This window comes from Atractosteus spatula, chromosome 1, assembly GCF_055471065.1.
Source record: "Atractosteus spatula isolate fAtrSpa1 chromosome 1, fAtrSpa1.hap1, whole genome shotgun sequence".
NCBI classification, from domain to species: Eukaryota; Metazoa; Chordata; class Actinopteri; order Semionotiformes; family Lepisosteidae; genus Atractosteus; species Atractosteus spatula.
In genome coordinates this window covers 61,791,545-61,914,515 of record NC_142706.1, presented here as the reverse complement: position 1 = coordinate 61,914,515, position 122,971 = coordinate 61,791,545, and the positions used below count along the sequence as shown (strand labels likewise).

General features: G+C 47.5%; 5 protein-coding genes across 6 annotated transcripts; 3 read left to right on the top strand and 2 right to left on the bottom strand.

Moving 5' to 3' along the window:
- The first annotated feature begins 1,013 nt into the window (after positions 1-1,013).
- On the top strand, positions 1,014-7,555 carry LOC148841472 (cell division cycle-associated protein 7-like). Its single transcript, XM_088921147.1, has 9 exons — positions 1,014-1,025; positions 1,512-1,643; positions 2,330-2,581; positions 3,980-4,063; positions 4,707-5,009; positions 6,351-6,494; positions 6,663-6,812; positions 7,265-7,401; positions 7,513-7,555. The coding sequence occupies exons 1-9, from the start codon at positions 1,014-1,016 to the stop codon at positions 7,553-7,555; spliced, it is 1,257 nt and encodes a 418-aa protein (XP_088777273.1).
- A 2,340-nt stretch (positions 7,556-9,895) lies between these two features.
- On the bottom strand, positions 9,896-27,761 carry sp1 (sp1 transcription factor). Its single transcript, XM_088914726.1, has 6 exons — positions 27,667-27,761; positions 26,839-26,936; positions 24,893-26,396; positions 15,763-15,931; positions 14,725-14,921; positions 9,896-13,835 (listed from the first exon to the last, which is right to left on the bottom strand). The coding sequence occupies exons 1-6, from the start codon at positions 27,671-27,673 to the stop codon at positions 13,540-13,542; spliced, it is 2,271 nt and encodes a 756-aa protein (XP_088770852.1). The 5' UTR covers positions 27,674-27,761; the 3' UTR covers positions 9,896-13,539.
- Positions 27,762-51,369: 23,608 nt separating this feature from the next.
- On the bottom strand, positions 51,370-112,888 carry LOC148841469 (pleckstrin homology domain-containing family A member 3-like). Of its 2 annotated transcripts, XM_088922030.1 has the most exons (9): positions 112,781-112,887; positions 111,381-111,497; positions 109,805-109,960; positions 108,896-109,032; positions 106,226-106,396; positions 105,324-105,367; positions 104,198-104,352; positions 103,931-104,026; positions 51,370-51,410 (listed from the first exon to the last, which is right to left on the bottom strand). In XM_088922030.1, exons 1-8 carry the CDS (start codon positions 112,818-112,820, stop codon positions 103,968-103,970), a joined length of 879 nt encoding a protein of 292 aa, XP_088778156.1. In that variant the 5' UTR covers positions 112,821-112,887; the 3' UTR covers positions 51,370-51,410; positions 103,931-103,967. The 2 variants fall into 2 exon arrangements, with proteins under 2 accessions (XP_088778156.1, XP_088778148.1); XM_088922022.1 differs by lacking the exon at positions 51,370-51,410 and having other exon boundaries at positions 102,047-104,026; positions 112,781-112,888.
- On the top strand, positions 73,782-85,954 carry sp7 (Sp7 transcription factor). The gene is made up of 2 exons (XM_088916353.1): positions 73,782-73,835; positions 84,644-85,954. Exons 1-2 carry the CDS (start codon positions 73,815-73,817, stop codon positions 85,952-85,954), a joined length of 1,332 nt encoding a protein of 443 aa, XP_088772479.1. The 5' UTR covers positions 73,782-73,814.
- A 201-nt stretch (positions 112,889-113,089) lies between the features above and the next one.
- On the top strand, positions 113,090-121,396 carry tarbp2 (TAR (HIV) RNA binding protein 2). Its single transcript, XM_088914881.1, has 8 exons — positions 113,090-113,838; positions 115,085-115,254; positions 116,003-116,105; positions 116,596-116,665; positions 117,152-117,269; positions 118,150-118,277; positions 118,872-119,064; positions 119,663-121,396. The coding sequence occupies exons 1-8, from the start codon at positions 113,786-113,788 to the stop codon at positions 119,818-119,820; spliced, it is 993 nt and encodes a 330-aa protein (XP_088771007.1). The 5' UTR covers positions 113,090-113,785; the 3' UTR covers positions 119,821-121,396.
- The last annotated feature ends 1,575 nt before the right edge of the window (positions 121,397-122,971 follow it).

Genomic DNA, 122,971 nt, shown 5'->3' with positions numbered 1-122,971 from the left:
GGTGTGACACTATTAGCCACGCCTCTAATTCGTATTTTTCCTCCTACAGAGTGCAGTTGGTTACATTTCAGACAGCACGCCTGAATGAGGGCAATTCTGAGAAATTAGTACAGGACTGACACCAATGTCAAATACCATTTGGGCTTTTAAGAGCTGAAAACAAATATCCCTCAACTAGAAAACTGAAATCAATTAGTCCTTGATTGAGAACTGGGAATGGAGAAAAAACCAGAATAGACCAGAAATGTTTCTCCAAGCCCAGGACTGGGAACCACTGTTTAAGACGCAAAAATCAGCACTCAGAACAGGTTTGATACCCAGTCTACATCCCTCCCTTTTCATCTTTTAAAAGCTGAAAGCAAATTTCCAAATATTCCCCAAATAGTCAACTGAAACCAATTAACTTATGATGAAGCAGTCAGGTGAGCACAAACCAACAGACACAGTGTTCCTCCAGAACCAGGCCAGGGAACCACTAAGACGCAGAGATTGAGTGCTCAGGACGCCAGACATATCGTTCTGTGGAACAGCAAACACCACCGACAACAGGACTCTCACGGCTGTCCCAAGAAAACGATCCGTGTTTATTATCAGTCGCATACTTTGAAAGACCTGGGAAGTTTTAACCAATAGAATTTGCCTACAAAAGTGGTTAATAAGCACATATCTTCCTTGGGTTCCTATTGATATAATTAATAACAGCCAATCTAAACTTCCTTACATACAAAACCGTTTCCCGCGGCTTCTTGATCCCAAATCTCTACGGTCTTTTTTGGGCCGCGCAGAGTGCTTTATTTTTAAACTTTCTTTGTATTCTTTATGTTTGATCCTTAATTCACTTTATCAATGAAATCAGTAACTAACATCACAGCAATTGGCATATGTGCGGTCAATCAAGCGTTTGTAAATCCGAGCCGGGTCTGATCCTTTATAATGCGGAGGGCAACAGGCTGTATCGGACACAGTTGTGATAAAGGTACACGGGACAGGCTAGAGGCATTCCAATAGTTAGTATGGATAGTAAGGTACAGGGCTTTCTTCCTTCTTTATAATTGTAAAAGTGGCATCATTTGGACTCGGTTGGCGGTTTGCGTTAGAGGATAAATAAATGTTTTTAGTTCATCTTGCTATTGTTGCGGTAAACCTTTATTTAGGCAGTGTCAGACTTACACTGAGTGTATTGCTCGTCGTTTCTTTAAGATCTCGAATTCGTTTTTTAATAAACTTAATACTTCCACTCCTTCACGCGAGCCTTCAGTGAAAGGCCACCGTTAATTTTATAGGACTGCAGATTCGGGTGATGGGTAAATCATTCTGTCTCGGAATTCAGTTTACCTCTATCGGTTCCGGCGGGAATGTCCTTTCTCATGAGGATGTGTAATCGAGCTCTCGTTTTGTCATTTTGACCGGTCTTGGTGAAATATCCCCCTGCTTTGTTGCTCCTAGCTGCGTTATTTACAAATACTATTAAGACCCATGCACGTGGTTCCTGATTGCTCCTATTTTAACAGGAGAATGGCGAACTCGGGGTGGCCTCTCTCTCGAAAGAGCTGGCGGATATCTTTTTGGATGAGTCTGATAATGACTGCGAAAAAACATTCCTCGGTTTTTCGGACGGCGATTTGGGCGACCTGAATATTGAGGTAAAGATTCGGACTGGAGCAGTGGTGAAGCTCTGGAATGCAGCTCTTAGACGAAGTGTTCCTCTCTTGCGATAAATTAGTGTTACATTTTTTTCCCTTGTAAGAGGTCTGTACTCCATTACGCTTATGCAAAACTATTCATATGAACTGTCTTTGAAGATGGGGCGGGGTTTGGCATTTATTGTACTTTTCATTTTTAAATAATACATTTGGCTTTTAAATCTGATTTATCTCGGGTCCTGGGGCACAAAAAACGCATATACTAGTGATCAAAAACGTCTTTTATAATACCGTGGCTATTCTGTAAGAAGAAATTATAATCCGACGTTTCGGCTGTGGAGCCTTCTTCGAGTGTTTCTTTCCCTCTTTTTAGTATGGAACAAGTAAAGGTTTATTCCTCTGCAGCCTACGCATGCTGACGCAGGTGCCTACTTGAACAAAAAATATAATCCTACAGAAATGGTTTCAGAAACCATTCAACCAGCCAGCTGTCTGATCCTTGTTACAGTTAGGCTTGGCTCCGATTTTGTCACAGCCAGGTAACATGTATGAACAGTAACTTCCTCATATGTGCGTGGAAGAATAAAACATAAAAGCCTTAGAGCTCGTATGCTCCTTTCCACCTCGGAAAGCCATAATCTGTTCTTTGTGCTGTACAACCTCTTCTATACTCCTCTCTCCCCCAGACTTCTGACAGTGATGATGAGCGTGTCGGAGCTGCCCCTTCTGACCCCGACCCCAATCCTCCACGTCGCTTTGTCCTCAGGGTTGCTCTGCGACCACGGGCTTTCCTGCCGAGCAGCGAGGAGGAAGAGGAAGAGGAAGACGAGAAGCTGCCCATCTTCGCCGCCCCCCACGCGAGCTCCAGCTCGGAAGACGAGTCCCGCCTCACGTTCCTGGAGAAGCGAGCCATGAACATCCAAGCTAACAAGGCCATGGTGAGGAAGGGGTTAAAGCCGCCAGCCTTCTCGCGCCTGGGGAATGCCCCTCAGCTTGCCCGCCTCCCGCGCCCAGCTCCTCTTCTCAACTGCACTGGCGAAAGGGAGAAACGCAAGCTGTGTGTGTGCTAGAACACCGAGCCCTCCGCTGGCGCATTCTTAAGAGCATCGTAGCTGGAGTGAGAGTATTCAGCACCTCGAGATGGCCCGTGGCTCACTCCTTGCAAAAGCTCAGAACAGTGAGGCCAGAGGCAGCCAGCCCTGGTCTGGGATAGCCCCAGTCTAGCAGGCCTTATACTGCAGGCCCTCCTCCACTTGAAAAGACTGCTTATAAAGAATACATGCTTTACAGTACAGCCTAAACGTGCTGTTTAAGCTAATTGATTCTACTAAATAGGACATGGTCTTGTATAGACCACAGGGTGGCATTGCAAAAAGCATGGGTCTCCAATAATGCCTTGGTATGTTGTGCTGCACTGTTATTTTATCAAGGGGGGGGGGGAAAGAGAAAATCAGCTGTTGGCTTTTATTGGAAGCTGTTGTGCTGACTGCTGGGCCAGTGGTATTGATAAATGCGGTAATATGCTGGGCCAGTGGTATTGATAAATGCCTGGACAGAGGGCAGATGGGCTGGGGCTGCACGTGCCCACTTAGAGAGTCACATCTGGTTCCCGGCTCTCTCTCAAAGCCAGGCTCCTCAAGGTTAATTCGCAAGATTATCCATTGTTTTTTTTTCTTTGATGCTGGGGAAACTTGTTCTGCCAAATATCTTGGCTTTGCAAGGTCGCGTCTGTAAACAAGTTAGATTAAAAACCACTTGGCTTGGGATCGCCTGAAGCTCCCTTCTGAAAGCCTGTCGGGAATAATAACTTTTAATTCCACAAAGCCCACCACTGGGCACTGACCTTGAAGAGTGTGATTCTAGGGGTGGGGGGTATGGGAGCTATCCTGAGGGCAGGAAGGGTGTGTCACACCCCTCCACAGTACAATATAGCACCTCCAGCCTCCATGACCATAGTGCCCGACTTCTACACTACTCCAGTCATCGAAACTGATGATTGCTCCACTGCTTCTTACCTGTTTATGATTGGCTTTTAATACTCTGTAATGAAACAAGGATCTAATGCAGTTGTGTCCTTTAGATCCTTGTTTCATTACATTTCAATTGGGTGGGGGGGGAATTAAGAGAGACTACTTTCACAGACCACCTTGAAACCAAGTCCCTGGGGAAACCTCAGGGCAAGACCCATGGGCCAAGAAGGTTGGAGCACTAGCTCAATGAGCCCGATGGATTTCATGGCCTCCTTGTTTGGGAACCTTCTCTTCACAAGTGCCCCACCGAGCCAGTGGGATTCCTGCCAGATGACATCTTCTTGTTTCTGCATTCTGTTTTCCAAGCTCGCGCAGTTGATGGCCGACTTGAACAACATGCCTGGGTCCTTCCTGAAGTCGAGCCGTCCCCTGGAGAAAGGGCCTCGCGCTGTAAGTCAAATGGGGTCCCTGAGCCCGTTCAAGTCATCCCTGTTTTTAACAATGTCTTCACCTTGCCGTTGCTATCCCGCCAGGCCTTGTCAGACAACGAGCATATGCTTGTTAATGCAGACCTCTTCTTCCTGAGGCTTTCACTACCAGGAAGAACTGTTTTAAGGGTTTGTTCTCCGATTCCATAACTTGTTCCCTAGGCATAATACTTTTATGATTTCATCCTCCCTCCCTCCCTCCCTCCCCCAACATCCACCCTTTCTAACTACTTCTTCCAATTCAAGGTTATGGGAGAGCCAGAGCCTATCCCAGCAAACAGCTGGCACAAGGCAGGGTACACCCTGGAAGGGACACCAGTCCATGTCAGGACAGATGCACTCCCTCATGCCAGGGACAGTTTTCCCAGAAGCCAGATAACCTGCCAGCACGTCTTTAGACTGTGGGAGGAGACCCATGGGAACACAGGGAAAACATACAAACTCCACATAGACAGCACCCCAGATCTGCAATTGAACCCAGGGCCCTAGTGTAGCAGGGCCGCAATACTAACCACTGTACCACTGTGCTGGACACCCAGCCCTTTATCAAGGACATAACCCAACTGCATGAAATCTGATTTTCTCCAAAATGTCGCCGTCTGAAGTCCGGACCTCTGTGGAACCCGAAGAATACAAGACTTGGCTGGTTCATGGGTGCACGTGTACTACGTGCTGAAAGTGATGTGCAGATGTTGGCCTACCATGCTACCCACTGGGCATCTCTTTGCCTGTCCACGCAGAAGCCGAAACGTGCTCCCCGATCCTCGCGGTCACGGGAAGGGGTGGAGCGGAGGAACCCCGAGAGGGCCTCTCGCAGGCAGACGCGCTCCATGGGGGGCGTGACCTGCTCCCCTCCCCTGAGCGAGACCCTCGAGCTGCAGCAGAGCCTGGAGGAGCAGCTGCTGGAGGTGACTGTCCGGCGGAGGGTGGGCAGCGGGTCACAGGGAGGGGTGCCCACCTAGAGCAGGGGCAGTTGGTCCCGTTCCAGTCCACTGCATTTCTTCGAGCTGTATTTAAATCACTTGCCCTACGTTACTTAATGGACTGTGCTGTTGGAGATCCCAAAGATGAGTAGGCAAGTCTTCATTCCAGCGTGTGAGCTTAACCTACTGAATCATCAAAAACGGAGTGCAAATCCTGAAGGTGAAGAGATTTTTAAAATCTCTTGTGAATGTGAACTTATCAGATAAATGACCTGTACCAACAGCTGTTCCTATTTTGATGGGATCCTCTCAGTGCAGGATAATTTTTTTTTTTACTATTTCTTTACTGCATAATGGATACACTCATCCAGGGTGCCTTACAATCCAGACCATCAATACTTAATTGAAACTTAATGGAGGAAAGATCATACATCAACAAATTAAGTACCTAGCTGTGAGGTGATTTTTAAAAAGGAAATTCAGAGCTGGGATCCCCATTCTTGGCCATGGTGGGCTGGGGCCTCTGGAGTTCAGTTCCAGCCGAGCATTTGACGACTTATATTGTCATTTAACTGGTCCAATTGCTCCATGAATATATTCCAGGTCCGTAGGGGCTCCTGCTCTAGAGGGAGGGGTAAGCGATGGTGGGTAGACGATGACACTGTACAAGCAGTGTTGCAGATTCCAAGTATTGGGCAGCTGTAGGGCAGTTATTTGGAGATGCCTGAAAATGGGGTAGCAGCAGCAGCAGTGCATATAAAGATGTGATCTGATCACACCCGTGATTGGAAGAGCTGTCTTGGGGGTGTGGGGGCTGCACAGTTCTGATTTCTTTAGGCAGGGCATCTCACCAGCAAGATGGCAAGACTGGAGCAGGACTGGCCCAACAAGCTAATCCAGTGTTTCACCCTGCTGCCCTAATACAGGGGTCCCTGGTCCTGGAGGGTCCCCCTCACCTGCTGGGTTTAACTCCAGGCCAGATTAATTCAGCTCAACAATTTGGAACAGTTGCTTGTGCCGTAGTTAAAAAAGCAGCTTCCAACATTTTTGGGAGCTAAAAATGAACTGCATCGTCCGCAAATCAACAGCTCAATTAAGGGGTCAGCTGTGTCCCTGAGAGGCTGGCTGGAATGAAGCCCAGCAGGCGTTCAGGGCTCCAGGACCGGGTGTGGGAACATCTTTCCGAGTGGATCGGTCGCGGACCCATCAGCTTCTTCAGGTTTGTGCCGCAGCCGAGCTCGGCGCAAAGCCAGGTGTCTCGGCCGGGAGCTCGGGGGTGGGGGGTGCTGGGTGTCTTGACGTGCCTCTGCTAACTGTCCCGGGCAGGTGAGAGCCCCCCCCCGCCGGCGCCACGCCCCCCGGCCCAGCCAGGCCCAGCCGCACAGGGTGAGGGCCGTCGCCGACATCAGCAAGGAGGAGCTGGAGCTCGTGGCCGACAGCGTGGCGGAGAAGGTCTACAACCGTGTCGCCGTGAGTTCCTGGGCAGCCGTTTCCGCCTCTTAAAGCGGTGGTCAAGCAGAGCCCTGGGAGAACGCCAGCTTTCGGCTTGCTGTGTGCCCAGAGGGGCTGGAGGGTCCTGTGTCTCGCTTGGCCGATAACGGGGGGGGGGTCCCGCCTTGCCTGCCTGCCTTCCCACAGGGCTCCACCTGCCACCAGTGCCGGCAGAAGACCGTCGACACCAAGACCGCCTGCCGGAACCCGGACTGCCGCGGGGTGCAGGGTCAGTTCTGCGGGCCGTGTCTGCGCAACCGCTACGGCGAAGAAGTGCGCGACGCCCTTCTGGACCCCGTGAGTGAGCCGCTCTGCTCTTCCTCCCTTGCTCTCTGGCGCCTCCCGATACTACCTGCTGCCTGCAGTTCAGGGCTCCTCCTGCCAGGCCATCTCAGGGCAGAGAGACTCACAGTTGGGCCAGTTTTCTCAGAAGCTAACCAATCCATCAGTACGTCTTTGGACTGTAGGAAGAACCCCATTCAAATGTAGGGAGAACATGCAAACTCCCCACATAGTTCCCCAGGTCTGGATTTGAACCTAGGGCCCCAGCACTGCCTTTCCTTCCCCCCTTTTGTGGAACAACCTCTTTGGAAATGGGATTTTTCCCCTAAGGCAGTTGCCACTTTCTCTTCTGAAAGTGAAGGTTGGCCACCGAGAGGAGGGTCATACTTCTGCCTGCCTGGAGCCAGTCCAGTGGAGGAGCTGCCCCTCCAGCCCCGGCTTTAATCGGGATTGTCTCTCTCCCGCAGGAGTGGACCTGTCCTCCCTGCAGAGGAATCTGCAACTGCAGCTTCTGTCGCCAGCGTGACGGCCGCTGTCCCACGGGCATCCTGTTCCCCCTGGCGCAGTACCACGGCTTCAAGGACGTGCACTCCTACCTGAGCAGGTGAGGCCCTGCCACGGGGCGTTTCACATGCACGTGGCCTTTCTTGCACTTGAGGCATATAATCTCCCAATCGGTTATCTGGAAGCTTACAATTATATTCTTTCTGCTTAGCCTTCGCAACAGGATCAAGGATGGAGAGGGAGAGGGCTGCTGACTCGTGGAGTTTAAAGATTTTTGCCCCACTACCCCCTCCTAAAAGCTGCATGAGGACTGGTGGACTGACAGTCCCCCAGTGTCACTTGCAGTTCCACCTTAAGAACAAGAGGTGGCACTGTTGCCCCTAAAATTCAACTGCATATGCAGGCGTTGTGCTGCTGTACTTTGTTTCAGTGCTTGTGATCTATTTTTGATGTATATGTTCAATAAAATATTTTATCCTAACAAATTGCAAACCAAAACCTTAGCTTTACTAAAACTGCTAGAGTCCTTCTGCCATGATGTCTATCATCCCCATTTCAAGCAAGGACATGTCAGTTGCAGTCTTGAGTCTGATCTAGAACCTGGATCTGCCAACCCAGGTCCTGTGGAGCCCCAAGCCAGCAGGTTCAGTAGGTCCCCGATTTCCTTCACTATGAAGCATTTTCTGTGATTTAATCATGTTTAATTGATCACAATTTAGGATTACCACCTAAGTCCTCCTCCCCCCTCAAGAATCGGAGTTCCTAAGTGAGCAGCTGACTTACTCGATTCCTCATCAGCTCACAGGTGTTTCCAGTCATTAAAAAAAAATTACCTATGAAGCCTGACTGGACCAGAGCTGCAGGCACAGGAGCCAGAGTAAATCCTACAATGTATTACTTAAGGAAAAGGGACCAGTGCCATCCCTTCCCCCTTTTAGAGCTAATCCACTACTATGTTCAAGGCAGAGTTCAAAAAAGTTTTAGACCCAGTGCTGGGCTCTGCCAGTTTATAAGGAGCTGTGGCTGATGTTTTCAAAACTTCAAATTTGAACTCAATAAGGAGAAGGGGGGGGGAGTTAGCCCACTGAAGCTGAAGGATCACATGCCAACCCCCATGATGGCATGGACTACCTTCACAGGTGGTCTCAGATTTTGCAAGGGTCACATGTCTGGTTCTGCTGAAATGGGCTTGGCTTGTGGGGCTTCTACAGGAGTTTGGAGTAGAGGAGGGGCTGTGCCTTGATGTCAAGAGGAATCTTGTGCCTCTTGACCAACTTAAGGATGTCATCCTGCTAACTCATCCCATCCATCCTGTTGCACAGAGTCAACCGCACCAGCCAAGTCTGAGTGCAGTGTTTTGCATACGCACACTCTTCTACACCTGGACCTCCTGCTCTCGATGCTGGGGTTGGCGCTATAGCACAGCTACTCCAGACAGGGCATATTAGTGAGCAAGACCCCTCTCCTCAAGGCTCTGCTCCTTAAAGTACTTTGCAATTATCATAACCTAGCCAATGCAAAGTATGAACAAGGCTCAGAGGCGGGAGGAGAGTCGAGCAACCATGCTGAAAATATGTAAACTCCACCCAGACAGCACCCAAGCCCAGAATCGAACCCTGGACCCTAGAGTCATGAGACAGCAATACCAACCAACCACACTACCTCTCATGTGCAATCTCTCCCTCATGGTCTCAATTGTTCTCTTGCTTCAGATGGCTTTTAACATTTAAAATTCATATTTCCTCAATTTGGGCATTTCCTTCAGTGCTTTGCCCCCTCAGGCACACACTGCTTCTACCCCCTAAAGCCAACAGCCCTCAGTCCAGTGGCACCACCCTCTCCCCGCCTCTGCGTGCGTGCACACACACCCGCTCTTTTCATCTCACAATCGCTTCAGTCGCTCCGAGTCTGTCCAGCTCTTGCAGGTTCTTTTTTTTTTTAATGCCAGGAAGTAGCTGGTTCAGATCGTGCTGGTTAATAGCCGTAACACATTAGTCAAGGGATGCAGGGAAATTGTTTTAGATCCATAAAATCTCACCAGACGCTAGGATCTTCATGGGAATTTACAAATTCTAGTTCAGTGAACACATTTGTTCAGAAGAGAGGGAAAGAGAATTGCTTTTGTTAATGTGCCCGAATCATTACTGAGAAGCACAGGGGCAGAAAGAAATTACTCTCAAGCAGCAGCTCCCTTCTAAAATGTAAACACCAGGTTTAGGTGCCATGTCTGAGTTTAGCCAAAAGGTGGCTCCACAGCCACAGAAAAAAAAAACTAGGTGAGAAATCTTCTATTCCTTCTATTTATGGATTTGAAGGAACAATAGGTTTATTCCATGCTGACAAAGGAAAAAAGAAAACACATTTCTGCCGTGGAGCCTTCTTCAGGTGTCAAGCGTGTTATGGATTTGAGGCGACAGTTGAAATTGAGAAAAACTGTAGGTAGGAGTATTTTAAGCTGTTCAGTACTGAATTCCAATCAAGTTTTTTATCTTCAGAAAACAATGGCTGATAACAATTCTCATGAAGGACCCCAGCACTGCAACAAACCAGATTTTCACTGCAGGTTTAAAAGCAAACAGGCCAGACTCCAGTGATATGAGGGCGTTGAAATTTAATATGAACTCTCCATACATAAAAAAGAATCAGAAAAACCTCTTATCCAAAAATAGTCATTTTTACATCATTGTTCTCTAAATGATTACGTATCAAAAAATCCCCTGCTGCAAATGCATGTATAAAATAAAGACGATGATTAGCAGTAGAGCTTCCATTTCCATGTAAAATAAATATCCTGTGTATGACCAGTGATATAGCATCCAAATTAAAAAAAAAAATCAGGTCACCATCCTTGAACTGTGTAAACGTAAAGGGGAAGACCGGAGCACAACGGATTCAGAACCTCGTTTTAACACCCTTTAAATAAAAATAAAGTTCACAAACAGATTTAAATGGAGAACAGGTTACACGTTGTCCATTTTCATCAACAACTGCCCATCTAACTTCGCCTTTCAAGCTGTGGTTGACAGCTTGACAGTCAGCAACCTTCATTAAGGACAGGCTGACAGCATAAGCCCAGAGGTACACCCCCCCCCACACACCTCATTTCCAAGCCAAAAACAAACATTTGGATGTTTAAATGTCTTTTAGGTCTTCAGCCAAGGGTTTGAGGGACATCTGGGTCCCCCTAAATACAGAGAGGGAAATCTTTTTACCATCCCTCCTCCCCACCCCAACCCAGGACCTGCTCTTAAGGTCCTTTAAGATCTCCCACTTCACAATGCTGCCCTGGAGGGCCAGTATCTTCGGGAGACAGAGGTTCAGAGCCGTTAATTGAAAGCCCTCACATAGAAATTAGGATCCCACATAGCCTGGAGTTGAACAGAGGAACTGCAGGAGGGGCACACATACAATAAAGCCAGAAATGCCATAACCCAGCAGGTTTCATAGAAAATCAATACGTCACATCACTGGACACAGGTAACAAATGCCAGATCTGACCAATGGAGCCCTGTAGCTGACTTGGTTACGGAAGGCCTCGGACAACAGGATCTCCTGGCGCCCATAGCACTTCAGGATGCAGGCTGATCCCTGCTCCCTCCATTCCTGCACGTCAGCATCGGAGTGCATCTCACTTTCAAGGATTACCTCTCCCCTGCAAATCTCGTCCCATTCGTAACAGAGGCCTTGAAGGAAACAGACCAGAGCCTGCTTCAAACTGAACTTCCCACCCAGCAGCCATGGGGCCCAATGGTGACCCAGAAGGGAAAGAAAAGGTCAGCAACAACAGTACAGCCTGAAAAAGTGGAACACATATGCCTCATTGCAAGGGCAACACTGCTGGGCAACAGCAGAACAAGATGAAGTCATCCAGGACCTAGAGCCCCTCTTGGACATCTGTTAAGCCCAGATTCATCTCCATAGACAGTCCAGCTCAGCACACAAATCCTCTGCAATACCGCCCACTGCAAATCCAAACAGTTCAGCAGGGCCACTCCTTTTTCACATTGGCACTTTCGCAGCAGACAAAATACCGCAATAAATAAAAAAGGGTTTATTCATTTCCCTTTGTAACCTGTTAGCTATCCAAAACGTTAAGGCTATTTAAAACAGGTTCTTCTCTTTTCAAAACAACAACTGCGATGTAATAAAATGTGTCAAATATTTTTCAGAACACGAGAGTTTGACAGCCACACCTCCTTCTTTCCCCATAAGTTAAACAAGTGTTCCCTCCCCATGTGACTAAACTGTAATTAGAGGCTGCTTTAATTTTAACAATCAATCCACACAAGTAGTTATGACTTCAAAATGAAGTTTCCCCAACCTCTGATCAGACTGAGAAATTAACTGGCAGGGTGGAAAGTCATCTTGACTGATTTGCTAGGTAATCTGAGCACTGCAGAAATCCAGAACCTCAAATAGAAACCAAGCCTGGTTAATAATCAGCTCTTCTGTAATTTCGCAGTCTAAAGATTCTTGTACACAAAAGGTTTGTATTACACAGATCTGAAAAGACATGCAATCTTGCAGGAGCATTTCAGGATGAATTAGCTACTAACTGCCAAATGGTCTAAACGGACCAAATAGCTTTCTCTCGTTTATAACTGTTTTCGGCTCGAAACAGCACAGCTACCGAGCTGATCAATAGATTTTAAATCTTGAAGGCAAATGACAAATGGGGCGATCACAAGATTGCCTCATGTTTTTCTAGGGAGCAGCATGTATTGCACATCCTTATTTTAGCACTGCCAAGGAAGCAGTTAAACAGAATGCATGTGGGTTTCCACACTGGGACATCGCAGAAGTATAAAATGCACTGGATAAACTGGTTGAGGCAATACAGGAAAACAAGACTCCCAGAGCAAAGAAGATCGATCCATTTCACATTTTATGCACTGCAGGTTTTCAACAGTCTTCTACAGAAGAGGCTGCTGCAAACTGAATATTATCTTAAGCACTATGTCCTTACACGTTAAGCCAAAGTACAGCAGCAGATGCGTATTACCCAGAACCCCAAGGCTGGACCCGTGCAAGTGCCTGGAGCTTCTAAATCCAGAAACGGAACAAACTTGCAGAGCATCGGGAAGTTTCTCTCAGTCGCCCTGCATTTTCAGAAGCCCCTATCCCTCCCTGTCCAACCCCAAGCCTTGAACAAAGGACAGCTCTTCATGAATAAAACAGTGCAGAAAAAGCATATAAAACATACTGTACCTCGTCATTATAAAACTCGGATCCTACTGGCCAGATTTTTAGGAAAGAAAGGCCAATCAAGACATGCCTCCCTTGACCCTGTTCGAGTGTAAGGCTTACATGCATCTACACCTTTTACCCCCAGAGAATTCAACTTTAATGAAGTTTATTTGGGAAAAAAAAAGATGGCGGCCAGCTGTGCCACACAACCCGAGGATCCAGAATCCAGAACCCAACGGAGCCCAGCTGCAGGTTGGCTAGCCTTGTTCAAGGGGATATTCACCTTGTCCAGTTCAATAAACCAGACTGCGCCAAGTAGATATACATATATAAAAGTTCAAGAATGTTTGCATATGACATGTATTTACACACATACACAGAATAAGGCAATCTAGGGTGACCATACAAATTGATCCCTCCTATGTTAAGATCTTTTTGCTAGATTATAAAAAAATTCATACAGAGAAAAGAGATTTTTGCAATGATAAGAGTTTATCAAGGCATGATGGCTTTGAGTGTACCTATATTTAAAAAATAACAAAAAAATAAATCTGTGTCGGATATAAGTAAAATGCTCTGAAGTTAAACCCCTTTTAACCTCCCTCACCGCCCCACCCCATCAGGCTGTTTTCCCTGCAGATGGGCGAGGTGGACTAGTGTTCGTGAGTGGAACATGGAGTGGCCCCTTCCTTTCAAACTGTCGCCCCCTCTCTCCATCACAAACGGTAAGCATGGGGGGGGGGGGTCCCTCAGAGGCCATCCAAGGGCAAAATCACTTCTGCCCTGCTTCCGAGAGCCCGGAGCGGCGGACTGCCAGTGTAGTGTGTCGCGGCGACAGGCAGCGTTCAAACGTTCATTCTCCCGCAACAAGAAAAGGAAGGAGAGGGAGGGGGGAGTGGAGATTCAGACTCGGGTTGGACTGTCACCCCTTCTCTCCTGCCTGCCCTCCCTCCCCCTCAGGACTCCAAACCACTCCGCTCCTCCGATCGGCCTGCCTTTCAGGCAGCCTTGCTCACACCCGTCCAGTCCCCTCCCTCAGCCTGCGCGGGCCTCAGTACCCGTTGTTCATGTTAATGGAGTGCAGGTCGGCCACCTGCATGACGTTGATGCCGCTGCTGGCCAACCGGGCGATGCCCTCGGGGGAGAGGGTCTCCATGGTGATGAGGGCGTGCTGGTCCGAGGCCACGCCTGCCTCAGAGACGGGGGCCGTCTCCACGGGGACGGGCAGGCTGTTGCTGGGGGCGGTCCCGTTTCCCTTCTTGTTCTGGTGGGTCTTGATGTGCTTGGAGAGGTGGTCACTTCGCATGAAGCGCTTGGGGCACTCGGGACACGTGAACTTCTTCTCACCTGGAAGCACATGACAGGTCAGGGGTCACGGAGAGAGAGAGAGAAAGCAGGGAGCCGCGGTTTATATAAGGGCAGACAGAGGTCTTAGAATCGCCGGAGGTTTGGGGAATTCTTCAGCACATTCTTGTACTGATTCAGCTCAGTGCTGCAGCGATGCAGGAGAAGGGAAGGCAGCATGCAGGAGTCCTGCAATACACGCCATCTGCTTCATCTGGAGAGCCACAGTGCCCTAGTAAGAACAGCTGCTGTGCCTGCCCACAAGGATACAAGCTCCCTGCCACCCGTGGCAGCAAGTGCCCTGGCCACCTACACTGCACTGCTCGGGAAATTCAGACAAGAGCTTGTCTGGAATACAGAGCCCGCCCTGAGCCCTGATCCACAGGGCTGAGTCACAGAGTAACCCCAAGATCACAATTAGTGCTCTTCTCACTGATCCATTCCCTTAAACGGCTACAGGCCTAAATATTAATTAAAGCTTCGTTTTTCAAATGCAGTTACTCCCCGACTGGCTCTTCTCATTAGCATTATAATTACAGTCATCAGCTGAAGTAATTTATTAATAGAACTGTACTCTTGCAGAATAATTTACAGAGCACTGACAGTCTGTTCAGGCATGTCTAGAAGGGGGACGCTGCACACACACAGACACAGAGCAACACATGGAGGAGCAGATACACTCAGGAGACAGAGCACAACAACACCCGAGGCCAGCTTGTTCTTCAATAGAAAGTCAGATTATCCATACAAGTTGGAAAAAATAATAATAAAGGAACGCTAACGTCTTGAAAGGATGCTGGCCATTCCAGGCACTGACAAAAACGCAAGCGTTGAAAACAGGTAGAGGTGCACAATGCTGCCCCCTGCAGGCCGGGCCGGGGCCCCTACTGACCTGTGTGCGTCCTCTTGTGCCGCTGCAGCTCGTCGGAGCGCGTGAAGCGCTTGCCGCAGAAGGACCAGGAGCAGACGAAGGGGCGCTCGCCCGTGTGCCAGCGCAGGTGGGCCCGCAGGTGGGACGTCTTGCCGTAGACCTTGCCGCAGCCGGGCACGTGGCAGATGTGCTGCTTCTTCTTGCCGGGGTCACTGCTCCTGCCAACAGAGCAGCCGCAGCCGGCGGAGCGGCGTCAGGACCGCCGCAGGCAGGGCGCGGCACCGGCCAACCACAACAGGACGCACGCGGCCGCACGCAGGCCAGGCCGGGACGCCTGCTGCCTCCGTGCATCAGATAACCTCGGCCGGCCCTCTTTGCAACCGAGCCCAGAAGCCTGGAAGTTAATCATTAACCGCAGGAGAGCAACCTCTTTTCACAGAGGAGGCTCCGGAGAAAACTAACTACTGCACGTTCATTGGCTCGCTGATCGAGACCTGGTAGGAACAAAAGAAACGTGGCCACCTGTGCTGCTGGCAGATAGTGGATTTGAGGATCAAACTTTCTTGAAAGAAGCCAGGCCAGCATATGGACAACTGGGCGGCTGGCTCCCCAATCCCACGACCCTCTGATCTCATACGTTATTTATGGTTGCACAGGTCTTCTGATTTTACTACACACCTGACTCTGTCATTGTCTTATTGCGATCTTTGGGTTCAAGACCGCCATAAAATCCATTCACCCATGGTTTTTGCAATTCAGGGCCACAGGGGAGCCATAGTCTAGACCCAGGAAGCAACGGGCACAAGGTGGGGTACACCCTGGACTGGCATGTTGTCCATTACAGGGCACACACAGACACACACACACACACACACACACACACACACCAGGACCAATTTTTCCCCAGAGACCTACTAGCAGGTCTGGACTGTGGGAGCAAACCCTCGCAAACAAGGGGAGAATATATCTCATGAAACTGAGCGGCAGACTCAGCTACGCGGGAGAACTGCTATAGTGTAAGGAGGACAGACGTAGACAGGCGTCTCGAGGGGTCCCTACCGTCCCTCCCCATCCTTGCAGTAGGGGCAGGTGCAGGCCTCCCTGCGCGTCCTGCGGTGGGGCGGCTGGTGACTCGGGCTGGTCTCGCCCCCCTCCTCCATGGCCGTGCTGTCATCCAGGCTCTCGCCCCCCGCCGCTCCCTGGACCCCCAGTGAACCCCCTTGATCCCCTGCAAAGACAAAGTCATCACCCATGTGGTCAGGTCAACAGCCACTGAGGCCCACAGCCGCAATGGGCACGTGAGTACACAGACACACCGGGGGCAATATCGGTCTTCTTCAAAGCAGAAATTCAGACTGTTCAGGGAGGGCAATGGACCACCTTGCTGTTGAAAACATACCTCATCATAGAAACAAGACTCGTTTCAGCACAACCCTGCCCTGCACCACTGAAGAATAGCTTTACCCAAACCCAGAAGTCAGGAGAAACGTGTGGCGCAGCGATTCCCAGTCCTCATCCGGGAACGCTTTCTGGATTTTGTTCCATCCGCGTTCTTGATTAATTAAACTCATGAATTCTGATCATATTCTGCACTCAGGTGTCAGCCTCAGCAATATTCTTTTTTTAATGTATTTCAATCCTGAAGACATCTCCACAGCTGTGTCTCTATTCTTCTTCTTTCAGCAAGGAATAAACCTTTACCTGTTCCTTTGCAGCCTACGCATGCCGATGCAGCTCCCTACTTGGACTTCTGTATACCTAAGTGTCTTTGATTTCCAGACACGGCACTCAATTACTTAACGAACGCAATCAGGTGCCGCAATGTGTTTAATGATTAACGAGACTGGTTATATCAAACACTGAAAACGCCAGCAGGACTGTGGCTCACCCAGAGAAGGGGAGAAGGGACAACGTCAAGATAACTTCAGAACCAGGATCTCCAAACGTGTTCCTGGGGGGCTAGTGAATCTGCAGGTTTTCAATCCAGATGGGCTCCGCTCATTGTTGGCATAACTGGACCAGTTCCAACAGCTTCTCCCAGTTCTCTAGCTGGGAGATCTAGAAGACCTGCAGACACACTGGCCCTCCAAGGCCGGGACTGTAGCTGTCTGGATCAGTGTGGTTCTATCCTGCGGCTTGCTATCTTTTCAGCTTGAGCATTCTGGGAGTGCTGATGAACACACAAACACCCGCATCCTCCGATTTCCCAACTACCTGCAGAGCAAGTGCAGCACTGAAAAACTACACTGTGACCTTTCTGCTGCCTGACCTCCCCTCATCAGGCCTTAAAATATGTAAAAAATAAAAATGAAACAGATCAGGAAAATCCAAAAACCTGCTGGTCAGCCCAGAGACGAGCAACAACATTACAGACTTACAAACGCTTTTCAATGGAACCAGCTCCAGGGACTACAATGCATGTTCACATGGATTTAAACCCTGATTGCCTGAAGAAGACGTCTCCACTGCTCCTGCTCCACAAATATAATCTGGACAGACAAGTGTTCCTTTCATCAAATCTGATGCAATCAGAACCTCAGGCAGGTTATTAAAAAACAAAAAACACACTTACGTCACAATGAATAACACTCCAGCCATGATCGCACAAGCAAAGACACTGGCAGAGCTCCAATGAACAAGTGTCATTTCCCATCCTGCACTTGCAGATGTGAACATAGCCACACATGTAAACCGAGACAAATGCAGTCAAAACACAGGTCAGCGCTGTGAGGGCTTTACATTCAAGCCATGACGCAAGTGTCGCAGCATCTCAGCCCGGGGTCATTCCCGTCTTGTGTAAGGACACTCGCTCCAGAACTACGGAGATCCTACCACCACCCCCTCCCCGCCACCGCCAGGCCGGTATGAAAATCCAGCATTCCGATCTCCAGAGACGCCCCTGCCCTCAGATCCCAGGCGTGGCCCCAGTTCCGAAAGAGAAAACACATGGCAGCTATGCCGATTCCTTCCTGTCTGCTAGAGGACACTGCCCAGACTTGCCTGCACAACAAACACAAAGCGCTCGCCCTCTCGCTGAAGGAGAGACGCTGCCTCATCAGGGACCGGAACTGGCATTAAGGCCCCATGCTGCCATGGAGGTTCATCAAGTCTGTTAGGAGCTACAGCTCTAGTTCACGTCACACAGAGGACCATTGAGAGGCAAGAAAATACCATATTTTTGGCTTCCATGCATCTTATGTAAATCTACCCAGCACGTGCCACTTCCAACACCTAGCGTTGACTTCCATAGTCCTCTTAGAAAACCCAAGCTCTCGACGCCGAGTTCAGAACCTGCTTCTGTTATTTGTATTGCTTTGTTACAACAAATCTGAATATCATCTTAATAGGGCTGCCTTTTAGTAGAAACGTTTTATTCAAAATTGTGCACTGTAGGCACTTGTGCATGTTACCAGACGTAAGGCTAATGGTATAAATGGAAATTAAAACCCCCAGCAGCTCGGGGCTCTGATGCATTTGAATACCAGCTCTACATGGCAGCACAAAAAAATGGAGAACACAGATAAGGGGGGGGGGTGCCCATCATGAGGGGATCTCAGGGCTGTAGCACCACAGGGATCTCCATTAGGACCTCTGCTCTTCCTGACCGATATCAATGATCTTGATTAAGAACTGGTTAAATCTGCAAATGATACTAAAATAAGAGACAAGTAATAGACCCCAGGCTTCTCTCTCCCCGTCTGTGTGCCTGTGTGTCTCATGGAGAGCAAGCTGGGGTACACGAAAAGACGAATTCCTAATGCAAGAAATTGTATATGGCCAATTAAGTGATCTTAAGGTTTATTCCATGCTGAAAAGAGAAGCCTTCTTCAAGTGTCAAGGATCCACAGCCAAAACGTGTTTTCTCTCTGTAGCATGGAATAAACTTTTTGCTTGTCCCTTTGCAGCCTACGCATGCAAAGCCTACCCACCTAAAATAAGAGGGTTAGGGAACACTCCCGATGCTGCACATTAAAACAAAGGAAGACTTAGAATTCAAGCCTGGGAAAATCTCTGGCAGACAGGAGCATGCAGTACTCATGCATGCAGTTAGCAAAAAAAAAAACTATAGATATAACAAAAGCTAAGGCTTAGCTTCAAGACACAATCTGTGAGATAGACGTTGACATCATTTTCATAATCCAGACAATGTGGGAAAGCAGAGCCCTAAAAGGGCAAACAGTGTTAGAATATGAAGAAACAAGCACAGAATTAAATCATGGGAGGGTAATGTTGTACTAAGTAATACTATGAAAATATTTAGAATATCTTGTGCCATTTTTGTCAATGTGTTAAAACAATGGGCACGTGGCTCGGAAATCAGTTCAGATAAGAGCTGCCAGATAAAATCCAGGGTCTAAAGCACGTGTCAAACCCACGGCCCACAATCCGTTTTAATCCGGCCATTGCAAGACGTTTCCCGGTCTATTGTACGAGTCCCGCGACAGCAGGAACTCCAATTCCCATGAGCCCTTGGCTCCAATCGCATCAGGCGACAACTGGGTATTAACATCCTCCCCTCCCCTCTGGAGCAAAACGAATTAGATTGGCTTCGTGAATCTAGTAGTAGAAAAAAACGCTATCCTCTTGCCGGAAACACGTAAGTGTGGTGAAGGCCAGTTTTATTTATTGTGGCTGAAGAAATAGCTAAATCAGGGAGACCGTTCTGTGAGGGCGATTTTCTAAAGCGGTGCCTGTTAAAAGTCAGTGAAGTAGTGTGTCCAGAGACAAAGTCTGCTTCTGCAAACATCAGTCTCACTAGAAGTACGATGGCTACTCGAGTGGACGAGATTGCTAATGATCTTCAAGAGCAGCTTTTTTAGTTTGGCCCCCTTAAAAATGAGTTTGACACCCCTGGTCTAAAGGAACGTGACTCTGAATCAGAACCTTTTTGGGTCGTTAATAGAGCAGACAAGAAGCCCTGATTAAAGAATTTGGAGTCCTCCTGTGCGCTGATAAATCAAACCAGAGGACTTTAAAATCCACAGTGAAGCACTAACTAGAGGACACCGTGGAAACTACAGGTCAGCGCTTTTAGACCAGAGACCAGAGGGGGGTGGGAGTGTAGGACAAGCTGCCCAGCCATGTTATTGAAGCCGACACCCTGGAGTTTTTACAGAAGCAGCTCAATGTGACCCTCAAATTAATGAGCTGCGGTTTAAAGTATGTGGTCAAGAGCCTGCAAACATCCTTAAAAAAAGACAGCGGAATATAAACATTTTTAAACAAGGCGACAGCTATTTCACAATGAATATATCAGACCCTCTTCAAAGCACTTTTGACCCCCTTCTGTCTGCATAACCAAATACTTCCTGCTTCTCCTATCACATTTGATTCAGCAATTTGTGCACACACAGTCAAAACACAAAGCACTCTTAGCAAAAGACATGTGAATCCACACACAATAGACAACAGGATAGGTGTGAATAAGCTGTTTTAATAAGAGTAAGATTCAAACACATTTACCCGTTTGTTGTGTTTTTAATCATTTCCCATCTATGCTGGAAAAATATAATTATATAAAAATAACAACTGTAAATTGGAAGAGGAAAGCAGAAAATGACTTTTTGTATACATTTAACCTGTAAATTCTTTCATCTTTTTTCAAACTTTTAAAAAAAGATTCACATCCCTTTATGTGATGCAAACCATGACATCACAAGAATCACAAGGGCAAAGAGATTTACTCAGAGGTGCTCTGAGCAATTCAGCACTGCTTCCTGTTGGAAAAGACACACAACAACAATCACAGCACAAGAACAAACCAGGATGAAGTGCCTTAAACCTAATGTGATCCAGGATTAGCCAGTTCTACTTCCCAACAACTCTGCAAAACCATCCTGCCTCTGTAAAACTGGGCATCACAGGACTGACGGACCACAGAGGCTTCTCAGAATGAACCAAGTCGTGAGTTAAGCAGATCAGCGAAAAAACAAAACCGGAGCAAAAAAGGCAGAACAATACAAATTTCCCAAATCCCAGAGACAGGGCAGCAAACCCCTCGGGACTAACAAGCAGCAAGCGAAAGCGCGCAGCCCTGTCCACAGCACTCACCAGCGCAGGCACGCTGCCACGCACATACACCCCGCCAACAGTCTCCGAGAGGGGAAGAGCAGGCAGGCGGGAGATAAGCCCCAGCCCGGGGTGGGCGGTGTCGGGTTACACCCCTCCGCTGTCAAACACTGCCTGCCGGCCCGATCTCTTTAATCCAGCCCTCCGCTCTGAACCTGCAAAACCTGTGTGTCAGGCCAGGGCCAGAAAACAACACGGAAACGTGCATTGTTTGCGACCGGGGAAACTGGCACGGCAGCGACTGTCCAGGCGGGACCGAGACAACTCCAGCTCCGGCACACGAAGCCACTTCTCTCATCTTCCACTTTGCAGCGCACATGTAACGCTTTCAGCTGACACGGGCACTGGGGATCTTCCTACTGAGACTCACTTCACTACAGGACCGACCGCTACCACGTCCCCCAAAGCCCTCTGCTCACGAGCCACACTTCTCGCCACGACAGCAACCAGAGCACCAGCAGGCGTCTGAGAAACCTGGAGGACAGGCTGGGAGAGGGAGAGGCTGCAGTTGAGGGGGTGGGGTAGGAGATCAAGACAGGGCGACACCTCCGAAAGGAATCAACAAAAAAAACTAATAAATAAATAAAGGCAAAAGAACTGCACTCGGGGAGATTCAGCAATGTGTCCCATTTCAGACACACCACGAAGTCTGCCTACAGCACACCCAGGGGGCCCTTCGGCAAAGGGTTGGTCGGTGGTCCCATTTGTTAGGCGAAGTAAGCAAAGTGCCCATGACTTTTCTGAAGGAGAACCCAGTGAGCCAATCAGCAAGATGAATAAAGAGGAGAGGAGGAGTCCCAGCTCAAAACACGGCTGACGGCCTTAGAAACACTTCCAAGACCGAGAGAGCTGTACTGCAAAATCCTGAACTGTGGGATTTTCAAACTGGGACTGACAGAGGGGGGCCTGCCTTCAAACATACTGACTGTAAAGAAAAACCAAACATTTTCCAAAGCAATCCAGTTTTCAGGAACAGGCAAGACAGCTCATACGACGAAGGACAACACAAGACAAGGACGTGTGGAAAACCAAACAAGACACGCATGACCAACACAAAGAACCAGTCAACAGGGAAACTGCAGAAGGCCAACGCTGCCAATGAACTGTCCTGATATTTTTAGCCCGCCCTGGCTTTGCTAGGGGATGTACTGACAAGAGAACTGTCCTCGCGCGGCATCATTGGCAGAGACGAACGCCGGATGAAGCGAGCTTCGGGGTTTACAAGGAGCTCACTTAGCTCTCCCAAGAACCGATCTTCTCTCCGAGGCCGGCAATCAACCGAAACGAGACAAACTTCAAATTCCCAGATGTGGAAAATCGGAGATTTAATTAACCGTCATGGCTGGCGAGGCTGGAGAAAGGAGTCGTCTTTACGTACAGGGGCCCTGGTAAAACAACCTGCATCCACAGGCAGCTGCAAGGGCAGGATGAGAGACACTGGGACAACCTGGAGAAGGAACCCCTGCCTTCCAGCCCACACCTGCACTTCTCCTGGGGGCAGGATCTGAGGCTGAGCACCAGGCCCTTCCACTGGCAACGGCGACGAAGGGGAACATCAGTACAGCAGTCTCTCATTATAAGAGCTTAATCTGTTTATCGAAAAACAGCTTTTACGGTGAAAAAACTTGTATAAAGGAAATTAAATTCCAGTGTTAGAACCTCTAAGTGATTCCTAAAGTCAAAAATACCCAAATCCCACCTTAATACAGTAGAGAATGGCACCTAAGTATGAAAACAAGAACAGTCCTGGCTCATTACTCAAGTAACATGCCTAAAGTCATTGGCCGATGCATAAACAAGAGATAGGAAATTAATAACACTTCGGCTCATTTACGGTTCAGTAGAGCAGTTACATCATTGCAGTCGTCATAAACCCATAGATAATGGGTACTATCCCGTTTTGCAGGCACTTACCACACACAAGCCTTTTTTCTAAGAAGTTCAAATGTAATAAATAAAAAGTAAATACCTCAGAGAAAAGATGACACAATAAAAGACGACTTTCAGCACTACTAGAGCCCAGTTTAAAAGAGTGAAAATCTGCTTGTTAAATGAAACAACATACACGTTATGTTTACTACATTGCCCAGGTGTGACTGCTAGTGCAGTAATCCCTGTCTATACGAGCGGCTCCTATACATGTTTCACCTGCAGGGCCAATATTTTCTCTCTCGTCAAGTTATTTTATCCCCCTGCAACTGCTTTACCCCAGCTCTGGAAACAATATCCAGAAAATGGGGACGATCACTTTGTGCTGCTCGACACGCCTGCCGAGGCCTGACATCAGATCCCACCTGGAAACTCCCAAGCTCCGAACACTGCAGAACTGGGGATCCCGGGCAAGACCAGAGACCCAGTCCCCTCATCACGGCTCCCCAAACAAGCGCCGGAATTTATCCCGCAGGGTCCGAAGGGAAACTGATCCTTTCCCACCTGCGATATTCCAAGGTGGGGAATCCAAGCAGCAAGCCCACAGGGGGCACAAACACACAAAGGTCCGGTCTGCGCTGGTCACTGGCGAGGGATTTAAAGTTGATCGGCTCCAGAGAGCACGCGCCCCAAGGGCAGGGCTCCGGAGCTCAGGTACGAGGGAGACGTGTTATGTTTTTTAACAAAGACATCTTTTTTTTTTTTTATTGTTGTTTTTGTCATTTTTTTTTTTTTTGAGATGCCACCTTTAAAGGTGCTTTATAATATCAAGTTTATCATCATCATCATCTGGCTGCTCTTTCCATTTATGACCTATCCTTCTTCTAACCGCTTCATCCAACTGAGGGTTGCGGGGTAACTGGAGTGCATCCCGGCAAGCAACGAGCGCAAGCTGGGGTACACCCTGGATGGGACGCCAGTCCATCACGGGGCAGACACAAACACAAACTCACACCCATCTGAGCCACTTTTCCCAGAAGCTAATTAACCTTCCAGTCTGTCTTTGGACTACGGGGGGACACTTCAGGGGGTTCTCTCCAGGTGCTCCAAATTAAGGAGAATACACACACACACCCCTCACACAGATGTGCCCCAGGTGTAGAATTGAACCCTGAGCTCCAGCACTGTGAAGCAGCAATGCTAACCACCGCGCCACCGAGCTGCCCTCTCAAACGTTGCTGCTGTAAAAGCGAGACATTTATGAGGAACTTACAAGGCTCTTATTATCAGCACTCTAGGGCCGGCCAGGATGAAACTGAAAGGTTTCTGAAAGGTCACAGCATCCAAACATCACATAACAAACTGAAACACAAAACAATCACCTTTGGAAGAAAATATAAACAGCTCACTTCCACTCCCAAGCACTTAACTTGCTTTCTCTTTCATCAAGCATTAAAATATACATTTTTGTGCGGCCTTTCCTCTTCCACAATTTCCCCTTATGAGTCGGAATGGATAAGGCAGGCGTGGATGTGCTGGCACTCCAGATAAACTCAAACCGCGCCAACGGAACCACAATCCGGTATCTGCTGGGCTCTTGCGGTGCACGGTCTCCCTGTGCCTGTCCGAATGTGTTTGGGACCAGCCACACCAGGGCCAACCTTCCCAGAAGCCAACTGCCCTACCAGCATGTCTGTGGACTGTGACAGGAAACACATGGAAAAACGAGCTGCAGACTCGAGGCAAACAGCACCCCAGGTCTGGATCTGAACCCAGGGCCTCAGCGCTGCTGGGTAGCAAAGCTAACCACCGAGGCAACCCAATCCCTCTATGCCCTGACAGGAAAAGGACCTTCATATCTTCTCCATTCTGATCTGCACGGTACACGTATCAGGATAAGGCTGTTTGGTCTACGTGGCTCCTAAGGGCTCTTTAAACACGAGCAACACCTGCAAACACACATTTCACCTCCTCCTTTTTGGATCAAAGGAACTCATCCTCCTACTGAGCTTCTAATTCACAGGGGTGTAAAAAACAAAACTCAACAGCAAAGCATGTTAAGACACCCCAGGCTTTTCAAAACCTGCAGGCTGCATCTTATAAGCCTGTCGCAGGGACTGGATGTCTCAAACCAGGTTATTTTACCTTAAAGAAATTTGCATAGACAAACTGGAATTGGGATACGGTTGTGTATTTGCATGACGGGCTGCGCAGTTGAAGCTGAAAGCTGCGCAGGCAAGAGTTCACTCACCTGCGGGGTTGGCGATGGCGATGGGCAGCTGGTGCATCTGCAGGCCGGCGCTGCCCAGGGTGTTGAGGTTGATGGTCTGCAGGCCGGACAGCTGGGCGGCGTTGACCGTCACGGCGCCGGCGGGGCTCTGCGCCAGCTGGGGCAGGGACTGCATGGGCGCCAGGGTGATGGTCTGGGCGCCGGCGGGGCTCTGCAGCTGCAGCGTCTGCCAGCTGACCTGCCCGTTGGGGCCCACGGTCCGCAGGAGGATGGGGCTGGTGTTGGGGAGGGTCTGGAACTGCAGGTTCTGCAGGCCGTCCTGTGTGGCGAAGACCTGGCCGGTCGGGACGGCGCCCGTGTGGATGGTCTGGAGAGTGGGGGTGCCCTGCAGGAGCTGCTGGGGCTGGATGATGATCTGTTGCTGCTGCTGCTGCTGTTGTTGTTGTTGTTGTTGTTGTTGTTGCTGCTGTTGCTGCTGCTGCTGCTGCTGCTGCTGGGAGTCCCTGTTATCCTGCGGGCTGCCCTGCAGCTGCACGGCGCCGCCCGAGCTCTGGTACCCGGAGCCCAGCCCCCCGTTGCGCTGCTGGGCCTGGACCGTGGTCATCGTGGTGCCGCCGGCCGCGAAGCTGCTCGCGCTGCTGACCGACGGCGCGGAGGTGACGATCGAGCCGGCGCTGGAGAAGTACACACCCGCGGCGCTGGACACGGCCTGCTGGACCTGCTGCTGCTGCTGCTGCTGCTGCTGCAGGGAGGCGCCCGAACCCGCGTCCCCCGCCCCGCCGGCCCCGGCCTGGCCGCCGGCGCTGACCGGCAGCAGGGTGATGTTGCCGTTGAGGGACAGGGGCACGTTGGCCAGGAAGGGGCCCTGGTTCTGCAGAAGGTTGCTGCCCAGGCCCAGGTTCTGCAGGGGGATGGCCTGCTGGAGCAGGTTGGGCATGGCGATGATGTTGCCCCCGCCCGCGCCCGCGCCCCCCGCCGCCCGGATGATCTGCTGGCCGCCGCCTGGGGACGAGACCAGCTGGAACTGCCCCGCGGAGTCCTGCTGCATGCTCACCTGGGCAGAGGCGCCCGTCGCCGTGGCGAACTGCAGCTGCTGCCCGTCCACGGTCTGGAACTGGGGGATGACCTGGTACTGGATGTTGGGCATCACCCCAGACAGGGTGGTCAGGACCTGCTGGCCCTGCAGGGTGGGTGCAGAGGCCACCACGAACTGCTGCTGCTGCTGCTGCTGCTGCTGGCCGCCCCCCGCACTAGTGGCCACCGCCGGCCTGCCCTTGCCCGCGTCCCCCCCCAGCCCCCCAGCCTGGCTGAGAGTGGTGGCACCCACGGAGCTGGGCACGCTGACGGGGATGAGCTGCCAGCCGTTGGCCGTGTGGGCGATCTGGGCCGAGTTCAGGTCCAGCTGCTGCTGCTGCTGCTGCTGCGGCGGCGCCGGCTCCGAGCCCGCCTGCTCGCCCTCGCCGGGAGACTCCATCCGGCTGCACGTCGCCGCCAGCAGAGCGAGCGGGGAGGTCTGCTGGGAGTCCTGCAACAGACACCGGGGTGGGTGGGGTTACCACGGCCGGCGAAAAGGGCGGCCCACGCGTACCCACCTCTCCACCCACCCGCGCTCGCTCCCCCGCCCTGTCCGTTCCCCCTCCAGCGCCAAGCCTCCAGTGGGCTGTGCGGACCGCTCTGAGAGAGCGGAGCCTGCGACGGGAACACCCCGGCTCCGCACGCCCCGCTTTTCAAAACAAGCCATGTGCACAGGGCGAGAGCGACAACAAACCCAGCCCCCCATCGCCGCCACACACACACGCATACACACCACCAGCCTCCCCGGGTCAAGCAACAACGCCGGAGGAGCCGCCGCCGAGCGGCCACGGTCCTCTCCCTCCCCAGAGCACAACAACACAGCTCTTCCCGCCCGCTCTCGCCCCTCGCGGGCCCGACGCGAGCGCGGAGACCAGCGCGGAGCCGCCGCTCACCTGCCCCGAGCTCGCGCTCCTCTTCGCGAGGCTCTGAAGGAAAGCGGCGCCGCCGCTCTCCGCCAGGGCAGCCATCTCGTCTCGCGGCTGTTCCTGATCTGAGGGAGAGGGAGGAAAAAACACAGCCCAGCACGGAAGGGGGTAAATACCAGGCAGCCAACGGCGGAATATTAATCGAAAAGGAAAAAGAAATCGGGTTTCCTATGTCGAATCCGCAACCGTGCCAAGACGATCACGGAAAACACAAAAAAGTATCGCTCCAACCAAAAAGATCGAGAATTGATCCGGGTGTACCTGGGTTTCTTTTTCCTCACATGTTTTAGCGTTTTTTTTTTTACGCCAGTAAACGCAGTGATCCACGGCCAGAGATTAAAAGCAATGCGGGGGAGATATTCCGAGTGTTATCTGAGATCATATTGGGGTTTTTTTTATTCTCGCTAAATCTGCTCTTTGTTGTTATTTGTCGAAAGGAAAGTAGAAACGATGAACGGCTGTTCTTAAGTGTCCGTTTCGACGAGCTACCCCCCCCCTGTTTAAACTCCTCTTCAGCCTGATCCAATTAAACATCGAACTTTTAGGGTCACCCCAGTCCTCAGTGAAAGTGGAACGACGGAAAACCCAGCTTGTTTAATCTTGAGGCTAAAAAAAACTTTAAAAAAAAAGAACAGTCCTCACGAAACCCAGACCTCTTTCTACTTCAGCGGGTTTTTTGTTAGAATACGACTTTATGGTTGTATTCATTATTTTCTAAAGTTGCAGAGCTTATATATTTCATTTTCTTTCTTTCTTTAATTTTCGTCTTTAAAACAACGAAAAAAAGTTTCTTACCACTCATTATGTTCTGACGGGAGGAGTTTCTCGGGGTTCTTGAGGGGCTGACATCAACTTAGAGACGGTGCAACCAAACCTCGCGGCGCCACAGCACCGAGCGAAGAGCGAAAGCCCTCTTCGCCAATCAGGGAGCGCCCTGCTATTACGACAGCCAATCGGATTTGTCTGGAGGATGTCCTTACGAGTTCAGTCTGGTTGTGTCGTTGGTCGTGGGTTTGGAATGTGTAGCGAGATGGAAGCGGAATTGTATCCAATCATCACTCTGAATGTCCGCTGAGTGGCCAGTAACATCCAATGGAAATGGAGCTTGGGGGCGGGTATTTGGGTGGGGTCAAGTTGGGTAGGTTGTACCGTTTACGGAACGGCTCAAAGTCTGTACAGGAGGCAGGATTTTCTTTTTGGCGGAAAAGGCGCCATTAGCAAACCTTGCTTGCTGTGGTACTAGTATTTATGAAGCGGATGTCATCCTTTTCTTCCCTTTTGCGCCTCTTTTTTGTAGCGTTTGGAGTTTTTTTGAAAATCACTCACAAATGATATTGCATTACTATATTATTACATTCTTTATCAAGCGAAAATTGTCTATAGCTGTTTTAAATACTGTTATTTTTTTTAAAATACAGTATCAAAAAGCTTTTTTAAGCCATAACAAAACGCACCACGGTGGGTTTTTAGATACATGCATGTTGTCCCAGCCATTTTCAGTTTAATTAAGTACCTGGGAGCCCAGCCTCGAGGAAAACCAAAACAACAGGTTCAAATCTGTATTTTAAAAGGACAGGCTTTCTAGTCCATTTGTTAGTTTGTAGTTAATCAAGTTCATAATCTGACCCAGCTCTTTTCTAAAAAAAACAAAGCCAAGGTTCTTGTCCTGCGTGAGTTTGTTCCACTCTCCCGCTGCCCTTTGTGTAATACGAACGTAAGAAAGGAGGCTGATGTTTCGTGTTTCACAGAGCCGCTCGCCTGCCTTTGGGTGCTCCTATGAAGGTGCAGATTGGCCATTTAGATAGATACTTTATTGATCCCGTGAGGGAAATTAGGAGTTTCACCACTCGCTCGCTGAGTGAAAGTCAACCAGGGGCAGGCAGGCTGGGGTGTAATTGTCCTGTCTGCCACTCCCTGACTGGAAACCTGCCAAGGGGTAAAGCTCCGTACTGATCCAGCGGGAGTCCCGTCGACGATCATAGTGAAACCAGCACAATCCAGCAGCACCCCGGCTCCTCTCGTTGCGAACTGCGATGTTGCCCCCTCCACACCCGCACATACACCTGCAGAACGGAGAGGCGGCCCTGTGACCAGGGTCACGGTCAGCTCGCACCTGCTGCCGTTTGATCTGCTGGGAACCCCGTGTTTTAAAACATACGTGGTAGCTCCGTGCCCATGTAGACCTGCCCAAGACAACTCGGCGAACTTCCTCAGGCGACACCGAGAGAGCTACCTGCGAGGGCATTTAGTTCTGGGGCTTCTTTACACAAAAGGGGGGTGGGGGTGTGGAACAAGCTAAACAAACAGTACCCTGACCTTTTAGAAGAAAAGGCTGGATGAGATCCATGAATTACTAACAAACAAACGTTCTAGATGTTCTGAACGGCCTCCTCTCTCTTGTAACCCTTCTTGAGCATGGGTTATGCATTAAGCATGAAACGAAGTAACCAGATAATGCCTTAACTCTTGCTGTGAGGATACTGCGGGAAAAGACACCCACTTTTCAGGCTTCTGTGCTACCTGACTGGTGCCAAACGCGACGACGTGATCTGGCCCGCACATTTCCAAAGACCGTTTTGTTTTGCGCGGCTCCTACGCAGACGCACACCTTCAGGAGTGCGCGTTCGGTCATGGTGGCGTGCGGGGGAAACGCGAGCACGGTCAGGCTAATGTATCACAGCTCGATGACATCGTGGTCAGGGAGATGTTGGGCGCTGTGACAGCCGTGTCTCCGATACTCGTGCGGGCTCTCTTTCCTGGGCGGGCGGATTATGAATGAGAGGCAGAGACCTCGGGCCCCGGCGGGCCCCTCCCTGTGCGGCGCTGGAGGGCTGGGAGAGCGGTAGGCGGCCGTGGGGGAGGGGCAGCGCCTGAGCCTGCGAGGGCAGGAGAGGGGGTGGGGTGCGGGAGGGTGTACCCAGAAGCACATGCTTTCCAACATGTAAACAGCGGGCTCTCCGTGGGGTGGAGTTGACGAGCGGGGGGTTTACCGACACAGCCTCCTCGCAGCGCTCTTCGCCAGCGGAACCACGGTTATCGGGATTTTATCCGCCTGTGTCTTAGAGGCTGTTTGTTTTTTTTTATTCCAGTTGTGTTTGAAACGATTATTCTGTAGCCATTGTTCTCTAAACCAGAGGGCGAATGGCTGCTTCTCCTCACTGAAGGATTTGCAGTTAAATAACCCCCTCCCCCCCCCCCCACGCTTCTGAGCGTGGTTTCGGTCTGTTGAGTACTGTGGTCGCCAAGTTGTGTAATGGTAATTTCTTCCCCCAAGAACAAGCAATTCAAATCTTACTGCGGCAAACTGCGTGAACGCCACGTTTCTGGCCTGTTAACAGTTGAAAGGAGCCGAGAAATTATAATGAAGTATTTTTTCCCCAATGTGATCAAAGCGGTTCAAACTTAGTTACTGATTGATCTAAATCCCATCAAACGGAGTTTCGAATTCCAAGCGCCCTGTTAATTGGCGTCTAAGATCGAGTTGATTGTGTAAAAATGCTCAAGATCTGTTCTGCATTTTACCTAGCTATGGTTTAACGTGGTAAATGCTGATTTAAACTTAATAATTGGTACTGTCCGATCAAACTGAAGCATGCAGAGAGAAGAATTCACTAAAATTAAGAAATCGGGAACTACACGCGTGAGACCTGCGTAGAAAACACTGGAAGAAATATTGAAAGATAGCCTTAGTGGTCTCCCAACAAAATTGGAGATAACATATTGCATTGGTATATTCCCAAATGTCCAGTCCCGTTCTCTTCAGGGGCAGAACAGACTTTCTGAAGGTTTAAAGTTAGCTAGTTAGGACATCAGTGCTTTGTTCCTGGACGATTGATAAAGGTTATAAACACTTCGCTCGCCGACAAGCCGCCTGTTATAAACTAAACAAGAACGCGCCGTGAACCTTATCGGATGTAGGGACCCCCCCCGTCTTTCATTAAGATATGGAGAGAGAACTACCGTTATTCTTGATTTTCCATGTTGTCAAGCGTGTTATGGTTCTGTGATAATGGTGACGACGAGGCTTTCGATCCGATTTCCAAAATGTGCACGACAAAACCATTATTTTTTTAAAGTTCAACAGGAAGAGACATGGAAACGATGGGCTGTAAACTTTCTTTAAAGACTAGCGTCTGCTTCCACCGTCTGGACATAGGCTGGTATTACAGCTCCAAGAGCTCCAGTTGGTACTCGAGTTACGTTGTGCTTAGAAGACAACGGAAATTCAAAGTCATACTAATCCTTACGCTTACATAGCTCTTTTCTCCGCTGAAAGCACTTTACATGTAGTGGGGGCTCCCCTCCACCACCACCAGTGTGCAGCCCCACCTGGATGATGCGACGGCAGCCATAGTGCGCCAGAACGCTCACCACACATCAGCTATCAGTGGGGAGGAGAGCAGAGTGATGAAGCCAGTTCAGAGATGGGTAAATAAGTATATATAAGTAAAGTAAAAGTATAATAAGTAAAATAAAGTATATAAAACTTTATTTTATATAGCGGATTTAAAGTTGTCTTCTTAAAGCGCGATTAGGAGGCCATGATTGGTAAAGGCCAATGGGAAATCTGGCCAGGATGCCAGGGAAACACCCCTACTGTTTTCAACTGTACTGTTAATGACCACGGAGAGTCGGGATCTTGGTTTTACGTCTCATCCGAAAGACGGCGCCTATTTGGATGCTGCACATTGGTGGTGGTGGAGGGGAGTCCCCATTACCTGTAAAGCGCTTTGAGTGGAGTGTCCAGAAAAGCGTAAGCTATTATTATTTTACAGTATAGTGTCCCCGTCACTATACTGGGGCATTAGGACCCACACAGACCGCAGGTGAGCGCCCCCTGCTGGCCCCACTAACACCTCTTCCAGCAGCAACCTTAGTTTTTCCCAAGAGGTCTCCCTTCCAGGTACTGACCAGGCTCACACCTGCTGAGCTTTAGGGGGCTGCCAGTTGAGAGTTGCAGGGTGATATGGCTGCTGGCGATACCTCAGTATTAATAACCGAACGGTGGATGTCGTGCTGTTTGAGCTAATCACTCATACTAGCAGTTTGCAAATGCAGATAAACACACAACTACCCTATGATTCTGTAAAACGCCACAAATTGTGATATAACTATTATAAAAATAAATTAATAGAACCAAAAATTATAATTAAGAAGACCTTTTGGACATAACCTTTTAATTTCGGGAGATGCGTTAGGTTAGACCCCCTCTCTCGGTTTATATCTCGGTTAAAAATGTGAAAATGTTTCCTGTGCTTATATATTATTCTCCCCGCCCCCCCCGTGCAATTAGAAATGTACTTACAAAAGTCATATAGGAGGATCTGTGCAGCCCTTTCTTTTAAAAAAAAAAAGAACAACAGCCGAAACGCCAAGTTGCACCTCGGGAGATTCCCGGGCCAGCGCGAGCGCTGCAGGGCCGGGAATCGCTCCAAGCCGGGGGGTGAAGCTGCACGCGCCGCTGTACCGCTCATCCATCGCGCCGCGCTCTCAGGGAGCCTGCGGTTCAAACGCCGGATCATTTTTCCTTCAGCGCAAACCGAGACGGGATGAGGCGACCCCGTTAATACAGCACGATGTTGAGGGAAAAAAACCATCACGATGCGAGGATGCCCAGAGATAAATTCCACTTTAATAAGCCGAGTGCAGTTATGTGCTTAGGCTCCTTAATCAAAACATTCCTCCCCATGCTGTTTTTATTAACCGGGGATGGAAGAAACGGTCACATAACAAACCAGAGCTCGCCGCCTCGCATAACAGTGAAGTCATCCTGGGTAATATTTCCCTTTATGTTATAAAAGTAGATTAAAAATAAAGCCAGACTCATTAGTAGTTATTAAAGTCTATGCTTACACACAGACGTATCGGGAATCCTGGAGTTTCATAATTTTTCAACCAAACCTCGCGCCGCAGTCTAGCAGGGCCCTCCGGCCAGAAACCCATCAGCTCAAAGATCTTAAAACGTGAAATCTGGTGTCAGTGTATCAGAATGATGGCACCAGTGGAGACTCGCGTAAACCATTAGTCTGCTGCTAGATCCGTACGAGCTGGATAGAGATCTTTTTGGTGCATTACGCCACAAACTGTGGTAAAAGCAGAGTTACCAGCGTCGGGACCGCGGAGCGAAAGCGCGCGCCAGTGCGCGTGGCGACCCGTGCCGAACCGCGCGTCACGGCGTAGGAACAATTCAGGATTCGTCTAAGAAAAACATGAGGTTAATGAATGACTGTTTACTAGTTTAACTGACCTGCTCTGATTTACTACTACTACTGCCAGGACTACAGATACTAACACTGCTACAGCTACTGACAATATTACTAGAGATAAGATAAGATCACTTTATTGGCCATGTACAATTTCTTGTTTTAGGAACTTGTGTCTTTTTTCACATACCCCAGCTTGCTCTCCATGAGACACCCAGACAGGGAGAGAAGCTTGGGGTCAGAGCGCAGGGTCAGCCATTTATCTGGCACCCCTGGAGTAGCTGGGGTTAAGGGCCTTGCTTAGGGGCCCAGTAGAGTAGGATTCCTCTGCCAGCCGCAGGATATGAAGTAGTAACCTTCTAGCCACAGGCACAGATCCTTAGCTACAGAGCCACCACACTACCCCAAGGTAGTAAGTAGTGTTGCTACTAACACTACTACTGCCAGTGCTACAATTACTAGCACTACTATTGCTACTAACACTGCTACTGCTACTAACACTACTACTACTGCCAGTGCTACAATTACTAGCACTACTATTGCTACTAACACTGCTACTGCTACTAACACTACTACTACTGCCAGTGTTACTGCTACTAACACTACTACTACTGCCAGTACTACAATTACTAACCCTTCTACCGCTACTAACACGGCTACTGCTACTAACACTACTGCTGCCAGTTCTGCTACTTCTACTAACGCTACTACTGCTACTAACACTACAGCTGTTCCTTACAGTACTACTGCTACTGTTGCCAATGCTACTGCTACTAACGCTAATACTGCTACTAATACTACTGCTGCAATTGCTATTCATACTAATATTGCAGCTACTACTATACCCTAAAAATAAATAGGTTATTTGGGCAGATTGACTGCTACTCTTGAAATTTCTTCATTTTAAATCAATCAATCTAGCAATCATGGGAGAATTCACAGTATTTGATCAGTTTTCCCCGAAGCTCTGTACTTCCCCCATAATGCTTTAAATCACACAAACCTTTATTTATTCTTTAAGGGAAAAAGGATGGAGTAATTTCCAGGTCAAATGGTGCCCTCTACTGTCCACTTATGTACGAATATGTCTTGTTTATTTATTCCTTTGTTGGAAAAAGAAACAAACAGGCAAAAGCTCTGATCCAAACCTGGCACTGTGTCATCGTGTTTAATGGCTGTGCGTGTGTGTCTAGGTGTGCCGGCTATGTCATCTTGTTCCAAAAGTGACTCTGTCCCAGCCAGTGCTGAAATAGCCCCAGATGTGACCTTGTGCCTCCTCCAGCTGCTGAAACAGCTCTGGATGTTTCCTCCTACCTATTTCTGAGGTCCCAGGTCTGATCTGCGAAGGTTGTGAAACTGACCACTCCTGTACACAATACATCTCAGAGAAGGGGTCTCAGACATGAGTCTCACCTAGTTAGTTTTATGGGTCACCATGAAATCACATATTTCTGAACACAGGGGCCACTTGTAAGTTATTGATCATTTAAGCAGATAGTTTGTTCAGTTACAGACAATCCAACAGACTGTTTTCCTGATCAGCTGGGACATGAGAATTGTGTGTAAGTGGTGGGATGTAAGGGCATTTGTGCACGCTCAGATTTCCCGAGGTACATAATGGTGTCATCCTTGCCAACAACAGCCCTCCATGCTCTCCATGAAACACACACAATCATCGACATTCATAGCTGCACCTGAGCACCTCACGTTGCTTCTTTCATAAAACAAGCGATCGTTCTTCTCCATTGTTTCTGCCGTCTGCCTAGCACGGAGCACCTGGATCTGTGTTTCTTAGCAGAAACGCTGACGAACCGGTTTGGGGGGACAATGGCTTGGGCAGAGTATGTGTTGCCAAGTGCTGGAGTAACAACAGGTTTTTCTTATGGGAAACAACACGTCACTGTGGAATGTGCCACCTGTTGTAACAATTCTAGCAATGGGTCAATCGTTCTAGCAATTAGCCCAGCAGGCCAAGAAAGGATTCAAGCTCTGGACAGAGCACATCTTGTGTCTGTGGTGGACACCAGGCTGGGATACCTCAGAGGGAAATTAAGTGCCAGTCTGGAGGTCAAACATTCACAGCTTGAGTGTTGAATTTCTCAAAGGTGACTGTGAGCAATGGAAAGAAATTAAACATACAATAAAGGCTATTCATTGGATAAGTTTATACTGAATATCACTATCGCTCAATGTGGTTTTAAAAGGAATTACACGTCTTCAAAAAAGTTTTGTATTTTTGGATTGCTACATTTGATAGGAAAATGTTTTGCTTTTGTTATCAAAGGGTTTTTCAGAAAACAAACACTTGAAGTTGTTGCAAAGTGTGATCTGTGACTTATCTATATGTCACATGTGCTATATGCTAGAGTGAAAAAGCATTTTTTTCCTGAGACGTTTCATTTGATTGACTGTTTTGTGAATACGTATTACTTGGAAATCAAGTTTTATAACTGTTATTAACTTTAGGGCTCCAGCTATGGCCGTGTTTTAAATGAAGACTTAAATATACATTTAAAGAGTAGATTCAAAGGACAAGGCCTCTAAATTCTCTTTCAACAAGCTGGGGGAGTCCCACATGGAAAATAAAATATCCTGTCAATGTACCCTGTTCAATTTGCAATCGCTCATCTTGTACACAATATTGGCCCATAAAAGGACATTATCAGGCTCTTTTCATTCTATGCATTTTGGATATACACAGTGGTTGTGTATTGTGTACAGGATTTTGGTTCAGCTGTTCTCTAAATCTTGGGAGGTGTTTCAGCCCTGGTCCTGGAGAACCACAGTCCAGCTGGACTTAGGAGTAGCATCACATTTCTAAAAAGCCCTGGTCACTTTATTGTTTATGAATTACGTGGGTGATCTTTTTTTTTAAATTCAGTAATACTGAGACCATTTGGGACGATAATTTGAAACAATCAGCAGGGGGTGGGGGTGGGGGCTGTTTTTGATACGATCAGGAAGTGTGTCCACATAACACTGACGGTATGATGCCATACTCTCCCAGGCTGACTGACCAACGCGCGTTCCTTAACCAGTATAGACTGAGCTATAATGTGCTGCACGGCTCCTGCAAAGACTTGACTCTAATTGAAACCATACTGCCACTGTTCTGAATCTAACTGCAGAGTTTCGGTCACAGCACACAGAGGTCTGGAGATATGTAGACAGATAGAGATCAGGCTGTGTGTGGGGGGGTGTTGAGATGGAGACAGGGAGCACTTTAACCCAAACTTTTATACTGTTACACATCCATCCATCCAAGCTCTTCATCCAATACGGACTCGCAGGGGAGCTGCCGCTTATCCCAACATGTAGTGGGCGCCAGGCAGGGCACACACAGACACAGACACGCACCCACATTCACATCGGGGCCAGTGTTCGAAGAGGGCAATTCACCTACCAGCACATCTGTAGACTGTGGCAGGAAAGCAGAGCACCCAGAGGAACCCCATGCGAACATGGGGAGAACATGCAGACTCCACACAGACAGCACCCAGGGAATTGAACCCAGGGCCTCAGCCCTGTGAGCCAGCAATGCTGACCATCATTCCCCCCACAGTTACGCATAGCTTTAAAAAATCCTACACACAGCATATTTAACCGTTCTTTTTTAAAAAGCGATTTCCTCATTATGGCTTCGGAAAGCCAAATTCCTTCCTTAACTACTACGCATGTAGGCCAGAATACAAGCCTACCATCTTCAGGAGATCTTCACTCAGGTTAACGTGTACACGGACATGCGGGTGGTTTTTAACGTTTTGAGACGTTTCTGGCGTACTGAGGGGGGGGGAGCGTACCCCCGGGTATCAGCTTTCCACAAGCCAGCGCACACGGAGCGTTTCGTGTCGGTACACCCGTGACCAGACCGGGGTTTTTTTTAATCGTCGCCAGCTCACACTGTCCGCGTGACACGGCACCAGATGGTAGCACTTTAGCTTCTTGCGGCGCGCGGAGGCTCTGTAGAAGAGGAACTCGGGAGCGTCGCACTTCAATAAGACCCATCTTTCATCTCCGGTATATATAGAGTATATGTCTCCTTTGCTTGAAGTTTCGAAGTAGGCTTATGTGCAGTACTTGGAAATCCTGTGTCGTCGGGTAGGATTTCCCCTATTCCAGGGAGATGAAGTGTTATAGGAACCGTTGCTCCCATATTAAGTGGGAAGAGTCGGCGCGCTGGTCTGAGCTGAAGTCAGCGCAGTACAGAGAAGAGAAGGAGGGGGAGATTGGGAGACCGGTTGGATGACTGAGAGGAGCTAGGAGAGACGGGGGGGGGGGGGGGGGGAAGGAGGGAGAGGGGCTACTGAAAACCGCATCCAGCTCTTGTAATTGGGCTAAGGACAGTCAGTGCTCAGCGGTTTGCCTTTAAAGAAGTACACGCCGGCGTTTCAGAGGAAACAGGACAGGAGGATTATGACGACGATTGGAAACACATGCCGTTTTCAGCTACTTTCATTACCGACAAGTCAAAGTCACTTAGCACGGCTACGGTAGCGAGCGAGGAGACGGGGAGAGACAGGGCACGGAAATAGCTAGATACACGGATATTGAAAATAATATCGCACAATTACACGGCCGTGTCTGAAATAACTTCTGTACGACCGATTGCTGCAGCACCGATAGCTTGCGCGCTGATCATGACAGTGTTTCGTGTGAATCCAGGGGAAATGTAATACACTCTGGGCCTAATTCTGCCTAGTTCTGTTAAGGGTTTAACGGTGAGGTCAAGGGGGTCGTTAAAGACACGTGCAACTCGTAAAATCAACCGAGAGATTCTCGACTCGAATTGAACCGTCACTCCAGATGCTGCCAAGTGTGAATTCATTCGGAAACTCGGCTGCGATCTCGGCACGACCCGGTCTGCGAGGCTATCGTGTCCCAGGTGGAGGTGTGAATCGGTCTGAACGCAGTGACGGACTGTGTCACTCATCGGGCGAGAAACCTTCCCTTCATGTCGTACAAACCGAACCCTTTCTTTCTTTGTAGGATACACTGCCCACGCTGCTCGGATCCACGGTGAAAGCCCTCTGCTTGAGGAATCCAGATTTTTTTTTTTTAAAAAAAGGCACTTTGACGTTTGAAATGAATCAGTATTTAAACTGTGTGCCGTTTAGCTGTTCAACATTCTTCTGCTCGCGGACTCGGGGAGGTTACTGGAAGCCAGCGGGTCTCGCGGATTGGGCGGCAGTTTGTGTGTGCGCGCGCGCCGGAGGGGGGGACGGGACGGACGAGAGGAGACAGACGCCAGCCTTGAGTTTAAAACACTCTGGGGAGAACTGCGGCTGAGGACGGGGGAGCGGAGGAGGGGCGGGGGGACGGGGGCTGGTGGTGGTAGTGGTCTCATTAACCCCGTACGAGCTGGAGTCCCAGCGGCAAGCTCTCCTTCGCCACAGCCTCTTTGATGAGGCGGGAGCCACAGTCTCAATCAGTCCCACATGCCTCCTGCTCCGAGTGAGAGAGGGAGAGTCTGGGGCCAGGAGTGAGGTGGTGGTGACTGGGGGGGGGGAAGGCTTGCTCCTTTTCTGGCTTGACTTTGGACTTTTTTTTCCCCTCTCCTTGTGGGCTAAACTTGAACCTTCATGAAGCAATCCACTAGCCTGTCTCATGTGGCTTTTTTTTTTTGGAAAAAACAAACTACGTAAAATATTTTAGAGTATTTATTCACTCCCCCCCCGCCCCCCAACACACGCACACACAACCCCCACCCACCCCTCCTTTCAGAAACCAGAAACCCTGCTGCTTTGCCTGGCTGCTGGACCGGACCCTTCTAGACCAGCTCTTCACGGGGTCCGAGCTCATGCAGCCATGATGAAGCAAGACGTTTCCCTGGGAGACAACTGAGACAGGGACGAGGAGGCTGGCTGTCGTCCGGCTTTTAAGTTGCACACAGACAGACAGCCAGATGCGTTTGGGCTCCTTTGTGGTCAAGGAAAAAACCAAGCGTATGGATGAAATAATGAGAGGTTTTACCTGTGGAGCGAGCTGTGATGCATGGTACACGTAGAGTACCCTACAGGTCTGGTGCTTCCTGGTGGAGGAAACATGTTATGCATACCGTACATCGGTCAAAATCTGATACCGAAGTTAAAATCAGTCTCAGCCATTCTCCAGCCTCGCTGCCCTTGGTGTGCCAAGATCACATCACCGGCCCCATCAGGTGATGCGTTCGTCAGGAGGCTGGTTATGACGTCCTCCCCTGCTGAGTCGCTCATCTTGCTCATCCCGACGGGACACGAGCTGGTTGGTAGGCCACTTTCACTCCGAAATGTGCAAAAAGAGGGGTAAACGCCAACTGAATCAGACATACAATTACTTGCATTAGTAATCTGTCTTTTCACATACCCCAGCTTGCTCTCCATGAGACACACAGACAGGGAGAGAAGCTTGGGGTCAGAGCACAGGGTCAGCCATTTATCTGGCACCCCTGGAGCAGCTGGGGTTAAGGGCCTCGCTCAGGGGCCCAACGGGGTAGGATTCCTCTGCTGGCCGCAGGATGCAAACCGGCAACCTTCCAGCCACAGGCGCGGATCCTTAGCCGCAGAGCCACCGCTCCACCCTGAACTTTAAACTGGTCTAATGCTGAACCACGTGATTGATGGAGGGAGTCGAGCGACCATCACTGCGGTACTTCTAGTGTCTAGAACAGCCGCCAGACAGCGCACGATTATTGATTTGGAGCACCTCGAGTCGGTCGCAAGCCTGTTGTTCCAGCTCGCTTTTCCTCGGTCACTAGTGTTTCCCTCCTTCGTAGGCCCTAGTGCCTCATGGGAAATCCGGCACTGGCGACGGAAAGGGCGGCTCACGGAACCGACCGTGAAGCGGAGAGCACCGGGCGAGCCGTCCCTCTCCCGTCCACGGCCACGCCCGCCGCTTCAGCGCTCAGCTGAGGCGCGTTTGAAAAAGGGGGGGGGGTGGCAGTCACGCTTTTCTCCCGTCGCTCTTCGAAACAAAAAAGGAAGCGGTCTGATTCACCGGCGGCCGGAACGACCCCGGAGATCGCGGGCAAGGTGTGGAGTGTTCCACACGCAGCGCGCGTCCGACCCACCCTCGCCGGAGCCCGGAATATTCCCAAACGACAAAAATGCAGTCGCCCTCCCCCGTAAAGAAAAAAAATCCACGGTTGTGAGTGCGCGAGTCTGCCGCGTGTGTCGTCGTCTCTTCTAAGAAGCGTCATGTTAATGCCGTGCAGAAATGTGGAAGTGATTTGTGGTTCCCTAGCTCCTAGAGTGAAGTCTGATCATCTGGTCGCTTTCACAACACTGAGCCTTGGTCTTAATGATTTACACAGTGCCGGAATACTGCCACTATTGCACTGCATCTTAATCCCATTGGCGTTTTTTTCCCTTTTGCAGGAAGCAATGAATTGCCCCCCCTCCTCATTATAGGGATAATTAGCGGGCTTTTAAACTAAATTAAAACATAATTTTTCTGGCGGTCTGGTCTGGGCCAGATTGCTTTATTCCTGTTCCATTCTGCGCGCCTCAGTGTTTTAGGTTATGTCATTCTTCCCTGGTTTCACAGCTGTAGCATGCCGTTTGGGGCTACTTCAGAAGAAAGGGGCTTATATGGTATCATCTCTCGGTTCTTGGGTTTTCCAGTTTTCCACATCGTGCCATGTTTTTGCTTAGACAGGTATTCTAATTACCTGTGGCTTTTCATGCTTTGCACCCATTTATAAAGCTACAGCTGAGGGAAATTCAGGTGACGCACCTTGCTCGAGAGTACCATACCAGTGTCTCATCTGGGATTTGAACCCACAACCTCCCAGTTCCAACCCCAAAGCTCTAACCACTGCCTTTCGCTTTTCGATAACAGCAAACAAACAGAAGATGACATTGCAGCTTCCTACCTGGGTTAGAAACATTCACCTCTAAAGACAGTTTGCATCCACCATGGTCCTGTCCATGCTTGGCCTTCTCAGAGCAGATGGTTTCCGCGGCCTCTTCTCCTTGGTGATGCTTCCTGTGTAATCACGATCCTACGAGCGCCGGGCTGGACGGCCTCCTTTTGGCCTCACTAATGGAAGTCAAGTATCTTGTTAGTGATTTTCAATCAAAGCATCAATCCATCAAAGTTTATTCAATCAGTCAAAGTTTTTTTTTTATCAAACGCACAACAATACCGCGTACAGCAGTAGTCGCTGGCAATGAGATGTCTTTTCTACGAGCTCACCGGAGGGGGGGGTAAAAATCACAGAATGAAGGTTACAGAAAATAAGGTTACATAATAATAGATAATAGTGTAATAGAAATTGAATAAAAGAAACACAGACAGAACTCAATATAAATAGAGCTGCTATGTGTCCATGGTGGTATGCAATATGTCATGTCCAAGTAGTGCAGTACGCCCAGTACAGTGAAAACTGTGTGTCCATGTAGCCATTACAGGTGATTTGCTAAAGGAGCTGCAGGTTGGCTGTTTAGCAGTCTTATTGCCTGGAGGTAGAAGCTGTTCCGTAGTCTGTTGGACTTTGACCGAATGCTTCGGTGCCGTTTACCGGACGGTAGGAGAGAAAACAGTTTGTGACTGGGATGACTGGGGTCCTTGAGAATGGACCTGGACTTCTTAAGACTTTTGAATTGGTGGTTGCTGGCTCAAAGCTTGGACTTAATCAAGGAGTGGGGAGAGGGATCGAGGAGCAAGGGGAGGGAGAGGGATCGAGGAGTATGGAGGAGGGAGAGGGATCGAGGAGGAGGAGGATGGAGAGGGATCGAGGAGGAGGGGGAGGGATCGAGGAGGAGGAAGAGAAGGAGGAGAGGAATTGAGGAGTGTGGAGGAGGGAGAGGGATCCAGGAGTGTGGAGGAGGGAGAGGGGTCGAGGAGTGTGGAGGAGGGAGAGGGATCGAGGAGCAGGGGGAGGGATCGAGGAGGAGGAAGAGAACACGGAGAGGTATCAAGGAATGTGGAGGAGGGAGAGGGATCGAGGAGTGTGGAGGAGGGAGAGGGATCCAGGAGTGTGGAGGAGGGAGAGGAATGGATACTCTGCTGTAGAGAAGAGGCATTAGAATCATGTGGCAGCACAACAAACTGGCTCTAATAGGTCGTTAGTTACAATAACTCATTGCAATAATTCACGCCAATTTCACTCCTCATTCCTTCTCCCCGCTCCTCGATCCCTCTCCCTTCTCCTCAATCCCCCTCCCTTCTCCTCAATCCCCCTCCCTTCTCCTCGATCCCCCTCCCTTCTCCCCGATCCCTCTCCCTGCTCCTCGATCCCTCTCCCTACTCCCTGATCCCTCTCCCTGCTCCTCGATCCCTCTCCTCGTTCTCTTCCTCCTCCTCATTCCCTCTCCTGGCTCCTCGATCCCTCTCGCTGCTCCTCGATCCCTCTCCTTGTTCTCTTCCTCCTCCTCATTCCCTCTCCTGGCTCCTCGATCCCCCTCCCTTCTCCTCGATCCCTCTCCCTTCTCCCCGATCCCTCTCCCTGCTCCTCGATCCCTCTCCCTACTCCCTGATCCCTCTCCCTGCTCCTCGATCCCTCTCCTCATTCTCTTCCTCCTCCTCATTCCCTCTCCTGGCTCCTCGATCCCTCTCGCTGCTCCTCGATCCCTCTCCTTGTTCTCTTCCTCCTCCTCATTCCCTCTCCTGGCTCCTCGATCCCTCTCGCTGCTCCTCGATCCCTCTCCTTGTTCTCTTCCTCCTCCTCATTCCCTCTCCTGGCTCCTCGATCCCTCTCGCTGCTCCTCGATCCCTCTCCCGGCTCCTCGATCCCTCTCCCTGCTCCTCGAAAGGGATTGTACTGTGTCAAGAACTGGAAAATCTGAGAGACAAGTTGAAATGAATGTAGACTTTTTCATCTGAGTTGAACAAGAAAATCTGTGAGAGATGTATTTATCAGTAAGCTGCTTAAGCGTTCTTGACAGATTTTTGCTACAATCATTTTATGCCTATTTTAAGGCATATTCCTAAACGAGGAAAAGTGCATCACATAATACAGAGAGCAGAGGATTCTTTTAAAGTATTGAAAATATTTTATTTAATTTCATGAGATCAATCAGGTTTTTAAATAAAGCAGGCAGTCAACTTAAAAGCAACCATTTAATGCATCAATGTTCTGTGATTGCATTCAAAAGTGGAGTTTTTATTCTTTTTTTCTTTTTCTTGTTTTTTGAGTCGATAACCACATTATTTTTTTCTTTTTCGTGATTCAAGCCGAGATGATTCCACTGGGGCTAGTTTATTGGTTTTCTTAATTGGTGCCAGTTTCCATTTCAGTTTCCAAAAATAATTATGGTTATATATATATATTTATATATAGCTTGTGTGTGTGTGCGTTTGTGTGTGAGTGACCCTGAGTCTCTGCAATGCGATGATTCATGCATCTTAAATACCGCCACAGTGGCGCAGTGCAAAATAACCCAGTGGACCAAGGGGTCTGAGCTCAGGGGATTTCTTGCTGTTGAATGGAAAGAAATGTAATCGAGAGATTGTTTTATTTATTCGTAAGCCTTTCTTGGTTGAGCTGTTCCTGCCTGGCTTAGAGGGACAGCGCATCGCTTTCCTTAATTAGGAATAAGTTGTACACGGAAACCTACACAAGCCAAACCCTCAACAAGAGCTATGCAGAAATAGAGCGCAGTTTCAGAAAACGCAGGAATGCAGGCAGCTCAGAGAACAGAAGCAGCAAAGAAAGGCAGTTACCACAGCAGACCAGCTCCGGCTTCCTTCCCTGAGCTGCAGCCACGGACCGTGGCCATGGAAATCTGAGAGCAGAGGAGAAGGTGTAGGAATGGTGATGATCTCAGCAAGACGAATTTAAGCTATTTGGGATTTGGCTTAGAGCTGAAACAGCCCTTCCAATTTCTCATTTCCTACCACTATTCATAACTTGTTCTGGGTTTCTACAACATATTGCTCTGGTTGGAAACCATTACAGATTGAGATCAGTGCACAGTGCAAGGATGCCATTTATAACTGATAACCGGCAGCTTACGTCATCTCCTCCTTCCTAATATCTCAGTTCTTAGTTTTTGTCCGTGTACTGTTGTTTCTTTTTTGGAAACAGCAGCACTCAGCCTCGCTTGTCACTTCCATTCATGCTTACCGCCAGGGCTGAGCTGAGAGGTGTGTTGGACATACATGAAAGCTGGACAGGCCTCAGGGCAGAAGGCGTGTCTCCGATAGGCTTAAGAGCGCCATGGCGCAACCCTAGTTAGCTTCCCCAGTGCACTTCAAAATCAGCTTGGAGGAATCCACGTAGAAAATGTTTTCTCCTTTTGGACAGGACGTTCTGGACAATTCTCCTTATCTTAAAATGATGGACGATGCTGGACAAAATGTTTTCTCCTGTTGGACAGTTTGACATACATGAAACTGTCCAACAGGACATGAAAGCTGGACAGGCCTCAGGGCAGATGGCATGGCGCTAATGGGCTTAAAAGCGTCTGGCGCAACGCTATTTAGCTTCCCCACTTCACTTCAAAATCAGCTTGTCCACTTAGAAAATGTGTCCTCCTATTGGACAGGATGGATTAATAGCCTTAGAAGAACCAGCAACAGGGAATCATACAGGCGATGCCCATACAGTCCCAAAAAGCAGGAGAAGACTTGCCAGTCCTTCCAGGGCAGTGCTACCTGAAGCAGAGCAAACACAGCAGAGTGAGGACAGCATGCAAGGGGACACTGACCTCCTGGTGCCTTCCCTCACTAACCCATGCACATTCTAATACACAACAGCATCTGATGTGTAACAGGAAACCTTTTTTTTTTAAGAGCCTGTGCCGTGTTGGAACCCCTGAATTCCCTCCACTGGTACGAAGGGTTAAAAAAACTTTGAGCACCCCTTCCCCACCCTCCTCGCACAAGAACCCCAGGGTGTGCTGGAGCTGGGGGCGCCTGCCAGGGAGCCGAGCAGTAGCCCCGTGTCATTATTTGCTAGCTTTTCCCTGTAAATGTGATAATTACATAGTTCCCCAGAGGAAAACAGCGGGCGAATGCAGGGCTGCTTTTTGGTAACTTTTTAAATATGTTTAATACCATTCAGCCTTTTATTTTCTGCAGAAGGCTGCCTTCTTCCCTGCCCCAGCAGAGGGGCACAGAGACGCTGAAGTGAGAAGCAAAGTGCCTGCTGTCCATCCATCCTCCGCCTGTGTCACTGAGACCCCCCCCAGCTTGCAACGCACTGTATTCAACAGGACAGAGGCAGTCAGGCAGACACCCCAAAAGAGCAGTCTAGGGGGTCAACGCTGGCTGGTGTTCATCTTGCATTTGCTGTGGGTTGCAAGGTGAATATAAGAGATCATCAGCACAACCTTGCTTCTGTGATTGCAGTGGCACCCAGTTTCACCTGCTGAGACCTCACTCTCTCCTGCAGTGTCTCTAGGCTTGCACAGGCACAGACATAAGCATGAGCTATCACTCCCATTCTTCACCAGCTCTCCAAAAAAGACTGTATACAGTTTATATTACCAGATACAATAGGCATAAATCTATTCTAACAAATTTTAAACAATATAGATTGATCATTTTTTTAAAAAAGGCTCGTTTTAGCGTATCAAAAAATCCACTTCTTAACATACAATAGGCACTTTCTGCTAGGGTGTGAGCAGTGATTTGGTCTCATTGAATTAGGGTGATGAGATCAATATATTGCAAGTGAGACTATGTTGTTGATTCTGGGCCAGACCTTGCTACGGCTTGAATCAAACGGATCCCAGCAGTGTTCGAGATTCTGGGGATTCTGGCAGGTTCGTTTATCTCCTGCGCTGTACTGAGACTGAGCACTGACTGAGAGTGCGTGAGAGATCACAGTGCTGCTGCTGTGTCTGATTAGCTCGGCCTACACGTGCAGAATGACAGCTCCCGCGAAGCAGGAAAGACTCACTGCTGAACTGTTCAGCGGAGGCAATCCATTGACACACACTCATGCCTGTTTTCATTGTGCACCAGTTTCTCCCAGGGCTTAGGAAAGCAGATCTCAAAGCTGTTGGGTTTTTTTTTCGAGGAAATAAAAAGTAACAGAGAAAGGAAAAACAAAGCAGACAGTGTCCTTTGTCCTTGGCAGGAGGGTTTGTTTGTATTGAAAGCACCATCGCACTCAGCTCGCTGCAGTGTTTTTGAAGATCGCAGGCCGAACCCTATTGTGCTGTGACCACACTGTACGAAACCACAATAAAGTCCAATTAAAACCTACTGCCTTCCAAGACGGGGAGCCAACCACTGGCCACAGATCCACAAACAAAGGGATATCTATTAAATGAAAGGGAAAAGCAATAAAAAATGTGTCTGCTGAGGCCCGCTGATTCAAACCAGGAGTTTACAAACTGCAACTGGCTTTTTTATACGGTCTAGCACATTAAAACCCAGTTAGCGATTTATTTATTTGAAGCCGTTTGAGGTTTATTATTGCAAAGACTTAAGAAATGAATATTGGTATTGTTTACAAATTTAAATAGCTCGTTCTGGCAACACAATAAGTCTGAGTGCCACAGTTACAGAAGCCTCAGCGTCTCGTCCAAGACTTGGGGGGGGGGGGCGGGTGTTGCCCTGAATTGCACAATGAAATGCATCAATAATGGGCCTGTAACAAAGGAAAGGTAGAGGACAGTGAATAACTCATTATGTAGGATTAAATAAGGGCACTTAGTGGAACCAAATAAACTTACTATTACTGTTACTACTTCTATATTAACTCTAGTAACTATGCCACTTCTATAGTAACTATAGCTTGAAAATCCAGCAAGCAGGATTTTTTCCAGGATGTAAGACTAATGTTACCTTTAGTCTGCACATATAAACAATTACTTATGTTTGAAAGACAGATGTACAAAAGATGTACCTTGTCCGTACCATTGGCCTGAGCTTACAGAAATCTTTCTTTCACACCCAGAACAACAAATAATTTGTCTTAATTTTATAAGACTCTCATGGACTAGCCAACAGTTATTAAGTGACAGTGCTGCTGTTTTTCTTCCAGTCACACCATACTTCAAGATGTGTTTTTTTGCAGCATCTGTCTATTGATTTGTCTGTGGTGGGCGGTGTGTGACCAGTGCCCATATTCATCACCCAGCCAGTAGCACAGGGCAGGTTTACCAGAGGCTGTAGAGTGGTAAATCTGTGCCGCGCTGTACGAGACAAGACACTCGTGTTCTCTGATATTTGCACGATGCCGGTGATGTCATATTTACTGACACGTGACAGTGTGCTGGGAAGTCCTGATCATGTGCTGTTTGCTGCGTTATGTGTGTTAGTGTATCAGTACTAACACCGTGTCAATTAAGAGCATAAGAACACCCCAAAGATCTAATAAAGAGAATGTCCTTTGGTCTGTTTTGTTCCTTTACTTACTCAGCTTCAACAATATGGCTGAATAGTTTGCTCCAGACACCCACAACTTTCTGTGAAGACTTCCTACCTATTTTTAGTCCTAGCAGGGGTGTTACCACCTTGATGTTGGATCTTGTCATTTCTCAAAAGCTAAGCAAGGTTGTTATCTGGTCTCTGCTTGGGGAGAAGACTTCTAAGGAAACCCAAGTTGCTGCTGTAAATGGTGGTGTGAACCAGTAGGGGACGCTCTTCTCTCAAGACCAGAATTTTCAAACCGATACCCCCGTATGCTGAGCAGGTAACTGAGCAACGTAGTCCTTTGCATGAGATGTTAAACTGAGGGTCTAAATACTTGCTCATTTAAAATCATATGGCACTATTCATCAGATCCACAGTGTCGTGTCTAAATTGCACTGTGGTCTTCCTAAAATCTCCCCCCAGTTCCACTGGTCCAGCAATGGTTCGGTCCTGCCTCTGGGCTGCAGGGCAGAGGGGCTGCTGGTGCAGAAGGCCTGCTGCAGGTCCCCCAGCCCAGCCAGGTGCTGCACTTCGATGATAGATGAAATGGGTCCCCCACCCGTACACCATGCAAATGCAACGGATTGCATTAATTAAATGTGCTTTCTTTTAGTTTGCAAGAGCAAGTTAGAAATATTACAGTACCAGCATTGTGTCCCTTGTGCTCCATCACAGAATGTGAGAGATTGCATACTACTCTGGGCTCATGACAGCTCATTAAGGCTCCAGGCTTCAAAAGAAGGAACTGAATTGTGCAGAAAAAAAAGAGGCAGAAGCATCACTGTAATCATACTCCCATTTTGTGCAGCTTCTACGGGTGCTAAGAAGATCCCAGCGGCTCTCAGTGTCTCAGCGCTGCTGTGGAGAGGAGGACTGTTCCTGCTGCTGGGGGGCGGGGGTCTGGCGTGGGGGGGTGGGGCTGGTGGTCAGCCCCGGTGGTGCCAGCGTGTTTACAAAAACAACATTGTGCACGGCGGTGCGCTCTTTTCTTAATGAGCCCCCCCACTGCGCCACCACCCCCTGGGCCACCACCTGCGAGCCCGTGCCCACAACCCCAGTGCCACCCCAGGAACTGGCACACATGCCCCCTCCCTGCCCAGACAGCACGTTGGGAAAGGAGCATTTGCTTAGCATGGGGGTAGTACCTGAAAACCAACCGAAACAGACTAATGCTCGCACGTTGCTGCAGTCCAGGTCATGGTCTCCTGTCTTGTTGCACTGTGTCGCCACCCTTGTATAGGTCTGCTGTGGCGTACTGTGATAAAAGTAGACACCGTAGTGAAACCATGACTGTACAGCGGTAAAGCGCTGAGTCCACAGAGCTTGTTATTGGCTAAAGGGAACCCCAACCAAGCAAGGAATAAGTATGGCAAACTGTACACACAGTGAAGCCGTGGGCAATCTGCAGAGATACCCTGTCAATGTCCACTTCATCAGGGCAGGAGTAAGAGGTGTGACATCAGGCAGACTAAAGCAGGTTGTCCAGTCCTGGTCCTGGGGGGTCAGTGTGTCTGCAGGGTGTCCAGTCCTGGTCCTGGGGGGTCAGTGTGTCTGTAGGGTGTCCAGTCCTGGTCCTGGGGGGTCAGTGTGTCTACAGGGTGTTCTATTCTGGTCCTGGGGGGTCAGTGTGTCTGCAGGGTGTCCAGTCCTGGTCCTGGATGGTCAGTGTCTCTGCAGGTGTCCAGTCCTGGTCCTGGGGGGTCAGTGTGTCTGCGGGGTGTCCAGTCCTGGTCCTGGGGGGTCAGTGTGTCTGCAGGGTGTCCAGTCCTGGTCCTGGGGGGTCAGTGTGTCTACAGGGTGTTCTATTCTGGTCCTGGGGGGTCAGTGTGTCTGTAGGGTGTCCAGTCCTGGTCCTGGGGGGTCAGTGTGTCTACAGGGTGTTCTATTCTGGTCCTGGGGGGTCAGTGTGTCTGTAGGGTGTCCAGTCCTGGTCCTGGGGGGTCAGTGTGTCTACAGGGTGTTCTATTCTGGTCCTGGGGGGTCAGTGTGTCTGCAGAGTGTCCAGTCCTGGTCCTGGGGGGTCAGTGTGTCTGCAGGGTTTCCTGTCCTGCTCCTGGGGGGTCAGTGTGTCTGCAGGGTGTCCAGTCCTGCTCCTGGGGGGTCAGTGTGTCTGCAGGGTGTCCAGTCCTGGTCCTGGGGGGTCAGTGTGTCTGTAGGGTGTCACGTCCTGGTCCTGGGGGGTCAGTGTGTCTGCAGGGTGTTCTATTCTGGTCCTGGGGGGTCAGTGTGTCTGCAGGGTGTCCAGTCCTGGTCCTGGATGGTCAGTGTCTCTGCAGGTGTCCAGTCCTGGTCCTGGGGGGTCAGTGTGTCTGCAGGGTGTCCAGTCCTGGTCCTGGGGGGTCAGTGTGTCTGCAGGGTGTCCAGTCCCGGTCCTGGGGGGTCAGTGTGTCTACAGGGTGTCCAGTCCCGGTCCTGGGGGGACAGTGTGTCTGCAGGTGTCCAGTCCTGGTCCTGGGGGGTCAGTGTCTCTGCAGGGTGTCCAGTCCTGCTCCTGGGGGGTCAGTGTCTCTGCAGGGTGTCCAGTCCTGCTCCTGGGGGGTCAGTGTGTCTGCAGGGTGTCCAGTCCTGGTCCTGGAAGGATAAGCTTGTTTGCAGGATGTCCAGGTGTCTTTAAAGCAGCAGCAACTGAAGAGCTGGGAGGAGCTGTTAAGCTAGTGTGGTTTAGCCAGGAATGAGCTGCTCCAGGTTGTTAAGAGCCCAGCTGGACGAAAAGAGCAGCCCTCTAGGATGAGGCCTGGGGACTGCTGGACCAAAGCAAAGCCAAGGAAAAGGAGGAAAAATATTTGTTTCCAGGCCCAGGAAGAAAAAGAGCAAACTGCCTGTGATGAATAAATCCCACCAGAAGACCAGAAGAAAAGGTTTTTTTTTGGTTGCTTTTTTCAAACGAATGCAGCCCAGCATGACTAAGAATTTCTCTGAGACACCAAGAAGACAAAACATTTCCTATGGGTGAAAACAATTATGTTCAAGATATGTACATAACAATCATAGAAATATAATATCACATGGAGTCATTGTATAGTAGCATATTAATATAATACTAGTATTTCAATAAGCATCTAAGCTACAGAAATTGTGAAATTACATGTTTTGGTTTACAATTTTATATTTTAGGACTTATCCACGTATAATGCAGTTTTGTAGAATTTTGTATAATGTCTAATTCATTTAATTTTAACCCTTATAATTTGACTAGGATATGTGCCTACCAGTTCAAAAATTTATTTAATGTATTATGCTGAACATAAGCAGTTTGGTTTGTCCTAATATAATCAGTATTGTGCCAGATAAAGACGGGAAAGGGGAAACTGGGATGGTGGAGCTACAGCAGGGAGTCCCCAGGTCTTGAACACAACTGAAATACTCCCTAAAAGAGTGGGAGGTGAGATACCTGGCTCTTCAAAGGCCTGGCTGTCCGGCTGGGGTAGAACAGCACCCAGGGGCCCTGGGTCAGCCTTGTAAAAGCATGGCACACACTCCTTTCCTCAGTAAAGAGAAGCTGGAGCAGCTGTCTCTTTAAAAGCCCTTAAAAAAGGTGTTAGTGGCGCGCACACTGGGGCCTGCAGCCAGCAGGGGGCGTGGGCGAGCGGCGTGTGGGTGTGGCGTGGGCTCCCGCGGGTTTCTGGTCAGGCTGCCTGGAGCCCTTGGGCGCTGGCACGGGGCGCGAGGCTCCGGGAGGGGCCCCCAAACCAGTCCGCAGGGCCACGCCCACACGCCCATTAAGGCCGAGGTCTTCGGCGGCAGGCGCTTCTTTTAGAGCCGCGACCACAGCCTGTGGCTTTGGGACGGCAGCGTGGTTCGGATTCTGGGGCGTTTTCAAATCACTTCTTTGTCTTCAAGGAGGAAATGCGAAGATAAAAACATGGATGTGCTCCTGAGCCCTGCCTCGCCAATGGAGCTCATCTATTTTGAATGAAAAGTGTTTTTTGTGTGTGTTTCGCCCCAGCAGATCCTGCTCTGCGTGCATGTCCTCCACAGAGAGGGACAGGGAGGAAGCTTCTGTACTGTCTGCGGGGCTGCATCCACAAGCATCTTCCTTGATTCCCCTTCCTGAAAAGGAGAGAATAGTGTTTTTTCTTGCTCTTGGATTTGGTAGATTCCACTGGCTCAGCACTTCATTCTCTAAAGGTGTCTGATTTCTATCCTCACCCCCTCAGACCAACACCTTTCCTCACCTGAGAAGCATTGCTGAGAGCAGGGCCTGTCGGTCCCCTGACCAGCTGGACACCTGCATGAATTCAAGGCTGGCGGGGTTATATGAAGGCAAAAGAGCCTTGTGCCCATTGCATGCTGGGATAGGCTCCGGCTCTCCCATAACCCTGAACTGGAAGAAGCGGTTAGAAAATGGATGGGTGGACATTTAAGTTTGGCTCTCAAAAGCTCATAGCCAGGAAATTTACATTTTAAAGTGTAGATATATTCTAAAAAAAACGTACAATGCACTAAGTGTTGATTAGATTTCACACCCAAAACAATTTTATTGTCATGCATTAAGAAACACCAAGTGTGTTATTCAAAGACACATCTTCACCCACAACATATAAGCTCAAGTATCTGAGCCTCTGAGATCACTGACCCTAAATAAGATGTACTTAAAAACATATAAAGACGTGCTTTTTTGTTTTGGGCCTATTTTGTTTCAATCAAAAGTCATTGTTGGGGCTGTTCTAAGAATGTCAGGGAATAGGTTTCTTTATTGCAGTCTGTAAATTTGTTCCACACACCTGCTACCCTTTGTGTTAAAGGGCGCTTCTTATCGACAATCCAGGCATCAGGATGGCGTGGTGTGGTGCGTTATCGACCTGATGCGGAGCTTGTAGTCTGGCCCTGGGGCACCTCTCAATTTGTGTTTTCCGTTGTGTCCCTGATTTTTCCAAGCACTCTAGCTTCCTTCCACTTTGATCAACAGTGTGTGGAATCCTGCTTCCACGAGATCCTTAGGAATTTCATTGACGATTAACCGGATCAGTGAAAAGCATGATCACAGCACTCTGCAGCATTTGAGGGAAGGCCGGTGAGACATTTTCTGCTCCAGACCCAGTGGAATGTTCTCGTCCACACAGCCAGCACTAGATAAACAGAATGATGTGTCTCTTCACACAGCTCTGCTTTCTGGCACCGTGCAACGATCAGAGATAATTAATATCTATATATCATGTGATAGACCGATAGGATCCATGTATCTAGAGTGTACCAAGGCCTACCACAGGCAATGCGATGCAGAGTATGATTTTTTTTTCATGACCTATTTTTAAAAAAGATCCCTGCTTTGGGCTGAGCGCTATAAAACTGTGTTTTTCTTAAATAAACCACACAGGCATCCAAAGCCACATCATTATGGCGAAGCACAAAATCTTCCTGCAAAAATAGAAGGAGAGCTATACGGAAGAGGGCACCGGACAATGGAGGCATTTTTCTGCAAGAAAACCACATAGTAATCCTAGAGCTGACCTCAAGCGCAGTCAGGGATCAAATTAAAATGAAAAAAAAAGAGCGAGTTCACAGGAAGAAGCTTTTGGGGACTTGCAGAGGGGGAAGCAAGGATGGGGCGGGTTCTGCAGTTCTTCAGCAGCAATCAGGGCGTGCTCAGAGGGGTGCCAAAGCAGAGGCCATGTTTTCAGCGATCTGTTTTTCATTTGGGAATGCAAAGGTGTTTCCACAAGTGAAAAACAAGAAGTCGGTTGTCACTTTGTTTCTGCCCATTGGTGGCTGCCTTCACAGCTGATGCTGTTGAAGACAGAAATGGATGTCTTAAGTACTTTATACTTTAAAGGAAGACGTAATAGGTTCATGCCATGCTGAAAATGGAAGAAAGAAAACACAACATCACACCCGAAGAAGGCTCCACAGACGAAACATGGTGTTTTTTCTTTCTTCTCTTTTCAGCGCGGAATTACTTGTGCCTTTGCAGCCTATGCATGCTGACGCAGCTACCCACCTGAGCTCCTTTATACTTTAAACCTTAAACCAATATTAAGAGAAAGAGTGTTTCATGAGATTGAGCTGGTCCTGAAACGATCTCTCCGGGTCTGTCACAGATAAAGAAGACGCGACGTCTCTGTGGCATCAATGCAACCAGATCAAGTGACAGGTGAGGATCGTCTGTACTTCTGTCAGGACACCTGGTGTGATTAACGCCCTTATCCTTCTCGTTCTCACGGAGGGGGTGAGATAATACACCCCCGATTTCCCCGTGTAGTTCTTGTCTTATGAATTTCGGACTGCTGGGAACAAGATGAACCTCCCCGTGTCCTAAATGCGTGTTGTGCAATGCCAGGGAGAGGAGGAAGGGGGGCTGGAGGACAGGGTGGTGGTATCCGTAAGGCTTTTCTTAGACAACCTGGTCCCCCCACAGTAAAGTGGGTAAAAGCCAAAACTCAGCCATTGGGGTCAGCCAAAGAAAGGACATCCACAGCGACAGTACAAAAAACCACGCTTGCATCTTCGTCACGGGCCTGTCTCCAAAAGCGACTAGATTAGCAGGGAGCTGAACCAGGCCAGTCTGGGCTGGGCTGCACCGGGCTGCAGCCTCTGGGCTTGCTGGACTAAAGGATCTGAAAGCCGCTTGATGAAGTTTTTTTATGTGGAGAGTCAGTAAAAAAAAAAGGAATAAGATCATTGCTCTTGGAATTCAAACCGTTATACATGTGACTAAAACACATGAAAGGCACATTAATATGTTATCCCCTGCAAATGAACTATCTGGCGACACCCTCTGTGCAGCCTTCATACGGCCTGTGCCCTCTATACTGCTTTTCATGTGGCAATTTTGTTCTTTTATGCTTTCTTGGATCAACGAGGGTCTTCAGAGCTGCCACTGGTCTTTTTTTCCTGCTCTTTTTCCGCCGAGATTATGGAGTGTTTAATCATTGTTTAATCACAGCCTCCAGCACATTCCCGCTGCAGATGAGAATTACTGCTGTATAATGATTGCCCCAATAGCGTTAATTGTAGCCTTGAGAGGCCCTGTGAGCTGTTTGGTGCCACGTAATGTGCGCTATTTACACTGCAAATACCCCTCAAAAGGGGAATTGCAGAGATTACAGACCAGTTTTTCAACAAGATAAACCAAGCAACATAAAATCTCCAGTAATCTGTAATATAAGGTACTTTAAAGGGAAACCTTTCCCTTATTTTTTGTCCAAGAGTCCTAGAGCCTCACAATATGGAAATGAAAAAGTTTTACACCAAGGTGACTAAGACTGGAAAAATACCATGCACAAAACAGGAGGAGTCACAAACATATCCAGATTAGACAAACTAAGGCCTAAAGCAGATGGAGGGACAAAAGGGTGACATTTATTTTGCAGGATGGGGTACCTTTGGAAAATGTCAGTTCCAGGTTTTAAGCTTTAAAATCAATTCAATGTGCTGTGAATTTGTAAACACACACTCATAAAACAGCTCCTTCTGTATCCACCTATTTTCTAATCCACTTTATCCTCGGGGGGCCAGAACCTATACCTGCAACCAATGTGTGCAAGGCAGGCTACACCCAAGATAGGACACCAGTCCATCGCAAGGCAGACACTGACACAAACTCACACCAGGGCCACTTTTCCAGCAAGGCAATTAAGCTACCAGCATGTTTTTGCAGGAGGAAACTGGAGCATGCAAAGGAAACCCATACAAACACAGGGAACTGAACCCCGGGCCCCACTGCTGCAAGATAGCGATTCTAAACACTGCACCACCATGCTTCTCTCCTTTCAGTCTCCTAAGATGCTAAAACAGGCCAAAATGGGTTTAAAAATCATAGACTGGCTGCTTTGCCTCTAAACTCCAGTACAGTGATATCTCTCTGGCCATCATTTTTCCCGTGCGACACAATAGTGCATTTCTTCGCCCACAAGGGGGCACCCACTCCACCACACCCCTCCATCCACCCCCAGTTGTGCTTAACTCCCCTTGGACCCCCAGCACACACACAACTTGAAAGAGAAATCCATACCACCCCCCCCCCCCAGCACCCGGCACCCATTGCTTTTAAATGCTAGCAGAGCTCCGAAATGCAAACTTTTAGTGAGCAGATGATAGCCCAGGCAAGCCAATCACCATGTTTAATTAGAGACTTGGTCTCGGGTGAACCCGTTTTTAAAGCCGTGAACATCTGTGAGCAAAGACGCATGAAGTGCAATTTCGGAAAATGGGATAATGGACTGTCTACACAAGACAGCATGGTTTTGGATCCGTGGAAGATGCAGTGGCAGTAAGGTGGGGGTGGGAGCTGCTTGGTGCGTTATGGTCAGTGAAAACAGAAGTTCCTTTCATTTCAGCAGGACTTAAAGGGCAATATACAGATATGTTTTTTATTCACATATGACTTAAAACTGTAGCTATGGACCCTGTGTCTGCTCCAGAATGCTGCCGTCTTGTGAGCCATCTCTGTCCATTGTGTTATTTCAGTACTTTTTGTACTTTTCTGTCTGCCTTTCTGGTCTAAGCAGCTCTACATTAGTATTTGGCAGAGTGACCCTAGTAGATCCTGCTGCTGAAGGATTGCAAAAGGGCTCACTCTCCCCTGGCTCCTTCTTACTATTCAGACAAAAAAGATGTCCATTGGGCCACTGCATGAGACGTGATGGGCATGCTCTGATACGCTGCAAGACATGGTGGGAGTGCTCTGACTCACTGCAAGGCATGATGGACATGCTCTGATTCACTGCAAAGCATGATGGGAGTGCTCTGACTCACTGCAAGGCATGATGGGCATGCTCTGATTCACTGCAAGGCATGATGGGAGTGCTCTGACTCTCTGCAAGGCATGATGGACATGCTCTGATTCACTGCAAGGCATGATGGGAGTGCTCTGACTCACTGCAAGGCATGATGGACATGTTTTGACATGCTGCAAGGTACAGTATGATGGGTGTGTTCTGACATGCTGCAAGGCATGATGGGTGTGTTCTGACTCACTGCAAGGCATGATGGACATGCTTGGACCCCACTCTCCATTTCATGCTGGGGCTTGACTAGCTGTGCGGCACACAATAGTGAACATGTTCATTTCAACCTATAGCTTGTCTTGGATTTGAACCCCTGAAGTACAAAGCCTTAACACACTGTGTGCAGAATGAGCTTTACTGATTGAGCCACATTGGAGTCACAGAAGGGCCCCCCACATGACTAATTAAGGGCATCTCCGTCACCACAGCAGCTACTGGAAAGTCAGGAAACAATGTCTGAAAAACCCTGAAATAATATGAATAACAGTCATTCAGGCGTCATTAGATTTTATTAGATTCAACATTTTTTTATGTGGTCAATTTCATCTTAGCTTTCATGGGACTTCTTTAGTGTATCTTTAACTTTGATATACTTTTCAGCAGCATTTTGTTAGTTGTGTTGCCCTCTTGCTCTACATACGACAGTTGATAATAACTTAAGAAACTCACTCAATGCAATAAAAGGAAGAAAAGATCAATCAAAGAAAGTCTTTCACATCTCAAGTATCAGCTTCCCAAGGGACCGCCCCCACGATCAGGGCCCGATGCAGTAAAATCCGTTTGGAGCGTGGAGTTCAGTGCCGTGATAGATACAGCCTGGAGCCTTGACTTAGTGACGTATGAGAGCCGTGACCTTGAAGACGAGGGGATCCTTGATGTCCACTGCTTCCTGCAGCCGAACATGCGTCTCAGCCTGGAGTCACATGACACGCACTCTTAATGTGTCCACAAAAATTTGCTTACATTTCAGACCAAGGGAGTTATTGTTTCAATGCCTTTTTCCAGTAGAGTTCTCTGCCTCCGTGGCCAGACTGACTGGAAAATAACACAAAGTCATTGTGCTGTAACACAAGTATGTCGATGACCTTGTTTAACTTCCCTGTATTTCCAGTTCCAGGGAAGGTCTTGAGCAATAAAACGATTTTAGACGCGTTGACTGCAGTGGAGCTATTGTTTTTTTTTCCCTTTTCTTCAGATCGTTACTGTGTGTGAAACTAATTTCCTCAGGGGAAAATACAGCACAGCAGACCGGCTGTATGAGAAGGGCACCCAGAACCGAACTGTGTCTTTCTCATAAAGGCTTCTTTTGAGGCAGCAGAATTAAAAGCAACTGATTGTTGCTGAGGAAAAGTCAAACTGGACTGGTCTCACAACAAATCTGGCTCTGGGAAACATGTGAAATGGGTCCTAGAGATTGCAAGTTCAAGTCCAAGCCGAGTCACTCCCTGACACTGGACGGACGTCTGGAAGCCTGCACAGATCCACTAGGGGGCGTTTCTCACCTCACCGTTGCGGTGATCTGTGGGTTGGTGTACTGCCTCTGCCACTCCATTCGTACTGATTCTCAAGGTATAACACAATCTTCAGATGCACAAGTACTTAAAGACCTGGCTGGGTCAAACACTGGAAGAGTAAAGGTTACCCCTGGTATGTGCCCATGTCCGTCTCCACTGGACACTTTAGCTTCACTGCCGGATTAAGACACTAATATTAAGACCTTGCACCAGGGGTGGTGTGATGGTGTGCATGATGCTCCTTGTATTGGGTGAAGAGGTTAGAAAACGGGTGGCTGGGTGGGTGTGATGGTGACCTGGAAGAAGTGACACAAACGTGAATATGGAGAAATCATCGGGTTTCACAAAAGCCCCTGACATGAATATAAATAAGGCACAGATTGGTGGGGATGCAGGGGGAGACACAGGAGAGGCAGAGACAAAGTTCTGGTGGAGCTGTGGGTCACCTTAGCATCACCTTAGAATCCCCACCCGACAGCCACTGGCTTGCAGGAACATCACCGATGTCCCACGGCACTGGGGAGATCAGCAATGACTGTCCGCCGCACAGACTCGGGATTCGAAAGGGGTGAAAACGCTGCCAGAAAAAAATAAGATCTTGTGAGTCTCCTTCGCCTTGTGGATTAAATCAAAGGCACAGGACAGAGGGTAAAGACCTCAAAAAGCTGAGTTTTGTGACTGCCAAGTCGGCCATCAATGGTGTTAACTAGCCACCGGCCAAACGGACAGGACAAAGCACCCTCTTGTGAAGGTCTTGGGGCTGCAGTGGATAAATTGTATGCTGCAACCACCACATAAAATATCTTAAAACTAATAAAATTTAATGGCGCCTGAATGACTGTTACAAATGCCATGCTTGTGTTCCTTACAAACTCAAGCCCTCAAAACAAGGAAACAATATACGAACTGCAAAACTAGGACTGTACAGACAGAAGCTTTATACAATATGGTATTATATGAGCCCCCGCTGCCTCACCTTTGCTCTAAGCTGTTATCCACTCCGACCATTATGTTACCGTTCCTTTGGAGCGGCTGTTTCTGATGGCCGACCAGCTCCGAGTGAAGAGATAAGTTTGTTTCTCAGACCGGGTTTACAGACCAGCACACAAAGACGCTTTCTAATCTTTTAACTGATATTTCTTTGAATGTAATGAGGCTGTAGGGTTACAGCATACTCTGGCTTCTCTAAATACTGCAGTTATTTAAAGTGATTACCAAAGCCAGTGGAAAAGAGCACTTAAAAGGCGGCAGATCATTTGGAAAAACTGCATTTCTGTTTAGGGCAAACCACAGCAGGTCTGGTACAGTCAGGCCTGGGTGTCCTGGGACGAGAGAGAAGGAGGGGGGTGAAGGGAGCCATCCCAACTTAGGTTTTCATTTTTTTTAAAAAAAGCAGACAAACAGGATATGCAATCTGAAGGTTGAAAAACAAGAAGGGCCAAAATAAAAACAGCCCACATGCCCTGTCCAGCCTGGAACAAGTACGAAAGAGCCTTTGCTTCTGACCCATGACGCTGACCTTTAAAGAAAAGGCCAGAAGAGCTAGAATACCAGTGCCTTCATTCTGCAATAAACTCCCCCTGTCACTTTGCTGAAGCCAGTTCTTTGGGATCATTGAAGAAACTACTGGGTGAGATTCTGGGATCACAAAAGGCACCTAAACAAACAAGACAGAAGGGTTTCATCACATTTATGATCTTTGTTTTGGTTTCATATGTCACTAGACATCAGGATGCCTTAATGCTTTGAGATGCTATGCTGCTTCCGAGTGGCACAGCTGGGCTTTGAACCTGCAGTTTTGAGGCTGCAGGACTCCTCTGGACTTTGTTTTTAGTAGACAAACTGCTTACAGGTGCCCTGCACCGTCAGCTCAATGTCTCAGACTTGGAGCCACAGCCACCTGCATGGTTCTGCACCAGTAAGGCTGTGTCAGGAAACAAAACCAACATGTGCTGTTGGTTTCAACAGGTCCTTCATTTCTAAACTGAGGGCATCAGGCTTGGCAATCGCTTAGAAACCTAATGTGAAATCTGCTTCCAGAAACTAACCTGACCGACAAGGCAGCCAGAATTGACTCACCAGGGGGCTGGAGTCTGTAGGTGTCACCTTTTTCCATTGACACAGAGAAAAGCACAAGCCGTGAGGAGTGAGTGTGTGGCCGCTGTCTGCTGTTCAGGCCTGTTTTTTTTATATGGCCAGTGCTTTCTGAGGGTTTCTGAGGGCAAAATTAGCATGAAAGCCGACGGCTAAATAAAAACGGGAGCTGAACATTTGAGAAAACCATTAAATCTCAAATGATCTCTCATTATAAACGAATCGGGAACTTTTGAAGTTGGCTGCAAGCTTGTAGGTTCACCAAATGTGCCTGAACGCTCAAGTGCACAGAACAATTTACCTGTGGTGCAGTGATTAGTATTGCTCCCTGGATTTAATTCCAGACCTGGGGTGCTGTCTGTGTGGAGTCTGTATGTTCTCCCTGTGTTCATGTGGGTTTCCTCCCACAGTCCGGAGTCATGCTGGTAGGTTATTTGCCTTTGGGGAAAATTGGCCCTGGTGCGAGTGTGTGTGTGACTGAGGTGGACTGGCGTCCCGTCCAGAGTGTATCCTGCCTTGCACCCATTGCTTGCTGGGATAGGCTCAGAATCCCCGCAACTCTGAGCTGGAAGAAATAGTGAGAGAAGGGATGGATAGACGGAGATCAACTGAGTTGTACGACAGAACACTCACAGAAGAAATGGGTGGCTCAAGCCTTCTCGTCTAGCAGCGGCCTGGTTGACCACCGAGACTCCAGTATGACTGGCAAGCAGACGAAAGAAGCCCTGGAGCCACATGTGCAGCGAGAAGTAGATTTTTTCCCACATTTGAGACACATTCTCCAGAGCAGCTTCTGCTCCTCAGCTTGTGGTGTTCCAAGCTCGAAAGAACGCGCACTTCATGTTTGCTCTGATAGAAAAAAAAGTATTATTACTTCGTCTGACGCCTTTATTCAAACTAGCTCAAAGCTAACAATACTTCTGATTTATAAATAGATTGTACATACTGGCATATTCCGAAGTCAAATAAATCACTCCCTTAAATTTAGGAATCAAAGAATCCAATACAAGTTTAAACATAAGTATTCTAAAAGACATCACATCCCTTCTGTTATTTTTAGGTAGCAGTTATTTTAGTAAAAGTACTTTCAAGGAATAGTATTACTCCATCCATCCATTTTCTAACCTGTTTACCAATTCAGGGTCATGGGGGAGCCGGAGTCTATCCCACCAGGTAACAGGCTCAGGGCAGGGTACACCCTGGACAGGACGCCAGTCCATCATAAGGGACACACACACAGACACCAGGGCCAGTCTTCCAGAAATTCAATTAACCTAACAATACGCCTTTGGACTGTGGGAGGAAACCAGAGCACCCAGAGGAAACCCATGTAAACGTGGGGGACAAACCCCATGCAGATAGCACCACATGTCTGGAATCAAACCCAGGGCCCTAGTACTGAAAGGCAGCCATGGCACTACTGTTGTTTTTAAAACTGTTTTCAGTGAGGGTGTGAACTGCGTTTGCTTATTAAAGTACACAGTAAGCCAGAAAGCAGGGAGTTAAGGCCTTCTTGGGGAGACATGGCTGCCATTGAACGATTCTATCTGCTCTCCAGGTCCAATCCTGCCCTCCAGCTGCTGTTCAAGCACAGTCTGTGACCTTAAAAAAAAACACAGGTTTGTCCAAGGGAGGTGGAGACTAGGTGGTGGGGGGGGGGGGCTAGGATGTTTTTGGGCAGATCTTTCTTAAAAATGCCAGAGGAATAGCATTCCCACATCCAGAGGCTCGCTGAAACCTAAATTGTTTAAGTAGCGGGTGGCAGGCAGCTCCAGGCCGCCATTACGGCTTTTGATGTGGCTCCTGTCAGAACAGACCCGCTCAGGTCCTGGGACGTCTGTCTGCTGGAGGTGGAAGCCACCCTCCTGCTGGCCCCCACTGCCCCCGCTGAGCTGCCCCGCACCCGGCGTCCATCCCTCATCGGCCCCCCAGTCTCCCCCCGACACGCCCGCACCTGGGACACAGGCAGGCAGGGCCTCCCCTCGGAGTAAAAGCAAAGACGCCTTATACTGGCGCCAGAGGGGCACTCCTTCATCAAGACCAGGCTTGGCACAGGCAGGCTGGGAAGGTCCTGTGCTCCGCCTGTAGGTGGCGCTGTGTATCTCACTGCCAATTATTGTCAGAAACACAACACACAAATGGGGACTATGAGCATTATCCTTGCTAAAAATGCTCCTCAGTTCTTAATCAGCCAATTAATCAATATGATGGTCATGGTAAGCACCATAGAAATAGGCCGACCAACACATGTTCTAGTTAAAATACAGTAAGCGTTAGACCAAATCCTGTCATGTCATATGGTTTTTAGGCATGGCAGCTGTACAGTGTATGAGGGTGACGGACCCTTTAGATTGATTTGCTGAAGGGTTAATCTTGTTATAGGACAGGAGTGGGGTCACGGGCTCAAGCAGCTGCTGTTAATTTCCCAGATGCCCCCCCAAAAGTCCATGTGGAATAATAAATTAAGTTTCTTAATTTGCAACCACTTATATGGTTGTTACCAAATTGTTTTATTGTAACTATTATGAAACCAGAGTTTTAATGGTTTTTTAACCATATTTTCTCTTGCATTTGAATTGCTTTTTAATGTGCATTGCTTTGAGAAGGTTGTAACATAAAATTTACTTTGTGAATATTTGATACTAATCGAAATATTTGATACATTTCGTTGTATTCATGCATGTTTTTTAAGAGATTGTGTCTTTCCTTTACTTTTTTATTCTTCATGTAGGTATATGCTTATTGCAGCTCATTATAATGAATGTTGGGGAGAATCATCATATCACATCATAGTTTCCACCAATCACTGACTCACTGAAGCACAAACACTGCCTTGTACACTGGTGTTTCCCAACCTTTTCCACCCCACAGCACACAACAGTCTAGACATTCAAAATTAAAATGTTAAAATAATATTAAATTATAAAAATTCTGCGGCTTCTTGAGTATCTGCCAGCCTCTCTGTGGTCATTAAAAACCCCAAGGTGTTTCTTGAAAAGTGTGGGGATGTTACCCTAGTGTCCCAGTCAAATTTCCCCCTGGCCTTTACCAGTCATGGCCTTCTAATAATCCCCCTCTCTGAACTGGCTTCATCACTCTGTTCTCCTCCCCACTGAGAGCTGGTGTGTGGTGAGTGTAACAGTTCTCTATGGCTGCCATCACATCATCCAGGTGGGGCTGCACACTGGTGGTGGATGTTGCATCACTTGATGTTGCAATACATAATACCTGCAGCTTGAAACATTTGGTTCTGACTCAGGGTATAAACATAGATAAAACTGAAGCCCTGACCTCAAAAAAGTCCACTTTTTCTTTTAAGTGGCCTACCAATGGTATTACTTTCTTGGGGACTGTAAAACCTACTGACCTCAATGAAATACATGAAGCCAACTATACTGGCCTGATATGGAAGATAACAAGAGAGTTGACTTGTTGGTCTATAGTGCCACTTTCCTTGATGTGTAAAGTGGAAACTGTCCCTGCGAATATACTACCAACCCTTTTCCTCTTTGAGACACTGCTGATCAATCCCTTAGAATGTTTACCACTAACCACTGCACCACTGTGTTCAATCTCGATGTTTAATCTGCTTGTAACTGATGACAGTGACAGTGCTCAGCTGCTCTCAGAAATCCACTGTTTTTGTTCTTGAAGTCTGTCAAACCTGGAACCTTAACTCACACCCTATCCTGCCATTCCCATGTGAACAGTCTTAGAGTGCGGCCCCTGTATCGTTTGTGTACACTAAACGTTCAGCACACTACTTCGGTCATTCTGTGGAATTAATTGATAAATTTGTATATAAACAATTGTGATGGGCTGGCGTCCCATCCAGGGTGTACCCTGCCTTGCGTTGCTGGGACAGGCTCCAGCTCCCCTGTGACCCTGCACCCCAAGAAGTGGTTAGAAAAGGGCTGGATGTGATTATGACACAGGGCAGCATGGTGCCATGGTGGTTAAGCATGCTGTCTCACAGCTCTTTGAGCCTGGGTTCGAGGCCAGATAGTTGTGCCTTTCTATGTGGTGTTTATTATTATCATCACTTTTATTTATAAAGCACCTTTTCCGAACCCAGGATGACACGGTGATAAAGAGAAAGACCAAAAAAAAAGTACAATAAAACAAAGAAAGATACCGATAGAATGTAGGGCAATCAGACTTGTGAAGGGATGAGTTTTGAGCTTGGATTTGAAGAGAGTCAGAGAAACCGTCTCTCGTAGAGACAGAGGAAGGACATTCCATTACAATGGAGTAGTGACAGAATTAAGCACAGTCACCACACAGTCTGAGATTTAGTCTTGCGTACAGTGAGCGAAGGACCAGCCTCAACCGCCAGGAGCTAAGAGGGGGAGTCACAGCTGCTCAGATTCCCATCACTCTAGGAAGACAAGCTGGCTGGGTTGATAGGTAATCTCTAAATTGTTTGTGTGTGTGTGTGGTCTGCAATGGAGTGGTGTTCCATCCAGGGTGTATCCCGCCCTGGGCCCTGAGCTTCCAGCTTGCCACAGTGCAGCAGCAAAGAACGGACTCTGGGAATAAGCAGCTTTCTTTGCTGAATTTCTTCGCTGGGAATAGAGCATGTACAAATCCTGAGTACCTGGAAATGTGAAAAATACTACCGTATTATGTGCTACATATGGTAACCTTTGTTATGTTGGGCCTAAATATATGCTAAATGTGGGCTTGTGAATGATGCCACATTTATGGTAACACAGAAAAATGCTCTGAGGTAGAAAAAGGGCTTAAAAATGCTTGTGCACAGAGCACAGCACGAGATTTGTTTTACATGCCTGGCTTTTTCCTCACCAGAAAGGGTAATTTTCTAAATAAAATATCTCAGAACTTCACTCAACCGCGTTCTGACTTCTTGCACACTTCTGTCCCTTACCATTTAACAAGGTGTCATATTTAACAATTCAGATCTTTTAAATCATCAGAGGATGTCTTACTTTCAGATTAGTTAAGGGAGTAAATGCAGGAGATACATATCTGCCTGTAACTGACAGGAGATTTAGGAATAGCTCTTGGAATCCCCAGTTCTGACTCTTGACTAGTGAATATTTCATGTATGCGCTTACTTGCTTTACGAAATCCAAGGTAGACTTTTTTGCAACCTTCGTTTTTGTGTGTGTGTGTGATCTCCTTTGGTTTGCCTTTTAAATTTAGGTCAGTCAGAGAGCAGACTTCTAAAAATAGTGGCTATTTTCATTTCAGGCCAGACTTAAAACGACATGGCTGCCCTCCTGCCTTGTAATTGGGAAAAAGGGATAAAATTACGTGTTTATTTTTGACGACAATTTAATCTTCTTTCCTTCTTGGAGCGAGACGCCCGCAGGGCTCTAAAAGCCAAGCTGGGGAGACGAAAGAAAGATGTTCCGACCTTGAACTTTAAAAAAGTCCAGTCGCTCTGTCATCCCAGACGTTAGATCACAGATAGCCTGCGGTGTGCTGATCACAGCAAGCTTATCACAGATATGTCTGCAATAGGATGAGGTTTATCCTAATGACGGTCCACTCAGACAGAAACATGCTCTTGATTTACCTGGTCTGTATCGCGTCTTTGTAAAAGTAGAGACAGAATGTTACCAAGTGAAGGAGATATTGGACATACAGTAAGACAGTAATTCACAGCATGTAAATTTCATTCTCAATTCAGGTGTTATGTATTGCGTATTCCATTATGGGTGTTAACTGTCATTTTCTCTATACTTGAATGCTTTATAGACTGTATATAATAAAAATAATAATTGCTTACACTTATATAGCGCTTTTCGGGACACTCCACTCAAAGCGCTTTACAGGTAATGGGGATCCCCTCCACCTCCACCAATGTGCAGCCCCCACCTGGATGATGCGACGGCAGCCATAGTGCGCCAGAACACCACACACCAGCTATCAGTGGGGAGGAGAGCAGAGTAATGAAGCCAATTCATAGATGGGGATTATTAGGAGGCCATGATTGGTAAGGGCCAATGGGAAATTTGGCCAGGATGCCGGGATTACACCCCTACACTTTTCGAGAAACGCCCTGGGATTTTTAATGACCACAGAGAGTCAGGACCTCGGTTTTATATCTCATCCGAAGGACGGCACCTGTTTACAGTACAGTGTCCCCGTCACTATACTGGGGCATTAGGACCCACATGGACATGGACATATAAAGCACTGTGTTATATAAATTGAGAATTCTTCACACACAGGTAATACTGATTTGACACAAGAAGTAGTGCCAACCGCAGCAGACACAAACACGGACATCCATATGTGGTGATGTCACCTGATCACGCAGGGCCTGATGCAGATGCTCATGCAGGGAAGCGTCATCTGTACTGCAGAGTTCGGAGGTGGTAACGGACTATTCCACGTTCTTGCAGCACATACGCTGAGATTCTGAACAAAAACAATTCTCAGATCTTACAGTATAAATATATGTCAGGCAACCAGAAATGCACAGACAAAGGCACAGCTGCCCCTGTCGCTTGGGGGCTCTGCGAGAGGAGAGGAGCCTGACAGTGCCCTAATGAAACCCAGCTGTGATGGCCCTGCTTCCGAGCTGCCAGGGGATTAAACACGCTGCACACCACTGCCGTGTCGCTGAGAGCAGGGCCTGTCTCCTGATGTGGTTAATGGCGGGAGCAGGGAGGGGGAAGCAGTTAGCTCCTCTCGGCGGAGGTACCTGCACACACTCTGTCTGTAGCGCTTTTCAGGACAGCTTCCCTAGGAATAGTAGTTATTTACCAGTGCTTCGTAAAGGAATCGCTTCTCTCTTACGACACTGTTAAACTTTGCTCATACCTCAAAGAGAACAGTTTGGCATCATTGTTTTAAGAAACTATTGTATTTCTTTGTTTTGTGTGAGCGGATAAACCACAGGGTTCCTGTGCTCAGTGATCTGCTGCTCTGCTGACTGACAGTTATTGCTATTGGTAACAGAAAACTTACAACAGGAGGAGGTGCAGAATGAACAATGAAAAGCTGCCATTGAGGAATTCAGCAGGGCAGCACTGTCACTGCAGGCTCCCATTAATAAAGACACATAACTGGCTCTGTTCTTAATTAGCTCAATTCCATTCACTCCTCTTACCTGCGTCCTTGCTGATTCATCAAGGTTTAAGGCCGCTCAGCACAAAAATCTATTCTTGATTTTGTATATTGTTGCTAAAAAATACTTCTGCCAAACTGCACGAATACCACAGGACCATCATACACAGAACAGACTCGTGGAGCTGTGTTACAGATTAATATATGAAAAGACAGCTTGGAGCTTGGAGGGGAAAAGCGATGGGTTTAAACATGTAGGGCTTACTTGAACGGCACCACAGACACCAACAAATCGTAGGAGAATTTTTTGAAAGAAAATGTTTTAAAAAAGCGAAAGAGAGAAAAATAAAGTTGCCCCCCCCCCCAAAGACAGAGAGGTGGTGCTGGGAAGGAGAAAAAGGAAAAACAGTGTTATTGTAACTGCAGATAAATTGCCCATTTAATTAATTACCCTGTGGTTTGCCAACAGGAAAAATAAAGACACAAGACTCTTATTCCCCATTGTTTGAGCAGATTGTTACTGCTTGCAACAGAACTCCAGGGTGTTTTATGTATACAATAGAGGGGATTTTCACAGTCAGAGCATCATGCTCCAGGAGTCATGTAACCCCTAATTAATTTACACGCTGCTTTTATTGTAGATTAACTCTGTTAAAGGGCCTGTGGCTGTAATCTGTAAAATAAGAAATTTAAGGAAGTTTGCTAATGATAGGAGACCATTCTGACCATCTAGCTTGTTTGGTAGCTGCTAATAGCTAATTGATCAAGGATCTCATCCAGCTGCTGATTAAAAGAACTATAATATGGGCTTTGACGACATGACTGGGTATTTTTTTACAGACTCACATACACCTTACATTTATTAAGTCACTATTATTAGAGTGCACATATTCAAGTATTCAGGTCTCAAATCGTTGACAAAATTAACCTTATGGATTTATTTTGTATCGACAGAGAATATGAACACAAGCAGAAAACTACATGGAAGTGCATTTAAAATTGAGACCATAAAAACACTTTACATTAAGGGTTGTGGGAGTGTGGAACAGGGTCTGCATCCATGTTGTTTAAACAGCTGAATGAGATCCTGGGATGAATAAGCTTCTAGAAACCAAACAGGCTCCAACAACCTTTTTTGTGTTCATATGTTCATATGTTACCACCCTACTATTGTACTATATTATTGTATTGTATGTTAATTAAGGGAAGTCAGACTGTTCTTGTGAATGAATGCTTTGTTTATGGATACCTGTGTTTTAGTAGATTGTTTGTTACTTGTTTATAAAGTGTCAGTTACAGACCCTAAACTTCACTCTTAGCTGTTTAGTTAAGTGTTGAGTTTAACTGTCAGTTAAAATACACCCCCTTTTTTGACAGTGGATTCTTCCTTTCTGAACCTGAGAGCACTTTACACACAGGACCACAGACTCATGAGACAGATTGCCAAGACATATCGTGGAAGCCGTTGGGCTGGGATCTTTCATAGTTCAGCTTGATGCTGTGACAGAATCCCTCGACACATCGCAGTCTGGCAGGCTCCGAGGTGCCGAGTGCTGGGTTTTTTTTTCTCTCGTTAAAAACATTCTCTGAACCTCTGCTCTCCAAATCCAGACCGTTCCATGTGCACAGAACCGCGGAGTGTTAATAGACCTTTAGAGATGTCCTCAGCTTAATTCCGCTGGGCAGAGCCTTCATCCAATTTCAGGTACGCCCCTTAATGCCCCATCAATTATCTGCGATCCCGCTGCGATGTGTGTAATGCTCACACAAGCACGAACCGTAGATTGCTAAACCCAGGTAGGGGCTCTATACCCCCGTAGACCCCCACTTTAATCGGCAGACCACACAGCCTGGGAGAAGTCGAGCTTTGCAAACGAGTAAACCACAGAACGCAGCTCCGCTGGGCATTTACGAAGTGTAATTTGCTGAGGCTGTGATGCGAGAGCCAAGCAGAGGAGCTGGACGGGTCTCCCCCCACCTCGCTTCAAGAAGATCAACAAAAACATTGGCCCCCGGAACGCAGGCGGTCTCCCTCTCCGCATGACAGGAGACCCCTGGTGCTGCAAGCCTGAACAGCACCATCCCAGGCTCCGCAGGCACACTGAGGAGAAGCCGGTCCGCCGCCAGCCTTCCATCTTAAACCTGCCGCGAGACCCGTTCCCGAAGCACGCGCATCACCAGCCACATCCATTGTTTTTCCTGTTATAAAAAAACCACGCTAGTGAGCTCGAACGGGAAATAAAAAGGCGGGTGTCGAGAAAATGAAGATGAGGAGGGACGCAGCGCTGAACTGATTTAACCAGAAAGGGACAAACGGGATGAGAGCCGATTTCCACTCTTCCCAGCCTCGACCTCGGTTCAAGCAACACTCTGCCCAGTCCATATTCTGCGACATTAATCTCACGAGCAGAGGGCAAGTGACAAGAATTTTCTATTTCGTCTCTGAAATAAATGCACGGTGCTTTAGCACTGTTTAACACAGTACAGCAAAACATTACTGTAAATTTTGTTTTGCAGTCCCGACTCCCCAGTCCTAGACCCTGGCCAGTTTTATATCGTACAGGACTGGATCACCGTTGTTGTCAGCCAATTAAAAAAGCTACTTATTCTAATGAAAAGGCTGTTACATGGTAAACTGTATCATAAACAATAGGAGCTGGCATGCAAAATAGTTTGACAGATCAAAAATTTGCCAGGGTCAAACATGTGCCAGGGACATATGAACCCGTTAGAATTACACAACAATTTTATAAAGGCTCAAACAGGGGATTGTGTGCAAACACCTCCCTCCTATATTTTTATGTGAATTGCATTTCTCATTTGCAAAACAAAAAAGAAATCTGGGTTTATTTCTTAATTCTTTTACCCTCCCGGATTAGCTTTTTAAACAGAATGATTTCCCTGTTTTTATCTCTTGAGACGTCCGGAATAAGCCGAAAATGGACACGAGAACTGCGTGTACATGTTGCAAAAGACAAATCAGAGGATCGTTTAGTTTTTAGCAACGGCTCTTTCAAAGGACCGGCAATTGATCTGAAGTGGAAAGGTAGCTGGGAGGGATTGTTTCTTTCATGTTTCAATAAAGCTTTCATTCATTTAAGTCTGTGTATTTCAACTTCTTTTCATTTTTGGGGCAGGGCTATTTAATGCACTATCACGATCACACACTGCGGAGACAAATGTGGGAGAAGGCTGGTTCACAGGCCCAGTAATCTTCCTTTATCTTGAATACAGAATATGGTACTTCTCCTGCGGCGCTACACAGGCTGCTAAAGTAGTCCTGTCTTGCTCCCAGCATGTTTAAACATCCAGGTTTCTGCTGTGGCTCAATGGGACAAGCGCAGCACACACAGCATCCATTCATTTTCAATGACCACTTGCTCCAGCTGAGAGTGCAGGCTACATCATACTATATATTGCTATAATGAATGTATTACTGGAAGATACCTGGACAACCCACCTGGTAGGGTGCTGTTCTCTCTGGTAGTGCAAAGGTACTGGGTGTGATAATATCTGCTGGACCCGAACTCACTGACCTGCCCAACCACAGAGGAGAGATACCGTCTTCACTGCAGCAGTCCGAAATGCCCTAGTCTAGTGAAGTGATTAAGCTAGTAATGTATTCGTATTTAATATGTGTATATTATATAAGCGACTGCAAGATGTATTGCATACATCTACATCGGTGTGTCCATACTGTAATATTACATACATACATTTCTTCACCCAGACAAAGGTCCCAAAGATCCATCCTGAGAGTTCACATTTAAACATTTAAACTTACGTCTTTATGTATGTAAACTTTAGACATTGTTGTATTTATTTTTTCACACATTTAAACTTCGTTCCAGAGGGGCCCTGAGAGTTATTTTTTTTCAGCTCTACTGTTAACTTTTAGTTTAAAAGACATTAAAACGCAAACCGGAAGATACATTCGACATGAAGAGCTTTGAATTTTTTTTAAATGCTTCTTCATTTTATTTTTTATTTTTCAGTTAATATAAATTTATAAAATGGTTTTCAGTTTAAAATAGATATTATTACAATATATAGTTACATCAACATATATCTTATTAGATTTCTTTTTGTTGTTGCGTTTTGCAAAAGTTTAATTTAACAAGGCGTATTCTACTGCATCCATATCAGTTAGAACGAATCATTTTCCTTGTTTAAATCGTTATCTATAAATGACTGATACCAGATAAACGAATGTCACTAATGTCTAAAATAGTGTTATCACTTCAAAGGGGACATTTTTAATATTCTGATAAATTCTGAAATCACAGTTACAGATCTTTTGGGGGAAATGGTTCTACGGTATTATTTGTTGCCAAAATCTAACATTAATATGAACCTGACTTAAAGTATTTAAAAATGACATGAATAAAATGTGCAAGTCCCTTAATTTGACTTCCATTGCTAGACTCGATTTGGCCTTGAATCTAAATTGATCTAAATACATTTGCCTATACGGGCATTAAAAAATGCGTTATGGACTTTCAAATCAGCAAACACTAATTATATTATTTTCTGTAGGGAATGAGTTAAGGTTATAAATTAGGCTTTATGGTTTAACTGGTAACGTGATGTAAAATGCGTTCTTTTTATTTACAAATTAAATTTGATTAAATCATTTATTTTCTACTCTGTAGCCAGAGACAGGCAAAACAAGATTTCGTTGACAGAGGCGCAATGTAAAATGCTTAGCATTTTGATTAATCGATTTTATTGAGGGAGGATAGATTATAACCAAAGCAAAAATCCACATGTACCTAATATTATATATATAAAGCACACACATCGATAAATTTCACTCCCATCCATATCGTCAATGATTTTTGAAACTAGAAACAGAAAACCAAATTTAAAAAAAATAATAATTTTACAGTATTATACGGGGCGTTGCAATCAAATGAAATTGGCGCCTAATTTAAATTATATTTATTACCATTTTTGAAATTGGAATCATTTTCAAACGATCTAAACTGCAAGAAGAAATCCAGTTTCCATTTAAGAATTATTATAATCCAAGGATCAATTCAAATAATTCAGTAAAACAATGCGCGCGAGGTTTCAAAGCTACCCAGACGTGCACTATAATTAGCAAAAGAAAAAAAATACTGACATACTGTACATTTGATGTGTCTAAAATTCGGCTTAAATGTATAAATAGGCCTTTACAATGATTTCTGTTTTAACCTATAATCTCAATGCGCAACTTCATGGATGTTTTTAATGGAAAGCAGTGAAATATTTCGAAAAATACCACAAAAGCACTAAGTTACACACAGATATTTTATCGCTTTGTAAAATTTGAGCCGTTTCTCGACCGTAGACTGTCTTATTGCGTGTTTATATCCATACTGCGGTTAATCCGTTGTAAAAAAATAGCCTTTAATATATAAACGATACATCTTCAATCTTTTTATTTTTAAGTCTTTGAAATGTGTATTGGATTTTAACTACATGAACTGTAAAATACTTCCAAATGTTTAGTGGATTTAGTCCGCAAATTGGATCTGGAATTGCTGGTACATTAATTAGTGAGCCTTGGAGAAAGAAAAAAAAAACTTTGAAGAACACGCTTCCTGTTTTAATTTAAACATTTAAGTACAATTCGACTTTATGGTTTAAAGCATTTTTAAACTCGTACTATATTTCTTTTCTCCCGTTTTCATAGAATGGTGTAATTTTAAACATCAGCGGCCGGCATGAGGCAGTTAAATGTGTTTTTAAAAGTATTGGAAACAGAATGAGGTCACGAACCAAACAGTAAAAACTCGAACAGAGACCGCGAACTCGCCCATCTTCTTTCCTTCTGATGTATCCCTGTGGGTTCTGGGCCCCTTTTATTCTGCATTTTAAACAAACTCGAAGAGATTTCAAGCCTAAGTGGCAGTCTTGTTAGACACCATTAGGGTTCACCGAAATTAAGATTTAACCATTTTAATCGGGTATTTATGCCCCTGTTTGAGAACCTAAAGATGGCATACTGTAACCTTCTGTGGATGGTGCCGCTTGCTAAGTCAGCACGATCATGTAAGACTACAATACTGATTAATCATTACGCTGATTTAAATAATACATTAGCTTAAAATAAAAAGTGCTTTTGTTGACTTCTTCATCATCGTAAACAGCAATGTGGAACAGACAAGTGAAGGAGAAACATCACAATGAGTCATGAAATAATAGCTCATTAATATTCACCCATCCCATAAACCACAGCGTCTTCTGACAGACGGTCATTCTGTTAGGTACCACTGCTGTCTGGGTGTAATAGGAATAATTTATTAGACTGTTGCGGGACTTGTGCAGGAAAGAGATGAGGGTCGAAATGCAGGTCCTCGCAGACCTAATAGGTTTAGGCTGTGAACATACGCTTCGTCACCGAGATCCATTTTGTGTGTCACTTTTTTGGATTATTTGGACAGACGGGCAGATGTTCTGTGTCACTCGTAACAGTGGTGGTTTCAAAGTAAAACTGTTTTTCTCAACAACAACCAAAAAAAGACGACAAGGTCACACTTCGGGCTCTAGACGGTCCAAGACGCAGCCTGGGTAAACGGCTGTCCTGCCGAATAAGTAATACACGTGAACGACTGGGGGCAGCAGCATGAACCCCCAAGCCTCGGCTCTGCGCCCCGTGACCCCCGGTGCTGTCTGACAGGCTGCCCCCGCCGGTTGAAGGCGCTGGCGGGTCTCGCCTCCCCGCACCGCCCGGCGCGTCGCCTCTTGTCTTCGCGCACTGGAAACGTTTCCCTTCCCCTCACTGCTAGCGACTCCTATTTGCAACCGCGTCCCTCATTTTTCCCCCTTCTCCTGGGTTTCCGTCCTTCCTTGAACCCCCAGGGGGATGGAGCAGTGAATCTAAGCCGCGGAGTTTCGTTCTCTCTGTCCGATTGGCTCCTGGCGGTGCTTCAAAGGCAGCAGACCCCGCAATTAGAAGGCGGGTCCTGCGTCCCTCTTCAAGTCTCCGCGCTCCTGCAGTAGCTACACCAAAGGTCCTGGGACTGTTTCTGCAGAAGAGACTAACAGCCCACTTTTTTTTTACAAAAAAAGAGCTGGGATTTATCTCAGGGATGGCAGCGTCGATGTTAGAGGTACGGACAAATCCTTTCGTGTATTTAACATGTTTTGCGGTGTACATTTGTTTTCACGTTCAGTAAGTCTGATATTCTTTTTTAAAACATATTGGGTGTTTTTTTTTTACCTGAGCTCTTGTTTGTTTGAGGTAAGCTGTATACTAGAGCTATATCCGTTTTCTTTCCCGTTTGAATTCATAACGATTTCAGTTGTCTCTTCAGACTAGGGACTCGCGGATAATATCTGGCTCAAGCAGAGGTTTTTAAAAACAGTTTTGGCGTTTGTGTGTGTAAATAATCGCGTTAACATCGGATCCTGCTATAGGAGTAAACAGAACATATCATCTCTTGGCGTGAGAAGTATTAGTAGTTTTGTCCGAGCTGCCTGACTGTCTTCAATTAAAAGCCTTTTTTTCGACCAACTGGCTAGGCTTGCCGTGGATCTGCAGAGGTGATATATTCGTTACAGCTCGGCAAAGACTCAATTAAAAAAAGCCGATTGCGCGCAGACCTCCTGCGCCAAACGATGCGATGAAACGCGACGAGACCGTGCCCCGACACCACAACGTGCCGCTCGGATACCCCCCGTCAACAGAGGAACCCCAGGCGTCTCCGGGCGGTATCTGAGTGACCAGGTCTTCTAACGAAACTGCAATGACGTAGCTACAGCTTTCGATTTGAGTGCGCGATGATCAATTTTACCCGAGGCGGAGAAGCAGCGTTAGTTACCCCGAGTGTTGTAGAAACGAAGGGCCACTTGAAGTTGAGCGATCCGCGCTGATAACGCCGCAGCAGCTAACAGCGGAGCATTAACAAGTGAACAGCCCACCTGGTCACAGATAAAGGGCTGTAGACGCCTTTTCTGTAAATTCGCTTAGCTTTGTAGTAAAACCTCCACTTAAGCCATTAAACAACTTAATCACAAACAGCGTCTATTAGGTAAACCGCGACGTGCTGCTGCTCACTTTTCGTGTAGAAGAAAATTGTGACTGGAGTCCGAACCCGTGTTCAGCGTTTTGAGTTACTATGCTCAATATATTTCGTTCTTACGATTTTCTTTTTTTTTTAGCGATGTTAAGGTGATGACGAGGTTCACTGAACACATTACGTTCTCTGAGAAAAGAGGACTAGGGACACTCCTGCCAACCAGGCGTAGAAAAGTTTACTCATGTTCTGTGTCGATTGCTTTCTTAACGCTAGCGCGCATTCGCGGGACTGGCCTGATCTCATAAACACGGACGAAAAGGGACAAACTCCTTTTCTACTTCACTTGAAGTCCCCGGGTCGACGATATGGCCCAAAAGCAGGCGTGTCCACCGACTGGACAGCGCAGGAAGGGCCACGATCTTTTTCCGCGGACAGACCCCCACCTGGCAGAGGAATCAAAGCCCGTGCGCGCGCTTTGAGCAGCAATGTGTGTCCTTATTAGCGACCCCCTACCACGCGCCTGCCCCGGAGCAGTGAATGTGAATATCCGTCCAGCATTAATTTGGAAAAATAAATTGGGGATGCTTTGCAAAGATTATACGAGCAGTCAGTAATGGCTGTGATTATTTTTCCCCCTTCACTTTAAAGATTCAAAGAAAGAGAAGCACGGTTATGCCTCGGGCTAAATACTGTTGATATTTAAGGGTCTTTTCAAGTAAGCAATTTGCAATACATTACGCTTCAGCTTACAGGCTTTGTGTCACACAACGGGAATGAAGACATATATGACTGGAGACGTTTCCTGCGCTAACAAATTATTTCTGGACAGGGAGAACGATATACAACGCTTAGATATTTTGTTTTCATATTAATTTGCTTGCTGTAATTTGGAGGTGTTCGTTTTGGGTCACGCAATGCTTTTGAACTTTTTAAGACAAGAAACAAATATTCTTGACCTGCTAATGGGGTTTGTTCAATGTTCATATTTATGGACTCATTTGGGAAATTTCACTACAGAAATTAAGATGAACTGAGCTACAGGGAGCACGATAAGCTCGTATTTGTTCTGTAATTTGAAAAATAGTTTTTAAAGTCATTTATTTGTATAAATAAAAGGTTTGTTTACATAAAGGCAATGAAAACAAAAGAACAACAAAAGAGGCTGAACAATGAACTTTAAAGTCCATCTGTGTAACTCTAACTGGCAGGTTACAGTTTCAATCATAAGGTTTAAAAGCAGCAAACCGCAAAGATTTACATGTTTTAATAGTCGTGTGTTTAAAACCAATAATATTTTAGTTCCTCTTCCACCACACTGAAAAAGTGTGTTGAGCCCAACAATTTGGTTTTCAAACTAGGACAACAGCATTTTGATTTGAACAATTTTTTTTTCTAAACACGAGATTAAGTCAGGACAAATTCTAGTTCTGTTAAAAACACACAACGTGTGTTCTTTTGTTCGGAAAGTAAATTGTTTTTTCCAGTTTTCTTTGGAGTGTAAACGTATATTTGAAACTATTTTCTCGAGCCTGTTCTTGTTGATCAGAGGTTTTAGGAATTCTGTAGTGAATAGTAATGCTATTTTTTAAGTTTAGTAATGTTTTTTTTTTTAGTTTTAACCACGCAGACTTGAAAAGCAATACGTAAAATGCCACCCCAAAAGTTTATGTACATGATACAGCATATACACCAGCCTATGTCTATAAAAGTTTGCTGACAGTTGCTTTGTATTCAATCTGAAACTTGATGATGCGATAAATTGATGATTTTGCAAATCGAACACCTAGAGGCCTTAACAAAGTATCTAAATTCGAACCATCGGGACATCCTGTGTTGTGGGTGGGTAAGAGCCTACACATTTTACTACTTAAAGGATTTGACCACGATAAGGCTTCCACGAAATTCCCAGAGGCGAACAACATAGGTTTCTGCACATGAGGAGCCTGTTAATTCAGAATTAGCTAGGAATAACAACGAAAACTCTCGACTGTCCAGGGCACAGGAAGAAGGCTTGTCCGGCAAGAGGGTTGTTTATTTCTTTAAATGCGTCCACCTTGTTTATTTCTGTCTTTTCTAACTCGCGGGCATTCCATCCGACAGAAATACCAGATACAAAAAAAGACGTCTTGCCTTAAAAACGGTTTTACATAAACAAAAACACGTGCATTTGCTTATACAAAAATCTAATTTTCTCAGAGCATTATCTGCAGGGTTCGTGGACGGGCGTGACGCAGCTTTGATCCCTAACAGGTGACAGAACCCGAACAAACGTTCCTTCCCGGCCGCGCGATGAGACAAAGCAGAGAAAGTCCACAGTCGAAGCCCAAAACAGCGCCTTTTCCTTCGTGTTTGCTTTAGAGGTGTGGGGAGGGGGGGGATCTACCAATGTCCAAGAAATTAAAGATCTTTTCTTTTCAGCTTAAAACTTTCAGAAACGGGAGAGAAAAAAGGATCCGGTAGGATTTAAACTCGTCGGATCATAAAACAAAACGTATAAAAACGACTCCAAGCAAACGCAAGTAAATACAACATTATCCGCAGGGAGCTGAAGGGCACGACGGGAGAGGGGAGACAGACATTTCTGTAATTGCAGAAGCACATTTCCTAAGCGCAAAAGAACTAGCTAACCGCACGCGGAAAAGGGCTTTAAAGACAAGCATTACTGACAACTTAAACCCCGCCGTTTAGCTTTTTAATGGCGAGCAATTAACCTGGAAACGGAGCTAAAGCGGTAGGATACGTCACGCTAACCGCAGGATCAGAAGTGGAGAGATCATGGTGGAGGCAGAATGAGGTTTTCTAAGCTCTGCTCCACGGGGTATTTCGGTGATTAAGAGCTATTTATAAAGATGCGTAATATAGCCTTTTAATACATCACAGCTTTAAAGGCTAACCTAAAGCTTGGCACTGGAGCGGACAACTTTCAAAGCTAAAAACAGCCAGACAGAAAAGAGCCCAACAGCGTGGCTTACATCGTGTGGGCCTGCAGTTCTGAACGGCAGACGCGTTATAAACGCCTTCCGAACAAACTCTTACACATCCGCTCTCCTGGCGAAAATGTCTCGGGGGGTGTAAGCTTTTCAAATATCATAAAATTATACACGCGTCGTAAATCGAATCACAAACTTAGCTCATCCATCGATTAATCCATCCATTTTCTAACCGCTTTCCTCCAGGACAGGGTGGCTGGGGAGACGGAAACACACCTCAGCCAGTGGCTGCGTGAATGTCATTTTTGCATTTAACAACTTTACTTTAGTTTCAGAGACGTATTCTTCTTATTCTTAAAATATCCCGAAATTAGAGTAAGAATAAGGCACAGGGGCCCGGTCACACTAAAGTTACGACTCAACTACAGTATAGCCTACATTCAAATTAAATTAAAAAAAATATTGTCATGCCTGTCAAAGTTATAAAATAAGCATTGCGATTTTTTTCCTTTGCGGCGCCTTAAAATTCCGACGCATTTTCGCGTGACGAAAACACAGCTGTAAATGTCTTGGATTATTTAAATGTTTAATGAACGGGTTCCAAAAAAGGCCCGGAAATGTTAGGGTTTCAGTATGTGCCGTGACGTCTATTTAACGAGAAAGATTAAATTCACAACTAAATAGTGATTTACATTCACCTTCCCACACATCCCTTTACGAAGAAGCACTTTTCAAATGCAAAACATGAGGAACAGGCTACCTAGTCCTATTGGTGGCTACTAAGCTGAAGTTGAAGCTGACATCCTGGTGTCTTCCAATAAATATTTGGATGAGACCCTCCTATCAGAACAGGGGAGGTTCCTTTACACAAAGGGTTGTGGGGGTTTGGAACAAGCTGCAGACCCCTGCATGTTGTTAAAGTTGATATCCCGGCGTCTTCCAAAAAACGAATGGGGAGATCCTCCTAGCACTTATCTGCTGAAATGCAAACAACCTGGTTGGTCCTAATAGCCTTTGGTCTTTTGCAAAACGTCCTTGTCTTTTTCTGTCGTTGCTCTGGTCGGCGTCGTGCAGGATAGTGACCCGTTAAAAAGCGCTTTGAGATCATGCTCGACAGAGAAAAAGAAAATGCTGAATATATGTATATGCAGTATATGACTCGGTGACTGGAAAAACACAGTGTTATGAGTAATCGGTCTTTCGGCCAGCTCTTTCGGTCCAGGATGAGCAGTCGAGCGCTCGGAAACACTAAAATGCCTTTCTCCTGACTCGGACGGTCACGCCGCCCCGGCCTGTGTGAAGGGACAGAGGGCGTGTCGGATAGAGACTGTGGGCCACTTTCACTCGCTTCCAGGTGTCTGCGCTTGTCTGTAAGGTTCTTTTTCTACTTCTGCTGTTTTTCTACTGTTTTTAAGAAGTTCTGTACGGCTGAGAAACTAATCTAGACTGTGCACAGAGAAGCATCGCGTTGTTCGCTATCGAGAGAGACGTCTTGCTGGGTCTCTCTGCCGCTACAATGAGATTGGATGTTCTGATAAGGCTTTGAATGGGGTGACGGGTAGAAGAGCTTTATTGTTTTAGGCTGAGCTAAATATTTCTTTGTATTGAATAATTCTGGTCATGAACGATGCTGAAGCGATAACAATCTTTTCATGGGGTTTAGTGCTATGCTTGAACGAATTCAGGTTAATTCAGATTCAGAAAATGTACGATGGTCAGATTTAATCAGCAACTGAGCCTTAACTCAAAACAAGGTCATCCGTTTCAAGTTTCTTATCTATAATACTCAGTTTCAGTGTCTTGGGTGTTTTTTCTTGCCGTTTTATTAATTAGGAATGATAGAGATTTTGACGCGAAAACATCTGCATGGTCATATTCTCATTATGCAGACAACTCCTGCTTACTTAGGTGTAACATTCCCAGTTAATAACACAATTGAGCTGCAACGCGACACATTGAAGATTTCCGTGAAAACTAGTTGAAAACCGAAATGAAGTTTACCATCAAAGCAGATTTTGTGTGTGTTTTTTTATATCAGTGAGCTGTCTGAGCTCCTAGGGATGTTTTAGGCTTCCTAATCTATAGGAATCTTCTAATAAAATCTAAAACTGGAAGTGGTGAACTGGATGTTAGCCAAAGGACAAACATTTTCACATTATAACATAAGAGAACGCTTGCGAGGCAGAGCTGTACAACCAGCGATAGCATCGACGGCGTTTGGATTTTGTATACTTTGTCTGAGTGATGACAACGCGTTACTACGAAACTTTATTTTGGGGAGTTTGGAGGTCACACTGTTAAATTTACAATCCGTGTCCTTCTGCGCGGAAACGCAGTGTGCATTTCATTTTATAATTTATGGCATTCACAAAGTCACAGTAGATCGCATTAGCAAGGCCGGTACAATCTGTACGGTACTTTCGGTCATATTTTCATTTAGTTTTACACGTTACTTTCCGGAGGGGGTACGTCTTATGAGGATGAAAACATTGGACGACTTTTAGAGGGCACTTTACAGCACTCTTAGTATTAGCAAACGGCTAGTAACTGAATTTTGTGGGAGTTGTGTTTTTCTACATGAGAAAACAGATCCTGGATGGGTTTAGTATAGGTTCAGTCCTCGGTTACTTCTGTAAGTTTGGGAAATGGGGCTCACGTACTGTATCTTGAGCACATTCTGAGTTAGAGGGGCTAGCGGAAAATAAAACGATGAACGTTTGGAGTAGCGGTTGGGTGTAGGGACTTGTAACTAGAAAGTTGTGGGTTCAAATCTTCGGCGAGACTATAGAGTTTCAATCTTGAGAAAGGTACTTCTCCCGCGTTCCTACAGTGAAACACCAGCTGTGCAGATAGGGTGCTGTCTGTAAGTGAGCAAGTCACTTCGTATAAACCACAAAGGAGCAGGTACAGGTTTATTCCACGCTGAAGAGAAAAGAGCCACAACGTTTTCTATTTCCTTTCAGGGTGGAATAAACCTAACTTCTTCCTTTTCAGCCTATGCACGTTGACGCAGCTAACTACTTGAATAAAACTGTTCAGTTACCAGATTAGCTGCTAACTTGAATAGTGTTATCAGTTCACCTGAGGTTATTTCATCCCCTTTGAGAATTGCATTAATTTCAGTAGCTTATCATCAGTATCCCCATCATCTTTATTGATAGTTTAAGGACAAATGACAGAAGAAATGACAAAACCCTGGTTTCCCCCAGCCTTCTGTCGACAGGCTGAATATTTGTACAATTCCACAGGTATCTGCTGAAGCGAGATCATTCTGAGGTTAGTTTTAATCAGGGTTTTAATGATTTCCTAGAAACACTTTTAAAGCAACTGGGGTCAAAAGAAATCCACAACTGCTTCTCCAAATGGAATTGTGCGGGCGCTTTTTATTCCTGGACACCCAGTCGCACAACTCACCCTGCTGAAATGCTACACAAAACGTAACACTGCTACCCGCTGGTGCCCAGATTGGCATCATTAGTGAGGCATCACTGCAGAAATCCAAACTGAAGAAAAAAAGGCATAGCTGCCTGACTCCAGTGTTCTTGTAAGACATAAACATCACGCTAGTCTTCAGCTGAGCTTTGTTGAATGTGTTGAGATTTGGGATTTGGGGGGGGGTCAGGCTCCATTGAAGTCATTGTGGTTTTGATTAATTTAACGACTAACAGTTCCTTGTGTTTCTGTTTTATTAGAACTAAAAGATGATTGCGGCAGGAGGAGTTCAATTAGAACGCGCTGTTTGCATTGTTTTTTTTTTATTGTAACGAGTTTAATTAAAAACTGGCATGGGAAAGCAGCCTCACGGAAGCCAGCCTGCGTTGAAAGTTTCCTGTTAGCCAGAGAAGGCACTGAACTGACTCGCAGCCAGCGCACATTATAGCAGTGAGCAATAGCAATGGCCTGTCATTGCCAGTCATCATTCTGCAAGCATTTTCATCCATCCATCCATCTGGGATGGGCAGACAGGCAGTGTACTTCTGAGCTGGCTGTATGAGGTTTAGAGCTGCCCACCACAGTCTGCCACACAATGTTTATCTCTTCTGTACAAGGGGGTCTGTCTTGCTGGCGTTGCAATGAGGACAATTTTCCATGATTTAACATTCCTGTGAGATAGCGAGCATTAAGTCCGTGCATTGCCAAACATCCAATTTTTAAAAACAAAGCAAATCAAGAGATGCTTTCTTTCCTTAAAAGTTAAAATGCTCCTTTAATTGCTCAAACTTTGGAGAAAGTTCAAACTGGCAGAGTGAAGAATGTGGGTTCCCGATGAACTTGAAATGAAGTTTGATTTAAACATAAAGCGCCCAAAAGACAAGAACACGGACACGTTTTGAAAAGGTTCTGTAGTTCAGCGTGCACGCACACAGCAGTAGGGTTCCTCTGTGATGCCTGCTCTACAGAACCCAATCCACATGCCTTTCATTGTAAATGAACTGGCTGTGCATGACAACAAGTGTGGCAGTTGTCAACAGCTGAAGGACACTGGGCATGCATACTGCATTTGTGAGTCATTAATGCACTTAGGGCTGTAAGTATTATAACACAAAAAATCCCCTGAAATGTGTCACAGCCTTTGCAAAGTCTTTCAGTACCCCAGCTTGTAATTAGTGGTTATTGTCAACTGACAATTCAAAACAAACACATGCCTTGCCTCTGGTATTGCTGGCTCACTGCTTCAGTGCCGATATTTATTTCATTTGGCCGACGGGACCCGGGTATGAAACTGTACTGGGCGGACGGACGCTGTTTTAGAACAATATACTGTTGTGAGCATGTGACCTGGCAACACTTGACAGCTCCACTGGAGATGTCATGATAACGGAGGCGCTGGCCTCTGGCATTGTTCTCAGCGCAGCACAATGACGACAATTAAAACCAGCTCACCGGGCGTTAGGAGGAGAGGGGGCTCGGATTGCAGCGTTGCACGGCTGCAGGCCTGTTGGCTTTCTTTTTTAGCCCATCTCGCGGAAAATACCATTTTACTAGATAACCGGTGCCACACTGGAGCAATGGTTTTATTCCTTCTTTCATCAGGCCTGGCCTGAGCTCTTATCTTTGCTCAGCGTTTTGGTGCCCCCGTTTTAATTTAGGGCGCCACACTCTGAAAGCATTAAGCGAATGCAATGAAGCAAACACTTTAGTTTAGACACATACAACTCACACTAACTAGTGAGTTAGTGATTATTCTTCCATTGCTCTGGACTTATCGACGGGTAGTCAATGCGCCCCTGACCACTGCGGCCAGCAAGGCATGACTGCGCACATGTAATACTACTACTACTACTACTACTACTACTACTACTACTACTAATAATACTTTAATGGACGCTCCACTCAAAGCTCTTTATAGGTAATGGCGACTCTCTTCCACCTCCACCAGTGTGCAGCCCCACCTGGTGCTCCAGTACTCTCACCACACACCAGCTCTCAGTGGGGAGGGAACAGAGTGATGAAGCCAGATCAGTGATGTTATTAGGAGGCCATGATTGGTAAGGGCCAATGGGAAGTTTGGCCAGGATGCCGGGGTCACACCCCTACTCTTTTCGAGAAACGTCCTGAGACTTTTAATGACCACAGAGAGTCAGGACCTCGGTTTTACGTCTCATCCAAAGGACAGCATCTTCTTAAAGTATAGAGTCTCCGTCACATGTGTGTCCAGAGTGAGCTCTGCCCCACAGCGCCCATGGCCAGGTGAGGCTCTGCTCAGCTCAGGAGGCTCATGGTGACACGGGGGGCTGCCCCAGCCGCACCCCAACACTGGCACAGCGTTGCCAACCATTCGTAAACCTCAACAGCAAACTGGCAGACCGCCAGTACAGAAAAGGTCCGGTTTGAACTCTGTCCCTATATCTGCCAACCAGAAAAACCTAGGAAGGTGTGTTTCTGATAATGTAACTGTGAACTGTGAAGAGAGCTCAACCATCCGAACAAACACAATGCTGCCCGGGGACACTGTGTGGGCGCATAAGCTATTTTTCTTTAGCAGCAGCCCTAAAAATACATATTTTCAAGGACACTGGGAAGCTTCAAGCCGATATGTCAGTAAAAACAAAATTACATGCTTGACTCATAGCTGTGAGCTGGCCATGTCTACCCTACACTCCGAACAGCTGGCATTACTCTCTGAGCCATTCTGGGAACCTCCTGTCTGTAACGCAAACTGGAGGAATACCTAAAACATGCATTGCAGTGCAGTTACGGTCTCGAAAACCTGTCTGGTTCCATTATCACGAAAAACAAAATGAACTACCAATCCAACCGTTGATTAACAAAAACCAGTAAAAAAAAACTTTGCAGGGCAGCATAACCTTGAAGTTTCCTCAAAATCGAATTGTGAGAGTATAACAACCCCGTCCTCACCGCGCATGCAAATTGTACATTTCTGGACAGTCAGATCTACTGGCTGAACCAGAAATCTCCAATATCGGATCGGTTTTCGATGACAACAGGAACGTCAGTGGAAAAGGCTGATTGCTCCAGACGTGGCATCGCCGATAAACTCCCGACTTGCAATAACTGGTCTGTCATTACCCTGCTTTCTGCGCCTTGACTGCTGCTCCTCCAATCTGAGGCACTTACAGTGGCGTCACCTAAACTAGGACAGTACGGAAACGCTGCACAAAGCAGATCCGGCTTAATTGTGTTTATCGGCTTGCGAGGGGGAAATGAAAGGGAACAGGACCCATGAAGAAACCCACAAAATAAACAGGCGCTGGTTAAAGACTCACTCTGAACTAATCAGGGTTCCTGGAAGCTCAGGCAGGGCTGAGAATGGCGGGGTTATTTTGGGCAGGGAATTGCTCCACTTAGGGTAAGATGCAGGCAGCAAGCACTGTAGCGCAAACCGGTATGGGCTCCAGGTGGCGCAGTAGGTGTCCGCCGCTGGGTAAGGTTTCGTAATGTCACAGCAATCTGACTGACCACAGCGCGCCGCCTCATCTGAATCATCCTCTTTGTTGTTCATCGCAGGAGGAAGCTCGCTACGGATCCAGCCCCCTGGCCATGTTAACCGCTACCTGCAACAAGTTCGGGAGCTCCAGTCCGGTCAGGGATTCGGCCACTCCGGGGAAAACGGGAAATAACGCTCCGGGCAAGAAAGCGTACAGCCTCAGCTCCGACCTCCAGCCCCCCAAGAACAGCCGCGGCTCCGACGGGATGGGAGACTCCTACTCGGGCTCCTTCAGCACAGGCAACGGGCTCCTGACCCCCTCCGGCAGCCCCCCGCCCTCCGGCGGCTACGGGGCCGATTACAACCCCTTCTCCCACTCCTTCCAGGCCTCCTCCGGCTCTCAGGACCCCTCCCTCCTGGCGTCCAAAGCCCACGCCTCGGCCGACTGCCTCACCAGCGTGTACACCTCCCTGGACATGGCCCACCCTTACGGCTCCTGGTACAAAGCCGGCATCCACCCGGGCATCACGACCGCCCCCGCCAACGCCACCTCCTCCTGGTGGGACGTGCACCCCAACACCAACTGGCTGAGCGCCGCCCAGACCCAGCCAGAGGGTCTGCAGGCCTCCCTGCAGCCCGTCCCCCCGCAGGCCTCGCTGAGCCCCCAGCTCCCCAGCTACACGTCCGAGTTCACCTCCCTGAACCCCGCGCCGTACCCCGCCGTGGGCCTGGGCACGTCGTCTCACCTGCTGCCCTCCGGCCAGCACATGCTCCCCCAGGACATGTACAAACCGAAGCCCGTGCCCAGCGGCTCGCTGATGGAGAACCCCATGGGGCTGAAGCCGACGCGGGGGTCGGGGTACGGGGGCGCCGCCCCGGGCCGCTCCTCCTGCGACTGCCCCAACTGCCAGGAGCTGGAGCGGCTGGGGGCCTCGGCCGCCAGCCTCCGCAAGAAGCCCGTGCACAGCTGCCACATTCCCGGCTGCGGCAAGGTCTACGGCAAGGCCTCGCACCTCAAGGCCCACCTGCGCTGGCACACGGGCGAGCGCCCCTTCGTCTGCAACTGGCTCTTCTGCGGCAAGCGCTTCACGCGCTCCGACGAGCTGGAGCGCCACGTGCGCACCCACACGCGGGAGAAGAAGTTCACCTGCCTGCTCTGCAACAAGCGCTTCACCCGCAGCGACCACCTCAGCAAGCACCAGAAGACCCACGCCGAGGGCGCGCTGCCGGGCAAGGCCGGCGGGGAGGGCGAGGCTGAGCGGGAGGAGCCCAGCGGGGGCACCTCCCCCCCCGCCAACGGCGTGGCCGAGCCCGGAGTGGCCAACGGGGAGGAGAAGAGCGCGGCGGCGGGGAACGGCTCCGAGCCCGGGACCGGCCTCCTGGAGATCTGAGCCCGCTCGGCGCACCAGGTCTGGCGCCAGTGAGGGAGTTCGACTTTTCATACTAAAACCAAAGTTACGTTGAAGGACGTGTACCGAGCAAGCCAGAGTCCACACAGAGAAACAGGCAGCCCGTCTGTCGCCCTCTCCAGCCCGTGCTTTGTTTACCGGCCCGGACTGGCGCTCCGAGAGAAACTGGGCCGACGAGAGTGACACGCTGTTCCCCCGGCAAGGCTCAGGTTACGCTGTCCAGCCAACATCCCCGCCAAACACGACCAAAGAAGCCCCACATTTCCCACTCACTCACTCACCAGCAACGCCTTCACACATCGCAGTGGGGGCTCACGGGCCCCTGGGGCTGACAGAGCTCACGCAGTCTTTTAATGCTGGTGTTATTAGGAACAGCTTTCTAATTAAGTAACCTCGGAGTAAATTAAAAACATACTTCTGTGAAAGCAACTCAGAAATATGTTATAGACTCTGAACAAAGCTCACGGCCATTTTTGTTCAGGGAAAAAGGCGGCTGCGGGAACGTTCTGGAGTACCGCTCCCTGTGAAAATCTCCCCCCTCAGCCGGGAAGTCCTCTCGTCTCTGTCCTGTGCCATGAGACTGTGATGCTGGATGAGAGGATTTCCCCCATATAAGGTGTCATGGCGGTAAGATAGGACATCAGACTCTGTGCTCTGTGAAATTCACTGGGGCAACACTTGCAACCTAGTCCACTTCAGCTGTCTTTTGTCCTGGACGTCCATGAAACTATTGCATCTGCTTCTGCCTTCATCAGCGATGAACTCCCCACCCCCCAGAAAATACATACAGTTCAAGCCTTCTGTGTAAGTGTAAGAGCAAAAGAAAGATAAGAATTGAGAGCCATTTAGCCCCTTTAACTTATTTGGATGCCAGGTAACTATTGGTACAAGGATCTTGTCCATCCTTTCCTTTGATGGAACCCTGTGCTTCAGTTTTGGCAACATGGCTGGGTAGCTTGTACCACCCCCCCGCAACCCTTAGTGTAAAGAAGTACCTCCTCTTCCCACAGATAACCTTGGTCAAGTATTGTTAAAGTCTGCTACAGACCACTTTCGGTGAACAAAAGGACACAGGAGTTCCAAAACACACACAAGAACTTCTCAGCCCTAATGTTGAGGATCCCAGACACTTCAGATCCAGTATGGGACAGCAGATGTTTGACAAAAGGGGTTTCACAGAGGAGTGGATGGAGAGAGAACGCAGTCATTTAAAACCATTATCTAAAGAACATACAACATCAGACAGGTGAAGAGATCTCAGCATGGGACAAGTCAGTCATTTTCCAATGGACATAATAACATTCCTATTGATTATTCAGGACTAAAATGAGTTCACTGAGCATCTTTTGACAGTGTGAGGGTGGTGCGAACTATGTGAAGTCACCCTGAATGCGTGCCTTTGTGTGAATGTGTGTCTCTTTCAACTTCCTTTTTTAATTTAATTTTTGAAAAAAAAAACTATAATAATCTTATTTATGTGTTAAATTATGACCGGCCGTGCCTGAGAAGAATATTGTGAAGAAGAGGACCTTAGATTTGAAGTTTTGAGAGACTATGAAAGGCTTATGGGAAAAAAAAAATGTTTTATATTTATCAGACTTTAATTATGTCAGTTTTGGATAATTAATAATGGAGGAGCATGTGTGATTTACATCTTATTTAAATATTTTGTTTGAGTTGCTTTATGTCAAAATTGTTTTTTAAGTTTCCTTTTTTTTAAAGTAACTTTTATCTCGTAGTGTAAAAGAATCCTTATTGACAGAGTCTTGTTCTTTTTTTTTATTTAAACAACAGGATTTTAAGAAGTCTGTCCTTTGTAGATAATTGTGCTAAAGTTATTTAGTTAGCTTAGTTGCAGCTTTACAGATATTTATTTGTTGGAATCCATGAGGGTTCAAGGAAGAAATTTACGAGAACTCTTAAGATGTGTAATATAATCTCTCGCCTCATTTTTTCAGCCTGACTTTGCTTTATCCAGCTGTATGTTTTTGTCTTCAGCCTCTTCCTTGAAAATCACAAAATTCCACAGAAATGGAAGCACACGTTTGCTTATGCTGGACCCACTTCCCGAAAATAATAAAACAGGCAAACTGCTCAATGACTTAGATGAACAACTAACTAGTAGGTTCAAGTTTGTTGGTGACGATATTAAACAGATCGCTATAATACACCGCAAAAACGTAAGTCACCTGAAGCTAAAGGACTAAGTTATTTGGCTAATGCCTTATTCCAAGGCTACATACACTTTCACCTTTTTATATATCTTTTTTTATAGAAGTGATATTTGTGGCATCTTAATGTCCTTGCGGAAGAGGGCAAAAGGTCACAATACAAGACGTTGTTTCTTAACCACTGAATTATTTTTGCTTTGTATGTTACCTTCTTTTTAACTTCAGTCACGCGCTGTAGGTGGATAAGGGATGCGCTAAAAAATAAAGTCTTCAGTCCTGGCCCACACATTTCCACAGCGGACCGCCACGTTAACTCATTGTGGTCACTCATCTCTCCAAGTTCTTAATTGACTTATAATGTGTTCAGCAACTTAGGGCAGAAGAGAGTTAAGTGATGCATTAGTTATTACAGTAACAATCCAGTGAGATGGAAACTGACCCAGTTTAGTGGCTTCTTTCAATAAAACACTGAACAGCAAAGAACAGCAACCTCATTGGCTTTAAATAACATGTTGTCGTCCATTTATTCTCCCTTCGCTCAGGCTCTTAACTGATTTCTTTTCTTTATTAGCTTTGCAGGTCTTGGCTGATGTTTTGAATCGTTATTTAAATTAGCGTTGTTTTTTTTAATGTAAACTTGATTTATTTTGTGTCTATCTTAAAATCCTAGATGCAGGCACGCATGTTTGTGTGCATTTTAATTCCCTGGGTATGTTTTGCTTCCAATGTACAGTAGCTCTCCTTTTAAAGGAAAAAATGATAGAAAATAAAGTCTGACAGTCATTTAGTCTGGGAAGCGAAGTTTGCTCATGGCAGATTTAACTCACTTTGATTACTTTCTTGTCTGTTTCTACCCTGTTCTGTCTTTGAAGGAGATATTTCAGTGTCCGTACGCTCGGCTCGGTTATTATGGGCATTACACCTAGAGTGATGCAACAGAAACCACAAGCCCACTAAACCAGAGGAGAGAGAAAGGAACGACAAAAAGGGCAATGAGATTTGTAAATAATTATTACTGTACGGGGTCAAACAGAAATAGAAGCTTAGAAAAAAAACAAATGATCCTGTATGTTTTTTTAATGCCATTAACAGACGTATGGTGCTGAACTGAGTAAAAAGGCTTTAACAGTAGATCTCAGGAGTCGTCTGCTGTGGATTTTTTTTGATTCTGGTGGAAGGAAATGCGTTGCAGCCCCCAGACCTTGCCCCTGTTTCACTGCTGCGCTCAACACTTGCTTCAGTCCCGACCGGGGTCCCACACACACAGCAGGGGTGGCTCAAGACCACCCAGTTTTTTTTTTAAAAAGCCACCCTGTTTTAGACATATATAGACAATATCTACGCAGCTGACACACCACCCCCCAACCCACCCACCCCCAAAACAGGAAAAAACTTTGAACTTTGGAGTTAAAATACTGTAAGGGGGATGGCCCTCAAAAAGAAACCTGCCCGTACCCCCTCTCACACACACTTTTTATGTGGGAAGGCTCTTGAGTTTCTTAATTTCACCCCCGCTTTTGAAGATAAACCTGTATGATCCCTGTTAAAAATGAGTGAATTAACAGGGTAATTTCCTACATTTCCTATTTAACAGAGCAATCAAGCAATAGCTTTAATTGGCCATGTTTCCCACAGTTTGCACCATGAGTGACCAACATCTTTGCATCCGTGATTCCTCTGTGCTCTTACCCTGGCGAGACGCAGTAAAAACTTCATACGCAGTGGTGGAATTCTGCCATTCTGGAGTCCAGGACACTTCACCTGCTCACTTGTTTAGAAATAACATGTTTTTCTAAATAACAGATTAAACCTACCCTCCCAAAACGCCCAAAGGTTTCAAACACCGCACGTTTCAGTACCTGCACAGAACTGGGGTCTCTGCTCTTCTTAGGTATAAGATCATATCTGATTGCAAACTTCCACTGGAAAAGGCGTGCAGGGGGGAAAGAGGAGGTTAGGCAAAGCGGTGTGTGGGCGATACACAAGAAGGTGTTAAAAGGGAGGCTCCAATAACTAGTTGGATCAGACGACAACAACAAAAAAAAAACTATATGCTTGCGGATCACACAACCACAGCCAAACGATTGTCACAGTGCTGCAGGGAGGCAGTGTCTGCCGAATGGGCACACAATGGTAAGTCCGTGGGGGGTGAGAGAGCTGGGGAGCAGGCAGGAAGGAGGCAGCTCGGCTTGCCCCAGGCCCCCCACATGGAGGGCACGCTGTGGCAGAGCGACTCTGAGGCTTCTGCAGAGCAAACCACCGCCATATCAACCAGCATGGGAGGACACACAACCTCCCCCCCCCCCCCCCCCAAAAAAAAGGGTTCAGTTTGTGATTTATCAGGAATACACAGGACACACAGAGAGATACGGCTTGCGGACAGGGATCAGTCCACTGCGAGCTCCTACGAATATCGTGATGTGTAGCATTAGCTCACAGAGCTGCATCTGAAGTTTAGCACACGAGGGCTGAGGGCTGGGGAAGACTCCATGAATTGGAAGGCTGCCTGGCAAAACATTTCTAAACTTAAGAAGCAAGTCGGGATCAGTTGCCCACACTAAAGGGCCCACCATGAATAGAAGCTGTTTGGACAGAAAACATCATCTTAAACCAAATATTTGTTCTCCTCTCAAGGCCCCAGACCCTCAGCAGTGTACCAGCACACTTAAAGAGTGGTGTCTGATTCCCTCAGCCACTCCTGCTCTCCTTCTCTCTCGTTACTGACCAAGGCCCTTAATTATAGTCTCTTGCAAAAACAAAGGAGCTCTCTGATGCAATCGCCCAGCGGCCACAATAACGTCTTTCAAGCAGATGCACTGAAGTTGCATGCGGGACAATTATTCTGTAGTTGGAGGCCATCACGTCCTGCCAGCATTTCAACAGGGAGACCCGTGCGTTCGTGAGAACGTTCTCGTTCGTTGTCTCATCCAAGTGGGGCTGATTGGAGAACATTTCAATTTCAGCCCCATCGAAAACAGTAAAAAAAATAAAAATAAATGAGGAATATGCAAGTGGTACAGCCATTTGCCCGAGCCGAGCTCGAGCTGTATGATCCATGTGGGTTAGAGCCCGGGTCACGTCACTACCTGACTGGGACCGGGATTCCCTCCTCAATGGCACACAATGGGCTGAGTGACCCCCAGAACAGGGTGGGACTGTCCAGCCAGGCCTCTCTTGGCGACACTGTGACCCCGGCGACCTCCTGCGCACTTGCAGGGCTTGTCGGGGAGGTGCACGCCTCTCCTCCAATTTGCGCTGAGACAGCTGTTGTGCAAGAGCTCTGAGCCTCTCGGCCCTGCTAGGAAGCAGCTGTTTGAAACCAAACTGTAAAACACCGCACATGGATTTGACGATGCTTGGCGGGCAAGAGAGTCCTAAATAATAAGCAGGAACAATGCTGTCCCCCTGTAATAACACAGATAGTAACATGCATACAGATATGAATCCCATATGTGCCCGTGCATTGTTCCATTGTGCTGGCCCTGGACAAACTCCCAGAGTTTATTACTTTCTTTCCATGCTCAATTAACCCGTAGGGAGATCAAAGGGGCAGCAGTAACCACAGTGTCTCACTGGCGTGAGCACGCCGATGAGAGCATCACATGCCAGCGGTCAGCTGACGTGAAGCTCTGACCAATGGGGGGGGGGATTCAAGCTGGATTTGGGATCATGCAAGGGAAAACAAAAAGGTCAGCAGAGGTGAGACCGATGCAAAGGATCAGCTCGACTGCAGGGCTTGATTACAGGGCACGGCTTCTGAAGAAGCGGCCAGAGAGCCAGTCAATCCCAGGGGACAGCTCTGCAACTGGAACTCCAGCCCAAAACACCGCCCCCAGGAAAAAGCTTCCAGCTCAGGGTAACGCTGTGTGCCAGTGCGTGGTGCAACACCTGGAGCTACCGGCCTCCTGAAGACTCCAGTGTGCCTCAGTAAAATATCGCAGACACCCACAGAGACACAGAAGAGAGGCCAGTCTTGTGCCTTAAACTAGTTATTGCACTAGGAGTCTGAGCTGCAGTGATTTGAGATGAATAAGCTTCCAGTCAACAATATTCGGTGCACTTAACAGAAGAATGAATAACATTGCTGGAGACGGAGGCTGCCAATGTCGCAATCTGAGAAAAACCAACATTTTGGGTCGCATTCCGAGAACGTTTACCATGTACCTCCAGACGCACCAATCTTATGTCTTTTTGTTTCCCCTAACAAGGAAAAAAAAGACAACGAACTTGCAAAAGCGGCTCATCAGCCTTGCAGGAGGCCTGTCTGGGAAACTCCACAGACGGGTCCAATGTCGCCTTCTCATTTAGTTACATGAGTTGTTTGTTTTTCTCTTTTTTTTTTCCACCAAAAGTGCGGTGAACTCAGCGTGGTGGAAAGTGCTTGAAGAGCGCAGCCCTTTGTCTGTCCTCCGAATGCGGCAGCGATTCTGGCGAACTGCGCGCCTGATTCGGCGTCGAGACAAATGTCTGGTGGGGCTTTAATTAAAGGACAGCTGCTACTGCACCAGACAGGAGATCTAAACCAAGGGCACAGCGTTAGAGAAGACGGTTTGGCTCGATTTTTCGTGATCGAAGGGTGTGCAATCAAAGCAACAGCGCTGGCCCCGAGCGCCGTGCACTGACGCAAGACCCAGCCACAGAACCGGAAGTTACACGGGGGGTCAGAGGGGGCTGCATTGCAGACGGGTGGGTTTTTCCAGCTGCGCAGTTTGCGCAGATCGCTGCACCGTTTACTGCTACACACTGCTTTCACCCGCACGCGCACCGAGAACACGGGGCATGCGTGCACATTTTTCACCAAACAGCAAGTTTCTGTTCTGACCCAGGAGGTTCGTTTTTGAGTTTCAGCACCTCGGTCAGGTGGTTCACCCGTTTTGAGATCCATCAAGCACCGACACGTCGATGAAAAAATAAATGCGTACAATGCCTAACGTCTAATGTCCTAAATCATTAAATATTGGTTATCGATACATTTCATCATCATGTGACCCACAAAACCAAAGACTGAAGGTTTAAGACACTAAGTTGAGAAGCACTTAAAAGAGTTCTGACAGCACTGGCCTTCGTGGGGTGGCAGAATTGCTGACTTGAAGTGAAATCAAATTCGGCAGAGGCTCAGGATAGACCAATACATTCCATTCCACGGCATTCCACTCCATTCTGCTCCATTCCAATGAACTCCATTCCACAGCTCGGCTCTCACAGCATCCCACAATAAGATGACTTCACTTACTATGCTACACTGAACACCTTATTTCCTTAGACTTCTATGTTATCAGCTGCAGGCTGTCTTGGTTAAAGGGCTGCAGCCAAATAAGCAGGTCGCAACTTTTCAGTGAACGAATGGTCAGGATTGTTGAAATACACATCGGAAATCTGCAAGTGGGAAGAATTAAGTCCTGAAACAGAATGCCCAGGTCCAGATTTTCCCATCTGTGGAATGCATTAGCAAGACGAAGGGCGGTGTTGGTCTCTAAGCTGTGACACGGGGAGGATCTGAGCGCACATTACTCCCAGTTTAATCCCAAACATCCCAAATTCCTGGCTCCAGAGAATCCGGCCCCCCAGTCAGGAGGAACAGGCCCCCTTCGGAACTTCGGCAGCGCGCTTTCCAATTTAAGGCCGAAGCCTTGGCTAATGAGCTGTAGTTGAGGTTAATTTACAAACTCCCAGGCAGGCGCTGTCATCAGGGATGACGGTTTATGGCGGTCTATATTGGGAGTGTGGTTTAGTCGCTACAATCAGGAGGAAGCTGGGGACGGGCGGGCCAGGGTGGGTTTGGTGGGTGGGTAGGGAAAGAAGGGGGGGTTCAGTGTAAAGCCTTTCAACTTCCACCGCAGTAATTTTACTCAGCATCACGGCAGCGTCCCGGCCACACTTTTGCAATTCCTACGGGGTGGCGAGGCATGCCCAGAAGACTGCGCTCCTTAAAAAGCACTTAAGTGTCACTTCAAAACACTCCAATCACAACAACCAAAAAAAATCTGGAACCCTGTAAGACACTCAATCTGGGAGCAAATGGTTCCACATGTTGCAGCAGGAACCCTTTGGACACATGGCTGGGAAGAGTCAGCTCGTGGGTTCAAAGACTGCTGTAAGAAGCGTTAACAAACACCACTCATTGCAGGATTCTTAGCTTCACGCTCGTGTCCGTGTCATTTTTGTTCCTCAGAAGGGAAAAATGCTTTTTTTTCTTGGGATCCTTGCAACTAAACACATTTCAGTTAGGCCTACATTTTAATTCGTCTAAATCGATCTCTGGCAAAACCTTTTCTTCCAGAACAGTCGTTTCCCCTGTCATTGTGCAAAAATGAAAGAAAATGTCCTACCTTTTTCCTCTGTACCAAAACTATGTTGTCTGGTGGGTTTTTTTTACTTTCCGGACCAAATTTTGCTTTTGACCCAAAACACTTTTGAAGATCTCCTTTTTCATTTTTCCCTGTCTATTAATAACGTCTTGTTTCTTATGTCAAGGCTGGGTGAGATCCTTGGATCAATATCTACCCTCCGGACCAGGTGGGCTGAGCGGCCTCCCCCCTGTTTTGCAACCTTTCTTATGTTCTATCAAGAAATCCATGAAGAAAACTAACATTTTAAACTCCTTCCTTTATGGATTACAACTACAATTACAATTTTCACCCCTCGCCCCTTTGAATCCCAACGTCTCTCCATTAATTATTGAAAACACAAAGTGACCAGAGCGCTCCACCTCACAGGAAAACCTGCCGACAGTGCAACGTGGACCGGCAGATGAAGCCACGAAGGGTTTTGTGGCTGAGGGCTCTTCTGAATCTCCCATGTGCAGTAACGAAACGTGACCAGATCTCCTCCTCTGGGCCTGGGCCTAGAGGGCAGAAGTTTTTGAAAGAAGTGCGGAATGAGAGTCTTCCCCCAGCCTCTCCCCAGTAATTGCCCCGCACTTGTGACCTGGCCCAGACACAATGGGCTCCATTGAAAAGACCCGAGCAGAGCTTTAAGGGTCACACACTCAGGCTTGCCTTGCAGCCTGAGGACAGGTGGCGGGGTCAGGGCGTGAGACGGGGACAAAGGGACAGGGTGTGTCCAGGTGCTCAGCCTGGCTGCAGAGGAGGATCGGAAGTGCTTGGGGCAAGACAAGGAAAAAGTAAGACAGCTGTGGTGAGCCAGTGGTGGGGGAGGCACTCTCACATGAATGGGGGGTGTGGGGGGGAAGCAACACATCAGAAGTGACAAGCTCCAAAAAGCTGTTGAACTGGAAAGAGAAAAGGGACGCATGGGGACAGTGCTAACACTGCAGCTCACACACACTGTGCATTCCTACAGCCTCGTTACAGCAAACGTCACCAGGAGAGGCTTCTGCATGGATTGGGAATCCGACAGTCTTGGTAGCTGCCTAATACTATAATTGAACCTGCCATGTTTTGGAACCTCAAGAAGTCGACCATAAAGACGTGTCGTTGAAGCCCACCTCTTGGCCCGTTCAGCATCGCCACAAATCAATAGACTGATCATAGGAGCAAAGGTCTTCCACTTTTACCATCGGCAGAGATCACACATTTTATGCGTGAGTCACCTGGCTTACATTTTCTTTAAACTTTTCCATCAGTTCCAAAAGCTTGGATTTCTAATGGGTGGAATGTTTTTCCCTAGATTTTGTCATTGAAGAATACCAACTATAAAATAAAGGATACCACCTCTGATTCAGAGCTTCTGATTTTGCGCGTACGCCTGGCACAGAGTGACCGTGATGACCGAGGCGAAAAACTACAAACGTTAATGATACAGAATGACAGTGCGTGAGTCAGGGCTGAGCCAACTGCAAAATTCACTCATTGAAGTGCTTTCCCCTTCCTTTTCACTTCCCATTTAACCAATCTGTGCTTCAAATTTAATCGCAAGCATGCAATAGTGGCTTCAGATGAGAGGAGGCTATTTAGCCCATCGAGCCTCTCTGGAAGTTAATTGATGCATCTGTTTCTTGAAAGAAGACAGGGTGAGAGCTTCAGCATTTTGTGGCTGAGAGGCTCCAGACTCCCACAATCTTTTGCATGAAAAAGTGCCTCCAGTTCTCAGTTTCAAATGTGCTTCCATATAGTTTCCTCTTGTGTCCTCTGGTTCGAGTTTCACGGTTTATTCTGACCGGCTGAAGTCCACTGGGTTGCCTTCATCAAGCCCTTTGTAGATTTTAAATAGTTTGATCAGATCACTTCGTAGACTTCTCTGTTCAGGACTAAAAATGCTCCTTCAGTTCCTTCAACCTGTGAGAGCAGGGTAATTGCCGTAAGTCCCAGAATGCATCTGGTTGCTCGTCTCTGGACTGACTCCAGGGCAGCAGTATTTGCATGAGATCCTGAATGAAAATGGAGGCACACAGCCCCCTCTATCCCCACTGTTTCAGGCAGCAGATGGAAGCAACAGGCCAGAGCAACGAAACTAGCGGCGTAGCCAAACGAAAACACAGCAGCTCCCTGCGAAATGGAAGAGCTTCTAAGACTCCCGTTGTGTGGTAGATCGATCTGTTTCAAAAAGTACAAGCTGCTGAGTCTTGTACAACCAATAATACAGAAAGACACTGGGTGAGTCAGTAGGAATGATGAAGCACGATTTCCTTTGTTTATACGCAGAAATGCCAATACAAATGTACTCAAAATCAAAAAGCATCCAGCATGTGGTACTGGATCATTTAAGGGCTGAAAATATAATAAAACTACCGAAGGGTTAAGTATTATATGAACACAGATAGATATACTGAGAGGCATTAAAAGCACAACACGTCCTATTGATTCCAATCCTGATGCTGCATGAAAAATGACGGGTTTTATCTGCTAGGGTTGGTTCAGCGATTCTCAGCCCCCTCCCCTCCCGTCAGAGCCAGCCGGTGGGCAGGAGCTGGTTACACATAAACAGAGAGTTGGGGTGGGGGGGGTGACAGCCGGCGGGGGGCTTGAGGAAATTTTCCTTTTCTTGTGGCTGCTGCTGCAGTTGCCTCTTTGAAGGGAGGAGAGGCTGTGGGCGGACTCCCTTCTGCAAAAAAAAAAAGAAAGAAAAGAGAAAAGGATTTCCCTGTTTCAACTCCTCCAAAGGAAAAAAATTGCTTCCAGAAAACATGACGCACAGTCAAGGATATTAAATCTGACACTTCAAAATATACATCCACCGCTTCTTTCAGGATTCTTCCCGGTGTTTCTGTGCGCTTGCCCCGCTGGGGGAAGGCAAGACGACAAGTCAAGCCGCAGGGCCCGGGCAGAGCTCGACGGCTCGCAGCTCGCAGTCTGGAACCCCCGTGCTCTTCCCCGGCTGGCAGGCTCGAGTTTTCTCGCGTTTCTGTTTTCAGGCGAGAGAACAGAAGTGTGGCACGTCGGCCTCTGTTTTCGACAGAGGGGAGATGGCAAGCTGACATTTTGGTCTTTAGAAGTTCGGCGGTTAGACGTTCAGAAGCGTTTAGAAGTTGAAGAGCAGTAGGAACAGAGTAGTGCCTGTGGCTGAATGTGGTCTGAGTCTCCCGCCAAGGCCTTTTGAAGCGGGTGATGGGGTTCACTGCAGTATTGATCTCTTAAGGAACAAAGACGTGACCAGGCAAAAAGATTCGGGATTAAATTAATAGACGAATAAAGCAAATAATTTCCAAAACATTATTATCTGTTTGAAGGTGGCACAGTTGCGCAGTGGTCAGTGTTGCAGCCTCACAGCACTGGGGTTTCCGGTTCAATTCCTGGGTGCTATTTGTGTGGAGTTTGCATGTTCTTCCCAATTTGGCATGGGTCTCCTCTGGGTGCTTCAGCGTTCTCCCACAGTCCAGAGACATGCTGGTAGGTTAATTGGCTTCTGGGAAATCTGGCTCTGGTGTGAGTGTCTCCATATTTTTATCTGTCTGCCCTGTGATGGACTGGCATCCTATCCAGAGTATACCCTGCCTTGTCCCCATTGCATGGTGAGATATGTTCCGTCTCCCCTGCGACCTTGGACTGGAGAAAGCGGTTCGAAAATGGATGGATGGATGGGTGGGTATGCACCACAGAGACAAGGAAACTCTTTGTTTACTCAAAGGGTGATGGGTGTCTTGAGCAAGCGGCCCTGATGGGCTGGCGAAGCTGAGACACTGGAGACTTTCAAACAGCTGGACGAGATCCACTGATCAATATGCAGATAGCAGTCAGACTTGTCCATAGCCCTTTCTTATCCCCCTCCAACTCAGCACTCAAGAGAGACACGAGACAGACCAGTAGCTGGCGTTTTTGCTGCCTAGGCCAGAGCTGTCAAACTCAATTCCAGGAGGGCCCACAGCCTGTTCTGGCTGCCATTTCATACTGAGCTCCAAGTGACTTAACTGGGTCTAATTATCAGTTGATTCACTGTACAGATTAAAAGCTTCTCCCTCTCTCGGGGACACAGCTGCACAGAAAACACATTGGCGCCCTGCATCTTAAATGAATTAATTCACTACAACATCTTAACTACTGTTTGCCTGGATGAATAAGTGTTCAATAAACTCAGAAGACACATCACTGACAGATGAACATATTTTGACATTTTTTTTTTACGATACTTAATAAATCAGATTCAGTACATACAGTAGGCTGCCAACAGTTATGTCTGTGACTTCATGTACCGGGGCATGCTTTGAGATCCTTTTCCAAATCAGGTTGCAAAAGCCAAAAAATCATTTCTCCGGATGGGGCGTCTCTTTCATGTTCACATTCTAAAATGGCTGATGCTTCAAAACTATTGCGCTCTGATGGACTGAGCTCATCTCTGCCGATTTCCACAGGCCTCGGCAAACACATGCTACCAAGACCCCTGCAATCCTTATCTTACTCCAGCTAGCTTTAAATCCTAAACTGCTGGAAGAACAGCACAAAAGTTACTCCTCTTCATCTTCTTTAAAAATGACTTATTCTTTTTTTTTTCCCCACCTAATTAAAACACACAACACCTTTACCTAGTTGTAAAATGTGGCTGCTTTCTGCAACAAGGACAGCTTGAAAAATATGCAGCATCACATTTTCAGGGGGAATTCAACTTAATCCATCTTTTTTTTCTGCTGAAAAAAAACATTAAATTAATAAGGCCTTCCAAAAAAAACATTTTGTTTGAGACAGGGGATTATTATGAGCTAAACAAGAGACTGATATTTTAGGGAGAAGGACAGGGCGATCTGTGAATTGTTTTCTCCTGCATAGCTCCGGTATACAATATTAATGGATCTGACGGTCCCCAGCAGATTCCAGGAGTGACGACAGGCACAGCAAAGTACGAGACCAGATGAGCAGTATTTAGATTTGGGGAGAGCAGAGGGGGAAGGGGGTGGTTAATAATAAATAAATAATCCCAATCTGACAGCACATGGGTTTTTGGGAAGGGGAGAAGGAGGGGGTGCAGGGGGATAACTGACAGCACATTTTTCTCCTGCGGTGTACCCCCACCCCAATTATATAAAGCAGAGACGTGATTTTCTCATAAAGTCTGAATCAAAGGCCGCCTCCTCTGAAAGGGGCACTTTGTGCTTGGGGAGACTCGAGAAACAAAAAATGGTTTGCCCATTTCATGTGGACTGGGGCACATTCTTTAAAGAGCTGGAGGGGGGGGGGGGGTTTGCTCTCTGCGCCGGAGGAGCTGAGGAAAGAAACCAGCAGGACAGGCGAAGGAAACTCAGCTTCTGCGAGTCAGACTCCCGTTGCGTGGCAGATCGAGCCGTTTCGAGATTTCCGAGCTGCCTAGTCTTGTACGAGCATTAGGGATGAAGCCCGATTTCCTTTGTTGATGCGCAGAAACATCAATACAAATTTACTCAAAATAAGAAAACAAGCAACTGGTACTGGACCATTTAAAAGCTTAAAACAAAACCACTGAAAGGTTAAGGCACTGTATGAACACAGATATCCTGAGAGGCTTTAAAAGCACAAGTCCCATTGATTCCAATACTCGTGTTGCCTTTTAATGCCTCTCTCTGCGTGGATATTATAAATGCATGCATACATTTCAGATGGAACCTTACAAAAAAATGCTTACTTAAAAAAAAAAGTAAAAAAAAAAACAAACCGGTTGTCCCAATCTGGTATTTCATGGTATTCAACTGACGTATTGCCCAAACCTTTAAAAAAAGCTACCCACTAAAGACTTCCTAGGAACATTTTAAAAAGGCGAGGGATTTAAAAAAAAAGCAGGGGGGGGGGGGGGGGGTGAAGCTGGAAAAGTGAACAAGAGCAGTTGGCAAAGGCCAGGCGGAGAGTGTGGTGGTTCTGAAGTTCTCCACCAAGTGGCGCCAGCGTGGACCCCAAACCTGACCAGAGTGCTTCCCAATAAAGCGAAAATTACCCCAGTGCTGGCAGGCTGCGTGCTGCCTGGGTTTCTGCAAAATGTTTATTTAATATCCTGAAGAAATTAAAATAACTCTGTGGCAGGCACAAAAAATAATATTCTCTTGATACTCAGCCAAGAAAAAAAAAATGTGCTCTCTCTCTCTCTCTCTCTGTCGTGCGCGCGCGTCTCTCCCCTCTCAGATTTTATATATAATGTTCAACAGAGTAGGGCAAAAAAAATTCATTACATTATTAAAAAAAAAAGGGTAAATACAAGCCGGGCAGGAAGAGGGAGATAAAACTATTTAAAACAACAGAAGCTGCTAGCCTGTCGATTCAATGCCTTCCCGTTGTGCGTGTGAGAGGCTGTGTGGTGGGTTGTGGGGGCACACTAACTTTTTATTTTAAGGTACAATGCAGAGCAACTCTGGGGGGTCCAGACCTCTGTCTCCAGCACTGACACACGCGAAAATAAAATTTAAAAACATGCAGCCGGAATGTGTTAGTTAAGCAGAGAATAATTTTACAAACGGAACCTTCTTCCAGCCAGAACAATAGAATTTTACACCAAAAAAAAAAGAGAAGAGACTAAACCAATGGAAAATGCAGTGAGTCAGAGGGTGGGCCGACAACCAACCAGTTGGTCACAATGGCACATTTCTGCTTGCTACGTTGTTTCCAGTGTATTTATTACCATTACTCTTCATTAAGTTGTTAATGGAAAAAGAGGTGTCCAGCATAATTGGCTGAGAACAGCAAGCACAGCCGCTAGACCCCCCACCAGGGGCGTGTTCAGTGACAAAAAGACAAAGACCGACAACAAATGGGAACCTGGAAAAAATCCTGTGATCTTTTTTCAGGTGGCACAGTTAAGAGGGAGGGAGGCAGGTCACAGGTAGAAGGAAAAGGAGGTGGGTGACAGGGAGACGGGAAAGGAGGCTGATCCTTCAGCAGAGGAGGTAGAGGTAGAGGAGAAAGGAGGCGGGTAACAGGGAGAGGGAGAGGAGCTGGGCCGCAGGAAGGAGGTAAAAAAAAAAAGCAGTAAGTTGGCGAATCTGGGAAGCGTGTGTGTCTGGGCAAAAAGAAAAGCCGTGCTGCTTTGCCCCAGACCTCAGGGTGGAGTGAGACAGAACATGTGCACCACACATGCCAGCCTCCTTGACCAGGACCCACGCCTGGAGCAGAGTCAAAGGCCTTCCCAGCACCCAGAGCGGCTCCGCGCCTTGCGGACCATAACCCCGTCGCAATTATCGACAGACACGATCCCACTGAGAAGCCTCGGTTAAGACTTAGAGCTCATTCTGTCGCCGCCGCCACTGTCACCAAAAATAACACTTGAACCGGGCTCAAAACTGCAGCACGGCCTCGCGGCGCTGAAGGAACAAGGCTGTGTCTCCTGCCAGAACAGTTTCTGCCCTTTGCTCCCAAGCACACTAGTCCAGACAACAGCCACCGACGTCTTAACCCGCCTGAGCAGATCGGCATCCGAAAAGGAGTTCTCACATCCTTCCGGGAGACGAGCAGGAATAATTGCGTTTTCAGCCGTGGCACATTGAAATAAAACCATCAGCCTCCTCTCACCCACCCACTGCCAGGCACGATTACAAAATGGGTCCAAGCCCAGGTTTGCTGCTGAAAAATATATACTTTATTAATGTTATCGTCATATACAAAACAATCGGATAGCGTTATAAATGCTACTTTTATGGAAATGTACGTGCCATTCAGTCACACATTCTAAACTCAAAGACCAAAGAGCAAACACGCACGCTGAACGTTTCAGGGTTCAACACGCATGTGGACATGCGACACAGGGCACATCCTTCAATAACACTCTTAATCAAGCCCCTCACCCCGAAGAAAGTACGCCCAAGCACAACTCGGGCACCACCTCGGCGTGCTGCCTCCAGACGCAGGCTTGGCCATCCAGAAAGAAGCTGGACAGAAGCTCCACGGACAGAGATGAAGACTCCCAATGCATAGCCACCGACTCCATGTCGGGTTTTACATACTGCAGGCGCGTCTGTAAAATCCAATGATGGGAGCTGGGCTGCTCACGTTGAGCAAACTCTATAATAAGTTAGAATGCAGTAGAGTCTGGAAGAATGACCAGCGCGTTAATACACTTGCCTACACTGATACATTGTAAATATTCTCTCAAATCCCTTCTGTCCTTTGTCATCGAGTGCTCGCGCACAAGGGTCTGCAGCTCACAAAACCTGAAACGGATCACACATCATCTACTTCCCCGTCTCTCGGAAAGCCATCAGACCTACATGTCTTGCTCACATAATCAATCCCACATCTTAGGCAAAAGATGACTAACACTGCAGTAACCCTCCCCTGCAGTTTGTATTGCTATTCTACACACAGAAAAAAGAAACGAGGCACGCAATCCGATATCCATGTAGTCATTTTGCAGTGTAACTAATGAATACACTTCTATCTGCGTGCCAACTTAAAAATAACATTTGTGGATCTAATAAGCTGTGACAGACTGGTGTCCCATCAAGGGCGGAGTCCTGCATTGCTCCCCCTGTGCTCTGGGGCTCCATCACCCTCACCAGCGATAACCGATGATGGACGGATCCGATACGGATGGCCGAAAAAAAATTATTCCAGACGGGAGATCCGAGATGGATAGTACTGTGATTCACCAGTCTGGCTCCTGTTCGGCAAAACCAGCCTTTACAATGACTGGGACTGAATAGATTCTTTGACTAGTGTACTCAAACTCAGAAAAAAGAAAAATCATTTTATAACATTCTAAGCAAGTTATAAGGAATTTCTGGCCCCTACTGTTTCTATAAATCAATGTTTCCTACTGGTATAAAGCATCCTCTAAGCAGGAATAAGGGAAGAAGGAAAGATTAGCTGGAGACTCCTTAATTAAAGTATTAAATTAAATTAGAAAGTTTGATTTGTTAACGGCTGTTCCAATGAAAACGACAGAACTATATAAAGGTCATGCTGCCCTCTTGTGGCACTTTCAAATATAACATGATCTCCCACATTCCAGTGGTAAGCACTCCTTGTAAATTCAAGAGCGTGGCACACCAGACAACAGACATTAATGACAAAAATACAAAAATGCAGTACCTCCGATTCATTGAGCAGGGACTTTCTGGTGTAGTGTAAGAAAAATATTTAGGTAGAACAAGCACTCTGAAAGGGAAGGGTACGATACGCTGTACCTTAGGATTACAAGTGTATTGGTTGCATCTTCATGTGCGTAATATTTTAATACAAAGATCAAAGTATTTAAAAACGCTGCTGTGGTCCCCAATATTAGGCACTGAAACCACACTCCTTTCCAGTCTGCTCAGGTCCCCATTCGCACCAGCTCTAGGACGAGCCTGGAACTGGGGCGCCAAGCTCTCCCCAACAAGGACGATCGCCTCCCCATTCTTTGTCCTGGGTCAAAAGGTCCTTGTATCCTGAGCTAGCCTACTCCCCTCCTCTTCCTCCTTCTCCTCCTCCCACCACGCCCAGCAGGACGGCCCAGTAACCTGAGGGCTCCGAGAGCTGGGGGATATCTCGCGGTGGTCAGTGTCCGTTCTCCTTCCCTGGGGCCTCTGGGACGGCCCTGGCAGCGAAGAACCCTTCTGAAACACAAGCAGACAGAGGGCCGCTCAGAAGCGAACAGCAGTCTAGAGCCCGGGACTGGATTTCTCCTACGATACACATCCACTGATCTCGACAGGAAGAAGCACTAGAAACACCCATCTCGGCCTTCCTCGGGGAGGCCTACACGCGCGGCTGGCTGGGGCGCTCACCCTCCGGTCCCTCGGGAAGCGCGGCAGCTGCTCCTTCGCTCTCCGACCGCAGGATGGACCGCCTCTGGGCTCGGCACGCCGCCATCTGCTCCAGGTTCCTCATCACCGTCTCGCCGTCCCTCGTCTCCAGCTGCGGGCTGATCGCCCTCGCCAGCCTACCCAAAAACCAGCCCGCCAAGCCCCCCCCCCCCAACACAGCAATCAGTAACCCACTGCGGGCACGCACCGGGACCGACCAGACACAGCACCCCGATCCCCGATCGCCATGTACGAAGAAACGCGATGGCCTTTCATGTAACTGCCTGACTGGAATAAAGAACTGCAAAGGAATGGAGCAAGGTTTATGTTGTGGTCCTCAGTTGGAGAGTTATTTTCCCTAATTGTTTTCTCCTTTTTCTCCGGGTGCTGCTAATAATAGTAAGCAAATGAGGCGGAAACATTTTAAAGGGGAAAACGAGACTGCAAAAGGGAGAACACCGAGATCCAAGATGGTGAACGACGTTAGTTGAGTGGTGTTTTAGGGATGGGGGAAAGAACGCGTGCTCTTCTTTTTTTGCTTTGGTTAGGGTCGTTAGTGTAGAGACGGGTAGAACGCGGAAGACTTTTTATCTTGGTACAGCCGCATTGTTAGGCACGACCACCATTTTTTTTCCAGTTCTAGCTTATCTAGTTGTTTTTTGTACTCTGGGCTTTGTTTTTCTTCTGGTCTTTCCCCTTCCAGTTGGAATATAAATGTGCACCTCTGGTTCCCTGGGTTTTTTTTGGTATAATAAAGTTGATTTGTTTTCTTGGGGAAATCTGATCTCTCGGGCGTTCTTTTGTGTTGCGACCTTTAGTGGGAGCCAAGATGATTTTTTTTAAGGTGGGAACAGTTTAGTCCACACTGCACAGAATAAACCTTGCCCTGTTCCTCTGCAGCCTACACATGCTGACGCAGTTCCCTACTAGCATCAACAGCTGATCTGTTTTTTCAATATTAAAAAATGCCATGCTCGGCTCTACCTCACTCTTTCTAGGGCAAACCTGTGATTTGGGGAATTTCTCCAGACTTCCTGAGTTTTTGTTTTGCCTGAATACGTGGACGAGCCTCGGGCAGAAACACAGCAGCTCTGCGAGGCGGACTCACCTGTCTGGCGTGATCACACCCGTGTGGCTCACTGACCTCTTCACCTGAAAGAGCGTGACAGCGAGAGTTACGGCCGTGACCGGAGGAAAGTGACCAGAGGAGAGGCCATTGAGGCTGCAAAAACTTAACAGAGCTCTAACTGGGCAACGCGCCCTTTTGCTTTGTAAGATGAAACCTCTGCTGGTCAGCTGTTTTTCCGTTTTCTACAGTGCACACGCTGCTCCCCTGCAGAGCTCAGTGACTACAGAGTAACACAGGAGCTTACAGGCGCTCTAATCTAAAAAGCAACCTACTTTTCATTTTATTTGAATAAATTCCTTGCCTTTACACAATGCTTTCCACTTCCTTTCCACTATTCCAAAGGGCTTTCTGTGTAGGTGGGGACCCACTTCATCCAGCACCGAAGCTAAGCACACACATCGAGCAGCACAAAGCAGGCACTCGGCACCAACAGCTCCACTGCACAGCAGAGCCAGTGGAGAGGGCAGGAACTGCTTCATGTGCATGAAATATTTGAACAACACACCCGAAGAAGGCTCCACAGCCGAAACGTTGCGTTTTTCTTCTCTTTTCAGCGTGGAATATACCTTTACTTGTTCCTTTGCAGCCTATGCATGCTGATGCAGCTACCCACCTGAACTTTATTTGAATAACTCCGTGCTTGTGCGTATTCTAAGAGAATGCATAGACTTTTAGTCTTTACAGTGTTAAATGATACAGGGTCTGCTTAAAATGCTTTGGAAAATACTGAAACTAGATTAATGCAAAAGACTGTTTGCCTCCTTGAAGGACACCGATTTGTCACAGGAAGTAAGCAGACCTAAAGGTGAATCTTTTCCTTGGGTTTTTCTTAAAAGCTCAACAAACCACACTGGAACACCCTCCCTGGAGATGGTACTTGCCCGTCGCGAATGGTGCTGGCTGGGACAGACCATCATGGCGGGGGAGTCCGGAGGTGACAGGTGGCAGAGCTCAGGAGCCATGTGCTTACTGGAGATGCGCATGCAGTCTTCCAGGACGCCCACAAATTGGTTGCAGGTCTCCTTCAGCAGGGAGGACGCATCCGTCATGGTCTAGACAGGGAAAGACACCAGAGCACACGACAGCAGCCGTTTGTAGGCCATGACATTTGTAGGACCCCAGGGAAGGTAATGGCTGCTCTCAGTGGCAGTGCAACTGGCCTGAGGAGCAGGAGACAGATTTCCATTGCCTGTCCTGTGCAGAACAATCCATGTCCTGTTTGTTGAACCTATCGAAAACTAGAGCAACTGATGCAATTTAATTGCAATTCATTCCCCTCAACATTGCAGTGCTGGAAAACTGAGAGAAGACTGAGCTACAGGTTTTTCAGATTCCTTTCCAACACACATCAGTTCTTTCTGCTGAAGACCAGTCCCTTGTTTAATAATAATAATAATAATAATAACAACAATAACAACATCACTTTATTAACCCTTTACAATTTCTTGCATTAGGAATTATCTCTTCGCATACCCCAGCTTGCTCTCCATGAGACACACAGACAGGGAGAAAGCCTGGGGTCAGAGCGCAGGGTCTGCCATTGTACGGCGCCCCTGGAGCAGTTGGGGTTAAGGGCCTTGCTCAGGGGTCCAATGGAGTAGGATTCCTCTGCCGGCTGCAGGATTTGAACTGGCAACCTTCCAGCCACAGGCACAGATCCTTAGCCACAGAGCCACCGCTCTGCCCCAAAGAATAAGAATTCAGCTGAGAGTTCCTAATATTTTGGCTATTGGAGACACACACACACACACACACACACACACACACACAATCAATGTCCTTTAGCACTAATCAACTTGATAGGCCCTCCCATATAAGCAGTGCAGGATCCCCACCCACTTAACAGAGTGTCACTGCATGTGGGAACAACAAGGAGTGACTTCCGTTGTGTGTCCACCCAACCCCAGCCACAGCAGTGTGCGTGCCCAAGTCCTGCCACAGGACGCCCGGAGGCCTGCGCTGTCAGTTACAGTATTTACCCAGGGCCTCTCGAGTTCCGCAGAACTATTCTTTATATGATGGCCTCAGCCCAGAGGAAAAACATTTAAGTGCCTTTACGAGGGAGAGGGAAATGCAAAACCACATGACGCCTCTACAAAACAATGCCACAATCTCAGCGCGAGAAAGGAAGGGGGTCGAAAAAAATCGTCTCCTTCTTCAGGAATGTCAGAGGGGCGGCATGGTGCCGGCTCGCAGCTCCACTATCTAACGCAAGCTGATATCACAGCCATTGTCCTCCCCCTCTCTCCCAGGCTCGCCCTCAGTGGTACACAGGAGTGGCCCGGTAGAGCTGATAGGACTGGCCTGCCACTCTTCTTTATGCTTTCTAGAGCCTTAGATAAGATCACTTTATCAGCCACATACGAATATTGGCATATTATAAACAAGAATATACTATTTCTTGCATTAGGAATTTGTCTTTTCACATACCCCAGCTTGCTCTCCATGGGACTCACAGACAGGGAGAAAAGCCTGGGGTCAGAGCGCAGGGTCAGCCATTGTACAGCGCCCCTGGAGCAGTTGGGGTTAAGGGCCTTACTCAGGGGCCCAACGGAGTAGGATTCCTCTGCCGGCCGCAGGATTTGAACCGGCAACCTTCCAGCCACAGGCGCAGATCCTTAGCCACAGAGCCACCGTTTAAGCAAAATTAACTTTCCTTCTCTAAGTTTGACTTCTTTTTCTTTTGAGGGGACATTGAGGAGGGACCTAGGAAGGGGATTGCAAGTTTTGCATTTTACGTTTTCATCCCTCACAGGTAACACAACACACCTAAAATGTACATGTTCTGTAACATTACATTACTTTAATGGGTATCGGACGCAGAATGTTTTTGTTGGTTTAAAACAAAAATACTTATTAAAGAGACCCTGTTGCCTGTCACGCCTTCCTTCCTTCCTTAAGGAGCAGCTCAACTAGGCTCCTCAGGGGCTGCAGTCCAACAGGTTTTGCTGGTCTCTTTAAATCTCCAGTGTCTGAACAACAAGGAAAGACTTCGGTCCAGTGCGGCAGGTCGGTTCAATTAGTTGATCAAGTTCTGAAGTGGAAAGAAAAGCAGAAGCCTTCTGGCCCCTCCATGACTGGAGTCGTGCCCCCTGCTGTCAACAGGTCGGATCAGCCAGGCTGTTGAGCAATGCCACTGCTCTCATCACAGAGCGCTGGCCAGAGCCGAGACTCACGGGTCAATACCATCAGACTGCGAGAGCCCCGTCTCTCCTCCCTGCCCCCGACTTCAAACTAACATAGGGATTTGTCTTTGTGTTTTTGATAGTGAGCAATATGGAGTTAGATAAAGATAAAAACGCAGCGGCAATCAATTTGCTTTTCAGGTTTTTTCCACTTTCAACTTGTTCTACAATTGGTGGCAGAGCTTTCTTTAACTGAATGCACGCCATGAGTCTTTCCTGTTGCACTGATCAGTAGTAGGTGCTACTAGAGCTCTCATCATCAGGTCATTGCTGATCAGCAGCTGGGCTTTTTAAGGACAGCGCCACTCCTGGGTTATAAAGCAATGCAGGGCAAATTGGGAAGGGCGAGTGGTGGTGGCAAGATACCTGCGTGTCCGGCAGCGTGCCTCCCTCCCTGGGCTGGACAGAGTGCTCGATCTTGTGGACCTGCTCCACCAGCAGATCGCAGTACAGCCGCAGCTCGGACATCTTCCCCTTCAAGCTCTGGCTGGCCTCGTTCAGCTCTGCGCAGGGAAGACACTGACTCAGGCTTCACACGCGGCCAAGAGGAGCCCACTGCCTCCTGCTGTGAAGCTCGCGGCCCTCCACACCGCCTCCCTGTGTCCCACTGGCACAACCAATACTGCTTCCCCACAAATATCTTTTATCCTCCCAGAGTCGAAGCTGTTCCCCCACGTGGCTTCCCCACAAAGTCATCAGCGCCGATCGGAGGCCTCACTCCTGGCCTGGCACCTCTAATAATGAGCCATTGTGGATTAGGCACCGGACACCAGTGCACGCTTGTGTACAGTATGTAAGGAAGCACATTTAAAACCAAGAGCAGGAGGTTTTCCTTCACACCGCAAACTGTGGCAGTATGGAACAAGCTGGCCGGCCACACTGACAAGGAGATACCCTGGCTCTTTATTCAAATGATTGCAGGATGAGATCCCTGGGTAAATTTTCCTAATGGGAAAGGTATGCAGCTGAGCTAGATGGGGCAAATGGCCTCTCTGACTATTCTTCTGACCGATCTCAGCTCTGTGTGCCCTATCACAAAGCATCCCATTACCTAACTCAGTCCACACTACAGGATTTCGGTATTTCCAGCCCATTGACCGCTTAATTTACCCAGGTGCAGAAGGTCGCTTGAATAATTACGGAGGAGCTGGAACGCAGACTTGCACTGGAGCTGAAAAGAAGAGTTCAGGTGGCTGAGCTCTGCCCGACTCCCTCGGCTGTGGCGCTCAAATACCCAGGGTGCGCCACTGGGCTGCGGTACCCCCGTGACCTTGCCTTTCTCCTTCTTTGTCCGGCTGTCCGCCAGGCAGGCCTTGGCCGTGCCGAGGGCGACCAGCCACCTCTGCCTCTCGCCTGCCGTCAGGGCCCGCAGGTAGAAGCACTGCTCCCCGGGGATTACCAGGTCCACCCGCGTGCTGTCCGTCGGGTGCACTGGAGAGAAACACGGGATCCTGGCCTTAAATCGCAGCCACGTCATGAAGCTATTGGTAGGAACGCTGGAAGAGACCTGCGTGTGACTCCTACATGATCAGCTCTGCTCCAAGAGGGATGCCGGGGGCAGTTCAGCAGCACTTGCAGGTCTCCTTACCTTACCTCAGCGGCGACAGAAGGGTTAAATTAACTTAATAAAGACTTAATTGGTCCAGAATTAAGCCTCCTGCACTAGTCTGAAGCCACTGCCAATGTAAAGATTTGGAGGGGCCCTTTACAAGATCCCTTTCTTTGCTAACAATCAAGTACACTGAAAACCAGGGAGGGGGTTGGAGGGGGTCGATAAGAAAAAGCCATGCAAAACATTAAGCTATTCCTCCAGTTCTATGATCCAATCACCTTGCTCTTCCAAACTTTCAGAGCATTTTCTGCAAGCATTATGTTGTAGCCTGAATGTAGCCAGCAGCTCTATCACCCTACAACTGGCAGCCTACTGGAGCTCAGCAGGTGTGAGCCTCTTCAGTACCTGGATGGGAGATCTCCTGGGAAAGCTAAGGTTGCTGCTGGAAGATGTTAGTAAAGCCAGTAGGGGGCGCTCACCCTACAGTCTGTGTGGGTCCTAATGCCCCAGTACAGTGAGGGGGAGACTATACTGTAAAAGGGCGCCGTCCTTCATATGAGACATAAATCCAAGGTCAGGACAATCTGTAGTCATTAAAAATCCCAGAGCACTTCTTGAAAAGAGTAGGGGTTTTACCCCACTGTCCTGGCCAAAATTTCTCCTTGGCCTTCACCAATCATGGCCTCCTAATAATCCCCATCTCTGAACTGGCTTCATCACGCTGTTCTCCTCCCCACTGAGAGCTGATGTGCAGTGAGAGTACTGGCGCATCATCCAGGGGGGCTGCATATTGACGGTGATGGAGGAGAGTCCCTATTACCCGTAAAGCGTTTCGAGTGGAGTGTCCAAAAAGCATTGCATAAGCACAAGGAATTATTATTAAATGAATCAGTAACACTCTGGATATTTCAAGACATTTTCTCTGCTTGTGAACAGCACCATCACCACCAAAAGGCTGCAGGTCGACACGTTACTGTACTGCTGAGCAATTCTTATCTGCTGTAGCAGACCCACATGCTAAAATGCTACCTTTATGGTTTAATTGCAGCCACAGAGGCAAGCAATAAAAAAAGCAGCAGGAGACCGCCAGTAGCCAATGCCCTGCCAGTCGTATTTAACCCTTTCTTATGGGTCCAGCAAACCACGAAGGAAAGGGAGCTTTGAGAAAGGAATCGTGGGCCCAGCCAGGGGTCACAAGGTTGAGAAGATCCGATCCCCCCATCTCGAAACAATGCTCTTCCCGCGAGGGAAAGGGGCCCACGGTGTGTCCATCAAGAAGGGTGCAGAAGCGCCACCTACCTTTAATCTCGCACACCGCCATCTTGATGCTCCCCTTGCTGCCCTTCCCCACGTCCTCCAGGGAGTCGTAGTAGGACAGGATCGTCCCGTCCAGGACGAAGTAGCGGGGCTGCCACCCTTCACCACGCAGAAGCAAGAGAGGGAGAAAAGGACTGGAATTGAGAAACGGGGCCAGACTCTGGACCACAGCTGTTTCAGCAGCAGATATTGAACTCGGGATAAAGATAAAAGACATCAGAATTAACATGACATGAGAGAGGTGGGTGGGGGACTGATGGAGCCCACTTGTTCTACAGTTACTAGTCCGATGGGTTTAACTAATTTAACCTCCAGCTGAATTATTTTGAGCGACTATTAGAAGCAACTCGAGAGGAGCTGGGACACACTCCGGCTCTGAAAGCTACCCAGGTCCCGTATAGCGTCGTGCCGACGAGACGACCTGCAAGCCGTTCACTACAACCTGGGGAAGCAACTTATTGAGCAGCAGCAACTGTCACGAAGGTCATGATCACTTACAGTTAAGTGGAGGTTGTTTTTTTTCCGTTCTGCAACACAAAAACGCGAACCCTTTCCAGTTTAACCAAGTCTAAGTTAAAGCACTGCGGGAAAAGCACAGTCAACCTTCACGTTTTCCACGTGTGAAGCAGTAGCTCACCGGCGTACGGATACTGTATCTACTGTACTGATAAGCGGATATCAAAGACCTCTTTAAAAACAACAAATCAAGCACTTTTACGCACTAAAAAGGGTAAAAAAACACTTATAAGCGTCATTTTTTTAAAAGGAAGCATAAGTAAAACAAATTCAACGCTCGTGTTAGTTTTTTTATTTAAAAAGCTTCGGTTTAACGCAGGAGAGATGAAACTTTTTTTCCCTCTTCACAAACCCGTGACGCATCCAGAAGGAAGCGAGATGAAAACATTAGGAGATTCCTCTAAAATACAGTGAATATAATACGACTCAATATGACTCGATCGAAGCCTCCGTGAACTGGATGGCCTTTATACTTTATGTTCATACACCACGGAAAACAAAAAAAAAACAAAAATAAGTTTGCCGTTAACTATAACTTTGTTACAGCTGAAGTTAGAATGCGCAGACGTTTGAAATAAGCGAAACAAAACCTAAACCAGAAAACGATGTAAAAATATCTAAGAGTTTTAGTAAGGTTCACAAGTGCGCACACACACGAATGTTACATTCAGTCTGCTACCGAACAGCTATGCTACGTTTACAAAGATGCTTTTGGCCGAATGAACCGACAAAACTTGTTAAGACTGACAGCATCGCCTCAAGACTCGCCTTCACCTGACAGTCTTTCACAAATAAGACAGCACGCTAAGATTTAATACTTTTTCGAGCGGTTCCAAAGAGCTGCTTATTAATTAATAATGAATCACCCGATAAGTAGTTTGTCCACTTGTGCAAAACCCCCTCCATAGCCCAGCGACAACGATAAAACCCACCGACCAGTCGGCGACGGAGGAGCGAACCGGTGCGGGCGATACACTGCATTGGCCTGGCTTTGCCCAATCAGAACGGAGTAAACTGGAACAGAAAGATGCCGATTGGCCGAAACTCATTCACACCACCCCCTCCCGCCACAACGGAGCGACTAGGGTGACTAATAATGTACTAATAAGACCCGCCAGCCAATCGCAGCTCAGAGGCGACACGAATAGGGTTTGCTGGGAATTGTAGTCCTTAGTTACAGCCAGTTCTTGAGATGAGCAGTAACAAACTTTAGTTGGGTGGTTCTTCAAGGGAGAAGACGCTATTGGCACGTACTGATAGTATCAAGGGCTCGCTCGATTCCACCCTCCACCGACACGCTTTGAGAATTGCCAATGTAGACAAATACGTTGAAAATATGATTTCAGGTTTGGAAACGTGATGTGTGGTGCATTAATTAACACATGCGTCCGAATCTAGAGAGGCTTGCATGCCGCACGGGAATTTTACCTTAGTCCTAAACTACGGATTCGCGCACGTGCTCTGAAATTGATTGTGCACATAGTAAATAGTTTTAGTTAAGGGTGGTCGTACACGGTCACTATTGACAGCCATAAACACGGACAGTTGTCTTAGGGCTATAGTATAGATGCACTGAATTCTCATCATCCTCACATGTACAGCACAGCTCCAGATTCCTTTCCGGTTTGCATCTCACTGGCACACACTATCGCATGTAAACGTTTTACATTTTTTTTTTACCCTTGTTGGGGAAAAAAAATACATTTCCCAGAATGCAGCTGCTCAGGCCCGGATATGGGAGCCGGCTGCTGCGCTCAAGAGCGGTTGTATGTTGCTGCTGAAGAGGCTGTGAATGAAAAACACCGGTTAATTTGTTCAAAGGGGGGTGTCCGGAATCCGAAATTATCACGTTTCCGTTCCGTAAACGGGGAATGAGCGACGAGAAAACGCCAGCTAGTTGCAAGAGAAACTCTGGGTGCCCAAGGTAAGCCCCGAGCACTACCCGGGGTAGGGGGGCGAATTGCAGAGAATAGTGCCTTTCGCGTGCGCAAGAATGAACGGTGTGTGGGGTTTCCCTGTTAAAATATATTCGTTTAGTATCCACTTATTTCCCCACTTAGCGAAAAACAGGATTCTACAACAAAGGCTTGTTTCGTTTTTAATACGAAATTATGCACTAAATTGTAACGCAAACATGGCTGAGTAACTTGCATTTATCCGTTACCTTGACGCGATTGTTTGCTACGCGTTTTGTTACAGTCCCCATAAACATGTGTGTTATTAAATTCTTCGTACTTTCCTCCGGCTGATACGCCTTTAAAAGGGGTACCGTTACCGGTTTGCTCGCACCCATCTTAATAAAACGACTGCGTTTCTCCGTTGAACGCACTTCTTCCCAATGTTGAGAACTCGGCTGCATCTCTGCCAGAGACCAATAGTCAGCTGCCATTCCGACACCTCGAAAGCCTGACCTATCACTCTGCTTCGGCTTTCTTTTATCTCTCCAGCTACCTCTCCGATATCTATCCGCGGGATTGGGGGGGGGGGGGGGGGGCAATTTAGGGATGTTGGCCCAGGTGCTCCCAATTCTGGTACATCCCCCCCCCCGCTGGTTTGTGCTCCACCTGAGCGCATAATTACAGGATTGTTCCCTTAATAGGTTGAATTCAAACTCTTCATTCGTTTTCAGTTCCTAAACATGCAGGACAGGGGTGTCCGGTGCAGGAACCAGAGGGCAGCTTTTGACAATGTGAATAAACACATGATCAACTTGATCAGTTTAACAGCTTCTCAAGTACCACTGTATTAAAGAAACCTGGAACAGACACTTGCAGACACTGATGTAGGAGGCTGCCTTTTAACTTGGTTGTAGTTCTTAAGTAACTAGGATCTCCAGTCTTTGAGTAGAAGAAACTTTCAAAGGTTCTGACCAAGCAATTTGTTGATTCAATGAAAGATCTCGGCTGCCATGAAAACATGTCTGTGGGATCCTAGGAATAGGATTGGGAAGCCCCCTACTACCATATATACTAGAAATAGTAGGCATTATTGGTATTAATTACTTAATTTTAATTAATTACTTAACTGAACATCAGTTGCTTAATTAACCCAGTTACCAAGGATAGCTGTTTCCTCAGAGTCAGTTGTTGTCAGAGTATCTACTAGGAGGAATGCCTGCATTGATCTAGTCTTTTCAAACAAGACTTTTTTGTTTCATTCCCCCTCATCAGTATTGAGCAAATGCTGGCTTTGAACCCCGGAAAGACCCCTATCAGTTTGCTGCAGGAGTATGGAACGAGGATAGGGAAGACCCCGGTGTACGATCTGCTCAAGGCTGAGGGACAAGCACACCAGCCCAACTTCACCTTCCGCGTGACCGTGGGTGACATCAGCTGCACAGGTGGGTCGCTGGGCAGGCCGCGAGTCTGCGCCCGGGTTTCCCTGGTGCATTTCGACGGGCGTCGTCACCGGTACTGCAGCTGTGTCCCCTGAGAAGACAGGGGAACTCCGTGATCCACGATCTGTGATCCTTATTTTAAGACAAACTTCAACTTTAAAACTGTAGATTGAGATATAAAAGAGAGCCAGCTGGACTGTTAAACTGGGGGTGAGATCCTGCCTGTGTCTGCCTTTGGGATCTGCCTTTAGCCGGAGGCATTCCAGAAGATCAGCTTATTTAATATTATCGATATGGATTAAACTTTGCTTTTTTTCCAGGAGGATTGACTCAATTACTGACTCAATTAAGGAGACCTTCCTGCACAGGCCTGACTTAGCAGGCAATTTTAAAAGATCTCACAAACTAATCAATATAATAACAGTGCTGGTTCCAGCCAAGCTCTTGACTTAATTGACCTAACACATTGCTTGCAAACTTTTGCACGTTTCTGTATACTAAAAGTTGGAAATCATAACTTATTAATTGAATCCAGCGGTTTAAAGGTACCATCTGAAATGTAGTCCTATTAATAGGTAAATTAAGAGTTCAATTACCTGACTTGAGAGATCAGCTGGAACTAGAATCAGCAGTGGTGGGTGTGTCCAGAGCCAGGGCTTGTAGATCCTGATTTAAGGAGAGCTGTGAGAGCTGCTCTTGAAACCTAGCCTTGGGAAGTTCTGCTGAAAGCTGTCCTTGGTCTGTGTTGCAGGTCAGGGGCCCAGCAAGAAGGCAGCCAAGCACAAGGCAGCAGAGGCAGCACTCAAACTCCTGAAGGGTGGCAACATGATGGAAGTATCAGCTGATGGAATCAGGTGGGTGTGTCTGGTGCCTCTGTTACTTATAATAAAAGTGTCATCTTAGTCTGCAATGTCCTCTGTTATCATTTCTTCAGGCAGTGATTTTGCATGTCTTTTATTTACATAGACTTGGGTTCAGGTAGTGTTAACAAATAGTATACCCTCCTCCAATTAGTCAAGATTCACCTGTTAATGGTCCCTCTGTCGGCTACCACCTGCTCACATGAGTTGTACTTGGACCTGGTGCCATTCTTCATAAACGTGGAATGGGAGTGAATCCCAAATCTTAAATCTGCCTGAACACCTGCATTTGGACCCAGGACTGCTCCTACCCTGGTATAGCAGTCAGTTGACAAAGAGGGTGTTTTTCCCTTTTTTCCCTGTAGTTAAAGGCTGAGTAGTTATTTTCAGCTCAGACCTGGGCCGGCAGCCCCTGGCGAAGGGCGAGGTGATCGTGAGCAGTTCACTGACTTGGACTTGGCGTGTATGTTTCTTCCCATCCCAGCACCCAGTCTGAGGCGAAGGTCTCCAACTCCGTGCAGCAGGCAGAGTGCAATCCAGTGGGAGCTTTGCAGGTATGCTAAACTGGCTTGGACACCAGTAGAGGGGCTCGCTCTGGCAGGCAGCCCTAAAATGGGATACTACTGGGGGATTTAGAAAGGGAGACTGGGAGGCCTATGGCTCCCTGCCTCACCCATGGCAAAGGAAGTCAAAATTCGTTACTGAGCAACTTTCCCATGCGGGATCCCATTCACATTATATAGTGTATATAGAGATCTGAGGAGACTGCAGGCTGGAGCTTTATGGATAGAGCAGCTTTCTTTGCTAGCGTTTGCCCAACCAAAACAGCGTTGAACAGAGCGAATCATTTTACAGAATTGTTTTCCTTTTGGGTTTCAGGAAGTGAATAATGGAATAAAAATGTTGTATACTTGAGGTATTTTGCCGTGTTCTAGGCTGTGCGATATGCCATCTGACACGGGGGGGGGCCCTGGAGACGGAAACCAGCCCTGGCGATGCTGTGACTCCTCCATCTTGTTCCTGCTTCCCCCTTCCTGTAGGAGCTGGTGGTCCAGAAGGGGTGGCGGCTGCCGGAGTACACCGTGACGCAGGAATCCGGCCCAGCGCACCGGAAGGAGTTCACCATGACGTGCCGGGTGGAGAGGTTTGTGGAGATCGGTAAGAACAATGGGGACCCCCTTCTTCCCTCCCCCCCCCACATTCTGCTAACGCCACTGCTCTTTCCTGCTGCCCCTGAGCTCATCCACCGATACACCTACCCACCCACACACCCACACAGCGGATTCTGAACAGCTCTGCCGTGGGGAGTTCATGAAGGCACTGACCCGAACATATTTTAAAACATACCTGGCCAATCTGTAGAAGCTGTGATGGAAAGGGGAACTGCAACGCTCTTTGTATAATGAATCGGCAGTGATGTGTGCATTTCACGCCACAGTGACAGTACCATGTACACGGTACCCTGTACGACCTCCAGTCTCGAGTCGGAGTTGCAATGTATGTGTAGTGCCAAACCGCTGTCATTGTGTGCGATGCAACAAAACGTCCGGTGACTCCCTTACATTGCAAACATGCTTGAGACCTGGCAAATTCTGCTACATAATTTAATGAAACCCACACACACAAGGCGACCATGCTTTTTAGATACTTTAAGAATCTAAAAGTATGAACTGAAAATATGTTCCTATTCATTTTTTTTTTTAAAGTTTTTGTTGTTGTTCGCAGCTGTAGTGTTGGCGTGTTTTAACACCTCAGATGTTCAGGGTTCTTTCTCAGATCTGGGGGCGGCAGCTCTCTTTCACTTCTTTGTTCTTGGAGTGGAGGGGGGGATCCCTTCTCACGCCTCCTCCCTCTGCCGAGTCGGGGGGTTTTCCTTTCGAACTTTAGCCGTGACGTCGCAGGGCGTACCAGAACCAGATGAGATTTTCCAGGTCTGTTTTGGCACCCTCTACACCCGCCCTCCTACCCAGACTTTAAAAAAAAAAAAAAAAAAGACACGTTCCCGCCGTCCTGGGTAACTTCTCCCTTGCGTTCCCAGGCAGTGGCACTTCCAAGAAGCTGGCGAAGCGGAACGCGGCGGCGAAGATGCTGGCACGCATCCACGACGTGCCGGTGGACCAGCGCAACGGCAACGAGGCCGACCCCGAGGACGACCAGTTCTCGCTGGTGAGGAGGAGGAGGAGGAGGAGGAAGGGCGGAGACCTTGAGCAGGCTCAGCTCGAGAGGAACTGCCCTTCCAGCAGTGTCGGAGCCTTTGAGGGTGATGCATTACACGCTCAATACAGGACAGCAGCTCGTGGCAAGCGGTGCTCAGTTATTGTGTAGGTGAAGTCCTCATCTGCAGCAGCCAAAGGATAAAATATCGGTTGCGCACAGCTGTCTCAGGCAGGGACACGTGACCAGCCCTGTGATCAGCTGGTCCAGGGCTGTTAAGATGGAGGAGGAGGAGGAAGAAGCAGCAGAGGCACCAGGTATGGGTTAGAGTGAGCAGGTAGCCTTGGCTTCCTTTCGGAAGGAGGCGGGGGGGGGGTGCAGATGAGGACAGGAGAAGAGGTGAATCAAAGAGGGAGGTGGAGCGAGTTGAGGCAGTCCGAGTTAAGAGTTGAGAAAAGTACTTAAAGAATGCCAACATGGCTTACTACAGTATGCAATCTTTGCAAGTTCAGATGTGATTGGGGGGGGGGGCGGGGGGGCAAAACTACTAAAGTTTTGACTAAATCCGGGGTTTTTTTGCGATTTGCTTTGTCCCGTTGTTCTCAGCACATGGGTGGAAAGCTGGAGAGCGGGAAGTTTAAGGGCTTCGGCTGCACCTGGGACTCCCTGCGCAACTCAGCCGGGGAGAAGATCCTGCAGCTGAGGAGCCACCCCCTGGGGCTGCCCGACTCCAACTTCTGCTCCCTCCTGCAGGACCTCTCCCAGGAACAGCGCTTCGACGTCAGCTACCTGGACATCGGTGAGCTGCCTGGCGCCTGGCTAGTCCGCGGTCAGGCACGGGGGTGGGGGGGAACGGGCAGCTCATGAATCTGTTAAAGGATGTGTTCTAATGAGGAGGAACCTTGCATGGGTATGAAATGGATGACGTGGCTGGGTTTTTCAGCCTTTTCTTCGTGAGGTTTGATATCATGCTGGGGTTACTGAGTGCAGGTCCTGATGCGCCCCTCCATATGCGTTAGGATAGGAGTGACACAGAGGAGTGCGCAGGAGAAATGGGGAGGTATGTGAGGTACATGGAGGGGGATAATGGGGTGATTATGTGATGGCTCCTAAGGGCCTTTCCTACTTTTCCTCTGCATGCTAATTGTTTTTTTTTTTTCCCCCTATGCAAATGCAAGACCTGGCCAATATTTACCTAACCAGCCCTGTATTCCCATTTACCCTAATCCTTTCCAGTCTCATGGGGGGTCTAGCGCAGTAAAGCGCCAGCGTTGCACAGGTCATCGCACCTGACATCTGTTGACATCTGGCCTCCGCCGCCGCCACGCGGCTCCAACGCGTAGCGGGAGGTTGGTGCGGTCGTGTAACCAAGGCCCTGTTTTGTGTGCCCACCCCAGAGGAGCGCAGCCTGAGCGGCCTGTGCCAGTGCCTGGTGGAGCTGTCCACCCAGCCCGTCACCGTGTGCCACGGCTTTGCGCCAACTAAAGACGCCGCCCGCGCCAGCGCCGCCCACAACGCCCTGCAGTACCTGAAGATCATGGCGGGCGGGAAGTAACCCACTGCAAGCGCCCCAACCCCCAGATATGTCCTACCATCGTGACTGCTGGTGGATGTTACTGTCAGCACAGACTTGGCCCTCTGTGGGGCAAGCTGGACACTCGGACATCCCAGTCCACCAAGGAGAACCAGGACCCAGAGCAGGCACTGGGACAGGAAGCGGCGAAAGCCTGTATTTGAATGTTCCTCAAGCAGGAAGTAGTTTAGGACACTCTCATCTCTTGCCCTCTTGCCTCAGCATAGGGGTCTCGCAACTGCAGCGTTTGAGATGGGTCACAGGGTAGCTTAGTGGTTCTGTGGCCCGACAGCATCACAACTGATGCATCAGTTAACTGCTTCAGATTTTTTTTTGTGTGTGTTGATCCTGTCCTTCATCCATATACCTCCAGCCAGAAAGAATGGCAGGTGTGGTTTTAAAGAGGTCCATGAGCGCATGGAGCCCTTGGAGATGTGCCCCGCTAGGCTGTGTTCAGTAAGGAGTACTCCGTTGAGGCACCACCGATACAGAAGTTGGTTCTTGCTGATCGCTGCTCAGAGCAATTGCAAGGTGGTAGTGGGGTGGGCAGACTAGCACATTGCACAAGTAGTTTAGGGAAGATGGCCCTGCAAGTAGTTATGGATCTGATGGTGTGAACAATAGTCTTAATTCTACACTATGTAAATATGAACCTCGGTAGATTTAGAATGAATGGTTGAAGAACAGTATTTTTTTTTTCTTAAACTTTTATTTCTTACTTGTTAACGGGGAGGACACTCTACACCTATTAATCCAGCTTTTTTGAGCTGTTGGCTAACAGGGCTCTCAGTAAAAAATGCTCTGTCGCACTCGGTCAATTGAACACAAGCCGGTTAGTACCACGTCTGGTCTGTTTGCTTTTTTTTTTAAAAAAAAGGTTTGTGGTTTGTTTTTTATCCTTTTACAACATGAGTCATTTGAGAACAGAGTCTCATTTGGTCTGATACCTGGCTATTGAGAAAGCGTCTTGGGACAATCTGAGTAAAAACCTTTCTCAAGTACAGAAGCAGCGCTGTACTCGGGATTTAAACCCGCAACCCTCTGGAGTCCAGAGCCCTAAGCAGTACTCCATGCTGCAGCCCCTAAAATAAAAACCATGTTTATTGAAATTTTGTTTCGTGGTTGCCAGGGTCTGAAGATTTTTCATGCGTAAGTAAAATTGTAAGTTTTTTATTTCTAATTGTAGGTGTTTTTACAGTGTCTGTTTTTGATCAGGTACGTCTTTTAACTGCAGAGTCTGTTTCAGTCATATAATTAATACCACAAACCATTCAATTATAAAACATAGTTGAATCCTCTTCATAGCACATCTTGATTAAGCTGCATCTCTTGGTCTTTAATTGTCATGTGTTGTACAAGAGACCAGCTGAATAATATTTTGCCCTAAACTTTCCATTGGCTTTTACTACATCAAAAATACAAAACTGTAGCATTTAAATGATTTGTAAAATATGTTAGGAAATTATATTTCTCTTAATACACTACTAAATGTTAGGCTTTTAAGGAGATGTTACTTGAAAATGAGCACCAAATAAATTCAAGCCCTTGTTAAGGCGTACTATTTTTTTTTTCTATGTGGTTCTGCTATCGTAGTAAAAAGTTGGCTTCAGGTTTTGCTCTTGCCTGTGATGTGAAACAGGGTCAGTCAGCAGTGAGAGTAGGAAGTGCGTGTTGGGAGGAATGAAGTGAGAAAGAAGAACCTGAGGCAGCAGATGTTCCCCAAAGAGCTTCACATGTGGCTTCGAAAACCTGCTCAGCAACTTTTCAGTTCTCCCAGAAGCCACTTCCCCTCCCAGCATGTCTTTGGACCCACATGCCCCCTCAGAGAGCATCCAGACTCCACATAGACATAATTGAATTTAATCGGAATGCGGCGCTTTCCGGTGGGAGCTCTGCAGTCAGAACGATCCGAAGGAGAGGAGAACTCGGGGATTCCCAGGTGTGTGCTCGACCCTCGGTGCGCGGAGGGAGTGCTTGTAAGAAGGTGCTGCTAGCGGAAAGGTTGCAGGTTTCCTTTCCAACTTTTAACGTGAATCAATTCTTTACAGCCTAAACTGTACCAATTTAAAGACTCCTCTCAGCTGCGGGGATGGTATTATAAAAAGACCTAGAAATGCTACTGACGCACAGGCCCTCCAGGACTGGAATTGAAGACCAGTGATACAGACGGCTTCCTGCTTGCTAGTTTGTATTAGGTTGTAAATATTAGTTCAAGTGATGGATGGCACCTTAAATAGCATAATTAGTGGCTTTGAAGCAGTGCTTGAGTAACACAAACAGGGCAAGATCATAGATACACAACCACTCATGCTCTGACTGGAAGAATTCAGCTATTTTCCATTGAGGTGTTTTCTCGTCTTAAAATTTCCAAGCTGACTGTTAAGAGTCTGCTGACGAAACTGTGTAGGCATCACTCACCTCACTGAGAGGCTCAGGGTTTCAAGTCAGACTTCGTTAACCAGGGAAGTCCATTGAGAACCAATTTACAGAGACAGGCTGGAGAGTCCCATTTCTACACCAGGGTGTTTCCTGGAGCAGTCGAAATCAGGTTCATGTGTCTCACAGTGTGCCCTTCTAGCTGGGAGCCTGGAGACTTCACCACATCTCCACCACAAATCTCAGAGCAGATTAGACCATTCCCAAGAATGAACTGTAGAAACAGTGCTTGAGGAAAGCCATAGAGCTTGTGACTTATTCTGCATTTTGGAGGTTTTACTTATCCTTATGCTGAGCAAACAAGCTTTCTTCTATTTTAAATGAATCCTCGTGGAGATGGCGATGCTCAGTCATATTCAGTTGTGTTCATACACATGTGAGAGGCAGACGGGATTTGCCACACTTGGGAACAGCATTAAGATGGACAGTTTACCTGTCGCCTAATCTATTTCACTTACAACAGGAACTCTGCTTTATATAAATATTACAGGATTTGAATTAAATGCAAGAGAATTAATTTATCTTTTTCAAAAAAGATGATACAATCTCACTAAAGAATGATGCCTTCAAAAACTCATTGTTGCAATTTATTAATTGCAAAAAGATTTCAGAGAATGAGATTTCCACAGTTTTTTCACAAACACGTCCACAAAACGGGCCGTTTTTTTTTATTTGTGGATGAAATTATGCAGGAAGC

Coding starts and splice junctions, on each gene's coding strand:
- LOC148841472 (XM_088921147.1), top strand. Junction 1,644..2,329: donor TGGGCGACCTGAATATTGAG/GTAAAGATTCGG, acceptor TCTCTCCCCCAG/ACTTCTGACAGTGATGATGA. Junction 6,495..6,662: donor AGGTCTACAACCGTGTCGCC/GTGAGTTCCTGG, acceptor GCCTTCCCACAG/GGCTCCACCTGCCACCAGTG.
- sp1 (XM_088914726.1), bottom strand. Junction 15,932..24,892: donor CGCCATCGCCAACCCCGCAG/GTGAGTGAACTC, acceptor TTGTCTTTGCAG/GGGATCAAGGGGGTTCACTG. Junction 13,836..14,724: donor GCACAAGAGGACGCACACAG/GTCAGTAGGGGC, acceptor ATGTGCTTCCAG/GTGAGAAGAAGTTCACGTGT.
- sp7 (XM_088916353.1), top strand. CDS start 73,815: ATGGCAGCGTCGATGTTAGAG. Junction 73,836..84,643: donor TGGCAGCGTCGATGTTAGAG/GTACGGACAAAT, acceptor TGTTCATCGCAG/GAGGAAGCTCGCTACGGATC.
- LOC148841469 (XM_088922022.1), bottom strand. CDS start 112,820: ATGGAGGGGGTTTTGCACAAGTGGACAAACTACTTATCGG. Junction 106,397..108,895: donor GCACGCTGCCGGACACGCAG/GTATCTTGCCAC, acceptor TTCCCTGTCTAG/ACCATGACGGATGCGTCCTC. Junction 104,027..104,197: donor GCTTCCCGAGGGACCGGAGG/GTGAGCGCCCCA, acceptor CTTGTGTTTCAG/AAGGGTTCTTCGCTGCCAGG.
- tarbp2 (XM_088914881.1), top strand. CDS start 113,786: ATGAGCGACGAGAAAACGCCAGCTAGTTGCAAGAGAAACTCTGGGTGC. Junction 115,255..116,002: donor GGGTGACATCAGCTGCACAG/GTGGGTCGCTGG, acceptor TCTGTGTTGCAG/GTCAGGGGCCCAGCAAGAAG. Junction 116,666..117,151: donor ATCCAGTGGGAGCTTTGCAG/GTATGCTAAACT, acceptor CCCTTCCTGTAG/GAGCTGGTGGTCCAGAAGGG.